The sequence below is a fragment of the Saccopteryx leptura genome, chromosome 2, assembly GCF_036850995.1.
Source record: "Saccopteryx leptura isolate mSacLep1 chromosome 2, mSacLep1_pri_phased_curated, whole genome shotgun sequence".
NCBI classification, from domain to species: Eukaryota; Metazoa; Chordata; class Mammalia; order Chiroptera; family Emballonuridae; genus Saccopteryx; species Saccopteryx leptura.
Window position 1 is genome coordinate 143,482,321 of NC_089504.1, and position 144,179 is coordinate 143,626,499.

The window sequence follows — 144,179 nt, forward strand, 5'->3', positions numbered from 1 at the left end:
GTACACATCTGATCATTTTTAGAATTTACATTTTTTTCATATTCCTAAAATTAATTTAAAATATTTTAATGTTTTAATAGTTATATTTTTTCATTTACTATGTACATATTCCTGTCTTATTTTTTTCATATCTGGACCATCCTCTTAGTTCTCTAATGACAGGCTGGCTATATACAAATCTTTAATCAATTATCTCTTCCTTTCATCCTGTCAAAAAAGGAAATTTAGGCAGATAAAATTTAAAAGTAGCAATGTGTTATATCTTATAGTCAAAAAATTAATCTTGATTTTTCTTACAGCTCCTAGTACGTGTTGTATCTATAGTAGACATTCAATTAATGAGTGTTTTTATTGTTTTTAATGTCTTCTCTAAGTCACTCTAGAGCAAATTTGGGGTCCTGCTCAGTAAGTGTTTCCTTCACCTCTGTCTACGTTGGAGTACTTGATTCTTTAAAAAAAAAAAAAAAGAAGAGATATCCTATTGGGGGAAAATGTAAATTTTATACCTTTTCAGAGTAAAACTCAAAAATTTTTTACACAACTTACACTTTATAAAGGTCTATGCATAATATAATTTATGCCTTACAACATTTACCTGAAGTCGATTTTACCCTTTTAAACAAGGAACCTGAAATTCAGAGAAGCTTGCTAACCACATCGCTAATAACGAAGACCCATAATTTGAATGAAAACCTTTGAGGATAGTCTGTCTTTGTTTTTCACATTGTACCATGCTATCTCACTATGAACAAATAAATGATAAACTGTGGGATGTAAATTTTAAAAAATCAACATTATATGAATACTGTGTATCTTAGACTCTTCTTGGGGATTAAAATAAAATTTACAACCAGAGAAATATAAATCAGATTAGTTACAGAGCACAAATTATTAGAAACTCACACTAAAACTAAAAATTATTCTCTTCCCCCAGTAGGCCTCCAGTGAAATTTCACCATTTCCACAGTCCAGTTGCTAGAGTCATTGTTGGACTGGAGGAAAAAGTTGGAAAATAATGTAGTCAACAACTTAAAAAGTATTTCATTTCAAGTGTTCATTCAGACCAGTAAATGTGGGAAAAGGGTAGATAGAGTCAGGAATAGGATGAAAGAGTAAAAATCTTAAAAAACCCAGCCACCAGATTAGAAAAAGTGGTATTAGAAAACCAATGAGCCCTGGGCAGTGGCTCAGTAGATAGAGTCTTGGCCTGGCCTATGTATGCTCCAGTTCAACAGTCAGGGCACATAGGAGAAGCGACCATCTGCTTGTTCCCCCTCCTCCTCTCCCTTCTCTCTCTCTTTCCTTCTTGTAGCCAGCTCAGTTGGTTCAAGCGAGGCCCCCGGCACTGAGAGCTACTTTGAAGTGCATCCACCTCAGGCACTAAAAATAACTCTGTACTCAAGCATTGGCCCCAGATGGGGTTGCCAGGTGGATCCCGGTCAGGGCGCATGTAGGAGTCTGCCTATCTCCCCTCCTCTTACCTGAAAAAAGAAAAAAAAGAAAACCAATGAATGAGGACACCTTAGCTCCTACATTGTTCCAGAATTCAGCTAGCATTTCCATCTACAATGGAAGGACAGTGGGGAGGGGAGTATGGGCTATCCAGTGGTCATCCGTGTATTTCTCCCTTTGTATTGCTCCCCAGTCTTCACTCCCATTGTTACAATAGATAATCTATTATTTTAAAATAAATGCTCTCAGTAAAATTAATAGCTGTATTTTTAGGAAATTTTATTCATGGGGAAAATTAGAATTAAAACACATGCACAAATTCTTCTAACCCAGGTTCCCAAAAATTTAAGGCCAAAAATAATCACAAATTCTGAAACCACCACATTGTAGAAGTCCAGTGCTTAGCTGAAAAAAATCAGAATTCTTGTTTTTACCCATATTCCTTTGTATATAGGAATAACATCACTGGACAGTCCTACATTATGTTTGGTTTCTTTTTTTGTATTTTATTTTTAATAAAGTAAAAAAAGTTGTTTTGCTCTAATTTTAGTATCCCTTAAATTATTTATCCTGTACTGCAAACACGTTTGGGTTTTTTTTTTATTATTTACTCTTATTTGTTATTTACTCTTTTTTTTTTTTTTTTTTTTTTTTTTTTTTTTTCATTTTTCTGAAGCTGGAAACAGGGAGAGACAGACTCCCGCATGCGCCCGACCGGGATCCACCTGGCACGCCCACAATGGGGCGGCGCTCTGCCCACCAGGGGGAGATGCTCTGCCCATCCTGGGCGTCGCCATATTGCGACCAGAGCCACTCTAGCGCCTGGGGCAGAGGCCAAGGAGCCATCCCCAGCGCCCAGGCCATCTTTGCTCCAATGGAGCCTTGGCTGCGGGAGGGGAAGAGAGAGACAGAGAGGAAAGCATGGCGGAGGGGTGGAGAAGCAAATGGGCGCTTCTCCTGTGTGCCCTGGCCGGGAATCGAACCCGGGTCCTCCGCACGCTAGGCCGACGCTCTACCGCTGAGCCAACCAGCCAGGGCGTTATTTACTCTTATTAAAGATCAAAAACTACCTCTTAGGCCTAAGGCCAGGTCACTCTGCTCTGTAATTCAGACTATTCTTTTTTAAAATAATGCTTTCACTGCCATTTTGTCCTTTAGGCTTCTCCTCCTAACTAGATAGGAAGGGAGAGAGAGAGAGAGACATTGATTTGTTGTTCCACTTATTTATGCATTCATTGGTTGATTCTCCTATGTGCCCGAACCACGCAAATCCACAACCTTGGCGTATTGGGATGATGCTCTAGTCTAACCAACTGGCCTACCCAGCCAGAGCTTTCCCAAACTGCTTTTAAACAGTATCCCAACTCTTCTCAATCTTGCTGACTCCAAAGTAAACACTGGCTCTTTCAGTGCTATCATTAGAAAGTAAAGGACAGAGAAGCTAATATGTATTAAGAAGTCTAAATAAACCTTAGTACCCAGTTTAGTTTCTGTATTCTCTTGCTAAAAGAGTCAGTGTTAATGGAAGTATTGAATATAAAGATGGTATGGTAGTTTTCATCCCAACACCTACTTCCAATTAGGTTAGCAGATGTTAACCAAGGTGCAATCTTAAGTGGCCAAGCCCGTATACTGTCCTCACTGACAGGAATTCCAGCGGATCAGGCACAACCCTACTGGCTCCTTGCCCCCAAAAGTTCCTGTCTAGGCTTATCCTCATAACTTGAAATAAAGCAGTTTTTGAGCTTTTTAAAAAAGTATTACTATTTAGCCTTATTTACAGAAGAGATTTGAGGAACTTTATAAGGACACAAGGAATAAAACATAAGATAAAAACCAGAACCTAGAGAAAAAAGAGGAACAAGTTAGAATACATAGGCAATTGAGTCTTGCATAATTATTAAAAGCAAGCTTAATTTTAATCTGAGATTTCTCACAACTAAAGCAAAACTGAGGACAATCAATTAATGATTTGTATTGGCCATAAGAAAAAGACAAATTGAGGAGTAAAACTTTTCCTGAAACAGGTCTCAATAAAATTTCTCATTTGGATTGAGTGATGTAACATTCCCTCGATAATCTTCACAAAAATAGCAGACCTCCTTCAGCTGTTTATTGATTTTTTTAAATTACAGTATAGCTTACAGTTTTAAACTTGAGAAAATTCAAGCTGGAATAATGAAATGATGCTATTGCTAAAACTTGTGACACCCAATGTTACCAGCTGAGATCTAACATTTTCATTGTGGACTTGAGGTAGACACTCAGGCCAGGGTAACAGTTCTAGAAACAAGTGTGACAAGCACACCCTCCTCACTACTTCTGTATCTTACACAGACTTATTGTTGCAGTGATGGCATTGTGATAAGTTACAGATCTCTGAGATTCACATTTTAGACTTTAACCAACCCCTAGCCCAGTGCCTAGTACACAAGATATACTCAGTAACTGTTCAGTGTTGAATAATACTGATGTGAAGAAAATCTAGATTAGGAAAATACTGAAAGTATTATAACCATAGAACAGCTACTACAGTCTACAACTCCTGCTGACAGCAGGGTGGGAGGTAGAGGGGTGGGGTCTATCACCAGAGAACGATTCAGAACATGAAACATGTCCCAAAGCGCTAAAAACTTTTCAGAGCTATTCTTGATTTTTCCAGACAAACCTGGTCGTATCACAGGATTTCATATGCACCAGAATCGGCCTACTCCACAAAGGCAGGAATATCTGTACTGGCTAAATAGAATGCTACATTGAAAACATAATGTTTTTTTAAAAAGTTTTAATAATCTGGACTAGTGAAGATGTGCATTCAGGAAAGTAAAGTGTTTCTATAATTCAAGGTAATACTTCTCTATGGTAGCTTTTTATAATGAACTCGTTTTGAAGAAAATCATTCTAAAGTTATTACACTTACTGCCCTAAATACATAGTCTACTAAACACAACTCAAACTTTAATGAGTTATTAAAAATTAATATTTGCAGAAGACAAACCTGCTCTAAGTTGTTTGCTCTCTCTCCGTTCCTATTAATTTTTCTCCATCATCCAGACTGTATCCCAATGCAGAAATTTTCTAATTTCTGCTACTGTTTGTGCTTTGTTTTTCCCTTCTTCTTTCCCTCATTTTTTCCCCATTCCTATTCTTCCTTGCCTTTGATATTAGTAGGGTTATCTTTCATCAATAGCTAGTGAGGGCATTCTTCTCTCGCTTTCATAAAATGATCGGTCATGCCCTGTATTCTGTCACAGCTGTTCTTGTCACTAACTTTTCAATTTTCTACATTTCTTGTCCAGACAATTGAAGGTGATTGTGGTTAAAGGGGAGAGGAGCCAATGCTAATAAGTCAAAATATTATTTTATGGTTATCCTTATCCTTACACAAACTTACTTTTCTTTTTTCCCTTAATTTTCAAAGTACAGCACAAAAATTGTTGTCAATTTCCCAGTTCCTACATCAAGTCTTAAAAGATCCCAGAAAAGAGGTAAGTTGCGACCAAGAATACAACTAAAAAAGGGCCTAAGTGGAAACTAAAACTTCTAGACCATTTAGCATTAATGCACAAACATGCAGAAACAACATTCTATTTTAGGCAATAAATATTTTTATCTTAAAGGTAATAAATATGCAATCAACTTAGAAAAGCTGAAGTTTCTCTTCCTTTTTTTAATGTTGTCTACTATTATCACTATATTTTTAGGAAAGCACTGAATAAAAATAAACCCTTTATTAAGTCAACTATTTCTACTGTGTAATACAAAAGGCTTTAAGAGTATGCTTGTATGCCTCAAATTATATCTTCACTCTTACTTATATCAAAATAAGGTAATAAACTCTAAAAAACATCCAAATTCTTTTTGCATGGAATTTGGTTAAAATAATCCACTGCTGAAATCACAGGGTAAAGTGATTAAACAGAGCTAAAAATGTACCCTAAGCCCAGGCTCTGAATCTTTTTGCATATTTTAACATTAGGTGTAAGTATTGATGAGATTTGGGTCTGCTTCCTCATTTGGAAGTGTTTGAGGTAGGTGAAATGAAGGCAGATGAAGATAATTATGATTAATGAAAGAAAAACACAATTTTAAACTAGCCAACTCAATGGCCCGGGCACTGGGGATGGCTCTGTGGCCTCTGCCCCAGGCGCTAGAATGGCTCTGGTCGCAACAGAGCAACGCCCCGGAGGGACATAGCATCGCCCCCTGGTGGGCGTGCCAGGTGGATCCCGGTCGGGCACATGCGGGAGTCTGACTGCCTCCCTGTTTCCAGCTTCAGAAAAATACAAAAACAAACAAACAAACAAACAAAAAAACTAGCCAACTCAGTTCATTTCTCCTGTCTCATAGTGCATCCCATCAAGCTGATTACAGAAAGATGGCTGGGCTGGGAGCAGAACAAACATCTGATGCAGACAATTCAGTGTAACCTATACAACACAATTACTTTCAGTCATCCAAGAGGGCACAAATCATTTTTGTTGCAAAAAATTTTTTTGTATTTTTGTAATGCGGTTTTACTGATTGAGATAGTAAAGGCTCACACTTACTAAGCATCCAGTCATGTGTCAGGTAATTAAGAACTTGATATGAAGTGACATTTAATCCTCCCAACAACCCTATATGTTAGATACCATTATCATCACCCTATTTAACAGATGGGCAGTGACCTTGAGTAATTTACTCAGACTCACGTTCTAAAACAGGGATTCAAATGGCAGACAGTCTGTACTCTTCATTTCCATGCTATATTATTTCCCCACCAATACAGAAAGATGACTATGTCCTCCCCCCCCATTCAGGTAAAATCCCACCTTCTGTCAGATTTATCTCTTGAAGTCCATTAAAAATACCTCCTGAAAATATCTGAGCATCATCAGAAATCCCAGTACTTCTAAAGCATAGTTTTAATTTAAAATTTAGAATATTTTCCCTGTCATTATTATTTGTAATTTTTGCTATATCTAAAAATAAGTATATAAAAAATTTGAAACGTAAAAAAAACAAACCAATAAGACAAAAAAATTCATGTCTTAAAAGAATATAACCAGTTAGTTGGGGTCCCATTGAAAGTATCTAATAATAAAAACAAATTTTAATTTTTCATTTAATAACACTAAAGAATGAGGTATATAAATGTTTTAATCACAGACTTTTACTGTATGCAATTAACTGTATTTCACAACTAGCATCTTACAAAAAAGACAGTACCATTGTGCCTATAAAAGTACTGCAATTAAACAGAAAATCACATTACCACGTGAAACCACCAAATATCACAACTGTCAGGGTCCACAGTTTTATTTTTTTCTTGAAATACTATCGTGATGTTTTTACGTGATATTTTGTATCCATGTTATGTTTTTGAGTTCACTGCAGAAGTCTACAGGTGGCTATATATTAAGCAAATGGCTAAGAAAAAGCAGGAGACCCTAGGAAAATTTAAGAAGTACTGTGTGGTTTCTAGGTTTGATTTTTAAATATAACATAAACACTTTATTAGTTGTAAACAAAAATGCAAAATCTGTAGTCATAAAAATATTTTATTCATAACTTTACATAACAGTAAGTGGGGCTGTAAATAATTTTTTTATTTGGGGATACTGATAAATGCATAAACTAGCAGTTGTATCTGAAAATAGGGCACTGTGATCTTCATAAGAATTATTACATTTAATAAAAGGCCAATTAAACTGGTTTAAGACTAGTTTTTTCCCAATTCTGTGCAACAGTTCCCATTTCTGTATTAATTAGATTCATACTTCTATAACCCTGGATAAAGTTTGGAGCAAGGAAACAGTGATAGAACTATTAAGTTAAAGCTATTCCAAAATTGCAGCTTTTTAAATATGGCAGGTTTCTTTTCTCTTCTGCTTTTGCCAAATGCTTATAATTATTTGAATTTTAATTTTTCATATAATACAGAAAATACCAGTGTTCCATGACAATAGCACTAAACCTGAATTAGAAAGCTAAATAATCAATGTTTTATTGTTTACTAGTCTGAGAGTAAACATTACAATAAATGAATGTTTTGAAAAATAAGCCAAAAAAAAAAAAGATAAAACCAGAAACATAATTCAGGAATAATAATTTAGTAAAATGTGTCAAAAATATTGGCAATGGTTCATACAAATTCTTTATTTAATAACAATTTTCCTATTTAACCACACCAAGTACCAGCAGGTGTATTAAGAAGATAACCATTAAGAAAATTCTGTTGCAGCAATAGTTGATTAAGTTGACCTTTGACTTGTATACATAGAACTATTTGTTTCACAATTCTCAAATAATACATATTTAGGCAGCTTGCACTATGTTATAAAAATTTAAATTCGTTAACATGCCAATAGTAGAGAATTCAAGAATTATGTGTTAGAATTCACTAAACTAAAAGTGAAAATAGACTTACCAATAACACTGCATAATGAATAATTCAACCACATTTTCATGGCACCTTTAACTGTGGAGATCAAAAAGTTAAAGTCTGGAAATGTTTGGTAGGCATAGATTGCAATAAAATCAAACAAATTCTAACAAACTTCTATTTTATGTAAAACGCAAATTGTGGATTGTACATGACTATGTTTGTCATGAAAATGTGGTACTTCTTGGCATAATCTGGGTATTTGCATGGTATGACAGAAGTGACTAAGAAATTGGAGAAAATAAACTTTAATGAGATTCTCCATTCAGTGATGAGGCTTCTCCTCTGGGTGAAGATGACCTGGACATTCCCCTCTCTGTATTGTCAGAGCTAGAGCCACTCTGACTGTGTTGATCTGCAGAAGCAGCACTAGATGCAGGCGGTGACTTTGTTTTCTCCTTAAAGTCTGTAATAATGACTGTCAGATCTCCAACGGTAACTTCCAAATGCTGAGCACTACTCCGATCCACATTTTTCAATCTTGGCCTACACACACAAAAGATAAAATTTTAAACTAGCTTGTCTGTCCACCAACTTTCTGTGCATATCATGAATCAATCAGGTAAAACAACAAAATGAATAGAACTATTTTTTTAATACATCTATGTTTAAAGCTCTAAATTCATGTGTAACTAGACACAAAAATACCATTAAATGTTTCAAATAATTAACATTAATCAAAACAATCACTCATAAATCTTCTTCAATGTGACAAAAAGCTATGACATTCTGGAAGAAATGATCTCTTAACTCATAATTTTGTAGACAGATTATCAATTTTATTTAAAAAAATGTTTTAGAATGGCAACGACACAGTTACATCACAGAAGAAGTTGATAACATCTAAGGTTATGATATAGCAGGGCTGCTACTCCACTGATGAACATGAATAAGGGCATCGAGACTGTTCGTTCTGCCTGGACCCGTGACCATTCTGATTAAAGCCCATGCAAATACAGAATCTGTGAATACTGTGAATATCACTCCTGGCTTTACAAGTGAAAAGAAATAGCTCAAAAACAAAAGTCTTTTAATCTAGTTAAAAAAAAAAAAAAGCATTCTCACATTTAAGCTTATATTTGTGACCTGTTTAATTTCTAGTACAACTTTCAAACTTAAAAAAAAACCATTTGCAGCCTGACTTGTGATGGCGCAGTGGATAAAGCGTCGACCTGGAAATGCTGAGGTCGCTGGTTCGAAACCCCGGGCTTGCCTGGTCAAGGCACATATGGGAGTTGATGCTTCCAGCTCCTCCCCCCTTCTCTCTCTCTGTCTCTCTCTACTCTCTCTCTCTGTCTCTCTCTCGCCCTCTCTCTCTCCTCTCTAAAAATGAATAAATAAAAAAAAAAGAAAAAAAACCAATTGCATGATACTTTAAGATGAAATATTTCACTTCTATTTTCTATACATCAATATTAAAAAAAATAAGCAGTCAATTTTATTATTTCAAAAGTGCCACACAACACTATTTAAATTTACCTGGTTTTCTTATGACTGTTCTTTTTGCTAGTTGTTTCTTTTTCACTTTTTTCTTTTTCTACTTTGTCTTTTTTCTCTTTCTTTGACTGTGAAGGGGGCACGAACTGCTGAGTAACCTGCTGTGCAACCAACTGAGAGACAGGTCGAGGTTTCCTGTGTACATGTTAAAAAGAAAGGGTTCTTAGTTATTATTGTAACTTACAAATATATATTTCTTATTAGAGAATAGCTCAAATTATGAGAATAAGTATATATTATGATTTTCAAGTATAAAACTCCTTATATGTAAGGTGATATACAATTTAACATATATACACACGCACACACAATTATTATTTTTCCAATCCAACAAAAATAGAAATATCATATAATAGTTAAAAAGTTATAGCCCAAGGTATATGGTCAAACCATTAAAATATAACTTAGATAAATCAACATGAAAATTATTAAAAGTGTCTCAAACTTCATCCTTATATAAGGAAACCCATGTATAAACATAAAATTTTTAAAAATAAATTTCAAAACTTATACTAAAATAACATGTAAAATTTTTCCTCCTCTCTGAGAAAATATCTAACCATCTGTGACAATGACTATTTGTTTTATTTCCTTTAAAATCTTTCATTTATTCGTTTAATAAATATTTGAGTGTTGAAGTTTCCAGTCCTTATCACTCAATTCCTTGAGGCTTCTTACATATCTAGCCACAATCTCACCATGCTTTTTTGACCTTGGAGATCTGCCAGTCCTTTGAGACATGCCTTCTCAGTCATTTAAAAAATATTTATTGAGAAATTACTGTAGGAACTGCAGAGAGATATCTGAGATGTGTCCTGGCTTCAACCTTTGGCCAGTACAAGCTCTTACTCTGCTGGCCCAGATCAAGCTCCCAGCTTTGGCAAAAGTCAAGATTCAAAGTAAGTAATCTCTATGTTCTTAAAATGAGAGAAAAAGACCGAGGAGGGGAAAAAGAAAAAAAAGGAGGATAAAATAAAAATTCATTTCAACAGATGATCTATAAACAATAGTAATTTTATTGTCTGAAAAGTCCTGGCCCTATTTTGGTCAGTAGAGTTACTTAAAAAACAGGGTTTTTTTATGCATCTAGGGTAAGACAAAATAGAAATCAATGAGAAAATACTGCATAATCTACAATTCAATGCTGCAAGGAGGAATCTTTTGAAGGAGAAAACAGGAAACAGTATCTAAAACAGATTTCAGCAGATGGATAATGAGTTTTGTTTAGAGCCTAAAGAATCTGAAATACAGGAAGGATATTCAGGAAAAATGTCCGAAGTAGAACTGACCGAGAAATCACGGTTAATGATGTAGATTAAGAGTTACACAAATGGATGTGATACTGAAAGCATGGTAATTAATGGCTGAGCGTATTCAAAAAATGAACTTAAAGGTTAAAGAAGAGATTCTCAAATTTAAGATACATCAGAATCACCTGGAAGGCTTAGCCCTACTTCCAAGGTTTCTGATTCCATAGGACTGAGGTAGAGCCCAATAATTTGTATTTCCAACTAGTCTCCAAGTTACACTGATGCCTCTGGTCTAGCCACCACACTTTGAGAAGAAGCTTGAAGAATTGTAACATATTAGTACTACTGTAGCATAAAGTTTGAGACAAAAAGGAGGGAGTGGCAGATAAATAAAAAAGGCAAGGCTGAATGGCTAGGAAGGAACCTGATAATGAAAAGCTAAGGAGTCTGATTTACCCTTCAAAGATGGGAGATCACTGAAGAAACTCCAATTTAAATTTTACAAAGATTATTGGCAGCAGTCTTAAGGGGAAAGGTACAACAGAAGCAAGGAAACTTAGAAAGCTCCTTTAAAAGATCAGGCAAATGGCGTGCAGGGATCCCGGGTTCGATTCCCAGCCAGGGCACACAGGAGAAGCACCCATCTGCTTCTCCACCCCTCCCCCTCTCCTTCCTCTCTGTCTCTCTCTTCCCCTCCTGCAGCCAAGGCTCCACTGGAGCACAGTTGGCCTGGGGACTGAGGATGGCTCCATGGCCTCTGCCTCAGGCGCTAGAATGGTTCTGGTTGCAACAGAGCAACGCCCCAGATGGGCAGAGCGTCGCCCCCTGGTGGGTATGCCGGGTGGATCCCGGTTGGGCGCATGTGGGAGTCTGTCTGACTGCCTCCCCGTTTCCAACTTCAGAAAAATACAAAAAAAACCCAAAAACCTTTAAAAGACCAGGCAAAATTAATGGAGCATGAATTAAGGAAACAGCAGTGGAGTTATGTAAGACAGACTGAAGAAGCAGAATCAAGGGGACATGATGACTTATCAGATGTGTCTTTCTCACTTCTCAACCAACATTCCTTTAGCAAAACATACAGCAATCCTTGCCCGGGAGTGGCCAACTTATGTGGGTAAGTTGGCCACATAAAAAAAAGAAAAAGTCTTAGATGTTGATAAATGCTATGAAGAAAATAAAGTAAGGAACACAGGGAGTATTGGGGAAGAAGTTCCAGTTTTAATTTTGTCTTGTTTCCTCTTCTAAAATAAACTCCACAAGGGAAGAGATGGTATTATGGACCACTATATAACAAGGACCAAGCACAGTACTAAATTTGCTGAAGAATGACTAAATAAAATCAGGTTTAATGAGGAATTAAGTTTTTTTTGTTTTGTTTTAAAGGAGTAATGTCTAAGCTTACTCATTGGCCAGGATTAACCATTCACTACACAGAAGGAAACAAGTAATGAAAAAGTAAGAATAGCAAGCATTAATTTCTTTTTTTTGGCAAGAGAATGAGTGTACATGAGAGACAGGAAAAGAGATAGATGAGAAGCATCAACTCGTAGCTGTCTCACCTTAGTTGTTCATCGATTGCTTTCTAATTATGTACCTTGGCTAGGGGCTCCAGCTGTGCCAGTGACCCCTTGCTCAAGCAAGTGACCTTGGGTTTCAAGCCAGAGACCATGGGATTCCATCTCTGATCCTATACTCAAACCAGCGACACAGCACTCAAGCTGGTGAGCTTGCACTCAAGTTGGATGAGCCCACACTAAAGTTGGCTAACTCGGGCTTTCAAACGTGGGACCTCAGTGTCCCAGGTCAATGCTCCATCCACTGTGCCGCCACCGGTCAAGGCTTAATTTCTCTTTTAATAATGATGGAGTATAAAAACAGAAAGAAAGCTCAAAGGTGTGGCAGGATTGAGAAAATATTTGTTTAGGCCTGACCTGTGGTGGTGCAGTGGATGGAACATTGACCTGGAATGCTGAGGTTGCCGGTTTGAAACCCTGGCCTTGCCTGGTCAAGGCACATATGGGAGGTGATGCTTCTTGCTCCTCCTCCCTCCTCTCTCTCTCTCTATGTCTCTCTCTCTCTCTTCTCTAAAATGAATAAATAAAATCTTTAAAAAAAAAAAAGGATTTGTTTAGACTAGTGCCTAGTGAATAGTGAGTCACATAAGATTTAGTCACTCCAAGATATAAAATGCAACTGAGATGTAGTAATCATTTGGTCTCCAAGGTAATAGGGATCTCTGAATCTATTCCTTTCATAATAAATGAAGGTTCAACAACTTCCTTTATTACATTTGGTACTGTTATTCCCTTCCCTTTTGCATCCCAAAATTTAATTCAAAATAAATTTATAAAAGCATTAATGAGTTAAATTGAATTGCAATAAAACTGTAAACATTAAAATAAATTTACATTCTTTTAAATCTAGAGAAAAATCCTTAAGTTTTAAGCAATCAATAAATTGATGATATTCAGAAGCCATTAATACTAACTTAAAATATAAGGTCTACCGGAAAGTTCTGTCCGTTTCTATCACAAGTTTTGACATGTAAGCACATGTTTATTTGGTGCATGTGTGCCTATTTTTATCACTTAATGTATACATACTGATGTAGCAAATTAACTAAAACAAAGTTGATTCACGTTAGTCTTATGTGTGAAGAGTTAGTGTACCCATGGCTACTGATAAAGTTCATTTACGCCACTGTAATTTTTACGAATTTCAACAAGGAAGAAATGCCACAGAAGCATGTCTGTCACATCCACCATATTCCCCTGACTTAGCACCCTCCGACTATCACTTGTTTTTGTCCTTAAAAAATTTTTTGAAGGGCAGAAAATTCAAAAATGAAGATATCAAACAAGCACTGGTTCAATTTTTCGCATCAAAAGATAAAACATTTTTCAAAAATGGGATATACAAATTGCCCTCACGCTGGCAAGAAATTATTAATAATAATGGCAATTATATTATTTAATAAAGTTTATTGACAGTAAGAAAAATTTGTATTTTGTTTTATTCCAAAAATGAACAAACTTTCCGATAGACCTTATATATACTTATATTCTGTTTAGTACTGACTTTAGGTAAAATTGATTATTTTTCTAGGTTTTTTTGGATTCATTAATGACCTCAATACCCAAACGCTGTTTTTTTTCCTAAGATCTAAATATCTCAATTATGGATACTATGATCATGAAGATTTTCAGGAATATAACTGTTGTGCTGTGCTTAGGTACAAAATATTTTTATAACATGATCAAACACTCCATCTCCCCTCCAGCATTTGTCTCCAAGTGGGTACCCATCTATTTGTGACACAGTCTTCAACATTGTCACTCCCACTTTCAAGTGAGAAGGGATAATCCTAATTCCCCAACTTCACAAATCTTACAAATTCTGCCAAGTCTTTTTCATATTTAACAAGTTTTATGGCTCCAGAATCTTCCTAGAATAATTTTCCCTTTTATACTGCTCATATAAAATATGAGTCCATTAATGTGAAAATGAAAGCATATTAGTAGAACAGAATTTACTTCATAAAACGATGATGCTAAATTAAATAAACTAATAATTTATTTCCAAATGAGTTATGAATATAGAATTCTTCTAAGTGTTAAATTTTCAGTGTTAAGAACAAAATAATTAATATATACTCTCCTACAGGCAAAACCAACGGAGAAAAAACAATTAGTTGTACTGCTCAGGTGACAGACTGGACTAAGGAGACAAGCTAGAAGACTAAACTAGAAATGAAGTAATAGTAATATGGATTCATTGTATGGTGTAGTCAGGGGAATGAAACCGAAGCAGTGAATCTGATGACATTTCAGAAGGATAATATAACCTGATGTGTGCTGAATAAGGGGAATAAAGAACTCTCCCCAAATGGGAGTTAAACTGAAAGAAATGAATTCAGTGTTATGAACTGAATGTCTGTGTCTCTCGTCCTCAAATTCGTATGTTGAAATCCTACCCCGCAAGGTGATGGTATTAGAGGTAGAGCCTTTGGGAGGTGATCAGTCAGGTCATGCAGGTAGAGCCCAGATTAATGGAATTAATGTTCTTATAAAAGAGGCCACAGAGAGACCCCTTGTCCCTTTTGTGATGTGAGGAGACAGTAAGAAAATGGTTGTCAATGAGGAAGAGTGTGATCAGACACAATTTGCCAGTGCCATGATCTTGGACTTCCCAGTCACAAGAATTGTGAGAAATGTTTGTTATTTATATCCCACACAGTCTATGGCAGCTCATATGGATTAAGACAGACAGTTACAGGAATCCACAAGCATAACTATTCTAAATAGGAGGGACTGATGAACTTGGTACTGGCCATGTTGGGTTTGTAGAATTTATAAAATATAAGCAAAAATGTCCTTCGGGGAAGTGAAAATGTAAGACTAGGGGTCTGATAAGCAACCATATGATCTCTGTACCTATTGTTGTGTAACTGATTTTATTTTTTTAATCATCAACAAATTTTCTAGTGGTTCCCTTATTGCTCAAGAAAAATGTTATTTCTGGCCTGACCAGGTGGTGGCACAGGGGATAAAGCATCCACCTGAGATGCTGAGCACCCAGGTTCAAAATCTTGAGGTCGATGGCTTGAGCAAAAGCTCGCCAGCTTGAGCATGGAATCATAGACATGATCCATGGTCGCTGGCTTGAGCAAGGGGCCACTGGCTCGGCTGGAGCCCCCCAGTCAAGGCACATTACATTATGAGAAGCAAATAATGAACAACTAACATGCTGCAACTATGAGTTGATGCTCTCATCTTTCTCCCTTCCTGTCTGTCCCTATCTCTCTCTTGGGTAGTTGTATTTCCTACCCTCTTTTTATCGTAAACCTTATTAAATGTATACTATCCGTTCTTTTATTGCTTTTTTAATTGTGGTTTTTCACTCGAAGATTGTAATTAACTCTTCTGTTCTAGGATTATTTGTTCTGGTTCAAATTTGGAAGAAAAACACAAAATAGAAATGCATATGTATACATATACCTTACTACTGAAATAGTTTTTTGTTGCTCTATACAGGCTAAATGAGCTTTAAAGATCCTTCACTGAAGATAGAGGGAACATAGTTTACAATGATATTTTTATATTATAAAGTGACTCGTCACCATGCCCTGTTAAAAAGAAAGGCCTCCTATCTCCAGAAAGTGTAAGGTGGTTTAATCATGGTCCCTTTTTCTATTTAATGAGAAAAATAAGGAGTAGAGTAGGAATTTTAGAGGTGGCAGATAGTTAACTAAGAAAATAAAGGGCAGGGCATATTTTAGAAGGTATGACCTTTTATGTTCAGGGATTTATCATTTGGGGTTTTGACAATACACCTGTAATGCCAACAGTTCGGTGATAACAAATTTGAAAGGTTCATCTAGTTAGTAAAATATCCCAGCTACACTCTATTATCTTCTTACATGTTATGATTAAGCTGTAACTTGTGAAATACAGTATTTAAGAATTTTGGTATCCCTAAGTGTCTCTATATATCCATCATAAATGCCCAAATGGACTGTGTAAAGTTTAGCAGGTCTGTTGATTTACTGTAATGTAAGAAAAAAAGGAACATTTCAACAACCATTTAATGAATATCTACTATTCATCAGAACAAAATATTTTAGAAGCTGTTAAACCTCCCATGTGAATAGGAGGCTTACTTTTTAAGATTTTATTTATTCATTTTAGACAGGAGAGAGAGAGAAAGGTGGCAGTGAAGGAATAGCAGGGAAGCATCAACTCGTAGTTGCTTCCTATATGTGCCTTGACACGGCAAACACAGGGTTTCGAACCAGACCAAAGCATTCCAGGTCAACACTTTATCCACTGTGCCACTACAGGTCAGGCAAGAGGCTTAATATGTTGCATTTCTAATTTTGTGTCTGCCCTTCACCACCACCACCCTCCAATACAAATTTTATGTGCTAAGTCTAAGAAAAATGCTTTAAGCTTGATCAATCTCATTACAATTTAGCTTTGTTAAACTGGACAAGCAAAATAAAAAACAAACAATATAATACAATAACTGGTTCTTTTCTAAAAGAGGCAGCATTACTCATAGCTCAAAAAGAAGCAATCTGGTTCATAACACTAAAATATATGGTAAATTGAAGCAATATAACAAATCTCACTAAGTAAAAAAGACTGAACAAAACTCAAACCTGTTGTGAGTCTGTTGATACATTGTCAACAAAGCCCAAAAATCTAACCAAGGAAGATTTATAAGCACCCACCCTGACTGACAAATTTATTTCACACTTAAACTTGTCGGGTACACGGTGAGAAGCTTCATCATATAACAATACAGACTTAGCCCGTGCCCTCATAAAGTTTACTTAGAGGAGAAAGACACCACACAAAAATGAAAATAAAAGTAAACTTTGTCAAAAGCACTTAAAAGAAATAAGTGTGCCATGATAGAGAAAACAGGACTTATTATAGACAGGGTGGAAAGAACTTTAGTTCACGTTTAAACCATCAGTACACCAGGAAAAAGAGCCATGGCACAAACCCCTTTTTTAAATATGTTGACATTTTATAAATAATTTACAGATGAAATTAAAAAAACAATGATTAAAAATTGTAGTAACACAGTAAACCTACCTTTTTATTCCCTAATTACATGGTTTTAAAGGCATACAGACCTAAAATACAGTTGTTTTTTTATTCTTTTTTTTTTTTTTTTTTTTTAGAGAGGAGAGAGACAGAGAGGGAGAGAGAGGAGAGAGAAACGGGGGGGGGGGGGGGGGGGGGGGGGGGAGGAGCTGGAAGCATCAACTCCTTGACCAGGCAAGCCCAGGGTTTCGAACCGGCAACCTCAGCATTTCCAGTGTTGGGTTTTTTGTGTGTTGTTTTTTTTTTGTATTTTTCTGAAGCCGGAAACGGGGAGGCAGTCAGACAGACTCCCACATGTGCCCACCCAGGATCCACCTGGCATGCCCACCAGGGGGCAATGCTCTGCCCATCTGGGGCCTCGCTCTGTCGCAACCAGAGCCATTCTAGCGCCTGAGGCAGAGGCCACAGAGCCATCCTCAGCACCCGGGTCAACTTTGCTCCAATGGAGCCTTGGCTGCGGGAGGGGAAGAGAGAGACAGAGAGGAAGGAGAGGGGGAGGGGTGGAGAAGCAGATGGGCGCTTCTCCTGTGTGCCCTGGCCGGGAATCGAACCCGGGACTCCTGCACACCAGGCCGATGCTCTACCACTGAGCCAACCGACCAGTGCCTCAGTGTTGTTTTTTAATGTAACTAACTCATCAGCTATTATGTCTAATCTTGGGAACATCTTATAAACACTGGTTTCCTGAATTTATATACACCTCTGATAAATTTTGGCTAATCTTTACATCCACTTCTTACACTGGCATTGTCAAAACATTTTACTTTGAAAACCTTGATGGCTCATCATATTTTGAAAAGAGAACAGCCATTTTCTTTGCTCCAAAATTACCAAACATTTTCATTTTTAGACTAGTATATATACATATCCTCCAGTATCTATCCATTTATGAATCATATCAAATACATGTTGGTGTCAAATATTATAGAAGAATACCATCACATGTCCTAATATCAAAATAAGATGGTTCAAGTTCACTGAGGCAAAATATCGCATGATGAAATCCTTTTGTTGAATGACTACCCACGTGAGAAACCGTATTTCCTTTTTGTCCTTCAACATATATTGTTCATGTAACAACTCGAGTTTGCAAAAAGGTCATCTAGGATGTTGTCACTTGAAAATCTGGTCAGAGAGCTCTAGCATTATGCAGCCTATAAGCATTAGCAAACACAAAGAAATGAAAAATTACTCCATGGCAAATCCCTGGATTTCTCCTCCCATCTAGTTTGGCCTGCTACAGACTCTTCCCCACCCAGGCTTCCTGAGGTAAATCTTACTTGACAGATCAGTTTTGAGATTTTGTGCTAGAGAATCAGAAGGAAAGGAAGTTAGGAAGAAAGAAATTGCTAAAAGAGTTTTTTTGGGGGGGAGAGGGGGAGTTTTGAGGACTGTAGCTTGGGAGAAAAACTATTACATAAGGGCAGAGGTGAAAAATGGAAAATGATGACTAAAAAATGCTCCAAGGCTATATGTCTTTTATTCATAGTGTGTGAGAAACGCAAAGAATTTCCTACTTTATTTTGAAATCGTAAAAAAAGAGTTTATCTGCAAAATAAATTAGCTTTAGTGGTCTTCCTTCTGTACATGTAAATATTTGGTTCAAAGAATACATTTTTACAATGTGTTATTTTATTTTTAAAATGGTTAATATATATTCAAAAGAATGTACATCAAATATTTGTGGAGCCCCTGCAGAATCACGGTCTTCCACAGTCCTCTGTGATGCTCTTGATCTTTGTATCGCTGTGTGCTACCTCCTCACCAACCAGACTATTTAATCTCTCCATGGGGAAAGATCACATCTTACTATTTTTGTATCCCTAGCATCTCATATAGATCTTATATGTAGTAGATGCTCAATAAATGTCTTGATATTAACAATGATTATAAATACAAGTTAAATAAGATGTGTAAGAACTATTAATCAATTGTGTAAACACTCATCTGATTATGTGCCAACTTCCAGCAACTTTCTTGAAAAAATTTATGATGCATTTTGTTTTTGAGCCATTTAGTTCTTTTCCATAAAGATGGAATGAAGAGTTTAATGCATGTCTGTTTTCTATAAAAATTTATTATTAATTCAAAAGACAGAGTCGCCTGACCAGGCGGTGGCGCAGTGGATAGAGCGTCGGACTGGGATGCAGAGGACCCAGGTTTGAGACCCCGAGGTCGCCAGCTTGAGCACGGGCTCATCTGGTCTGAGCAAAAGCCCACCAGCTTGAACCCAAGGTCACTGACTCCAGCAAGGGGTTACTCGGTCTGCTGAAGGCCCGCGGTCAAGGCACATATGAGAAAGCAATCAATGAACAACTAAGGTGTCGCAACGTGCAACGAAAAACTAATGATTGATGCTTCTCATCTCTCTCCGTTCCTGTCTATCCCTCTCTCTGACTCACTGTCTCTGTAAAAATAAATAAATAAATAAAAACAAAAAACAAAGACAAAGAGTCCTTTTAAAGTGGTTCTCCCCACCCTCAAATAATGGAATCATCTACTCTTCTAACAGCATTATCTGACCAGCAAAATTCAAATATTAGCTATAATAAGGATATTAAAATGTTTTTTGTTATTATACTAACAAAATCTTACAAGAAATCTCAATATATAAAACTGTAAGAACTTTTACATCTGTGAATTTGATGTGGAGGCTACTTAAACCCCATGTGCTCAGGGCTCATTCTCTAATCTCCCAGTTAATCCTGAAGTGTGGCCCTGCCGAATACAATGGGGAAACCACTGATCCAGTGTATTCACACAATACCAATTAAATTCACACCTCAGGTTCAAAGGATTCTTTTTCCTGTCACTAGCCTAAGTGTGCTGACAGAATGTATGAAATAATATCCTTCACCATTTCAAGAATCTATGCATAGTATGATATTTTGAAAAGTCTTTAAGGTCTATTATATTTAATTGTAAACATCAAACACTTCTACAGAACCCCATAACATAATTTTCCCTAAACTCTTAGGAGGTAGCAGCAGGAGAGACTTGATTCCTTGGAAGCTACTACGATAGTCCTTGGTAAGCACAGACAAAAGAGTTTTATTTTACAACTATAAAAACGAGGTTAGAGTGTTCGGCAACTAAGTCTCTGGAAAATCCTTCAAATCATTAAACATCATCACAGTTCACATAACTTGAAAGACCTAGGCCACTCTCCAGAGCTACAAAGCAGTCATCCTCAGCTTTTCCTTCCCCTTAGCCAAATAAACATCAAGTCCTTTCCATTTTTCTTTCATATTATTGGGACAACTCCCCTTTATCACCCCATGAACACCACTCTAATCTAACCCAATAGCAGCCTCCTATACCGCCTATTTGACTGCCTTCTCCCTTCCAATATAAGACAAGTCTTCCTTGCATTCCTTTATTTAACGTATTTATTAAACACTCACTATGTTCAAATCACTGTTCCAAGCACTGGGAACAGAGCACTGAACAAAACTTACCTTTACTGCATACCATATTATCCTGGGTGATCTTGATTCTATTTCACAGATAAAACAGAAGCTATGGGATTAAAATTTCCAAAAGCTCCCATCTGTGCCCATATACTCTCACTTCCCTATCCAAATTCCTATTTGAGAACATGCCTCTACCTGCTCACTGGTTCCCTCCTCCAGGACACTACTGCTATTGATTTCTTTTCTCTTCTGCTCCAACAGTATTCATTTCCTTCTCTAAAAGGTTATTCTTATTAGCATACACACACATTATAATAGTTCTTACCTTAAAAAAAACCTTTCCCTAAGTCCGCATCCCTTTATATCTACTGCCCCATTTCTCTCCTGTTTTCCACCTCAGTATTTTTGTCCCTACCATTTACCAAAATTGGTTCTTTCAAAGCACCAACAATCACTTTATCTTTTCCATTAGTCAACAGCAGCTCTCAACATACTTGGTCTTTTAAAGGACCATTTAACAGAGTTTATCACTCCTTCACTTCCAGCAAAACTTTCTCCACAAGTCTTTAGAACACCATGTTCTTCCAATTTTTCTCCTGCCTCACTGGCTACTCTTTCACAGTCTAATTTACCAATTCCTTCCCAATTTCTAAATTGTGCCATACCCCAGGACTCAGTCTTCAGATAGCTCTTCTATCTACTAACCCTACTTGAAGTGTGGTTCACCAACCCAACTAAGGGAGTCTGCACTGGGAGCCCCCAAGAAATGCAATTCTCAGACCTAGTCTCCAAACTATGGGGTTTTTTAAATCTATGCAAAGCTTGAGAAACACTAGTATAGGTGACCTAATACAGTCATCGGCTATAAATACCATCTGTACAATGATTTGCAGCCTTGACTCCAATTAGAATTAAACTACAATGCTTTTTTAAAATAACTATGCCTAGGAGGGAAAATGTTAAATTTTATAGGTTGAGTAAAATTTGTAAAAATGAACATTTAAACTAGATTTTAAAACTGAACATTAGTTTTAATAAAAAATTTTCTCAAGGACACACATGCACACACACAAAGAACCTCTCATGTTGAAACATATGAACAAATGTGATCCATATTTATCCGACTACTCCACACCAAGGTATTTATCTAGAGAGAAAGTAGTATATGTCTACACAAAGACTTGTATACAAATGTTTATAGCAGCTTCATTTGTAATGAACAAAATCTGAATGAAAACCCAAGTGTCCATCAACAGTTGAATGAAGAATTTGTGAGATTGCTGGGTTACATGTCTACATTTAGCTAAAACAGTTCTTATCCAGAGATTACGTTTCTCTTTTATGGTTCAATTTCCATTCTTGTAACTTGTATCTATGGACAACTTATAACAGGCTAGTCCCAGAGATAGTGCAAGTTCGGTTCCAGACCACAGCAATTAAATCAATCTTTTTACTAGTGAAGAATCTTGACTTCAATTTGTAAAAAATGCAGTATCTTTAAAGCACAATAAAAGAAAACAAGAAATGAAAATGCCTGTATAAGCTATTTCTCCTAAGTTTCTCTCTTTCCTTCATTCCTTTACTCATTTATTGTAGCAGGCAGTCTTCTTTATAAAGATGGCCCCCAATAATCCTTGCCTCCTGGTATTCATGTCCTTTCTAATCCCCTCCTTGTGAGTGGGCTGGACCTAGGAAAGTCCTTTAATAAACAGAATACAGCAAAATGATGCCACTTCCAAAGTAAAGTTACTAAAAGACTCTCGCTTTCATCTTGCTCACCCTTTCTTGCCTTGTTGTGAGCTCCCCTATAGAGTGGCCTATGTGACAAAGAACTGAGTAAAGCCTCTGGTCAACAAACAGATCAGTGAGGAACTAAAATCCTCTGCCCAACTGCGGGTAGGGAACTAAGGCCTGCCAACAGCCACCTGAGTAAGCCTGGAAGTAATTTCTCCCCCACTGATACCTTAAGATGACTGCAGCCCATAACAGACCCTGAATCACAAAACCTAGCTAAGACGTGCCCAGATTCCTGACCCACAGAAACTTCAGGTAATTGATATTTGTTTTAAGCAGCTAAATTTTGAGGTAATTTGCTATGCAGCAACAGATACTAATATACATACTGACACCTGTCACATTCTAAGAATTGAGATGCCATTCTTCATTACAGAAAATCTGGTACCCATACTGCTTGTTTGAGACATCTCACTATGGTCCTCTGAATCTTCATGTATCACATAGGCATTACAGTACAACAAATCATCCACCAGATTACAGCACCTTCAGTGAAAAACAAGCTGTCTGTCCTTTGTTTGATGTTACTGATGTAAATACTTGATTTGTCCTTCAGTTAGCATTCTCATAATAGAGCTGTCCTATTTGGTGTTTCTTTTCACTCCTTTGCAACGATCACCTTTATTCTGTGCTGTCAGTTATTCTTGCTTTGCAGTTTACTTTGTATTGTCCCTCCTCACTCCTTGCCCTATTGCTTTTCCTGTGCTTCTTGGCCCAAAGTGGGTAAGACACTGGTTTTCACTATCATCCATGCAATAGTATTGTTCCCTTCATTTTAGCTCTCCTGTACGCTTTACCAGCCAGGCCTTTACTGCTTGTGTGTAATAATCAGATCAGTGGCTGTTTTAATAACTGTTCCTAGAGAAGCTGAGTGCAATGTTCTCAAAGCATGGTCTGTGTACCACCAGTGGGCCCTGTCGGTCCATCTAGTGCCCCTAGGCAGCCTGGTATAATCATAAATTTAAAAGATCAAATATAATTTTCCACAGAAACTCCATTGTTAGTTTGTAATGTATAACACAAACTCATAAAAATTGTTTTAACTTATAAAAGTAGATAATTCCAGAAATGCCAGAATTCAGAGTAATGATATAAACACTGAACAGGCCTTCAACAGAATATAGAATGTCAATCAGTATTACTGAGGTACATAAGTCGGAAAGCACTGATATGTATGCATGAGTGCCTGGAAAACAAAAGTGAAATGGAAAGTGTATTGTAAATATCTGAAAACAATTTTTTAACAAATCAGCATCCTTTTGCCTCTAGACACCACAGTACAATTCTTTGTAAAACACTGACATGAAAGCTTTTGAATAATTTTCAAAATATAGTACTTCTCTGAAAAACAAAGTAAATTTTTACAAAATATAGGCAAAATATGCTCTTCAGCCTAAAACTGATGCATTTTGTCACCAAAAAAGAAGTCTGAAACTACAACAGCATCATTCATAGCTATACCCATAATAGCAAAAACATAAGAAACTTTTATAAAATTTATAAAGTTGATGACATGTTTGGAGAGAAAGCAGAAGACACCAAATTCTTTTAATATATGATGTAGCTGGCCACTGTTTAATATTAATAGCATACAATATGGAAGAGTTAATACTGTTACATGTACATGCTATGAGATGCTTTTGCTTTATAGCTCAAACAAACCACAAATGTGAAAAAATATCCATTCTTGTTATATCATTATAGATAACCTACTTGAGAGAGAAGTAATCAATGACTTTTTGTTTGATTTATCACTGACATGCCAAGCTACAGAAAAGTTATTTCCAAAAGAATGAAACAACATTGAAAATTGGAAACTGGGGATTCAGCTGCAAAAGGTAGGGTGGGATCAGTATTGATTGAACAGCAAGTATTGGTGTAGATACAAAGCTATAAAAGAGACTGCAATTAATTGCCTAATTTACATGTCACACTATTCCTCAATGTATAGCTAGCAATAAAAAAATACACCTCCCAACTTTGATTCAATATGATCAGAATGGTCATAATATCTATATCTTTTTGTTTTTTTCTTAAGTGAAAGAAGGAAAGATTGACAGACTCCCACATACGCCCCAACTGTGATCCACCTGGCAACCCCCACCTGGGGCCGATGCTCTACCCATCTTGAGCTGATGCTCTCAACTGAGCTACTTCTAGAGCCTGAGGCAGAGGCTCCATGGGCCATCCTCAGCCCCCAGGGCCAAAGCACTTGAACCAGTCGAGCCATGGCTGTGGGACGGAAAGAGAGAGAAAAAGAAAAGAGAGAATGGGAGAAGCAGATGGTTACTTCTCCTGTGTGCCCTGACCAGAAATCAAACCTGAGATTTATACACGCCAAGTTGACGCTCTACCACTGAGCCAACCAGCCAGGGCCAAGGCCAATGCTATGCTCATCTGGGGCCAATGCTCACAACCAAGCTATTTTTAGCACCTGGGACAGAGGCTACATGGGGCAATCCTCAGCTCCCAGGGCCAATGTGCTCAAACCAATCGAGCCTCATTGCAGGAAGGGACGGAGAAAGAGAGAAAAAGGTGGGAGAGGGAAGAAGCATATGGTCACTTCTCCTGTGTGCCCTGACCATAAAAAACTCGGAACTTCCACACGCCAAGTTGACACTCTACCACTGAACCAACCGACCAGGGCCAGTATCTTTCTATACAAAAAATTATTGATTATATTGCTTTTCCACCTTAATGTAAACTGTCTATTGCAGGAAAACATGTTAGCATTTCTTCAGGACACTAATACTTTGAAATGACTGTTTCTATAATTCTAGAGATCTGCTCAAGTGACATGTATATTGAAGCAAGATGTTTAAATCTTGAATAGTATGAATATGTTGATTTGAGGTACAATATGTTTAATTTTTAGTTTAAGAAAAAGCCAAATACGGTATAGAGAGTTGAACACTAAGAGATTGACTTTCCCACTAATAACTGAAAAGCTAATTAATATGACATCTGTCACTGCCTCAATTTGAAATACTTCAACTTTCAGCAGTGTAGTGAGATAAGGTTAATCAAGAGTCTGAGGGTAGAAAAAACAGCTTAAGAAATAAATCATAACTTGAGGGGTCATGTTCAATCAAATATCCAGAATTATCTGAGCAGCCACCAGTTGCTACCATTTCAGCAATGTGCAATTTTAAGTTAGCATAAAATAAGAGCAGGAAAAGAAACATAATTTGGGGGATATGATCTGTAGTTCAAACTCATGAACCCTATAGAAAAGCTGGTAAGCAACACCTCTTTCACAGATATAACTCATAACCACCACTATTTTTTTTTTTCTGAAGTGAGAAGCAGGGAGGCAGACTAACTCCCACATGTGCCTGACTGGGATCCACCCAGCATGCCCACCAGGGGGCAATGCTCTATCCACCTGGGCCATTGCTCCATTGCAACCGAAGCCATTCTAGTGCCTGAGGCAGAGGTCATGGAGCCATCCTCAGCGCCCAGGGCCAACTTTGCTCCAATGGAGCCTTTGGCTATAGGAGGGAAAGAGAGAGATAGAGAGAAAGGAGATGGAGAAGGGTAGAGAAGCAGATGGACACTTCTCCTGTGTGCCCTGGCTGGGAATCAAACCTGGGACTTCCACATACCAGGCCGACGTTCTACTGCTGAACCAACTGGCCAGGGCCATAACTATTATTTTTTAAAGTACTATTTTATCACTTTAGGTGTGACATTTTTTAATTTACCTAATATTAGTTGTATACTTATACAGTACATATCCTCTGTGTTTCAAAGATACTGAAAGATTGAGATTCAATGGCATGATGTTTAAAAGCGCTTGGAGCCCTGGCCGGTTGGCTCAGCGGTAGAGCGTCGGCCTAGCGTGCGGAGGACCCGGGTTCGATTCCCGGCCAGGGCACATAGGAGAAGCGCCCATTTGCTTCTCCACCCCTCCGCCGCGCTTTCCTCTCTGTCTCTCTCTTCCCCTCCCGCAGCCAAGGCTCCATTGGAGCAAAAGATGGCCCGGGCGCTGGGGATGGCTCCTTGGCCTCTGCCTCAGGCGCTAGAGTGGCTCTGGTCGCAATATGGCGACGCCCAGGATGGGCAGAGCATCGCCCCCTGGGGGGCAGAGCACCGCCCCTGGTGGGCGTGCCGGGTGGATCCCGGTCGGGCGCATGCGGGAGTCTGTCTGACTGTCACTCCCTGTTTCCAGCTTCAGAAAAATGAAAAATAAAAAATAAAAAATAAAAAAAATAAAAATAAAAAAAAATAAAAGCGCTTGGAGATAACGTAAGATCACTTGGAGTCCAATCCTACTATGATACTTGGTGAAAATCTCGTTTCTTGTTTATAAAATAGGAATTGTGAGGAGTAAATATTGTGAGCATAAAAATATCTTAATACATTATCTTATACATAAGTACTAATAAAGATTAATAATAAATTATTTATTCTTATTCCTTAGGTTATTCAGACAACTGAGTGTATAAAAACCTGAACGTTAACATGTGATGGTACTCAAAAATTTGATTTAGGAATATATCCTTAAGAGTTTAACTCAGGGGTCCCCAAACTACAGCCCGCAGGCCGCATGCAGGCCCTTGAGGCCATTTATCCAGCCCCTGCCGCACTTCCGAAAGGGGCACCTCTTTCATTGGTGGTTAGTGAGAGAAGCACTTTATGTGGCAACACTCACGTACAGTACTACTTCCGGTGACACAGGATGCACATGTCAGGGCTCCGGAAACACGTCATATCACTTGTTACGGCTAGCAGTGACAAATATGGAACTGGACACTGACCATCTCAGCCAAAAGCAGGCCCATAGTTCCCATTGAAATACTGGTCAGGCCTGACCTGTGGTGGCGCAGTGGATAAAACGTCGACCTGGAAATGCTGAGGTCGCTGGTTCGAAACCCTGGGCTTGCCTGGTCAAGGCACATATGGGAGTTGATGCTTCCAGCTCCTCCCCCCTTCTCTCTCTCTCTGTCTCTCTCTCTCTCCCTCTCTCTGTCCTCTCTAAAAATGAATAAATAAATAAAAAATTTAAAAAAAAAAGAAAAAAGAAATACTGGTCAGGCCCTGGCCGGTTGGCTCAGTGGTAGAGCATCAGCCTGGCGTGCAGAAGTCCCGGGTTCAATTCCCGGCCAGGGCATAGAGGAAAAGCGCCTATTTGCTTCTCCACCCCTCCCCCTCTCCTTCCTCTCTGTCTCTCTCTTCCCCTCCCGCAGCGAGACTCCATTGGAGCAAAGATGGCCCAGGCGCTGGGATGGCTCCTTGGCCTCTGCCCCAGGCGCTGGAGTGGCTCTGGTAGCAACAGAGTGACGCCCTGGAGGGGCAGAGCATCGCCCCCTGGTGGGCAGAGCATCGCCCCCTGGTGGGCGTGCCGGGTGGATCCCGGTCGGGCGCATGCGGGAGTCTGTCTGACTGTCTCTCCCCATTTCCAGCTTCAGAAAAATAAAAAATAAAATAAAAAATAAAATAAAAAAAAAGAAATACTGGTCAGTTTGTTGATTTAAATTTACTTGTTCTTTATTTTAAATATTGTATTTGTTCCCGTTTTGTTTTTTTACTTTAAAATAAGATATGTGCAGTGTGCATAGGGATTTGTTCACAGTTTTATAGTCTGGCCCTCCAACGGTCTGAGGGACAGTGAACTGGCCCCCTGTGTAAAAAGTTTGGGGACCCCTGGTTTAAGTCTTTCAGCCTGACCAGGCAGTGGCACAGTGGATAGAGCATCAACCTGGAATGCTGAAGACCCAGGTTTGAAACCCTGAGGTCAACAGCTTGAGTGAAGGGTCATCGGCTTGATCATGGGATCATAAGGCAAGACCCCATGGTCACTTGCTTAAGCCCAAAGGTCGCTGACTAGAGCAAGGGGTCACTGGCTTGGCTAGAGCCCCTCGGTCAAGGCACATATGAGAAGCAATCAATGAACAACTAAAGTACCGCAACTACGCATTGATGTTTTTCATCTCTCTCCCTTCCTGTCTGTCTGTCTCTCTCTCGCTTTAAAAAGAAAAAAAAAAATTCAGTCTTTCATACTTTGTATTTCCAAACAAACTGGCAATGCTACAGTATACCCAATTTGGAAAAACTAAGTTATTTGGCTTTTTCATTTTACCTCTCTTTCCCAGTTCCAGATAACTACTGCTAGTCTCCAATATGGTGGCCAATGAGTCTCTCATCTCCTGGCATCCATGCCCTTACCATCTCCTCCCACACAGAAAAGTGCTGACCTGTCTAACCAGAAAGATACTGCAGAAATGACAAAGAGGGACTTTCAAGACTAGGTCACTGTGACTTCCTTCTTGCTCACTCTTGGATTAGTTAATCTGAAGGAAGCCAGCTGCTATGTTATCAGGACACAAAAAGTAGGCTGGCCTATGGGAAAGTACACATGACAGGGAACTGAGACCACCAACAACAGCCAGTGTGGGTGCCCCATCTTGGAAGCAGATGCTGCCGCCTCACTTGACATCTTAACTGCAACCTCAGGGTAAACCCAGAGACAAAACTACCACACTAAGCTGCTCCCAAATTCTTGAGTCACAGAAACTATAAGAAAAATGCTTTGAGATCATCTGTTACACAGAAATACATGGTAACTCTGTTTATCAAAAATCCATGTGAAAAGACAGTGGTGTCTAGTGTGGGAAAGGGGAACATAGAAGAGAGAAAGAGGAAGCAAAATAGGACTAGAGCTAATCAAAGTGAATAGAATAAATCAATGCAAAGAATTCAAAAATATTTCAGGCTGTCATTATTTCTAGGTTCCTAAGATCATTTTCATTTCTCTGTTTGTCCTTATCTATATTTTCACACTTTTAACAATATACTTTTCAAAATAAAAAGTATATACACTTTAATTATAAAAACTTTCTCTAAGTATTCACATGTATAATTTTATTATGTAGTAATTACTTGACAACTGAAGGTCAACTGTTGAGATTACTATTCACTTCAAAACCTATATGCAATCACTGGTTAAATGCAAGAGAGTTCGTAACATCACGGAGCCTCAATTTAATAGAACAAACAGGTATGAGGAATCCAATATGGCCTAGAATAGTGGTCGGCAAACCGTGGCTTGCGAGCCACATGTGGCTCTTTGGCCCCTTGATGTGGCTCTTCCACAAAATACCACGTGTTGGCAGAAAGGACAGCTTAGGAGTACCTTAATTAAGTTAATAACAATGTACCTACCTATATAGTTTAAGTTCAAAAAATTTGGCTCTCAAAAGAAATTTCAATCGTTGTACTGTTGATATTTGGCCCTGTTGACTAATGAGTTTGCCGACCACTGGCCTAGAACACAGTATATTCCCAATAAATATTTGTTGAATAAATAAGAGAAGGAATACTTAAAACACACACACACACACACACGTACACACACACACACACACACACACACACACACACACACCTACAACTGGGAGAGTCAGAATGGAAAAGAAATATGTCAGGGAAGCCTTCCTGAAGAACTGGTATTTAAAGTGAGTCTTAAATAATATGTAGAATTTCAAAGGATAAAGTTGAAAAGAAGGGCAATTAAGACAGAGGGAGCAAAATGAGCAGTTACAATATCAGAACGATACAGGGAATTTCCAAAGTATTTTCAGAAAACACATAATTAGGAAGTAACCCAGTACAGCGGGAATACTGATATTATAGTAAGAGGCAAAAATGGAAAAGCAAACTGGAACCAGGCTACAGAGAGTTATTAAGTGGTCTATAAAGTTTAGATTTCATTCTAAAGGAATAGAGATCTATCACAAGTTCAGTCAATAGGCTATTCTCTCTACTTTTACAGTTTATGTTTGAAATGTTATATAATAAAATTTAAAAACAAAAAAACCCCCATGAAATTGGCCCTGGTTGTCTGGCTGGCTCACTGGCTGGCTGAGTAGATAAGAGCATCAGCCCAGTGTGCAGACCTCCTGGGTTCCATCCCCAGTTAGGGCACACGTGAGAAGTGACCATCTGCTTCTCTTCCCCTCCCCCTCCCCCTTCTCTCTCTTCCCCTCTCACAGCCAGTGGCTCAGTAGGTCCAAGCATCAGTCTTAGACACTGAAGATAGCTCAGCTGATTTGAGCATTGGTCCCAGATGGGGGTTGCTGGGCGCATACAGAAGTCTATCTCTCCTCCTTTCACTTAAAAATAAAAACCCCCAAAAAACCCTGAAATCCCTTTTGAATTCTCACTGCTCACAATGCAAAGGTATCAGGGTCAGACTTAATGGCAAAGAACACCATTAAGACATTATTACTTTGGGCCCCTTGCTTGGTGGCCCGGAAACCCTGGGCCAGGAGGTTGCAGTGGTTGTTGGTTATTGATGGAGCCCTTGACTCCCTGCCCTGGGGTTCCTGCTTTCCTGCCTCAGGCAGTCTTCCACCCACACTTTGGACAGGTGTGGGAGTGCCCACTGCTGGGCTTCTTCTCTGCTGGGCTCACCATGCTGCTCCCAGGCCTCGGTCCTTATCATGCCTTTGTTCCTTTCTTTTTTAACCAGGAAAGTTTTTCTTATGAAATAAATTTTGGGCAAAAAAAAGAGATTAGTACAATAGCTGAGAGAAAGGCAATAAGGATTCAAATAGGGCTTCAGAAGTTAGATGGGCTATGTGAGAAAGTATGAGAAAAACAAAAATACTTAGATGTCTAACTGGATTTAGGGTCGCTAAGCAGAGAAAAAGAGGAAATAATGACTTCAAGGGTGAAAGCTGGGTGCCTGAGAGCATATTGATGCCACAATAGCAGAAAATATAGTTGGCTGCTTGGCCTTGGGTATGTATTTATGTCAGTGTGTACATATATACACACATAATATCTATAAATATGTAATCTGATGTCTAAATATTATATATATACAGCCCAGACCAGAAGGCTCAGCTGGTTAGAGTATCGTCCAGAAGCACAGAGGTTGCCAGTTCAGTCCCTGGTCAGGGCACATACAGGAACAGATCGATGTTCCTGTCTCTCTCTCTCTCCCTCTTCCTCTCTCACTAAAACCAATATTTTAAAAAGTTACATACATTATATATTACAAAACTTACATATACTATATAACATATTGGCAGCAGATATAAAATCCTTAGAAGTTTTATATTCCTGATTATGGGTTTTTTTTTTGTTTTTTTTTTAGATTTTATTTATTCATTATAGAGAGGGGAGAGAGAGAGAGAGAGAAAGGGGGAGGAGCAGGAAGCATCAACTCCCATATGTGCCTTGACCAGGCAAGCCCAGGGTTTTGAACCGGCAACCTCAGCGTTTCCAGGTTGACGCTTTATCCACTGCGCCACCACAGGTCAGGCCTGATTATGTTTCTTAGGTTAATATTAATATTAGATGGAATTTGATAAGTACCAATTGATGCTAATGACAAAGAAGATAAACCCACACTAAGTTCAGAGGAAAATTGCCTTAGTATAAATACATCTTGCTGATAATTCATATACAAAAAATCAATTCAAGACAATCAACAAGGTTCAATGTAAACATCAGTATAGCATACACTTTCTAAATAATAAAAGTAGAAAATGTTAAACACAAATCCTGATAAAAATCACTTTTAACATATTATATAATACCATACCATTTTCTTTAGATTGCTTTTTCTATTTAATTCAAGATGCTCATAATCAAAGTAATTTCATTCTATTTTAAAGAATGTTCTTTTTAAAATACCTATGATTAGAAGTATTTTTTTAAATGAGCCTAATAATACCAATCACAGCTAGCCTACTTCTTTTTTATTACACTACATGTGCATTAATTCTTTACCTTTAGGGTCATAAGAAATCAACAGTGATTATCATCTGCTATCTGCTAACAGAAAATCTAATTAAGATTTCAGTAAGTCCTACAAACTTTGGATCCAAAATATGGCTATATATAAAGTTTATGGCAGAATACCACATTTCTTAGAATAAAAACACAGTATTCTGAATGAAAATAAACACTCATGTTTGCTAAGACAGATTTAGCTCGAATCAGTTAAATTATATCACAAAATATTAAGTGAACTAAGGTTGAAAAGAAGTATAAATTACATTCATTTAGAATGAATGGGCCATAATAATATATTCCAAAATAACTGAAAAAAGGAAGTTAAAGCTTAACAATAACATCAAATATAAAGAAACATGCAACAAAAAGACAGGGCTACCTGAAGTAAACAAGAAGAGAAAAAGACGAAGGAATTTCTGCTGATTGACAAAGTCCTAATTTACAAAGGACAAATGGCCCTCTTTTCTCAGCATTTCTCAGCCAAACACACTAGTGAACTCCCAGCTTCTCTTTTCCAAAGTCTATAAGGAACTACTTCAGGATCCTCTCTATCCCTAATGATCCTAAGAAATTTAAGTCAAGTTTACCTTCCAGATCAAGTTGGGAAATAGTTGTAATTTCCTCTCCCATTCCATAGTTCTCCATCTGCTCATGCTAGCCAAAACTTACTTTAGCAAACAGCTAAAACACAAATATATGGCTAACTTGACAAATATATAAACATATTAGTAATGCATCAACCAAACAGATCTTTGCTTTTCGATCAAAGGAAAAGTATAAGGAAGAACAGAAGTTTATTAGGCTCTACAAATGAAATAAATAAAAATGAAACTTGAGAGAACAAATTTTATAATTTTACACAGGATTACACCAGTTAACATATATTATGTACTAATAAATGGAACCTATGTGCAGAAATTTTTGTTCCAAGCCCACAAATACAATTTACTAAAAACATGATCACTGAGTTAGACCAACAATGACTACAAATTAACTCAGTTTTTTGAAATAAAATTAACTTCCTATAAAAGAGCTTTCTTAATATAAAATTTACTATCAGCCTGACCAGGCGGTGGCGCAGTGGATAGAGCGTCGGACTGGGATACAGAGGACCCAGGTTCAAGACCCCGAGGTCGCCAGCTTGAGCGCGGGCTCATCTGGTTTGAGTAAAAAGCCCACCAGCTTGAACCCAAGGTCGCTGGCTCCAGCAAGGGGTTGCTCGGTCTGCTGAAGGCCCGTTGTCAAGGCACATATGAGAGACCAATCAATGAACAACTAAAGTGTCGCAATGAGCAATGGAGAACTGATGACTGATGCTTCTCATCTCTCTCCGTTCCTGTCTGTCTGTCTGTCCCTCTCTCTGACTCTGTCTCTTTAAAAAATAAATAAAAATTAAAAAAAAAATTTACTATCAGTTGTCAACTAAATTTAGCAATTCACTAGTAAGTAGTTCATTGCAAATGAAAGATACTATCACATTAATAGTCAAAGTTAAATGTAGTCAAACTGCAAATAAAATACCTGTGCATTTTACTATATGTTAATTATACTTTAAAAATTAAATATAGCAACACTTTAGTTTTAAGTAACTGAAGATGAATTGTTTATTGATTTTACTGATTTGAGAAGAGGAAGGAAGAGAGCAGGAGAGAGACGGGAACATCAAGCTGTTCCTGTATGACCGGGGATGGAGCCAGCAACCTGCATGCTTCAGGACGATGTTCTAACCTGCTGAGCCATCAGGCCAGGGCAAGAATGAATTATTTAGATAAAACTAATTTCTAGACTCTGGCCAATTGGCTCAGCGGAGAGAGAGTATCGGCCTAACATGGACTTCCAGACTCGATCACTTGATCCCCCATCAGGGCGCACAAAAGAAGCAACCATCTGCTTCTCTTCCATTCCCTCTTCCCATCCCTCCCTCTTCTTCTCTCATAGCCAGTGGCTTGGTTGGTCCAAGCATTGGTCCCAGATGGAGGTTGCTGGGTGGATCCCAGTTGGGGTGCATGCAGGAGTCTACCTCCCCTCCTCTCACTTAAAATTTATTTTCCAGCTGACTAAAGTATACATTTTTAAAAAACATAATCTTTTTTCTTCCTAAAAATGTTACAAGCTCCACTGCCATAATAGTGTAACATATAAAAGCTATTAACTTATTAAAGGGTATCTTATGTGTGTCAAGGATCATGCTAAGCTCTTTAATATTCACTAATTTAATTTCAAATTATTTTTGACATAATGAGGAAACCAGGGCTCAAAATATTTAAGAAATTTTGCCATGATCACATTCCAAGTCATACTTAATGCCAGGTCTGCACGAATGTGAATTCTACACTTTTTTTCCTGGGGGGGGGTGCTTTTTTTTTTGTATTTTTCTGAAGCTGGAAATGGGGAGGTAGTCAGACAGACTCCGGTATGCGCCCGACCAGGATCCACCCGGCATGCCCACCAGGGGGCGATGCTCTGCCCATCCGGGGCGTCGCTCTGTCACGACCAGAGCCACTCTAGTGCCTGAGGCAGAGGCCAAGGAGCCATCCCCAGCGTCCGGGCCATCTTTTGCTCCAATGGAGCCTCGGCTGCAGGAGGGGAAGAGAGAGACAGAGAGGAAGGAGAGGGGGAGGGGTGGAGAAACAGATGGGCGCCTCTCCTGTGTGCCCTGGCCGGGAATCGAACCCGGGACTTCCGCACGCCAGGCAGATGCTCTACCACTGAGCCAACTGGCCACGGCTTTTATAGTATAATTGAAAAATTAAAATAGTATATAATTTAAGGTATACAAATAATGTTTTGATATATAATTAAGCTATTTAACAAATCCATCAACTCACATCACTTTTTTTTTTGTAGTCAGAACATAGATTTACTCTTTTAGCAAAGTTCAAGTACATGGAATAGTATCAACTACAGTCATCATGGTGTACATTCAATCCCCAGACCTTTATCTTGCATAATTGAAACTTTGTACCATTTTAGCAAAATCTTGCCATTTCTCCCACTCCCCAGCCATTTCACTGTTTCTGAGCTCAACATTTTTAGATTTCACATATAGGTGAACTTCCACAGTATTTGACTCTCAGCCTATATTCTGTATATGCAACAATGTTGTGCTGTCTTGATGACACAGAACACCCATTTAGAACCTCAAAGAACGTGTCTCTCTGGAGCCATCAATCAAGATGTTCTCTAGGCCACCTGCCCTTATCTAAAATGGCAGTTCCAGAATGTTGTATCGTTCTACTTGGTAATTCTTTCATCTCCTATCTTGTTGTCAGTTACCACTTCTCAGTATATCTGCTTCTGGCAACCTTAATCATCCCATTCACAACTCAAAACCCAAGCTAGATCCAATTTGTCTTTCATAACCAAAGAGGAACTGGAAGTTGCCAAGAGTAAGATCTTACCAAACTGCTGATCATATTTTATAAAGCTGTTTTGTATCACCATTAAAGACTATGACATAGGAAAATGCATAATAGAATACAGTTATGATTTTTAAAGCTGCAAACTATATACCAAAGACCTAGTGCAGGAGGGATGGAAGATGAGGAAGTAGTGGTGAGGAAGAGGTGACTCACCCCTCTGCAATCAAAGCAGCTCTGCTTCTGCTTTACAAACTGGAGTTTGAAACAAAATTCTTTAAGGTTGTAAGTGTGAAAACTATTAAAATAAGGTAACCGAGAACACTTTAAAACTGCATTGGACGAAAATTACTGGAAAATGGCTGAAAATTCAGTAAGGCAAATAGGTCTTGAAGACAGTGATGAAATGCCCAGAACAAGCACTGGATGTTATCTAAAGAATTTGGGGATTACTTTTACATCATGACTCTTTAATTTGTATAGCATTTAGCAGAGCTAGAATAAAGTTAAATAATAAGAGAATTTCCTTGCCTTGTTTCTAATTTTAATTTCACATATAAAAAAAGGACTTTCTTGCCTGACCTGTGGTGGCGCAGTGGATAAAGCGTCGACCTGGAAATGCTGAGGTCGTCGGTTCGAAACCCTGGGCTTGCCTGGTCAAGGCACATATGGGAGTTGATGCTTCCAGCTCCTCCCCCCTTCTCTCTCTCTGTCTCTCCTCTCTCTCTCTCTCTCTCTCTCCCTCTCCTCTCTAAAATGAATAAATAAAAAAAATTTTTTTAATAAATAAATAAATAAAAAAGGACTTTCCTAACTATGGTTTTGAGATGCAAAATACAATTATGTTAACGTTTCAGTGACTTTCAGGAATATATGTTAGATTTTATTAACTACAGTTGAAGATCTATTAAGATGACCATATGGCTTTTCCTCTTTTATCTACTAATATGTTGAATTATATTAAGAGTACTCCAATACATCTTTGCAGTCCTGAAATAAATTCTGCTTAGTTATGGCATGTATTTTACACATACACACACACACACATATAAAGTAATATATTATATTTTGAATGTACTATTGAGTTTCTGTATCAATATATTCTTAGGTGAAATTCAGCTGTAGTTTTATTTTAATATAATATCTCTATCAGGTGTTATCAGTATTATGCCTGCTTTGTTGCTCTATTTTTATGTCACAAATATTATATATTTGAATACTTTCTATACATCAGGCATTGTTCTAAGAAGTGTGTTTGACTGCTTTATTTCAGTGAGAGGAGGGGAGGCAGAGACAGACTCCCACATGTGCCTGACCAGGATCCACCCAGCAAGCCCACCAGGGGGCAATGCTCTGCCCATCTGGGGCCCTTGCTCTGTTGCAACCGGAGCCATTTTTTAGCACCTGGGGTAGAGGCCACAGAGCCATCCTCAGTGCCTGGGATCAACTCGCTCTAATCAAGTCTTGGCTGCAGGAGGGGAGGAAGAGAGAGAGAGAGAGAGAGAGAGAGAGAGAAGTGAGAGGGGGAGGGGTGGAGAAGCAGATGTATGCTTCTCCTGTGTGTCCTGACTGGCAATTGAACCCGGGACATCCACACGCCAGGCCAATGCTCTACCACTGAACCAACTGGTGAGGGCAGAAGTGTGTTTGTTTTAACCTGCATAAATTTCATAGCAACTTGTCTGACCTGATGTTTACCGCTTATATTAATTCAACTTTGTCTAGCAATAATATCCACTGATAATTTTTTGTTAATATTTGCCTACAATTTTGGTTTGACTACTGATTTACTTTCAATGCCCTTAGTAATTTTGTTCTAGATGTGTTTCTAACATCAAGTGTATGGGGGGGGGGTATAGTTAATCTAATGCAAGTCTTACTGAAGAGCTGAGCTTATGTCGTATGCATTTATTATTTTAGCAAGCATATTTCGTACTGTTTTTGTTTTCTGGGTGTTTTTCCCCTTCCATTCTTTTTGTTATCCATATTTTGTTGCATAGTAATTTCACATATTAAACAAATGTTTAGTAAGTGCCTACCATGTGTGAAGAACCATGCATAGTGTCAGAAACACAATAGTGAACCAAAAAGTTAGCTATATATAATTACAAACTGCAACTTTGTACTTCCCCATGCCACTCCAATACCATAACATAAGCAATTCTAATATGAATGAGGGTTGATAAAACTTCCAAGAAAAATTTCTCATAAATTCTGGCATGCTCAGATTTAAATAAGACAAAGGAGCTGCTGAATGAAAGACTGGGGGAGATTATCTCAAGCAGAAAGTAAGCCCTGAGTATTCAAAAGTGGAAAGAACTTAGTGCATTACAGACTGAGTGTCAAAGGGCTGGAGAATACTGAGTGAGGGGAAAGATCAAGAGACAGGCAGGCCAGATGAGATCTACAAATGGACCACATTAAAGAACCTAATTAACACCGTCTTTGGGCTGATCCACAGTCGACGTTCTCAGAGCAACTAAACCGCGCCTGTGCGCTCCTCTCCGACTCCTATGCAAGTCTGAACCGACTGTATAGCTTTCTTCCTTTGTCTCAAACCATGTCCACCAATGAGGATGCTAATTCACCAGCTGCCCACCTTAAGATTCAAGAACAAGGGGGAAAAGACAGTACAGAAATGAGGGGTCGTCGAATAGAAGTTAATGTGGAGCTGGGGAAAGCTAGTACAGATGACCAGATGCTGAAAAGGAGAATCGTGGGCTCATTTCCTGATGATGTTACTTCTTCACTGCAGGAGAACCGCAACAACCAGAGCACCGTAAATTGGTCTGTTGAGGACACTGTCAAAGGCATAAACAGCAACAATTTGGAAAGCCAGCTCCAAACTACTCAGGCTGCGAGGAAACTGCTTTCTAGGAAAAAACAGCCACCCACAGACAACATAATCTGGACTGGTTTCATTCTCAAATTCGTGTCCTTCTTGGGCAAAACTGAATGTAGTTCGATTCAGTTTGAATCTGCCTGGGCCCTCACACTGCTTCCAGGACATCAGAAAAAACCAAGGCTGTACTAGATGGAGGTGCTATCCCAGCATTTATTTCTCTTTTGGCATCTTCCCACGCTCACATCAGTAAACAGGCTGTATGGGCTCTAGGAAACATTGCAGGTGATGGCTCAGTTTTCTGAGACTTGGTTATAAAGTATGGTGCAGTCAATCCACTGTTGGCTCTTCTTGCAGTTCCTGATATGTCATCTTTAGCATGTGGTTACTTACGGAATCTTACCTGGACACTTTCAAACCTTTGTCACAACAAGAATCAAGTGCCCCCGTTAGAAGCTGTTGAGCAAATTCTTCCTACTTTAGTTCGTCTCCTGAACCATGATGATCCAGAAATATTAGCAGATAGCTGCTGGGCCATTTCTTACCTTACTGATGATTCAAATGAACAGACTGAAGTGGTTGTAAAAACAGGAGTTGTGCCACAACCTGTGAAGCTACTAGGAGCTACTGAAATGCCAGTTGTGACTCCTGCACTAAGAGCCGTAGGAAATAGTCACTGGGACAGAAGAACAGACTCAGGTTGTAATAAATGCAGAAGCACTTGCCATCTTTCCCAGCCTTCTGATGAACTCCAGAACTAATATTCAGAAGAAAGCTACATAGACAATGTCAAACATCACTGCTGGCCACCAGGACCAGAGACAGCAAGTTGTGAATCGTGGATTAGTCCCATTCCTGTTGCTGTTGCCTCTAGGCAGACTTGAAGACACAAAAGGAAGCTGTATGGGCTGTGACCAACTACACAAGTGGTGGAACAGTTGAGCAGATTGTACATTTGGTTCATTGTGGCTTAGCAGAACCACTGATGGACCTCTTAACTGTGAAAGACATCAAAACCGTTCTGCTTATTCTGGATGCCATTTCAAGTATCTTTCAGGCTGCTGAGCAACCAGGTGAAACTGAGAAACTTAGTATAATGACTGAAGAATGTGGAGGTTTAGACAAAAACTGAAGCTCTACAAAACCATGAAAATGAGTCTGTACAAAGCTTCACTAAACTTGACTGAAGTATTTCTTTCCCTGTAGAGGAAGAAGAAGATCATAATGTTGTACCAGAAACTACTGCTGACGGCTATGCATTCCAAGTCCAGGATGGCACTTCTGGGACCTTAACTTTTAGATTGTTCAGCTGAGGCATAAGAAATTGTTTGTTGTGTACTATGTTTGGTATAAGTTTGTTTCACTGTTTCTCTACTAAGAACTCTTTTTAAATGTGGTTTGTAACTGTAGCACTTTTTACAAAAAACTATACTTGAACAGTTCCAAACTGTACTTACTATATGAAGCTTCTCCTCTCAGTGGGTTTCTTATTTCTATGTGGAATTTCATATTTTGCGGTGTCCTATACATAAAGATTAAATTCCACCATTTTTGTTACTTTAAAAAAAAAAAGAAAAAGAATGAACCTCATTATTCTAGGTGAAACATACACCCTGAAATATGCTTCAGGAGAGAAGTGACTTCTATCATATCTCCATTTTTAAACTGTCTTGTAGAGAATGACTGGTGAGTGAGCTCCACAGCGTTGAAGAGAACAAGTGGCACACTATTCGAGTGGCCCACACAAGAAGTGACAGTAGCGTGGAGTAGCTGGCAAATGGTAAAGATGGATGCAAATGAACAGATCCAAAGATTTTAATCAAGATAGTATTATCATACTTCCTCCTTCTCTTCCAATATTATTTTTACATATAGTATAATTTTACTATTCCTATAATAAAGACATCACTGTTCCTTTACATAAACTCATTCAGTAAATAGTCAGTAAACATATACTACAGCCAAATAACATGCCACATATGGGAATATAGCAAAGAAGAAAAACAAACCTCTAGCCTCACAAAGCTTTTAATTTGTGAGATAAAATAAAACTAAGCTTTCCTTATATGTTTCTGATAATGTCCTATCATATTATTCTAAATCAGTAATATTAAAACATTTTATTTTTAGTGTAAGATAGTCATTCATTCACTCAAAAGATATTTCTAAACACAATCTATGTACCAGGTCCTATTCTACAGGCATACAGAAATACTGCCTCATGGAGCATACATGCATTCTAGAAAAGAGAGGCAATCACACATATATAAGTATGAAGTATTATTAAGAAGTCATAGAAGATAAAGCAGGGTCTGGGAAGACAGAGTTACACAGAAGTGCTATTTTTCTACGAGGAAATCAGGGAAGCACCTGGGCTGAGGTTACACTTAAACAGAGTCCTAAATGAAGAAGCAAGCACCGTGTAGGTATCTAGATGTAAAATAATTCAGGCAAGGCAAGAACTGCAAAGGCCCTGAGGAAGAAGGCTGATATATTCAAGGAACACTAAGGCTACCAAAGTATCTGAACTGCAACAGGTGGACAGAAAATAATAAAATTAGTTCAAAGAGGCAGCCAAGGGCCAAATCATGTAAGACCTTTCTTTCATACAATGGAAAGAACATGAAATTCTATTATCCTAAGTAAAATGAGAAACTAAGTAGAACGGGAAAGTTCCCAGGAAGAGAACAAGATTTAACTAAAATTTTTTAAAAAAGAAATTATCTGGTTGCTCTATCAGAATGGTCAGACTCCAGAATACGGCCAACACTAAATGCTGGTGCAAATGTGGAGCAACCCAATTTCTTATTCAGCTGATGGGAATGCAAAATGGTGAATGGATGAATAAACTATGGTACATCTAGATCTAGACAGTGTAATATTATCCATCACTTTTAAAAAAGCTATCAAGCCATCAAAAGGATGGAGGACCTTAAATTTATATTAGCAAGTAAAAGAAGCCAATCTGAAAAGGTTACATTTTGTATGATCCCATCTATATTACAATCTAGAAAAGGCAAAATTATAGAGACAATAAACATCAGTGGTACCAAGGGCTAGGAGGAGGGAGGGATAAATAGGCAAAGCACTGAAGAGTTTTAGGACAATAAAACTCTTTTTTATGGTACCATAATTGTGGGTACTTGTCAAAATGTATTTGTCCAAACCCACAGAATGTATATCACTAAGAGAGAATCTAATGTAAACTATGGATTTTGGGAGATAATGATGTATCAATACAGGTTCATCAATTATAACAAATGTACCATTCTAGTAGGGATGTTGACAATGGGGTAGGTTAGGCAAGTGTGAGGGCAGAAGTTATATGTGAGAATTTGTGGTCCACAAGACAAAGCTAAGAGACATGAAGCTCTATAATTAAATTCTGGTTCTACTAGTGAATAGCTTCTGTTCCTAGGTAAGTCATTTAACCTTTCTGAACTCTACTTTCCTAGTAAAATAATTATAATAATAAGTCATTCTACAAAGGGATTTGTGAAGATCAAATAAAAAGGAGCTTTGGAAACCTAAAAAGGCTACTATTAGAGTCCAGATGGTAGAGGAACAAAGTGTAATCAGAAAAATCAATTAGGAATTTACAATAATAAATAGATAGGAGATGATGGTGGCTTATATTAGGACAGCAATAGTAGGGAATGGAAAAAGTGATATAATTCTAAACATATATTGGAGGTATGGCATATAGGACTTGTAGATGAATAGGAAATAGAAAGTGAAAGAGGAAAGAGACAGTATTATCAAGAGAGGAGAAGTTTGGGGATAGAAATGTAAGCTCAGTACCATCCATTTTAAAACATGAGATACCTGAAAGACAAAAAAAGAGTTGCCTAAATAACTGCCTAAAAAATCACATGTAAACAAATGAGAGTCATGCCAAACTTACTGAAAACACTGTTTTTAGCCACATCTTACACATGCATATGGTAAATATCAAGATAATATAAACTCTAATATTAGTTAAATACTGTATTAACAGGTGGTTATAACAAGACAGACATGGTTCCAACTATTCCTTAGTTTACAGTTTAGTGTGACAAACATGAAAAATATTTAATCAATTAAAATATATGCACTGCCCTGGCCAGTTGGCTCAGTGATAGAACATCAAGCCGGAGTGTAGATGTCTTGGGTTCAACTGACGGTCAGGGCACACAGAAGAAATGCCCATGTGCTTCTCCACCCATCCTCCTCTCACTTCTTTCTCTCTCTCTCTTCTCCTTCCCTCCTGCAGCCATGGCTTGATTAGAGCAAGTTGGCCCCAGGTGCTGAGGACGGCTCCATGGCCGCGTCCGCCTCAGGCACTAAAAAAATGGCTCCAGTTGCAACAGAGCAAGGGCCCCTGATGGGCAGAGCATTGCCTCGAGTGGGCTTACCAGGTGGACCCTGGTTGGGGCGCATGCAAGAGTCTGTCTCTGCTTTCCCTCCTCTCACTAAATAAAATAATAATAAAATATACACACTAAGTATTATTTTGGTAGAAGTCCAAATTGAGGAAGAAATTTAGCTAGAGATAAAATCTTCTGACTCGATGTCAGAGTTCTCAATTAATGAGAGAGAATACACAGAAGGGTAGTAGAGGGATGATGCATGTATGAACATAATAAATTATTTTAGCTAGCAATATACTATGAATAAAGCACATGTTACGGTCAAATAACACCTTACGAATGAAACTGTGACATGAGATATAACTTCAATTTAAAACAACATACATAAAAACTATGTCAAATGCTGAAACGAGAGGGTTCTAAAAGTACATTACCAGAACTTTTTTTTTTTTTTACAGAGACAGAGAGAGAGTCAGAGAGAAGGACAGATAGGGACAGACAGACAGGAATGGAGAGAGATGAGAAGCATCAATCATTAGTTTTTCGTTGTGACACCTTAGTTGTTCATTGATTGCCTTCTCATGTGCCTTGACCGTGGGGCTATAACAGCTCGAGTAACCCTTGCTCGAGCCAGCGACCTTGGGTCCAAGCTGGTGAGCTTTGCTCAAAGCAGATGAGCCCGCACTCAAGCTGGCGACCTCGTGGTCTCGAACCTGGGTCCTCTGCATCCCAGTCTGACGCTCTATCCACTGCGCCACCGCCTAGTTAAGCACATTACCAGAACTTAAAGGAATGAAAGGTAAGCAGATACTGAAATAGGTATACCCCCACACCAAAAAATAAACTTCTTAGGATATTCTCCAGGTTGAAATTTAGAGGATGAACAGAAGAGTAAAGAGAACAGTCCATACAATAGAAACCACAAAAGCAAAGACTGATAACTAAGAATTATTATAAGAGCTGAGAGAAAGAAGTCAGCCATTCAAGAAATATTAACTATACACCAATTTTATTAGAGGCCCTGTGAAAGAGATACCCTTTAAAAGTCTACTGAACAGTATGGGGAGCAGACCAGACTATCAAAAGCAGTTGTAGTAAGTGTTAAGACTAGGTTAATTTCAGACAGTTACAGAAATAGATAGGCCCATCCTTGGAAGCTGGGAAGGATTTTTGAAGGATGTGACATCTAAACAAAGACATTAACAGGAATTAATCAAATCTGGAGTGGTGGTTGGGAAGCGGTGGGGACAGAAAATGGAGAGGAAAGGCAAACTAGCATCTAGATATTAGAGTGTATGTGAGTGCAAAGGCCAGAAACAATAGAACACAACACCCGTAGGTGGATGGTGAATATGACTGGGGCGTAACACGTCTGGGTGAATGGCAGAGGCTAAGGCCAGAGAAGTAAAGGGGAACCAGACCAGGAAAGGATTTCTAAGCCATGTTAAAAAGTACAGACTTTACTTAAGGATGTCACTTGGCAATACTAAAAGGTTCATATCAAAGAAAATTTATAGTAGTGAGGGACCAGATTATCAAAAACAGGAGCAGCAAGCTCAATTATCTACAAAGACAAGGTAAATAATAAAAATGAGTAAAAAGGACCCGATATAAGAAAAACGGACACAACAGGGAGTTAAAAGAACTATAGAGAGCAAAATTCCCCTCTAAATGGGGCAAATTGTTGTAATGAACAATGTGGCTTGGTGTTACTCGCTTTTCCAGTTAATAAAAAGAAGCTGAAAAGTTGAAATTTCAAGAGAAATATCCTCAATTTTTAAAAATGACAATTCGATTTGTTTGCAACATGGTGCAGACCAACACTGAGGGGACCAAACAAAACAAGACTAAGTCAAGCCAGCAGCCATCAGTTTCCAGTCTCTACTGCAGAATCCCAGAGACTAAGGCCTCTGACTTGAACTTGGCGGCCGCAGAAAGTTGCTGGACATTTAAAGAGGAATGACAAGTAACCACCACTTAAGAAGGCACTGTCAGCCTTATTTACTGCCAAGAAAGTACCTGACACTTTATTAGTTACAGTAAATATTTATAGAGAAAGTTAAAACTGGAATTTTTTTGAAAAGCAGGGCCATAACAGTTAATTGGACAAACTGGAGGACAAAAAATTTAACAAAAAAAACCCCAACTAATCCAGCACTCCTTTGCTCTTAAGCTAGCTCACTCTTCTACTAGTTTTCACTTTTGATCAAAGCTTCTACCACATGCTGCCTAGTATTCTTTCTTTGGCTATATAACTGCCTCTAACTCACAAATCTAGCTAACACACCAGTGACCACAATTAGCAACTATCAACTTTCACCTAGCTAGGGACAATGAAATAAACAGGATGAAATAAATAGGATGAATAATCCAGTGGATGGGAGAATAAGAATATTCTTGGCTTCACTTAAACATCAGGCCAGGACATCCAATGCTAATTCTCCACTGTTGCTAAAACTGCAACCTAAACATCAGGGATAAGTAATGACCAAATGATGCACTAACTGTGCTGGGAACACCCACCAGAAACAACAGGTATGCATGGACAGTACAGCTGGAAAAGAAATAGAGTACGACTGAGATGCTGCTGGGAGACAGATGGAGTAACCTAACAGAGAGGCAGGCTGAGAAAGACTAGGAATTCAGAACAGGTATGAAAGTTAAATAATAATTAAGACCAAAAAAACAAAAACAAAAGGAAACTCAAAACCCCCAGGATCTGAGCATTTATACATTCAGAATCCAAGTAATCTCATATTGTAAGAGCAAAGTCTGGCACTGTTTGATATAAATCATAGAAGATTCTTCTGCTGTTATTGGGACACATGAAAAGCAGTATTAGAGATTATAAATTCATTTACTGAGAATAATCTTCTTAAATGTCCCTCATCTAGGAAAGGTGAAACGAACAGACTATCAGAATGTGGCTCCATTGCTGAGCAATGGAGCAAGAGCCCCAGATGGGCACAGCATCGCCCCCTAGTGGGCTTGCCCGGTAGATCCCGGTCGGGGTACACGTGGGAGTCTCTCTGCTTCCCCTCCTCTCACTAAAATAATTTAAAATTTTTTTTATTTAAAAAAATTTTTTAAAAGAATATAAAGTCATATGTATTATTGTACCTTCGATATGGCTTCATTCTGTACTGAGATATCTACTAGGAAAAAATATAGAGAAAATGTGCATTACCTTGAAAATCTCTAAGCAACAGTATCTTAGGGAATGGACGTCCAAATGAAATTATCAAATAAGAAATTCTTCTGGTTCAGAGCAACTTTAAGTCAAGAAAAGAGGTTTTTTACCCTGCTAAGGTGAAGGAAATGACAATGACAATAATGTGCAATCCTACCTACAATTCCCCATGTTCAAGGTCTGAGTCTGACAGTCTGATAAAAGCAAGAATCAATATTCTGATTCAAAGCTTACAGGAAGAACATTTTACACTTTATCTAAAAAAAATTATCATAAGTAAACCTAGTATCAGGAACCACTACAGAAAGACCTAAATGCTATCAAATTTAGGAATGAACAGTAGAGTTTCAGGTGACCACTGATGGATAGTAAAGCCAAGCACCCACGAACAGGTGAAATAGTAAAAGAAAAAAAAATACTCAAAAGCACCTGTAATGAGAAGTAACAGAAGAATGATACAGAACCAAATATTCTCTCAGATACACCCAGCCTGTGCTACACAATGCAGAAGCCACATGTGAGTACTAGGAATGGAAAATGTGTTAGCCCAAATTGAAATGCTTTCTAAGTATAAAATATAACACAGATTTTGAAAACTTAGTACGAGAAAGATTGCAAAATATTTCACTAGTAATTAAAAGACAATACTTTAGATACATTACATTAAACACAATATAATATTAAAAGTAATTTCACCTGTTACATTTTATTTTTTAATTTGGTCAAAAGAAATTTTAAAATTACACATATGGCTCTCTTCTGTGATTTACGTTACATTTCTATTAGAGAGCACTGTTATAAATTAGTCATGTTTAATGTGAAACCTTAAATTAACAACTATTCTAACTTTTTCATTGAATTTAATATTGCCCGTTCTTTTAGTATTAAATTCCTCTTGGGTACACCCTGTAATGTGAAGAACAATGACAGCTTACAGACTATCCAGCAAAGAGATTGAATCAAATTTCTGGGCAGAGCTTGAGCAGGATTGTTCCACCAAATGGTAACCAGGCTCTCTTCATGTTATCTCTGGCAAAAGGGTTATATCATAAGAAAGATGTACACATGGAACAGGATTTGACCAATACTTTGATGACTATAATCCATTCAGCAAATATGCTTTGTATAAAAATTTTCTCAATTACATATAATCCAATTGTTATTACAAAGTAAGATCAACATCTTTCACTATGATTTATTCAAGTATACCAATTCTTAGGAATTTTTAGATATTAAATTTTTTAACCTTGGGAAAGATCTCACCTAACAGTGACACTGATTCGCTACCAAGGGAAACACAAATCTCTCACTGAAATGAGAGGAAATAACAGTACTGCAACTAGTTTTTATGAGACAACATGACAATTTAAAAAGCCACGGCAATTCTCTAATTATAAACGCTAATACAATCTAGAAACAGTTCATGTTCCATCTGGAAACTTCAAGAGAATGTGTGGTTTTAGGAAATTAAGAACTGCACAAATAAGATGCAGGATATAAACACAATACAAGACAGCAGTGACTAAAAGAGAATATAGTGATTCTGAGGAATACAGTTGTACTACCTCAATATTACACTATTATTGTGGTTTTTTTTAAATGTGTTGGACTCAGCACAATGAAAACTGGATTTAGAGATTCAAATTTTCTTCGAGATTAATTAAAGTATTTCTCAAATCAAAGTTCTTTGGCACAAAACAATTCAAGACTTTATATTGTGTTCTCAGTCGACTTACCTAAGACTTTGGTAATGAGTGGAAAAAATGGAGCCAATACAAGACATTGCACATGGCTTAAGGAGAATTTGGATTCGGGTGCAAGCTGATTTGACAGTGAAGAGTGAAAGTGATCAATTATTCATTTAAACATCTAGGAGTCTACTAATACAAAGCATACGTAAGTCATTTGAAGTTTAAGTTTTGGAGATACAGGGGTGAACAAGCTACTACCTCCAACCATTATAGGTTTGTTTATTCCCTAGTAGTTATGTAAAAAAGAGTAAGCAGGCCCTGGCCGGTTGGCTCAGCGGTAGAGCGTCGGCCTAGCGTGCGGAGGACCCGGGTTCGATTCCCGACCAGGGCACACAGGAGAAGCGCCCATTTGCTTCTCCACCCCTCCGCCGCGCCTTCCTCTCTGTCTCTCTCTTCCCCTCCCACAGCCGAGGCTCCATTGGAGCAAAGATGGCCCCGGCGCTGGGGATGGCTCTGTGGCCTCTGCCTCAGGCGCTAGAGTGGCTCTGGTCGCAACATGGCGACACCCAGGATGGGCAGAGCATCGCCCCCTGGTGGGCAGAGCGTCGCCCCCTGGTGGGCGTGCCGGGTGGATCCCGGTTGGGCACATGCGGGAGTCTGTCTGACTGTCTCTCCGTTTCCAGCTTCAGAAAAAATGAAAAAAAAAAAAAAAATTAATGGAAAAAAAAAAAAAAAAAAAAGAGTAAGCAGCAAGATTGCCATTGGTATTTCATCGTCTGTTTCCTATGCCCCAAATCAAGATATTTCCCCTTCTCCTATATGTATTTAGAGGGAAAAGGGTGGGGATAGAAAAACAGGGGGATAAAGAAATCTGCACTTAACATACTGAATTAAAATTATTTATTTTACCTCTTTCCCTGTAAAACTCTGAACTCTTTAAAGACAGGATGAAACCAATTAATCTCCTTATCCCTAACTTGGTGTCTGGCACTCATCTGTGGCTATCTCAGAACTAGATTAAATGATAGCCATTGTGCTAAGGCCACTGCTTTCTTTTTCTACTATAACCAGTATCAAAAATAAATGAAGGCCCTGGCCGGTTGGCTCAGCGGTAGAGCGTCGGCCTGGCGTGCGGGGGACCCGGGTTTGATTCCCGGCCAGGGCACATAGGAGAGGCGCCCATTTGCTTCTCCACCCCCCCTCCTTCCTCTCTGTCTCTCTCTTCCCCTCCCGCAGCCAAGGCTCCATTGGAGCAAAGATGGCCCGGGCGCTGGGGATGGCTCCTTGGCCTCTGCCTCAGGCGCTGGAGTGGCTCTGGTCGCGGCAGAGCGACGCTCTGGAGGGGCAGAGCATCGCCCCCTGGTGGGCAAAGCATCGCCCCTGGTGGGCGTGCCGGGTGGATCCCGGATCCCGGTCGGGCGCATGCGGGAGTCTGTCTGACTGTCTCTCCCAGTTTCTAGCTTCAGAAAAATACAAAAATAAAAAAATAAAATAAATAAATAAATAAATAAATAAATAAATGAAGATTAAAATAATAAAGGCCAATCCTTCCTGTGTATTTTCTTGCAAAAATAAGCATATATGTACATTAAATGTAGGTGTTTAAAAGCAATATACATATTCTTTCAGGAAGAACAGGTAGGTCTCCCCCCCCCCCCCCCCCCCCCCCGCTAAAAAAATTAGGAACCTCTCACACTAGAGAACATCTCCAGGGTGCCATGCAGGGAGAGAGAATCCAAAGAGACCTGTGCAGTCTTGCTGAGTTAAGGGTTGAAAATGCAAAGGCTAGACTTAAGAGAAAAAGGAGCTTCTTAGAGAGAGGCCTGTAAGATCTACATGGGGGTTCACATGCGTCTTCAGCGGAGTACCGATCTATCCATATGAGCAAACGATCCAAATCTGGGGAAAGAACCATAGAAACAGAGTAGGCAAAACAATTTCCATGAAAGGAAGGGAAAAGGAAGGGGAGGGAAGGACAGGGGGAAAGAAAACAGGCAGTTTCATAAAGTTGATTTCCTCCCACCACTATCACTAGATCTCCCTCACTTCCCAACCCCAACCAAAAGGAAACACTACAACAAATTTGCATAAATGAGATCACATCATTCTGTGACAAACTTTTCCTTACATTTATGAGGTCTCTCCTCATATTTATATACAAAAGGCAATATGGCATAGTAGACTCTGGAGCCAGGCCACTGAAGGTCAAATCCTAGCTCTGAATCCTGGCTCTATTTACTGCCTGTGAGAGTGGGTAGGTTATTTCAGCACTCCCATATATAAAATGGAGATAATGACAGTGAATGTTTCTGAATTCCTAGAACTAAAACAGTTCATGTTTTGAGGTGGTGAACACATGATGCAATATACAGATGATGTATTATAAAATTGTACATCTGAAATCTATGTAATTTTATTATTAATCAATGTCACCCCAATAACTAAATAAAATAGTTAATGTTTATAAAATACTTAGAATAATCCCTGCACATAGACAGTATAATTTGTTTCTTAATGGAAAAAAAAATCACCAATGATAATAAACTGAACATAGATCTAAGTACTAGGAAATTCTCTGTTATACAACTATTTTATACCTTATTTATTCCTGCCTCCTATTGCTACCTTTTTTTTTTTTTTTTTTTTTTACAGTACATTTATTAAAGCTGGGGACAGTGAAATAAGGAAGGGTCTAAGAAGCAGCAACAGAGAGACGAGCTGAGGCTGCTTTGGCTCCCTAAAAACGTGACAATAAGTAAGCCAAGGCAAAGTTGCTGTCAGCTCTCTGGCGAGTCGGGGGGAAGGGAGACTTGAGCGCAGGTCAGGAAGTTAGCCAGTGATAAGCTGCTGCTAGCCATTGCTCCCCTGGTTGCAAGTTTCATAGGAACTTAAGAGTTTAGGAGACACCCACTGTAGGGGTAAAAGAGGAGGAAGAAAATGTGTAGGGGTACTCCCAGGAAGAAGAGCGCATCTGACAGAGGTTTAGATTTTTTTCCAAACAAATATCCCTGCACAAATGCTGGGCAAATGTACAAGATTCTCTAGACTAACACCTTGAATGGTAACTGCAGAATACTAGAGTATGCACATTTTCAACCATGTAACATTTACCTGATCCTGAGCTTTGCAATCTAATGAGTGAAAACTGATGGCTCATAAGTTTTTAACTGCATTTCCCTGCAAATGAGACTAAGCATCTTCTCAGTTCATTAGCCATTCCAATTTCCAGTTTTCTCTGCTATGAATTCCCTTAATATCTATTGCTGATTTTATTTTTTATTTGTATTATCTTATTCTTTTGATCTTTATATACTCTGAACACAAATCCACTGGCTATTACAGACTCCGCGTATCTCCCAGTTGTGCCAGTTATGTTTTAGTTTGGCTTATGATATCTTTTATTAAACCTACGTTTTTGTTTTTGAGGTTCTCAAACCCTTTATCCTTAATGGTTCAGATTTCTTTTCTCGACTAGTTTAAAAAGACCTTGAATATCCTAAAAACATATTCTTCTATAGTTTCTTCTTCTTTAAAACTTTTTTTCATGTTCAGTGTTTAACCAACTGGAATGTATTTCTGCATATGGTTTGAGATCTAGTCCCTTACCCCATATAGAAAACTAATTTGCTGGTTCACGCTCTTTCCGTTAAAAGAAAATGCCATATCCAGCAATTACCAAATTCAAATACATGTGGATCCATTTCTAAGCTCTGTTACATTCATCTGCCTTTTCCTGTATTAAGGTTATATACTATTTAAATGTTTTTTTTACTTTCGTATTGAGGTATAATTTACATAAAGTAAACAAACACTGTACACAGCTTGATTTTTTTTTTTTTTCTGTAGTTAGAAGCGGGGAGGCAGTCAGAAAGACTTCCGCATGTGCCAGACCGGGATCCACCCGGCATGCTCACCAGGGGGCGATGCTCTGCCCATCTGGGGTGTAACATGTATATTGATACATGCTACAACGTGGTTGGACCTTAAAAATATTATGCTAAGTGAAAGAAGTAAATCACAAAAGCTCACATATTAAACTGTTGTATTTATATGAAATGTCTAGAAGAGATAAATCCATAGAGGCAGAGAGTGGATTAGTGGCTGCCTAATGCTGGTTGTAGAGAACTGGGATTGAGTGCTAGTAGGTGCAGTTTCCTTCTGAGATGATAAAAATATTCTATTTTTTTATTTTATTTTATTTTATTTTTCCATTTTAGAAAGGAGGGGGAGAGAGAGAGAGAAGGGGGAGGAGCAGGAAGCATCAACTCCCATATGTGCCTTGACCAGGCAAGCCAGGGTTTTGAACCGGCAACCTCAGTGTTTCCAGGTTGACGCTTTATCCACTGCGCCACCACAGGTCAGGCTGAAAATATTCTAAAACTGATTATAGTAATAGTTGCATAACTGAAAAAATACTAGAAACTGAATCATACATTTCAAATGGGTAATGGCATAGTTTGTGAATTATAACTTAATAAAGTTGCTATTATTAAAATATTCTTCCTGGGGAAATTTCTTAAACAATTTTTAATTTCTTTGGATTTTCTTTTTTCTTCTACAGTCAATTTTGAAATGATTATTTTTCCCTAGAAAACAGATCATTTCACTTGGTTTAAGAAATTTATATACATACAAATCAAAAGTATTTTTCTTGAGATCATTGAAGTTACCATTACACTTGTAATTATATTCCTTTTTTATACATGATTGCTTTGTAACTATATTCCATTTTTTAAGTTTTATTATTTGTCATCTATTTCTTGATGAGTATTTTCAGAACTTAATCAGCTGCAAAGCAGCTTTGATTTGGATAAATATCACTATTTTCTTATTGTTGATTATTTTCTATCTAACCAAATTCTATTTTTATTTCCTCTCTTTTCCTTCTTTCTTTGGTTTTACTTTCTACTTTTTTAAGTTGAATATCTGGTTCATTTATTTTAACCTAAAACATGCAGTTAAGGTTATAAGTTTGCCCCTAAGCACTTTTCTTGTATTTCTCAAGTTTTGATACAATGTTTCATTGTGACTAAGGTCTAATTAGTTCATAAGTTATACATATTTTAATTCTTGAAAAATTCTTAGGCATTTTTTCAATATTGCTTCTCTACCATCCTCTGTATCCTCCTGGAACTCCAACAAGACTTTTGTTAAGTTTTTCAATCTAACCTCCAAGGCATCTTAGCTTTTCTTCTGTATTTTTCATCTCTTTAATCTACCTGTGCTGTGTTCTGAGTTACCAGTTTTGTCTTGATATATATAGATACTGAGTGTGTGTGTGTGTGTGTATGTGTGTGTGTGTGTGTGTGAATACATATTTAGCAAGAGGCAGGAAGAGAGAGAGATGAGACACATCAACTCATAGTTGCATCACACCTTAGTTGTTCCTTGGTTGCTTTCTCATACGTGCCTTGACTTGGGAGCTCCAGCCGAGTCAGTGACCCTTTGCTCAAGTCAGCGACCAACAGGTCATGCCTATGATCCCACACTCAAGCCAGTGACTCCACGCTTAAGCTGGTGAACCTGCGCTCAAGCCAGCAACTTCAGGGTTTTGAACCTGGGTCCTCAGCATCCCAAGTCAATGCTCTATTCACTCTGCCACCGCCTGGTCAGACTAAAATCAACTTTTCTTCAGCTGTGTATAACTTCTATTATGTCCATTTATTGAGTTAAAACTTGCTAAATTTGGCAACTTCCCTGACCTCCATCTCTCCTCCATCTTTCTTTCCTCGGGGCCAGGGAACCTTGCCGGGCGGGATGTGCACTCTGTACCCAATAAAGCCGTCTGCTATTCCACATTTTGTGGCTCTAGCCTCTTCCTTCCTTCTCGGCGGAGAAAAATACCTTACATTTTGGTGCCGAAAACCGGGAAGGAGTTAGAAGTCTGCAAGGACCGCTCCTTTCCCCTCCCCTCCGAGAAAGAACCAGGATCTCCGACCTTCCACCCACTTCGGCGCATGGTGCTGAGGGTCCCCTGCCTCCGCCTTCTTCTCAGTTCTTTTTCCCGAGACTCCCTGTCCGGAACCATGGCTACGTCGGGGGGTCTTTTCTGTCTGTCCGAGTGCGTGTGCTTGTGGAGACCTCCCCAGGCACATCCACTTTCATCCGTGGCTGGACCTTGAGTTTTTGGGATGCTAATACTAGGGTCTGACCACTCCAAGAACTGAGGGCAGCTGTTGGGGCACGGGAATTTCCATCCCTAGGGAGGAGGAAACTGTTCTTCTCCGCTGTGGCCAGGCCACAGAACCCACTGAATTAGCCTCCTGAAGGGACTTTTGGTGTTAACACCCTCACCAATTTAACTATCACCAAAAAAGATGGGAACTGATTGGAGATTTCTTACATACACGGCCTCTAATTATTCGCGCACCCGTCCTTAATCTCTGTGCCGCCTGTTCCACCGTGCAGGCCTTTTTCTGGCCAGAGAAATCTCACCTAAAACCTCCACTCCTGCCCTGGCCGGTTGGCTCAGCGGTAGAGCGTCGGCCTAGCGTGCGGAGGACCCGGGTTCGATTCCCGGCCAGGGCACATAGGAGAAGCGCCCATTTGCTTCTCCACCCCTCCGCCGCGCTTTCCTCTCTGTCTCTCTCTTCCCCTCCCGCAGCCAAGGCTCCATTGGAGCAAAGATGGCCCGGGCGCTGGGCATGGCTCTGTGGCCTCTGTCTCAGGCGCTAGAGTGGCTCTGGTCGCAATATGGCGACGCCCAGGATGGGCAGAGCATCGCCCCCTGGGGGGCAGAGCACCGCCCCTGGTGGGTGTGCCGGGTGGATCCCGGTCGGGCGCATGCGGGAGTCTGTCTGACTGTCTCTCCCTGTTTCCAGCTTCAGAAAAATGAAAAAAAAAAAAAAAAAAAAAAAAACCTCCACTCCTAATCTTTCCTTCTCCGCGGACTTCCAACTCTCTCCTCTCTCTCTTCTCTCTGAGAGCCCGTCCCCTCCCTTCATAAAAACCTGTTTCTTATTCGCCATCTACTACCATCTCTCTTTCTCCTCCCCTGTTGGTCAGGGGCCCCTCCCTTCAAAAAAATTAATTCATTAAAAAATTAAAAAAACTTGCTAAATTTTTCATTTTCAATTGATATGTATCTATAAATTGTTTGTTGATTGTTCTTGTTCAATTGTAATGCAATATGCTCTTAATAGACTGGAAATAGATATATTTTAAGCTAACATACTTTTAGGTTAAATGTTCTTCAAAAACTTTTCCACTATAAAACTCTCCTTTAATGTAAAACACACACACACATACATACATACACACACACACACACACACACACACACACACATAAACACCTTCTTAGAAGTCCTCTTGACTGCTATTCTATCTACCAAATGCTATCCCACTGTGCCTACCTGCATCAAGGCGTGGAAAGAACAAGTTCTATCATTCTCATTTTAGAATTAGAAAAACGGAAGTACACTAAAGTTCTTTTTGATATAATTTCTCTCCAACTTTTTTTTTAAGACTTTATTCCATTTTTAGAGAGGGGGAGAGAGAGAGAGAGAGAGAGAATGAGAGAGAGAGAGAAGCATCAACTCCCACATGTGCCTTGACAAGGCAAGCCCAGGGTTTCGAACCGGCAACCTAAGCATTCCAGGTTGATGCTTTATCCCATTGTGCCACAACAGGTCAGGCTCCAACTTTTTTTCTGAGAAATATCAAATCAACATAAAAGTTAAAAGTACAATGTATATATACATCTATATGCCCTTCACCCAGGTTCAAAATTAACATGTGCAACATTTGCTTTATCTTTCTTTTTATCTCTCTTTATATATACATACACACACCATACCAAAATACCCACATTTTGTTTTCTGAGCCCTTTCCTAAACCCATTATGATACTCAATTCTAAATATTTCAGTATATACCTTTAAAGAAGAAGGGTATCCTCAATATAGCCATCATACCATTATCAAACCAAATAAAGCATAAGAAAGAATAGTCTCTTACATGGATGTGTATGAGTAGACTAAAAACCAGCATTAAAATAAGCCAGTCAGAGAAAGACAAGTACCATGATTTCATTTACATGTGAAATCTAATGAACAGAATTTACTAACCAACAAAATACAAACAGATTAATAAACAGAAAGCAGGCTGAGAGCTGTCAGAGGGGAAGGGGGATAGAGGCTGGGTGAAAAATGTAAAGGGATTAAACAAAGGAGGGAAAAAAGCTCATAAGACTTAGACCAATGTGGTGATTACAGGAGAGAAAGTAGGGGTGGGGGAGGTGGAAGAGGGGAAAGGGAGGACAAATGGTGATGGAAGGAGACTCAACCAGGGGTGGTGAATGTGCAGTGTAGTGTACAGATGATGTATTATGAAATGGTACATCCAAAATCTATGTACTTTTATTAACCAATGTCACCCCAATAAATTTAATTTAAAAAAACCACTCAAGTCATTTGACCAGATGGTCTTTATCTTGGCTTGTCTATTGGTTCTCTGGTTATTATTTAGTAGTGATACTCAATCTGTCAAAAAGCAGTTCCTTCTTCAATGACTTGAAAACAGATTTCATTTACTGCTCCATCAGACAGGTATACTTAAATCCAAGCATTCCTGAAAATTAAGCAATAACCTTCTAAGTTAATAAAACCTCAAAAATCAAGTACACTACTGAATTTCCAATTTTTTTTCTAACACTACCAGAGTCTTAAAGTAAAGCCAATCTAATTAACTCTCAAAACTACACACTCCTTTGTAATGTTCCATAGAAGAAGTTTATATTGTACTGAACAATCTTAATTTCACTATACCAGTTTGAAAGGAAAAAACATGTTCTTAAAACATACAGCATAGATAGCATTAATAAACCAAGTAAACCTATTTGTAAATGAAGAAACTGTTTAGTATATTTGTGAATTTAGATAAGAGAAAAAAACAAATTTTTTAGTGGATACAATTTAATCTCAGTCACTGGAATGAGAAACTAAATAAGATAAAAAAAGTAAAATTCTATTCTTGCCCTCAAAGACCACCTAGATCAGCTTAAGAGTTTTATTTCAAAAGAAAGAACAATATAATCTTAAACAAACATTTAAAGTCTAAACTGTATCATACAGATAAGAACCACATCTGTAATCTCACAAATGTTTAAAATCAACCTACAATTAACAGCTAACAAGAAGAGTATTCACTGTGTGTTGCTAGGTACTGTCCTAAATACATTCCATTAATTCAATCCTCAGAGCAATCTCATATCTCCACTGACTGAAACAGAGAGGTGTTAGCACAAAAAGATTTTTTTTTTTTTTGTATTTTTCTGAAGCTGGAAACGGGGAGAGACAGTCAGACAGACTCCCGCATGCGGCCAACCGGGATCCACCTGGCACGCCCACCAGGGGCGAAGCTCTGCCCACCAGGGGGCAATGCTCTGCCCCTCCGGGGGGGTCACTCTGCCGCGACCAGAGCCACTCTAGCGCCTGGGGCAGAGGCCAAGGAGCCATCCCCAGTGCCCGGGCCATCTTTGCTCCAATGGAGCCTTGGCTGCAGGAGGGGAAGAGAGAGACAGAGAGGAAGGAGGGGGTGGGGGTGGAGAAGCAAATGGGCGCTTCTCCTATGTGCCCTGGCCGGGAATTGAACCCAGGTCCCCCGCACGCCAGGCCAATGCTCTACCGCTGAGCCAACCGGCCAGGGCCAGCACAAAAAGATTTTATGTAAAGGGTACAACTTCACCTCAACCTTAAAATATAGAAAAGCAGAATGGAAAGAAGGTCATATCAAGAAAATGGAAAAGAACAAACCAAAGTATGATATAAATACAATAAGTGTCCTGGTAAGACCAAACAAAAGTTCTATATCGAAGAAATTAGAGTTAGAAAATTGAATGGCACTGGATTATGAGAGGCCTTAAGTACCTAGTGTTGGAGGAAAGCCAAAGCACCGAGAGACTTTCTGTTCCCATCCTGAGGAAGTGAAGGGTGAGGTCAAGCACCAGTGACTGAAAGCAGTCACGTTCAGGGAAGGCCCAAGGACATGAGTGTTCAGCCCAACTGGAGCTTTCTGCAGGCCAGGAATCAGACAGACAGATGGTGTTTTGTCTCAGAAAGGGCAAGAGAAATCCAATCAGTTTTATAAAACTAAGTAATAAAATTGTATACTGTATTCTGCTTATTAGTTTCTTACACAAGATGATATACTTCTGCTTAATAAATTGAATAACTAATCTCTTCAAGGCACTTCAATCCTTAAGAGATTGTGGTCCTCCACTTGCAATATTGTTATTGCTGTCTCATTCCTTTGTGACTCCTCTTCATAAAACCCTGAACATTAACAACAACCTAGCACATGGATGAAAATTTTATAAAATAGCTAGAGCAGGGCACTACTACAGGCTCTTGATGTGCTCCAAGTGTCCTTTTAGAAATGGTACCCTGGTAAGAATGCAGAATGGACGAGAGAGAAATGAAAAGCAAAGAAGCGCTGTCCATTTCTAACACTTACACGCCAGCTCAATAAGTTATCTGGTGCCTGAGGAACCAGAAAACACAACCAAGCCAATTGTGCCACCCTTCATATCAATAAGCCCATCCACTGTGAATAAAGAAATGGTAAATATGATTACAACATGCCCTGATTTATTTTCCAAATATATCTTCAGTAAAGTTAAAAAGTACACTGAAAACTATGTCCATAAGAAGTGCTAGTCAAGCAACATAAAACTATTTTTGCTGTTCAGTACTATGCCAAAAGATTCTAGTCAAATTTGGCATAAGCATAAATTTGACAATGTTAAGTATTTACTTCAATAAAGCAACATCACAAATAAAAGAACAAAATAATTCAACAAAGAGCTTCCTTAAATTACTTTAGAACTGTTACACTATTTACCATAAGGTAATAAACAGCCATCATGTAAATGATACACTTTGAAATTAATGTCACATTTATTCAGATACTATTTAATAACTAGGTATCTACCATCCATACAATAAATTCCATAATCCATATCAAACTTACAAAAAGAAGCTATCACAAACAACTTCCTTTCTTTGTAACTAAATGAACTCCTTCTAAAGAGAAGAAAAGTGAGAAAAAAATCTCAAGTTTGCAAAAACTAGATTACTTACCAGTAACTTGAGTTATCCTATTGGGTCTTTTCCCTCACAGATCCACCTCTCTTGCCCTTCTGTCCAGCATGAGTCTTCCTGATGGGCATCCACTGGCACTGAGGGGGCATGCAGTACAGACGTATATGTAAGAAAGCTGGGGGGAGAGGATTTGGGAGATGCTAGAGACATGCTTCAGCGTACTTGCTTACCTTCCTGAAATTGGGCATTTCAATGGTTCCTTGGTCCTCGAAGCATTCACAATTAACTTCAAAGAATGTGGATCTGTGGAGATTACCCAATAGGAGAACTCCAGTTACTGGTAAGTGATCCAGCTTTTTCTTCTCTATCAGAATAAGAAGATTATTAAATTTTATTTGAGATTATTAATACATATAGAACTACAAAGGAAAGGGTTGTAAATTCAGCAAATAACTACATATTCATGAACCAAAGTAAATACAGAAACTATCTGCTAACTACAGTGTCAACAAAATCTCCTGGTATTATCAGAAACACAAGTAAAGACAAACAAACAAACAAAAAGATGAATAGTTTCATTTTGTAAATTTCCACTATAATGGCAACTATACTTTAACATACAAATATAAATTATAGGACTATTCTATTTCACTGAAACAACACCATCGTCTCTAAATTAGTACAAAGATAAATAGATGAACAAAATCTGTCATTTCCTAACTAGCCATGGTCAGTAACATTCACTGAATTTTCTTGTAGAGGCCACTACAATGGATTAACAATATGTAAGACTTCAAATAAAAAGCATCAGTACAATCCCCACTCACCAATCACTAAATCTTTAAAATAACCATTTGCCGCCTATTAACAAACCAACCACAAACACATATACAAGTATGTTAAGGCCATGGATAAACAATAGTGCTGATTTTAATTTCATTATTACTTGTACAAATTAGTATAGTAATATTTTTTATTAACTGTTATACTTTTTAAATAATTGCCTAAAAATGGATCTGTCATTAAAATAAAACAAAAAACCGGGTGACTGGTGGTGGCGCAGTGGATAAAGCGTCGACCTGGAACGCTGAGGTCGCCGGTTCAAAACCCTGCACTTTCTGGTCAAGGCACATGTGGGAGTTGAAGCTTCCTGCTCCTTCTCTCTCTCTCTCCTCTCTAAAATGAATAAATAAATAAATTTAAAACAATAAATAAAAATAAAACAAAAAACCTGTTTCCAATAAAAGGGGAAAAAAGGTCTTCTCAACAAACCTCTATTTTCAGGATCACATCAAGACAATCTATCACCTTTAATTCAACACATATTAATCAGGCTCACATTCATTTTATTATGCTGCAGCAGTGATGACTTCAAACTAATTCCTTTTGAAGATAAAGAGATATTTTAGTAATACTCCTCTCTTTTACCATTATGTTACTAAATAACCATTTCCTACCTTCAAGAAACTATGGATTCATGGTTCTGCATTCTATAGAAACAAAGATAATGTATACCTTTTCCCTAATTTTAATCATAAATAGGATAAAATAATATATAATTATTCAACAAAAACTGAAAATGTAATTCTAATAAAAATCTTAAATTTCATTCTTTTTTTAAATTTTATTTATTTATTTTTTTACAGAGACAGAGAGTGAGTCAGAGAGAGGGATAGACAGGGACAGACAGACAGGAACGGAGAGAGATGAGCAGCATCAATCATTAGTTTTTCGTTGCACATTGCAACACCTTAGTTGTTTATTGATTGCTTTCTCATATGTGCCTTGACCGCGGGCCTTCAGCAGACCGAGTAACCCCTTGCTGGAGCCAGCGAACTTGGGTTCAAGCTGGTGGGCTTTTGCTCAAACCAGATGAGCCCGCGCACAGCTGGCAACCTTGGGGTCTCGAACCTGGGTCTTCTGTATCCCAGTCCGATGCTCTATCCACTGCACCACCGCCTGGTCAGACTTACACTTCATTCTTGTTATGAGGTAATATTTGTATTTGGTAAAGGCTAACAGCACGCGTCAAGATTTTTGCTAGATTTCTAGTTAATTTTAAGATACAAATTGTCTTTGGTAAATTAAATCTATTCTTCCATAAGCCTGAGTTTTAAAAATAACAGTAATTATTACATTCATTTTTAAATGACTCCTTTATTCAAACAGAGGCACTACCTAGACTTCCATTTCTAACTGTAATATAAAGATAAATACCAAAGAAGTCATCTAGTTCACTTTTCCAGTTAACCAAAATCCTAGTTAACTTCTATTCCCTGACAAGCGAGCAAGTGCACGGCACAATGGTCTTCTATGTTTGATCAACTAGACAAAGACACAATAATCCAAATATTTTATCTTTATGGTATAGCCAGTATAAAAGATGTCATTAAGAACTAAATAATATTTTCCAAATTTTATTTATAGCAAATGCAGTCTCCATTAAACTCAGGTATTATGAATTTAAAATAGAATCAAATGCATTTTTTTTAAACTGAAGTGAATTAAAATATCTTGAAAATGTTTTAATGTTTAAGGTAACCAAAAGGGTCACTTAGAGACCATCACTGAAAGATGTTTTCTGTTATCATGCCATAAGCTCAACTAAGTTTGGCTTATAAAAGAAATTCTGAAAATTAGGGCATTCTATTCAAAAGTATCCTGTGTAAGCTTTAATAATCATAACACCCATCCACAAAAAGGTACTTGTCCGTCCTTAATAATCAAGAACTAAATCAAGCATTCCACTAATGAAAATCTACTCTATCAACTCAATCTGAACTTAGTGAAAAACTGCTCAGAAAACAATGTGGTATCTAAATTTCACTTACATTACTACCCACTTGGGTTTGGACATTACATTTTGGCAAGAAGTAACTTAAAATAGAATTGGTTTTGATGATTCCAGGGTACATTATTTTCTAATTTTCATTAAGATTTAAATATCTAATGTAAGGTATTATGGTTATACATATGTAAGTTGTTCTGGACAAATCCTGGACTTAGAATCCTGAAATAGTGTAATATAATTTGATATTATACACATATTCACACATCTTTAAGTGACATTACTGACAATCCATATAAAAATGTATGTCTATATATATGTTCCCCCATATAAATATGTGTAAATATAATTGAGCTGAATCTCAGTTGACCAAAGTAAGGTTAAAAGTGACTTATAAATTTATTAAGTAATGTTATTTAGAAAAAACTGTCCTCTTTTTTTGGTCCTTGAACAGTTCACAGATAGGAATCTCATTTAATCTGGTTTTTCCTAGTTAGAACCTCCTTCTCATTATCATTCAAAAGAGAAAAGTTTTACAGGCACAGAAGTTATAAACAAAAATTATAAAAATAATACTTTCTCCTTTATACATTTAACAAACATTTATTGGATCTATGGTGCCTTATCTCCCTTTTCAGTGCCATGATACACTACCCTCAGAGTCCCCAAATTATAAATACCATCTCATTCCCAATCAAAATTTTCCTTTTCCTTAATTTTTATTCACCACTTCACCTACATCAACCTATAAAAACAAAACAGTACTATTTTCTTGTTAAGGCAAATTACACTGAAATTAAGATGGCAAAAAACTAATCATCTGTAAAATAAGAACCTACTTCACAGGGCTATTGTAAGGAATAAATAAGTTAATGTAAGTAAAGTTTACAGAAACAATGTCTAGAATCTAACAATTAACATGACCACCAAGAAATAAAATTATTTTCAAATGATTTTAGTTATAACCTCTTTACAGGAATGTAGCCTAAGGACTAAAAGAACTATAAAGAAATTCTAAACTTCACTCAAGAGATTTTTCATTTGTATTCCCTTTTTTTTTTTTTTTTTTTTTGTATTTTTCTGAAGTTGGAAACAGGAAGGCAGTCAGACAGACTCCCATATGCGCCCAACCGGTATCCACCCGGCATGCCCACCAGGGGGCGATGCTCTGCCCACCTGGGGCGTCGCTCTGTTACAACCAGAGCCACTCTAGCACCTGAGGCAGAGGCCATAGAGCCATCCCCAGCGTCCCGACCATCTTTGTTCCAATGGAGCCTTGGCTGCAGGAGGGGAAGAGAGAGACAGAAAGGAAGGAGAGGGGGAGGGGTGGAGAAGCAGATGGGTGCTTCTCCTGTGTACCCTGGCCGGGAATCAAACCCGGGACTTCTGTACGCCAGGCTGACGCTCTACCACTGAGCAAACCGGCCAGGGCCCATTTGTATTCATTTTGATACTATTATTTGAAACTATAGTCTTCATATTGCAAGATAAAGAAAATAATTGATGTTATTGATTAGGAGTCACAATTTGCAGAATAAAAGAGCTACATGAACATATTACCAGACCTGTGGTGACACAGTGCATAAGCATCAACCTGGAATGCTGAGGTTGCAGGTTTGAAATCCTAGACTTGCCCAGTCAAGGCACATACAGGAAGCAACTATGAGCTGATGCTTCCTGCTCCTCCTGCCCCTAACCCCCACCGCCTTTCTTTTTCTCTTTCTCTCTCTCTCCTCTCACTAAAATAAATAAATAAATAAATAAATAAATAAATAAATAAATAAAGCATTTTTAAAAATAGATGTTAAGACTCAAACTGTATGGAAAAGCTGAAGAAGAGGGATGCTGGCAGGTAAGTCAGGACCCCTGCTCTGGACAGAACAGCTCCCCTTTTATCTATTGTATATATTTTGGGTTCCCCCATATGTTTTCATTTCGAAAGAATTCTGCAATAATTCCAGTTTTAAACTTTAAAGGATGGTGTGTCGTTGGCAGCCTCTAAGATTGTCATAATGATCCCACCTTCTGGAATGCATACCTTTCAGTAATCTCCCTCTGAATATGGGCTGAATTTCGTGACTCATTTCTAAGGAACAGAAGCAATAGGACGTCACTTTGCAAATTAGATGATAAAGACTATACCTTTTGTTTTGGGGGCCTCTACCTTGGGATAAGCAAGTTGCCATGTTGTAAGCAGCCCCCTGGAAAGACCCTACGGCCAAGAAATTCATGTCTCTGAACAAAAGCCAGAGTCCTGAGGCCTGCCAATAGCCACTTAAGGAACTTGGAAACTGGTGTTCAAAGGCCTGCTGACAACCACATGAGCTAGCCTAGATCCTCCCTCAGTTTAACGGGAGAAGACCTGGGCCAGAACCACTTACTAAATTCTAATTACTACTTCTGAATTCTATTTTGTTTGAGAGAGAAAGAGAGAGAGAGAGAGAGAGAGAGAGAGCGCACGCGAGATGAGAAGCATCAACTCACAACTGCAGCACTTTAATTGTTCACCGATTGCTTCTCATACAGGCCTCGATAGAAGGGGGGTGCTCCAGCCAACCCAGTTACCCCAGGATGTTGGTAATCCCACGCTCAAGCCAGCAACCCCATGCTCAAGCTGGTTAGCCTGCCCTCAAGCCCCAGATGAGCCCACACTCAAACCAGGTGAACTTGGGGTTTTGAACTTGCAACCTCAGCATCCTAGACTGACGCTCCATCCACTGCGCCACCAACCAGTCAGGCTACTTCTGAATTCTTGACAAAAAAAAAAAGATAATGTCATTTGTTTTCAGCCACCAAGTTTTGGGGTAATTTGTTACACAGCAATATGTAACTAATAGAGAAAGCTACAAAGCTATTAGTATTAACCTAAAAATGGCAAAGCAAATGTCAATTAGCTGCCAAAAAAAAAAAATTCATAGGAAAATAATGCTGATGAGTTGATGGGTGGGGGCCCAATTCAGAATTTTGCTTTTGGTTTTTAGGCCCAAATATTCAACCAAATACTAAAGCAGAGAAGACTCAATGAATGAATTTTCCAACCATCCTCACCAAACTGATTAATAAATCAGATGCCACCTCCGCGGCATTTCCTTCCCAGTATCACCATACCTGGACAGGGGCCACAGCATTACGAAGAGCTGCATAATGTATGTGGCAGCCCTGGAAACTGGTTGCTTGCTATATCTAACTACTTTTAAAAACCTGAATGTGGCCCTGGCCGGTAGAGTGTCGGCCTCGCGTGCAGGAGTCCCGGGTTCGATTCCCAGCCAGGGCACACAGGAGAAGCGTCCATCTGCTTCTCCACCCCTCCCCCTCTCCTCCTTCCTCTCTATCTCTCTCTTCCCCTCCCAAGGGGCAGCCAAGGTTCCACTGGAGCAAAGTTGGCCCGGGCGCTGATGATGGCTCCATGGCCTCTGCCTCAGGCACTAGAATAGCTCTGGTTGCAACAGAGCAACGCCCCAGATGGACAGAGCATCGCCCCCTGGTGGGCATGCCGGATGGATCCTGGTCGGGTGCATGCAGGAGTCTGTCTGACTGCCTCCCCGTTTCCAACTTCAGAAAAATACAAAAAAAAAAACAACCTGAATGATGTTAAGATATAGCTTATATATAGAGCAGCTAAAAATGAAGCACCATTTAGTGAATGCCAAATAGTATCTCTTACTTCTTACTACCAACTTGTACTATGCTAAACATTGACCAGTTATCCAATGTTGTAATGCTGTGTGGTTTTTGCTTTATATCATTTTATGTTCTATCACTCTTCCTAAGTATTCCTTAATCACATTAATTGATCTTCAACATTCCAATCTTCCTAATTTGATAGATACCCCAGTCCCATAATTAAGCACATTTTATAAACCATATCTTAAAATGGGATATTTATGTAAACAGCTAATATCACCTGTTCTTAACATTTTCCTGGCCTGACCTGTGGTGGTGCAGTGGGTAAAGTGTCGCCCTGGAACGCTGAGGTCACAAGTTTGAAACCCTCAGCTTGCCTGGTCAAGGCACATATGGGAGTTGATGCTTCCTGTTCCTCCCCCCTTCTCTCTCTCTCACTCTCCTAAAATGAATTAAGTCTTAAAAATTTTTTTTTCCGGATTCAGGTCCAAAATGTCAGTAGCATTGTATGCAGCCCTTTATACACTAATTATAGTTAGTATCTAAGTTAATATGCAAAAATACCAACAATTATGTTAACATAATAAAGAAATCTAACCTGTGCCCTGGCCGGTTGGCTCAGCGGTAGAGTGTCAGCCCAGTGTGTGGAAGTCTGGGTTCAATTCTCAGCCAGGGCACACAGGAGAAGCGCCCATATGCTTCTCCACCCTTCCCCCTCTCCTTCCTCTCTCTCTCTCTTCCCCTCCCACAGCCAAGGCTCTTTTGGAGCAAAGTTGGCCTGGGCGCTGAGGATGGCTCTATGGCCTCCAACTCAGGCACTAGAATGGGTCTGGTTATGACAGAGCAACACCCCAGATGGGTCGAGCATCGTCCCCTGGTGGGCTTGCTGGGTGGATCCTGGTCGGGCGCATGCGGGAATCTGTCTGTCTCCCCACTTCTAACTTCGTAAAAATAAAAAAAATTAAAAAATAAAAAAATCTAACCTTTATCCTGTAATTACATTTTTGCTCATCTCTTCTGATTATAATACCAAAATTAATTTGACCAGATTCTAAGCCCTGCATTACTTTTCAAATCAATTCTTAATAACCATCTCAAAGATGTTAAGTGTATATCTTCTGTGTAAAACTGATTTTCTAAAACTATGACTAATTTTTCTAACAAATTTCAGTATTGTATGAAATCAACAGTGATAGTTTTCAAACTACTGCCTATTCTCTAAGTAATAACTTTGTTATTCAGCACTCATAAAATCTAAATCATGAGTCACATCAAGTTCAATGTACCCCACAGATGACTGTCACTTTACAAACCAAATACAGGCTTATGGAAAATGCTATGACTTCTCTGGTTAGCTCATCCAGAAAGAGTGCTATGATTCACTCCTCCTAAAAACAAAAGATAAGGGCTTCTTCAAACCATGCATGGTCGTCCTTCACAATTTACCATGCAATTTTCCAAGAGTCTTCAAAGTTACTGTACATTCACTTACCACTTAAAAAATTCTAGATACTAAAATAGATCCAATTTTTAAAATTAGTTCTATTAATTTCTATAGCTATAATCAGGAACCACCTGTAGAAGTGCAGGCTTAATGACAGATTTACTACATAATTAAATTTTTCTTCCTTGAGAAACAAAATAAGATACGAACATAATTTTACTCATCTCCCAAACTACCAATATTAACCTCCTTTATTTTTTATTTATTTATTTTTTTTCTCTGTATTTTTCTGAAGCCGGAAACGGAGAGAGACAGACAGACAGACTCCCGCATGCGCCCGACCGGGATCCACCTGGCACGCCCACCAGGGGCAACGCTTTGCCCATCAGGGGACGTCGCTCTGCCGCAACCAGAGCCACTCTAGCGCCTGGGGCAGAGGCCAAGGAGCCATCCCCAGCGCCGGGGCCATCCTTGCTCCAATGGAGCCTCGGCTGCGGGAGGGGAAGAGAGAGACAGAGAGGAAGGAGAGGGGGGTGGAGAAGCAAATGGGCGCTTCCCCTATGTGCCCTGGCCGGGAATCGAACCTGGGTCCCCGGCACCCCAGGCCAACGCTCTACCACTGAGCCAACCGGCCAGGGCCTTAACCTCCTTTATTTAATCTATAGATATGATTCAGAACTGTTGTAACTATCATAAAAAGCTTAGTATAAGCACTATGCAGGATTATCTTGTTACAACTTAAAATATGTAAAATTTTAATGCTACATTTGTTAAAATAAACATTACATAGAATACAAAGAGAAATTTAAGATTCTGTCTGATAAAAGTAAAGAACATCTGACAAGGCTGACTATATCCCTCTTTTCGAAAACATCCTTTTCCCTCTGTTTCTGTAACATTACACTTTCCTGAGTTTCTTATTCCATATTTAATTTTTTTTCTCCTCCATTTTTCTTCTTTCTGGATCTCTTCTTCTACCACCACAAAACAGTGCCATTTCACAAGTTTCTGTCATAGGTTCTCTTTTCTCAGACTACGTAATCTATTCTCTCCCTATCTGTCTTACCACTCTCATGTCTTCAACTTGGTCATGTATACTGATGACTATCCAATTAATATTTATAGCCCTGTATTCTTTCCTAAGCTTAAGCCCCACATATCCAACTGCCTCACAGATCTCCCCTCTCAAATCTAATAGTGAACTATTACCTTCCCCAAACCTGCCCTTTCTCCCGTTCTCTCTGTCAGTGAGATGTACCAACATTTATTTATGCAGCTACTTAATCAAGCCAGAATCTGGGATTCATTTTTACTTCTCCCTTCTCTACAACCCAACTTCCTATCTCCTACAGCCACTTCTGGATGGCTGGATACCAACCATCCATAAGTCCTACAAAAATTTTCTCCTACACATAAATAGAATCATTTCTCTTTCACACTGGTATTATCCTCGTTGGGCCACGACTAGCTCTTGCTTAGACTATTGCAATGGCTTCCACTAAATGTTTTTTTTCTGCCTCCAGCTAAGATTAAACTTAACTAAGCAGGACATCAGACAATAAACTGCTGTATGGACTGTATGTATTAAATTGATGGCAAAAGAAAACATTCTAAACTGTTGAAAATAGTGAGTACAAAGGTAACTTGGGTTACATAAATTCTTTTATCAAATAAAGTGGGCATAATTAAACATACTCCACCCAACTCACAGGTTCATGAAATGAAATACTAATATTCCTTAAAAAACAAAAGAAGTGGAAAACAGTTTAAAGCAGCAACAGAAACAGATAAATGATAAAAAAACAAACCACAACAAAAAAAAAAACTTGCAGTTCAGTTAAGCATTATCAAGACAATATGACAGGCATTGGGAATTTTTATTAATATTATTTACAATTATTATCTTTACTATTAAAAACCATGCTAATTTCCTTATATCATTCATCGCATTTAATCATCACCAAAAAGCCCTATGGTTACATGGCTACAAATGGCAAGGTGGGGATTTAAACTGAAATGTGATTCCAGGACCAATGGTACTTTTCTCAAGGAAATTTGCCCAAGGAAGGAAAGAGAAACAAAAGCAAAATATTTTCAATACACTATAAACACAATCATCACATTTTGCACAGAATGTTTTAAGAGTAACTGTAAGGGCATTATTCTGGCCTAGGGATAAAGGAGGAGTGCTTCTTGAGAGAAATGATGCTTAATCATAAAAAGTTAAGATGCTGCAGTAGACGAGAGAGTGTGAAGCAGAAGAAACAGCATAATATAGCACATAATAAGATGACATAGTGGCCTAAAAAAGACCATGACCATGCTCTCTGACAATCCATCCTTAAAAATAGACTCTTTACAGCAAATAATAAAAAATTGCTGCTTTAATTATTTCAATTCCTAAGTGTATACAGACTGCTTACCACTATTACACTACCAAAGTCCTATCTTGATGGTAAGGCCCAAATTCTGTGACAGTCCATCAGGTTACTATGGAAATGTTATTTTTTTAGGAGAAAACACTTATTCTTATGTTCTGGTTTTGTCAGTTACCCAACTAGAATCCACATGTTTGACAATAGGGACTGTTATACCCCTATCTAAATTATATCACCACTTGTGTATTTAATGCCTTTTTTTTTTTTTTTTTACAGAGACAGTGGGATAGATAGGGACAGACAGACAGGAGTCTAGAGAAATGAGAAGCATCAATATTTCATTGTGGCACTTAGTTGTTCATTGATTGCTTTCTCATATGTGCCTTGACCGTGCGGCTACAGCAGACCGAGTAACCCCTTGCTCAAGCCAGTGACCTTGGGTCCAAGCTGGTGAGCTTTGATCAAACCAGATGAGCCTGTGCTCAAGCTGGCGACCTCGGGGTCTCAAACCTGGGTCCTCCGCATCCCAGTCTGATGCTCTATCCACTGCGCCACCACCTGGTCAGGCTAATGTCTTTATTCAACATTTTTAAGGACTTACTATCCAATAGGCACTGTGCCAAGTACTTTCCAAGAATTATCTCATTTAATCTTCGCAAGGACCCTATCAGGTAGATGTTGTTATCATCTCTATTTTATGAATGGAAAAATCTGCAGCTCAGAAAATTGAGTATCTTTCACAAAGTCACACAGCCAGTAAGCGGTGAAACCAATATTTAAACCCAAAGAGTGGAACTCCAGGGTCTAAACTCTTCACCACTATACTATATAATTGTAGGGAATTATTAAATATTGAAGTTCTTTTTTTTTTCTTTACATTATTATACTGAATACACAAAATATTTAAGATAAATATGTATTTGAAAAAATAAAATTAGACATACTTTCCTGCACTAAAAATATAAATATATAATGAAATTCTATACAAATGGATGATGGCAAGATTACAGTTAAAATGTAAATTACCTGGTCGGGCTGGGTAACTCAATTGGTAAGAGTGTTGTCCTGATATGCCAAGGCTATGGATTCGATCCCCAATCAGGGCAGACACAAGAATCAACCAATGAAAAATAACAAGTAGAACAAATAGATGTTTCTCTCTTCCTCTCTCTTCCTCACTCTCCTTCTTCCTCTCTCTCTAAAATCAATACAAAAACTATAAATGTAAATTACCAAGAAATATAGAAAATGCTGTGTGATCAGGGACATTAAGTTTATGGAAAATTGGCAACAAGAGAATTTGATAACCAGATTCTTATAGATAATCAAAGTCTTTCTGAATTTTATCAAAAAGCACAATTTAAGCCCTGGCCAGTTAGCTCAGTGGCGGAGCGTCGGCCTGGCGTGCGGGAGTCCCGGGTTCGGTTCCTGGCCAGGGCACACAGGAGAGGCATCCATCTGCTTCTCCACCCCTCCCCCTCTCCTTCCTCTCTGTCTCTCTCTTCCCCTCCCGCAGCCAAGGCTCCATTGGAGCAAGGTTTGCCCGGGCGCTGAGGATGGCTCTGTGGCCTCTGCCTCGGGTGCTAGAATGGCTCTGGGTGTGGCAGAGTGATGCCCCAGATGGGCAGAGCATTGCCCCCTGGTGGGTGTGCCAGGTGGATCACGGTCGGGCGCATGCAGGAGTCTGTCTGACTGCCTCCCCGTTTCCAGCTTCAGAAAGATACAAAAAAAAAAAGCACAATTTGATGGCATTACAAATTTAATCTATGTTTCACCTACTGCTCATTATTCATCTAAGTCTGATTATGTAGCTCTGGGCCTACCAGCCTTGGTCTTAAAAAGGAAGAGCAAAGTGTCTAAGAAGATGGGTGAAAAGAAAGAAAAGACACAGGGAAGGTTTCATGAGAGAAAGCCTCACATTTCCCCTCCACTATTATAAAGCACTTTATCAGCTATTCCCTTTGAAATGTGAGGCTAAGAAGTCCAGTCACAATTAATTCAGTCTGTGCTGAACAGAAGAATCTGAGTTGTATAAGAACCGGGTGGTGATTTTCAAAATAATGGTTTGACAGCAAAACACCTTTAGGAAATAAAAATCAAGACAAATCCTAATAAATGAAATGTGTAAGAGCGCAGGTGATCTGGCTGAAAAAGAGTGGGGAGCATGGAGCCCCACTTGCTCGCTCCTATTGCCAGCCAAAGAGATAATCCCCAGAGACCTCACGGTCCCAATCAACACAATTCAAAACTTCTGGGCCCTTCTGTGGGCGGGCCAGCTCCTTTCTACCCCAAGCAACGTGTTACTTGATTCTAACTGGCAAACCCATCTCCTCCTACTCCCTTATATCCTGCGACCTGCCTTCTCACAGGAGGCTTCCAAAGCAGCCCTGAATGAGCTGTACAATTGAAGGAATGGACGGCTGTGTATGGATAAGTAGAAGCAGGGATAAGAGGAAGAAGGTGTTAATAGAGGAAGCATTTTTGGACCTAAGAGCTCATGAGTGAAGTGCTGGGCATACAGAGAAGCCCCACAAAGACACACCCACACATTCACTTACCTGTATACCCATGCATGCCAACAGACACACTCATACTCGCAACCCTGCCTGCACGCGCATGCGCGCGCACACACACACACGCATACACAATAAAGGGGGGAAAGCTCTTTGGAAAATGCAGATCAACTGGAATTAACACCTGAGAACCTTGCCCAGCTCCAGTCAGCACTTCTCAAATTTTAGTCTGCATATGAATAATCTAGGAATCCTGTTAAAATATAGGATCTGACTTAGCATGTCTTGGTAGAAAACCAGAGATTCTTCATTTCTAACCAACACCCTCCCAGGTGATCCAAATACCACTGGTGTTTGGAACAACTTCAACAGCAATGGTCTACAGAACACTATGTCCCAACACATTCTGGTCAAGTAAAATTGAGGACTGCTCAATTAAATAAAACAAGTTGTTCTACCAAAGGACTTCTCAAACTTAAACTCCATGAAGACATATTATGCAGTATTTTCCAAACTTTCTTGACTTCTTGTTTTCAAAGAGCATTCCCCCAGGACTAGTGTTTGTGAAACACACTGGAGCACAGAGGATTGGACAGGTGAAAGCAGTCATGGGAAGTCAAGGAAAGTGACAGATTTAAAAGTCTCCTCCTTTCTCCCCTTCTTTCAAAGAGATACCTCAACTTGCACTTTCAAATGCTAATATCTACATGTAAAAAGACAAAAAAGAAACACAGCATTTTAAAAGTAGCTTTCTCTGGATGGAGATATGTTATGATGATGGGCATCCCTGTTTTCCTCCTTATCCTTCTTTACTCTTTAGTATCTTCAGTGATCGCTTCTCGGCCTTTTGGCTAAGATCAAGTGTAGTATCTTCAGTGAGCATGTAATACTTTTGTCATCAGACAGTTATTATCTTAAGGGGAAAAAAACTCTACCCACACTGCTCAGGTTATTTTCATTCACATTTGAAAAAATTATTTTAATCAGACTTACATAAAGTAGAAAAGGTTTCCTAGTAAAGGGAGAGCTGTTGGTGGAGTAAAAAAAATAAAGAAATCAGAACATTTTAGAATGTAGGCTAGAAATGAACAATAGTGAGACTTTGGGCCCTGGGGAAACAAAAAATCAAAATCAAAAAGGGATGGGAAAAGACAAAAGAAGAGCAAAACAACTTTGCCTACTCTGCAAATGCACACAGAGCTCTACTTGAACAACTATTTCTGTTGCATCAAATATCTACTTGCTGCTCTTGTTCCTAGTATGTCCAATAAAACTACAATATTGTGCAAAGCACCTTGGATCGAACTAGAAAACATGTCAAGATCAAGTGTTTTAACTCATCTAAAAATAGTCAAAGAGCTGTACGATCTTTTTATCATATATACATATAATCAAATTGGTTATTAATTATACTATTAGTGATTCTTAGTGTTTATATCACAAATAAAAGGGGAAATAATATTTTCTGGGATTGTTCTAAGAAATATTATATCAAAGAAAACAGGACACACAGCACAATGTGACTAAAGAAGATATCAAAATGAAGTTAATATTTGTACTTCAAAAATATTAGTTAACATAGGGAAAATAACTGTATTTTGTTCTTCATTCATTATAGTGCTAGCCCAACTTTAACAAAAGTTATTACATTAGTTATAAGTAGTAATTTTAATGTTAGAAATTATCAAGATGTACAGCACTAGAGCTAGGTATAATGAAATTTACAAGAAATCATTATGAAGTTACTTGCTAGCAAATTTAAATGCTACCACAGCCAGGTTATAAAAGGGACTAGAAAGCCAATCTAGGGTCTAACACCAGTGATGAGATGACCATCTTTCAAGGCCTGCTTCTTACCTGTCAAAAGGATGCTAGACTAGAGCCATGAGTTCCAACAAATAGAAATGATCTCACCCAGAAGATTGCTATGTGTTACCTAGCACTTCTCTAAGACAGTACCACAACAAGAAGCCTCCAAACTGAGCTGAAAATCCTACCAAGAGTTTGCAAACAGTAGTGGCCTCAACCCATCTCAAAGGTTTTAATGCAACTTCCCTGGTGGTCTAGTGGTTAGGATTCGGGGCTCTCAAAGGTTTTAATGCAAACCTGAAATTCTCAAGATCTTCCCTCTAAAGGCTATCTTATCCCTCTAACATTAAGGTTTTAAGTAATAAAAACTACTATAGCCTATCTCAAGAAATGACTAAACATTATGGAAGCTCTTGAAAGGTACCCTTCCAGCTCAAATTTTCAGTAATTCTATAATTTTTCATAGTAAATAATATTACAGAAGGGAGGTATAATGAGTATTTTAAAACAGATTATCAATCATAGATCATATATCAAAAGGTAAAGATTTTAGCAAACATGAAAGCCAATGAATAAAAACACTGTAGGTAGGTGTTCAAAATTTACTAAATGAATAACTTACAAAGTCACTATGACATATTTTATATACTTATAATACCAATAAAATTACGACCTATAAAAGTTTTAAGAAAATGTATCCTTTATTTTCTTCTTTTTCCAAGTGAGAGGAGATAGACTCCCACATGCACCCCAACAACTATTCACCCAGCAACCTCCATTTGGGGCCAATGCTCTCCCCACCTTGGGCCATGCTCCCAACCGAGCTACTTTTAGCGTCTGAAGCGGAGGCTCCACAGAGCCATCCTCAGAATGTGCGACTAATGTGCTCTAACCAATCTAAGTCACGGCTGATTGGGGGGGGGGGAGGAAGGAGAGGAGAGGGGAGGGGCAGAAGGAAGGGGAGAGGGAGAGGAAGAGGGGTGGAGAAGTAGATGGCTGTTTCTCCTGTTTGCCCTGACCGGGAATCGAACCCGGCACATCCACAAGCCAGGTCGATGCTCTACCATTGAGCCAACTGGTCAGAGCCAGAAAAACGTATCTTTCAAAAAAAAACCACTAAGGTTTCATTAAATCCTTGAATAAAATTTGATACCCCAGAGAATGTAATCTTTCTACCAAAGCATGCTGGCCCTATGCCTAACCTTGAAAGAAAGAATAAGCAAAGAAACATTTTACCCAAATAGGATTATTTTATAAACCTAGTTATCAGAAATGGAAGGATGAAAAGGTCGACCAGTCAAACAACCTGAATTTCAATCTAGTCTCTAACACCAATGAAGAGATGACCATCTTCCTTTCCTCCATGTAAGGTGGTTTGATGAGCAAATGGAAGACATTACAGAAAAGAATTTTGAATACAGTACATGATAATTTAAAGATAGCTTTTACTACTGAATTTCTACTCCCCCCACAAACCACCAATAGTAACTAAAAATTAATCTGACAGTAATAAACTTTTTTTCAAATACATACTTACTGGTAATGGCTACCATTTAGTGAGCACTTACTATGTGTAAACCACTGTGAAAACAGCTTTATATAAACTCATTAAATCTTCTCAGCAATACTTTTTAAAGAAAAGGAAAAAAAAAAACCCAGAGTAGCACTGCCAATATAAGCAATAAGATAGCTGAAGAAACATACATTAAATTTAATAATGTAGTCCTATTACAAAACTACTATATTCTCAAAAAGGGTGGTTTCTATCCTGGCAGGATAGTTCATCTGGTTAGAGCACCATCTCAAAGCACAGAGGTTGCTAGAGGTTGTTTCTCCCCCTTCCCCATCAATATGTAAAAAAAAAAAAAAAATGTTAAGGTGGTTTCTTGGACAAGTACTAAATATGTGTGTGTGTATGTATATGTATATACATATACATACACACACACACATTTAATTGCCTATAAACATCCTGTGTAAATTTGTCATAGGCAGGTAATCAATTTAGTCCTCTGAATTTAGTCCTCTGAAATCTTACTTCAATTATGTAACAACTATTAACTTTTTTTTTTTTTTTTTTGGTGAGAGTAGGGGAGATAGTGAGACAAACTCCCGCATGTGCTCAGCCCAGGATCCACCTGGTAACCGTCTTGGGCCGATGCTTAATCAACTGAGCTGTTTTTGTGCCTTAGGCTGATGCTCAGACCAACCAAGCTATCCTTAGCACCCAGGGCCAACACTGGAACCAATCAAGTCACAGGCTGCAAGAGGGGAAGAGGGAAAGAGAGGGGGGATAGGACGGGGAGAGAAGCAGGTGTTCGCTTATTTGACCAGGAATTGAACCTGGGATATCCATAAGCCTGGCGGATGCTCTATCCACTGAGTAAACCAGCCAGGGCCACAACTATTATCTTAAAAACAGTAGTTTCAGCCCTGGCCAGTTAGCTCGGTAGGTTAGAGCATCATCCCAAAGTTGTGGGTTTGATCTCTGGTCAGAGTACATACAAAAAGCAACCAATGAATGCATAAATAAGTGGAACAACAAACTGATGTTTTTCTCTTCCTCTCTCTCTCCCCCTTCCTCTCTAAAAATCAGTAATTTTTTGTTTTGAAAAATAGTAGTTTCTTTTAAAAACATACACATTTATACAGATATATATAGATACATGCACAAAGAGAGAAAGAGATGGTTTTACCCAGCAATGAGTGGCAGCTTTATGTGGCTGAAATTTTGTAAGTGAAAGGTAATCCATCAAATTGGAAAATTGGCAATGATGTTACAGCACAAATTATCAAGAGTGCTTTACTAATAATTGCCACAGCAATAACTGATTTTGTACTTAATTGAGCACAGGACTTCTTCAAAAACTAGAACTATGTTGGAAAATCAGCTTTAAATTCCTTCCTTAGTGATATTATCTATCACTATTTACTCCTTAGTGATATTATCTATCTTCCTTGCTAGAATTCTTTTTTTTTTTTATTTTTTTTAAATTTTTTTTATTTATTTATTCATTTTCTTAGAGGGGGGAGAGAGAAAGAGAGAAGGGGGGGGAGGAGCAGGAAGCTTCAACTCCCATATGTGCCTTGACCAGGCAAGCCCAGGGATTTGAACCAGCAACCTCAGGATTCCAGGTCGATGCCTCATCCACTGCGCCACCACAGGTCAGGCCCTTGCTAGAATTCTAAGAGAGCTGGAACTGGGTCTCATCCACAATTCTGTAGTCCTCGCATAATTCGTGGCATACGGTACGTATCCAATAAGAATTTAAGGAATTCTCAAATTTTGTTTACTTCCATTTATTCCCAATAATTCACACATGTATACAGGAGGGTTCTTTTCCAAATAATGACTTATACAACCTATATTAGAATTCCAACTTTTTCAAAGTTTATTTTTAAAAATAAATAAATCTTCCTTCCTAACACCTATGGTTCTCTTATAACAGGGGTCCCCAAACTTTTTACACAGGGGACCAGTTCACTGTCCCTCAGACTGTTGGAGGGCCAGACTATAAAAAAAACTATGAACAAATCCCTATGCACACTGCACATATCTTATTTTAAAGTAAAAAAACAAAACGAGAACAAATACAATATTTAAAATAAAGAACAAGTAAATTTAAATCAACAAACTGACCAGTATTTCAATGGGAACTATGCTCCTCTCACTGACCACCAATGAAAGAGGTGCCTCTTCTGGAAGTGCGGTGGGGGCCGGATAAATGGCCTCAGGGGGCCGTATGCGGCCCGCGGGCCATAGTTTGGGGACCCCTGTCTTATAACAAACCTTTACTGAACACCTATTATTTCCCAGGTACTTTGTCAAGCATCTTTGAAAAAGATAATGAAAAACTCTTTATTTCCCTTAAAAACTGGTAGCTGGCCCTAGCCGGCTGGTTCAGCAGAAAGCATTGGTCTGGCATGTGGACATCCCAGGTTCGATTCCGGGTCAGGGCCCACATGAGAAGCGACCATCTGCTTATCTTCCCCTCCCTCGAACGCTCTCTTGTCCTCTCACAGCCAGTGGCTCGACTGGTTTGAGCATCAGCCCTGGGCACTAAGGATAGCTCAGTTGATTTGAGCAATGGCCCAGATGAGTTACCAGGTGGATCCCGGATGGGGCACATGCAGGAGCTTGTCTATCTCCCCTCCACTCTCTTAAAAATAAATAAATAAATGTAAAAATTGGTAGCAAAACAAGTAAATGCATACATGTAACAGAATTACAGCATAAATAATATAGTAAAGGTAAACAAGTTGATTGCAATTTGCTAATTTATATTATTTATCCTTAAAGTAGTAAATTCTTATATAAAAAATACTACCCCATTTAGAAGATAAAAATTAGTTCAATTCTGCCTGACCAGGGAGTGGCGCAGTGGATAAGAGCATCGGACTGGGATGTGGAAGGATCCAGGTTCGAGACCCCAAGGTTGCCAGCTTGAGCACAGGCTCATCTGGTTTGAGCAAAAGTTCACCAGCTTGGACCCAAGGTCGCTGGCTCGAGCAAGGGGTTACTCGGTCTGCGGTAGCCCCACGGTCAAGGCACATATGAGAAAGCAATCAATGAACAACTAAGGTGTCGCAATGCACAACGAAAAACTAATGATTGATGCTTCTCATCTCTCCATTTCTGTCTGTCTGTCCCTGTCTATCCCTCTCTCTGATTCTCTGTCTCTGTAAAAAAAAAAAAAAAAAAAAAAATTAGTTCAATTCTAATTATGTTGAATTTAATTTATTCCATTAATTTAAATTCAGTATAGTTCAAATGCAAAATCTGAATTTTAAACTATTTTTCAATTAATCTCAAATATCATAAATCTGAGTTTTAGTATACTTTTTTGATAGCCCTTCAGTGTCAACTTTAAAATAAAAAACTTTTAAAATAACTTTAAAAGTCATTCGAAATAGAATTTATATAGTTGAGAAATAAAATACAATTCATAATACGATATATTCATTCATTACTTCAGTCATTTACTTTTCATTTTTAGCTAAGCTATAGAAATTTACATAGTCTGGATAACACCTAAATACATGGTGGTAGATGAGATTGAAAAAAGGCCCTGGCCTGTTGGCTCAGTGGTAGAGCATCAGCCTGGCGTGCAGAAGTCCCGGGTTCGATTCCCGGCCAGGGCACACAGGAGAGGCGCCCATCTGCTTCTCCACCCCTCCCCCTCTCCTTCCTCTCTGTCTCTCTCTTCCCCTCCCGCAGTGAGGCTCCATTGGAGCAAAGATGGCCTGGGCGCTGGGGATGGCTCCTTGGCCTCTGCCCCAGGTGCTGGAGAGGCTCTGGTCACAACAGAGTGACGCCCCGAGGGGCAGAGCGTTGCCCCCTGGTGGGCGTGCCGGGTGGATCCGGTCGGGCGCATGGGGAGTCTGTCTGACTGTCTCTCCCCGTTTCCAGCTTCAGAAAAATACAAAAAAATATTTAAAAAAAGAAAAAAATTAAACATAAAACTGGCCCTGGCCCGTGGTTCAGTGGATAGAGCATCAGCCTGGCATATGGACATCGTGGGTTTGATTCCTGGTCAGGGCACACAGGAGAGGCGATCATCTGCTTCTCTCCCCTCCTTTTCCCTCTTTTCTCCTCCCCCACCCCCAGCAGCCAGCGGCTCAAATGGTTTGAGTGTGGCCCTAGCACTGAGGATAGCTCAGCTGATCCCAGCATCAGCCTCACGCAGTAAAAACAGCTTAGTACGAGCCAGATAGATCCCAGTCAGGGTGCATGCAGGAGCCTACCTCACATCTCTCCTCCTCTTGCCTTAAAAAAAACAACACAAAAATAAACCTTTCCAAAGGTATACCTTAAAAATATTAAGGTAATCATGTAAAATTTCACCTTTGAAATAATACTGAAAACTAAATAAGAATGCTAAAAACTGAGAGGAAAATTTTATTTTCCACTTGCATACATGTTTTTAAGAATATATGACAAGAACAACTAAAAATAAATATGGTATATAGAAAAAAAGAAGATATTAAGTTCTTTAATTATATTCTAATTTATTCTTCAAAATAACCACATACTGTGTTATAACTTTGTTCTATAAAAATACTATTGCCATGCTTAAAGATGAAGAAACTAAAACTTGAATACATTCATCTTGGTTAATAGTCTAACTATAAAAATTGTGCTTTTAATCAAATTACACAGCATCAATATATAAAGCAAAATTGTGAAAATAATAATACTAAACTAATAATTATATATACCTGTAAATTATGAACAAAACTCTTATAATTTTTAAAACAGACTTAAAAGTTATTTGAAAAGCAATGCCAGGTGTCAAATTACAATAGGCAAATAAAAAAAACCCATTAATTGAAAAAGTTTAAATATCTGCAGTGTTCCCCAGTACTTTACCAGCTTCTGGGGATACCACAGTAAGAGTCCTTGCCTGGTAGGGCAGACAACTATCTTCACAATAATATTAAAATATGGTGATTCTGTAGGAATAATTAGGTAGGTAGGTAGGTAAGTAGATAAAATCAATGTGACATTTGGTGGGGGGTAGGTAATCTCAGAGGGTTTCTCTTAAGTACCATCGGATCAGAATACCTACTTTGCATCCATTTGATGTAGCATAGGATTCATTGGGATACACAGCAGAAAATGAAGCTAGGAAAGTAGTTTAGGTTATTGCCTAGAATACCATTCTCAGGAGTGTGACCTTTTTTCAGGAGTTACTGGAGAGTCTCTCTCTCTTTTTTTAATACAGGGACCAACATAATTATAGTTTTAAAAAACTGTGCTGAAGATAACATTAGCATTATTACAGAGAAAAGACCAATTTGTCCAATAACTCATGAGAGAAATGATATGGGCTTCTAAACTATAGCTACATAAATTGGGAAAAGGACAGATTTGAGAGAAAATCCAAAGAAAGACTGTACATAAGGGATAATGATGAATTAGAATCAAAGGTGAGTCAATGATAGTTTCTGGCTAAGGTTCCAGAAAATTTGTGCCACATACAAAGAGAGGCCAAGTTTGGGTTGGCAGAAATTGCTTTCAGAGATGTGTAAGAAAACTAGAGAAAAGGAGGGTAATTTCAATTTTTAACAAAAGGTTACCAATATCAAATACTGCAAAGGTGACTTAGAAGACTGAGATTAAGCCACTGAGTTTACCAGGTCACTAGGTTATCATAGAGATCTTCCTCAACAAAGGATAAAGGAAAGGAGAAAGAAAAAAAGAATGCTGCTGAAGTAAACTTGTATGTAGAAACCCAAGGCAGTAAAACTCTAGACCAAGTAGTTCATAAACTTTTTGGTTTCCCCTCTCTTTACACTCAAAAGTTGAAAGAGCTTTTGTTTATGTAGGTTTTATCTGTCAAGAAATAAAATGCTTTATTAGAAATAAAAACAAGAAAATTAACATTTAAAAACTCACTAAAGTACATCACATGTTGATATAAATAACATTTTTATGCAAAAACCCGTATTTTCCAAAACAAAGATAATTTTGCATGAAGATTGACACTTGTATATTTTTGCAAACCTCTAACATCTGGCTTAACAGAAGACATCTGGATTGTCATATTTTCTTAATACTTTCAATTTGTTGCACTATGCTGTTTTGGTTCAATACAAAAAAATCTGGACTCCCACGAATATGTAGTTGAAATAAGGGAGAAGTATTTTAATAGCCTTTTCAGATAATTGTGGATATTCTTCTCTGATATTACATAAAACACAAGTAGCTGTTTCTCGAAGGTTAGCTACATGTAAAATCTGAAACCACATCAAAAAAGTTTTCATTGTATTCCCTTAAAACCCAGTAGTTTATTTAGTATTTTGAATGGATTATATCCAAACATGGTTTTGTAACATCACATGTTGGTTATCAAGAAATATTGGGTCACTGGGTTACAGAGATCTTCCAAATACTAACAAACTCCATGATAAAATATCAGAAATTACATTCATTGACATGACCACACAATCACATCGTTAAAGTATTGGGAAGTTCTTAAGCTCACTGTAGTGGTTACAAGTTTTCAAAAATTCTAATTTTCACTTAAAAGCTCAATTTTTATCATTGGCAACAAATACTATCAATTGTTTTTCTAGACGTGACAGATTCAGTGTTCATTTTTGAAAAAATATCAGCTAAATATCCAAGTCTGAGTTCTTTCAAGTAAAAATTACATTCTATAAAAAAAAGGCAGTTAGTCAAAGTCAAATGCTTTCCCTTGAATCAACCACCTTACTCTGGTATGAAGCAACAGTGCTTTACACCAGTGGTCCCCAAACCCCAGGCCACGGACCGGTATCGGTCCGTGGGCCATTTGGTACCAGTCCACAGAGAAAGAATAAATAACTTACAATATTTCCGTTTTATTTATACTTAAGTCTGAATGATGTTTTATTTTTTTAAATGACCAGATTCCATCTGTTACATCGTCTAAGACTCACTCTTGACACTTGTCTCAATCATATGATACATTTATCCGTCCAACCCTAAAGGTCAGTCCGTGAAAATATTTTCTGACATTAAACCGGTCCGTGGCCCAAAAAAGGTTGACGACCACTGCTTTACACATACTTCCTAGTTCAGGCGTGGCCAACAGCTTTTTCCCCGGGCCAGATTAAAAAGAAAATTTTTTTCACAGGCCGGATGATATATTAAAATTAAAAAATGTTAAATACAAAAACGATTTGTTTAGCCTGACCAGGCAGTGGCGCAGTGGACAGAGCGTCGGACTGGGATGCAGAGGACCCAGGTTCGAGACCCCGAGGTCACCAGCTTGAGTGCGGGCTCATTTGGTTTGAGCAAAGCTCACCAGCTTGGACCCAAGGTGCTGGCTCAAGCAAGGGGTTACTCGGTCTGCTGAAGGCCCAGGGTCAATGCACATATGAGAAAGCAATCAATGAACAACTAAGGTGTTGCAATGCACAACGAAAAACTAATGATTGATGCTTCTCATCTCTCCGTTCCTGTCTGTCCTTGTCTATCCCTCTCTCTCTCTATTAAAAAAAAAAAGATTTGTTTAAGTAAACAAAACTCTATTATGTAATTTAAGAATAAATGTGAGTGAAAAAAATTTTAATATACAATATTATTTTAATAAATATAATTACATACTGTATAAATATCCAAACTGTATCACAATCGGAACAATATTTAATTAATAGAATGAGCTTGAAGGGGTTATATCGCAAATAAAACAATTATTTCATTTTACAAACAGCCTGGACACATTTCCAGTTATCAACTGCAGCTATTGTCTATGCTACAATGCCACTTGATTCAGCACACTTGACCACAAAAATAACAAACTGTTTGACCTTGGGTGCGCACTGGCAAACTCCACCTAAAAGAATGTGGGTTTCACATCGCTGCTAAAAGTCAAACAGTTCATATCGAGTACAGACAAGTACAAAAGTTGTAAATTTTTATAATGGAGGTTTTTTAAAAAAAATAAAGTATTGCGAATCCATTCGACCAATTATTGAAAGTTAACCCTATATTAGTCACAGAAAAGAATTCCGTGTTATCACTATCTTCTTAAATATCTCAATTTTCAATAATCAAAGACACTTCCGCTTCTGAGTAGCTGAGATTTTAAAGTAGCGGAGAATATTAAAAATTTAATCACAGGCCACATAAACTCACTACGCAGGCCGAATCAGACCCACGGGCCATATGTTGGCCATGCCTGTCCTAGTTCATGAGACAGATTAAAAAAGACATGAGACTTCATAAAATCAGTAACTTCTCGCCCTGGCCTGTTGGCTCAGCGGTAGAGCGTCCGCCTAGCGTGCGGAGGACCCGGGTTCGATTCGATTCCCGGCCAGGGCACACAGGAGAAGCGCCCATTTGCTTCTCCACCCCTCCGCCGCGCTTTCCTCTCTGTCTCTCTCTTCCCCTCCAGCAGCCAAGGCTCCATTGGAGCAAAGATGGCCCGGGCGCTGGGGATGGCTCTGTGGCCTCTGCCTCAGGTGCTAGAGTGGCTCTGGTCGCAACATGGCGACGCCCAGGATGGGCAGAGCATCGCCCCCTGGTGGGCAGAGCGTCGCCCCTGGTGGGCGTGCCGGGTGGATCCCGGTCGGGCGCATGCGGGAGTCTGTCTGACTGTCTCTCCCTGTTTCCAGCTTCAGAAAAATGAAAAAAAAAAAAAAAAAAATCAGTAACTTCTCCTACTTCATCAAAGACATTCTTAAGTGAAACAGAAGTTATTCGTACTGCATATGCATGGTGGTGAATATTACAATGACTGTAACAATTTAGTGCCACTGCTTTGATTCATACAAAGGGGCCAGCCGTTTTACACACCACTGCCTCTGCACCTCCACTGCAGGTGTCACACAGTGAAAAAGACAAATACCATCTTAGGATGATTATGAAAGCAGTTTGGGCCTCACAGGCTTCCTAAAAGGATCCTAAAAGGGAACTTCAAGGTTCCTCAGACCACACTTCATAAACCACTATTCTAGACTATCTAAACACAATCATTTTCAAAATTTCTCTATAACACTGAACCCATGTAACTACTCTAACCCAAAATATAGGGAGGAAAACAAACAAGCCAACCAACCTCCTAGAATAAGGAGTCTCTGAACAACTGTGTGGTAGCTGGAAAGGCTCCTCAGACAGGTAAGAATGGCTCAGGAACTCTGCGTATCTGAAAAATGGACTGACTTAGATGGTCCTTAATTTTTTCTTCCCATCCCCACGCCAAAAGTCTAGGAGAATCTGCCAAACTTCAAATTACAAGATAGGAAGCAAGTATGAACCGACAACAATGACACTGAAATGTTTATCAGATGATAAATGGTTTCTTCAAAATGTGAATTTTATATAATTTATTCCCATGTTATAGAAGCTGAAATTATTTCTTCTTTTTACCAAGAGTCAGATCCTAACCATAACACGGCTTTTAGTTACAAACATTATTTTTCTTTAAATTAGAAAAATTTACCTCTTCAGCTCACATATAAAGGAAAGATTTACTAATACTACCTCATGTACAGAATTTGGTACAAGTTAAAGTGTTTCTGATTTGACAAAATTGTAAAACTTTATGGAAAAAACAAAGAAACATCTATTTCGCTCACCTCTGTATGCCCAGTTCGTAGCTCAGCACTTGTATAAAATAAGATGTTCAATAAATATTGCTGAATGCAGGGACTGAAGTGGCTGAAATAAGAATCCTGGTCGCTAGACTCCTACTACAAAACTTAGTACGCTTTCTACTCCGTGAAATCTTTTTCATAGTTCTGTAAAACACCTTAAGGATCCTAAAGGAACTATTACAGTTTACCCTGAAAAGATAACATTTTTTACACGTGAAATTACACCAGAAAGCTTGCTATGAGCTAGGGGTTTTCTAAGTTCTCATTCAGATCAAAGTTCATCATTATAATTTTTTTAATATCTGCCCTCTGAATTACTGGTAAGCAGTAATTCCCATTCCTATATGAAAAAATGGCAATCATAATCTAATTCAATCATCATATATTGATTGTACTATTCTCACACATACACTCTATACTAAGTATTTCATTTTCTGTGATGATTCAGAATGGTTCTTAAATTTCTCGGGTTTATCTGAGACACTGCCTTGAAAGAACCTGAGATATAAATATGAAGGAAACTATGTTGTACTTTTTTTTTTTTTTTTTTTTCAATTTCTTTTTAGAGAACAGAGAGAGAGAGAGAGAGAGAGAAGGGGGGAGGAGCAGGAAGCATCAACTCCCGTATGTGCCTTGACCAGGCAAGCCCAGGGTTTGGAACCAGCAACCTCAGTGTTCCAGGTCGATGCTTTATCCTCTGCGCCACCACAGGCCAGGTCATGTTGTACTTTTGATGACAATTTGTCACTGTAGCTTTTTCTTTTTTAAAATTTTCCCTGTCACTTTGACATTTATCATTTTTTCCTCACAAAAGCACAATGTAGAAAACCTCAGGTACTTGAACTATGCAGTTATTTAGAGTCTGGATAAAAAAAGAAATTAATAAAATCTGAACTAATTAAGGCCAGCAAGTACCAAACTGAAATTCAATTGTGGAAATGGTTTAATTGAAACTACTTCAAATCATATTTCATTTTAAAATACTACTACTAATATAACCTCACTTCATTCCATACAAACAGTTATTCTTCAAAAACCATGACCTACCAAGAGATAGCCAAATAAATTGGTCTTCTGTTGAAATATAAAGGATGTGAACGAGATAGTCTTCAAAGAAAAATATTGTCAGTGAAGGCTTAAAAGGGAGACTATGAACTGCATCATCTCTGAAGGTTTAGAAAGAAAAGATTTTTCAAATGTCTTGGATGGTTTAGACTTAGTCTCCCATTTGGCGACTGAGACACAATCAGTTCAGAGGTCTGACCCAAGGGACTCGAGTCTTGTCTGTCTCAGGCAAACAAGGCATTAGCAATCTGTATCCTTCTGCTTTGCAGCTATCAGTCCCTGCTTTGGTAATCGCCAATCTTATCCTTGAAATTACCTTAACTGCTAATTAACATGTCAGTTGTAGGAAATTATTTCTCCTAACTACTAAAAATTTTGCTTCTCCATCGTGCTCTGCAGTCCTTTAATCCTGTTTTCTAACGTTATCAGAGAGGGCAATACACTATTTCTTGGTACAATCAGTATCTGCCCTATTAACATTGCCCTGCTCCATTATTTTATCCAAACATGGATTCCACTGATTTTCAGAAACAGTGGTAGGAAAATAACAGAGAAATGAGAGCTCTTATGTTTAACTTATGGCCAAAATCAAGAGAAGAGACAATTCAGAGAGAGGAAGGAAGAAGCTGAGAGGGTTGTAGTGTAGAACACTTACTTTTAGGAACAGAGTGTCCCTTAGACTTCTGGTGAGTTGCCCAGAGCCTCTTCAGTTTCAATCCAAATGACAATGCTTCTCTGAGTCCTCCTCAAGTAATCCACTAAAAATTGGATCTACAAGAGCTCAGATGTACTGGTAAAAAAATGTCAGGGGCCCCAAGTGGGCCTCAAGCCTCTTTTAATCTAGGCCCACTTCTCTGTCCTGGGCCAACGCCCCTGTGCACTATATTCCTTCTTCTTCCAGGTGCCAGGGATTCAGCCTGTTTCTTCTCTTCTGAGCTGCCACCACCTACTCTATTTCTCAGGGTTCCTCTAACCCCAAGACTGGCTGTGGAGTAGGACACCAGCTTCCCCCCTTCCTTGCTGTCCCTGCAAATAAACATATAGGCTCTTCTAGTTTCAGCATTTTTCTAATGGCTACAAGAAAATGGAACAAAAAGCAACAATATCGTACCAGAGATTAAGATTATAATAGCTGTCTCCACTTTAAAGTCCCTGCCTCCAAAAACCAAATTTTCTGAAAACCACTTATTGAGCATTTTTAAAAGCACAAAGTACTAACATATACAAATCTAAACCAAAACCAACTTTATGTAGACATAAAAACATTCTGCTTTTCAAAAATACTGTAATCACGGGTCCAAAAATAACTACCACATTCATTTATAAAAACAAGGACGTTTTTATTAGAATGTTCTGTTACATTTCCTTGAACTTCGTAAATGTTTGAAAGTTTGCTTTTTAAAGGATATTATGAAAAATGCTCATATTTCATCCAATGTAAGTGGGAATTTGCAGAAAACATATATCTTTTTATTTACAAAAGATCTCAAAAACAACTAGTTTCACTTAGCAAATCTTAAAATCTGAAATTATTAACAACCATTTCTGAATCTACATTTTAAAATTTCATGTTCTAAATAGTGTTTAAAAATCTAAATATCTCATTTTAAAAAATCTAATTTCTACTGAATATATAAATCTAATGTCAATATTGTGTTGGCATTTTTTAAGACAACAGTATTATCACATTAGTATGCTTACATTTTTGTGAAAATTTAGTTTGTAACAAACTTTGTAAATATCAAAAACATGTTATCTAATATCAGGCCACTAATCACAGGATTATAATGAATTAATTTAAAGGCTACCTTCCTACAAAGGTGAAGGAACTCTGTAACTAAGTGCTGGCGTAACAAGAATGTCACCGAGTTTGAATTTACTGGATGATTTTCTTTATCCACTTGTTTTTTTAAAGACTGAATTATTGTAAACTTACAATAAAATAAAGAACGAAAACAAGCAGAGATCATTTAATCTCATTTGTATAGTCTAATAGATTGCCATTTGATCAAGGTAAAGATATTCATATACTTCCAGTAAAAATGTGTCCGTGAACTGGGCTCACCTCTAACTATCTATTTATAAAACATTAGAGAATTGCAATACAAACACTAAACAAAACCTTGATCTGACCCTTCCAGGCGTCTCTATTAAAAAAGGAAGTTAAGCCTATTGTGTATTCTATAAACAGGTTATTTTTCTTTTTGAGGAACGAAATTAAATTACATCTTTTGCTCCTAAAGAGGTCTTCATGGTTTTTCTTTGATTCCTGCACACTCATAAAATGCAACCAACATTATATACGAAAAGTGTTGGGAGGGGCATTACACCCAGCGATAGGAACTAAATCGCAGTAGCTAATGCCTTCCTTAAATAATTTATTCTTTCTTGGCAGCAAAAAATGTTACAGCCTCTTCAATTACACCTCACCGCAAACCAGCGCTTGGGTCCCGATCAATCTGACCCAATTCCTCCCGCGGCCACCGCCTCAGTCTGGCCTCCTCCCGCCAGGTCTGCGAGTGTCAGGGAAGGGGCGGCAGTCGCGGGGGTGGGGGCACGTCCTCTGCGCGGCGACCGGCCGGCCCGCGGCGCGCCGGGCAGGCCCGGGACTCACCGGGTGGAGGTGCCCTTCCGCACATCGCACATCATGCACTTGAAGGCCTCGGCGCTGTTCCGGAAGGTGCAGACGCTACAGTCCCAGTAACCCTCATCCGAGGACGGCTTCGGCTGCCGCTTCGGCCTGCAGGACACAAGCCGGACACGACGCCACGCGGGGTCACCAGCAGGCCGCGCCCGGGGCCCGAGCCCCGCGGCTGCCCCCGCCCCGCCCCCTGCCCCAATTCCGCGCCCCCCGCCCCGCGGGACCCCAGCGCGCCGCGCTCCGGCTCGGAGGGGGAGGGGAGTCAGGAAGGGGGAGGGCGCGACCGCGGCTGAGGTCGCCGCTAACGCTCCCGCCGCCGCCGCCGCCGCCACTCTGACACCACGGGCTGCCGTTCCGGCCGCCGCCATCGCGGCTCCATTGTGGGGCGGCCGGCGCCGGCCTCTCACGCGGAGCAGCGGCGCCGCCCCCGTTCTCGTCCCGCTGCCCGGGCGGCGAGTGAGGCGGCCTCCCGAAGCCCAGCGCGAGGGCCCTGCCGCCCGCACGGTCCAGGCCCGGGGGCCCGGGCGCTGGTACCTGGTGGGGCTCTTCTTGTCTCCCATGGCTTGGCTACAGATGCACGCCAGGAGTCGCCGGGGCGGCCGCTCTGTTTGTCAATACGGAGGATAATAAGCCGGGCGGAAACGGGCGGGGAAGGAGGGAGGGAGGGGGCGGGGAAGGCCGCACAGCAGAGCTCCCGAGCCGCGGCCGGATCCCACGCAGCCTCCAGCTGTCGGGGAAACTCCTGCCTGGGCGCACGTGACCCCGCGCCAGCCAACCAGCGGCCGCGCCGGAGACTTCAAACGCGGCCAGCGCGGCCCAGCACCCGCGGCGAGTTCGCTGGCGGGTGGCGTGGGGGTGACGCTGCAGCCTCGGGCGCCGCCGCCGGCCCTCCGGCCGCTTCCCCGCCTGTCTTCGGCATCCCTAGGGAGCCCTCTGTGTGTCCCGCTGGCTGGCGGGGATGCTTCGTCCTTCCGCGGGGTGTCTAGTCCGAGGTGGGGCCGCCGTTCGGAGGTCAGCCCAGCTCGAGACAAGAGTGCCCGAGTCAGGTCTCCGGGTAGAATCACTCTCCCGGCCTCAGCCGCCGTGGGCTGCCCCGACCCAGACCGAGGGTACCTGGGGCAAGACGGGAACCAACACTGAGCGCCATTGCTAGGGCTCTGCGCACGCAAATGCTTTACCAAGTAGGGACTGTCGCCCTTAATTTAGAGGAAATGAAACCGAGGCTCAAAAGAAGTTAGGTGACTTCCTCTGTATTACATAATTAGAAAATAACAGCCAGGAATCTAACCCTGGTTTTACTTGCAAATGCGCTGCTTTGGTTTCCCAGGCCTCTACAGTAGCTGCTTAAAAAAAAATTTTTTTTTGTTTACTTTAAAGTACTCATAAGTCCTTTTTGAAAAATAAAATAGTAACAGCTTTACATTTTGCCTGAACACGATCTGTTGACTAAAAAACAGAAAACCCAGGTCTCACTAATTACTTCAACATACTGGATGCCCTTCTCCTGCACGTACTAGGCTGTAGCAAAGCCATCTAACTTGTCTCTAAAACTCTAGCCTCAACTCCCCAATCTATTCAATAATCCACAACCTTATTAGTAATGAAATGCTGGTAAACTGGTGCCATCACCCTGTTCAAGGATTATGCTAAGGCCCTCACGCTCTGGAGCCTGGCAGTAAGGACTTCTGCACCTTGCCCCTGCCTCCCCACCCCATTCCCCGTCAGAAAAGCTGCCTCCCGGCAAAGACTGCGGATGAAATTCATTGCCTTCCGGAACTCTTCCTTCCCTCACATGGCTGGCTTCTGCATAAAATATTTCCCTCTAATCTTTGACCATACTGTTTCTACCCATCTTTTTAGATTCAGAGCATGTCTGAATTCTTGTAAAATAGTAATCTTTTCTTTTTAATTGATTTTTTAAAGAGGGGAGGGAGCAAGAAGAGACAAGAACATCAATCCGCTCTTACCCTGACCAGGGGATGGAACCGGCAACCTCTGTGCTTCCAGACGATGCTCTAACTAGCCGAGCTATGTGGCCAGGGTGTAAAATAATCATCTTAACCTAAACAGGATTTAATGTACTATAAAGAAAAAAGAAGAAGGCCCAGATTCTCGGCCTTTTTCCTGTTCCTGCACTGATAGACCTTGGAAACTGTTTGCTTAATATCTGTAATTCTCAGCCTCTTTATCTGCAAAATGGCATCTGTGTTTATGAGGTTTTTAGCATTATATGCCAGGCACTTTCTAAACCTCTTTATACAAGTGCCTGTTTTAAAGAATTCCAAGTACTATGCAAATGTTCTCGATAACTAGCCTATGGCTTCATTTGAAAGACAAGAAACTTAGAGCCCTGGTTAAGTGGTTTTTCTTCTCCTCAGCTAGGCTATGGCTTCATTTGAAAGACAAGGAACTAAGAGCCCTGGTTAAGTGGGTTTTCTCTATTGAACAGGCCACAGTTAGAGCTCAGATATCCCATCACACTTTCACAAACCCTGCTTTCTGATTAACTGTATCACCTCAGTTTACAGCGATCTCTGAACTCACTGCATCATCTGTACTTCCAAGTGTCACCTCTTGAGACTCAGACCTTGATTCAGAAGCACAGAAACCATGAGGAACATGATTAAGAAAGCATGCAAGAAAAGATCTAAGGCCTAGTCTTCAGTCTTTCCCTAATGCAGTGGGTAAACTTGTCACTTCTTTTTTGCCCATCTGTAAAATAAAGGAGTTACAATTATTATCTCAACAAAGGTCCTTTCAAGCTTATGACATTGTAATATTTTTAAATTCCTCAACTGGCTGAATCTTCAAGGAAACTGATAAGAACTGTGGTCTACATGCAAAAGTGATGGTAACAAATGTAAAACCAATCATATATATCTTAAAAGCTTGGTTGGGATATTAGTTCAGTTGGTTAGTGTTTTGTTTTTGCAAAACGAAGATACTTTACTAATTTTATTATAAAATGTATATGTTACCATTGTATTAGTTTCCAAATTGCCAAGACAAAATATCACAGAATGAGTGGCCTAACAATAGAAATTTATTTTACAATTATGGGGGCCGGTTGTCCTGAGATCAAAGTTATCTTTTTTTTTTTTTTTTTTTTGTATTTTTCTGAAGTTGGAAACGGGGAGAGACAGTCAGACAGACTCCCGCATGCGCCCGACCGGGATCCACCCGGCACGCCCAACAGGGACGACGCTCTGCCCACCAGGGGGCGATGCTCTGCCCCTCCGGGGCGTCGCTCTGCTGCGACCAGAGCCACTCTAGCGCCTGAGGCAGAGGCCAAGGAGCCATCCCCAGCGCCCAGGCCATCTTTGCTCCAATGGAGCCTTGGCTGCGGGAGGGAAAGAGAGAGACAGAGAGGAAGGGGGGGTGGAGAAGCAAATGGGCACTTCTCCTATGTGCCCTGGCCGGGAATCGAACCCGGGTCCCCCTCACACCAGGCCGACGCTCTACACCAGGCTGACGCTCTACTGCTGAGCCAACCGGCCCGGGCCCTGAGATCAAAGTTATCTACAAGCTTGATTTCTTCTGAGGCTTCTCTCCTTGGCTTGTAGATGGTTGTCTTCTCTCTGTGCCCACACATGGTCTTTCGTGTGTTTGTATGTGTCCTGATATCTTCTTCTAAGGACACCAGTCATAGTGGATTAAGTCCTATCCATATGATCTCATTTTGCTTTAATTACCTCTTTAAAGATTCTCCAAATACAGTCACATTCTGAGGTACTAGGGATTAGGACTTCAACATGAATTTGTTAGGAGGCCACAATTCAGCCTATAATACCAGTGTAAAAAATTTCAGCAAAGATTTTTTTTTAAGCCTAACCAGGTGTTGGCTCAGTGGATAGAGCGTAGACCTGGGATGTTGAAGACCCAGGTTCAAAATCCTGAGATCACCAGTTTGAGCATGGGATTGTAGACATGACCCCATGGTTGCTGGCTTGAAGCCCAAGGTTACTGGCTTTAGCAAAGGGGTCACTGGCTCAGCTGGAGAGCCCGGTCAAGGCACATATGAGAAAGCAATCAATGAACAACTAAAGTTCCACAACTATAAGTTGATGCTTCTCATCTCTCTGCCTTCCTGTCTGCCTCTCTCTAACTAAAAAAAAAGTGAAAAATGAAAAATAAAGTTTTTTTTTTTAATTAAGATATCCAGTACCTTCTTGTAACATTACTAGGACAGATTCACAATTCTCATGTGAAACCCTTAAGTGTGGATATTTTTGTAAGTAAGGGGATTTTCAAAAGAGGATGGTACAAATACCAAAGTAGTGCACCATAATCAAATGCATTAATATTTATGCAAAACATATAAATATTCACACCATGTTGAAAAGTAAAGTCTATACATCAGTTCTACTCAGGTTTTACTGGTAATGATTACAAGTCAGGTAAAATGTGAAGATGCTTTCAATTTTCAGTGCTTTTTCAGTTACAGGATTGGAAAAAGGATGTTTATCTGTAAGAATTTGAGGGCATATTAAAAATGAAAATATTACGGTTAAAACCATCTATATGCCCTGTCATAGCAGTTCCACTTTGGGGACTATAAGGATACAACATGAAGGGCATAAAAAGGTTTTCACAGAGACAGTCATTGCAGTTATTTTACTTCCTTTTTTTTTTGTATTTTTCTGAAGCTGGAAACGGGGAGAGACAGTCAGACAGACTCCCGCATGTGCCCAACCGGGATCCACCCGGCACGCCCACCAGGGGCGATGCTCTGCCCACCAGGGGGCGACGCTCTGCCCCTCCGGGGCGTCGCCCTGCCGCGACCAGAGCCACTCCAGCGCCCGAGGCAGAGGCCAAGGAGCCATCCCCAGCGCCTGGGCCATCCTTGCTCCAATGGAGCCCCAGCTGTGGGAGGGGAAGACAGACACAGAGAGGAAGGGGAGGGGTGGAGAAGCAAATGGGCGCCTCTCCTATGTGCCCTGGCCGGGAATCGAACCCGGGTCCCCCGCACGCCAGGCCGACACTCCACCGCTGAGCCAACCGGCCAGGGCCTTTTTTTTGTATTTTTCCAAAGTGAGAAGGGGGGCAGGGGCAGCAGACAAACAGACTCCTGCATGTACCCAACCGAGATCCACCCAGCATGCCCACCAGGAGGTGATGCTCGGCCTATCTGGGGCATTGCTCTGCTTCAACCGGAGCCATTCTAGCACCTAAGGTGGAGGCCATGGAGCCATCCTCAGCGCCCAGGCCAACTTTGCTCCCATGGAGCCTTGGCTGTGGGGAAGAGAGAGATAGAGAGAAAGGAGAAGGGGAAGGGTGGAGAAGCACTTGGGAGCTTCTCCTGTGCGCCCTGACCAGGAATTGAACCCCGGACTTCTACACGCCAGGCTGATGCTCTATCGCTAAGCCAACCGGCCAGGGCCTGCAGTTATTTTAATAAACATTTAAAACAGCCTGACCAGGCAGTGGCACAGTGGATAGAACATCAGACTGGGATGCGGAAGACCCAGGTTCAAGACCCCGAGGTCGCCAGCTTGAGCGCAGGCTCATCTGGCTTGAGCAAAAAGCTCACCAGCTTAGACCCAGGGTCACTGGCTCCAGCAAGGGGTTACTCGGTCTGCTGAAGGCCCACAGTCAAGGCACATATGAGAAAGCAATCAATGAACAACTAAGGTGTCGCAACGAAAAACTGATGATTGATGCTTCTCATCTCTCTTCATTTCTGTCTGTCTGTCCCTATCTCTGACTCTCTCTCTGTCCCTGTAAAAAACAAACAAACAAACATTGAAAATAACCCGAATTTCCATCAGAAGAGAAGTAGTTAAATAATGATCTAACCAAAAACCTGGATTTTAATCAATCACTAAAAACAATGTTGAGGATCTGAATAGACATTTTTCCAAGACAGACATACATATGGCCAACAAGTACATGAAAAGATGCTCAACATCACTATTCATAAGGGAAATACAAATTAAAACTACCATTAAAACTATCATATCACACCTATTAGAATGGCTATTCTTATCAAAAAGACAAGCCTGACCAAGCAGTGGCACAGTGGATAGAGCATCAGACTGGGATGCAGAGGACCCAAGTTCAAAGCTCCATGGTAGCCTGCTTGAGCGCAGGCTCACCAGCTTGAGCCCAAGGTTGCTGGCTTGAGCATGGGATCATAGACATGACCCGATGGTTGCTGGCTTGAGCCCAAAGATTACTGGCTTGAGCCCAAGGTCGCTAACTTGAGCAAGGGGTCACTTGCTCTGCTGTAGTCCCTCCCCCCAGTCAAGGCACATATGAGAAAGCAATCAATGATCAACTAAGGAGACTAAGGAGCTGCAACAAAGAATTTATGTTCTCATCTCTCTCCCTTCCTGTCTGTCCCTATCTGTCCCTCTCTCTGTCTCTCTGTCTCTGTCACACACACACAAAAAAAGACAAGAAATGACGAGTGTTAGCCAGAATGTATAGAAAAAGGAACCCTTGTGCACTGTTGATGAGAATGTAAACTGGTGCAGCCACTATGGAAAACAGTGTGGAGATTCCTCAAAAAATTAAAACTAGAACTACCATAGGATCCAGCAATTCCACTTTGGGTGTTTATCCAAAGAAACAAAAACATTAACTCAAAGAACACACACCCTCCCCATTTTCATTGTAGTATTATTTACAGTAGCCAAGATATGGAAACAAATCAAGTGTCCATCAATGAATGAATGGATAAATAAATTATAATATATATAGAATATATATAATGGAATATTATTCACCCATAAAAAAGAATAAAATCTCACCGTTTTTGACATCATGGACCTTGAGGCATTATGCTAAGTGAAATAATTCAGACAGAGAAAGGTAAGTACCACATGATCTCTCGCTTATATGTGGAACCTAGAACAAAAGACAAGCTTATAAATACAGAGAATAGATCGGTGACTATCAGAGGCCAGGGCAGGGGTAGTTAATGGGTAAAAAAAAGTAAAAAAATGCAAGCTTCCAGTTATAAAATAAATGTCATGGATGTAATGTACAGCGTGGTGATTATAGTTAATAATACTGTATTTGCATATTTGAAAATTGCTAAAGGTAGATCTTAAAAGTTCTCATCATGGGTGGCAGAGATGGAGGCTCCTGGCTCTCACCATATCTGGGCTCCACCGGTGTGCACCCGAGGTGGGGGGTTGGGTGGGGAAGCAGCGCCTGTGGGGTCCCCCCCACACACACACCAGCACCACCAGCACCAGGGGAGCACACTGTGGAAGTGACTGTGAAGAGGCAGCAGAAGCAAACAGAAAGCAGTACTTTCCAGGATAGTGTCTTCTGCCTTTTCTTCAAGGTTTTTATCATGAATTACCACATGCCAAGCTGCATTAGGATCGTAGTTGAAGTTTCACTGAACAAATTGGAGCTCCAACACCCCCTGCATGCTTACCAGTCGGATCCTACTATAAGCAAAAGCCCTCCCTTCCCCACCTATAAAATGACTGTGGTTTTGGAAGGTCATATATTGGAAAGCCGGTTAGCATCCATTTCCTAAAAGAAACTTGACCACCACTTGCTCTGGCATCGCACACAGCAGTCCACAGCTTGACATGCAGATTCTCCTTGTCCTCCAATGTTTCTCTGAGATTTCAAAGGGTGTGGTGTCTCTACACATGTTACACAATAACAACAATCTTGAAGCCTGTTGCTGAGACCTTCCCAAGGAGGGTACCAAATATATATGGAATACCATAGTGTGGATGACTAGAAATCGCCTTTTGCATATCAACCTGGATATCCTTTCTCCTAGTAGCTACCACCCAGAGGATGGAGTGCAACTTCATGGTGGTGGAACACTGGTACAGAGCTCAGGCGATGGACATTGATCCAGAGCATCTAGCAGGTAAACAGCTGATATGTGTAGTACAAGAGCTATGCTGGGCTCCAGCTGTTGTGGCTGCTACTCCCAACTACAATCAATTTTTTATGAATGAACAGAAGTACAGCTGCTCCTCCTTCACAGCCACCTCCATAAACATCTTCCATGCAAACAGAAATGAGTCCATCTGCTATGCAAAAACCCTCACTGCTGCCACCACCTCCTTCATACATGCACATACCTCGATACAGTACAAACCCAATTACTGTTACAGTATCCCAAAATCTCCCCTCTGGACAGACTGTACCAAGAGCTCTACAAATTCTTCCACAAATTCCAAGCAATCTTTATGGGTCTCCTGGTTCTATTTCTATTAGACAGACATCTCAGATAAGACAGACATCTCAGGAAGACAGACTCCTCAGAGTATGCCATGGCAGTCCTCACCACAGGGCCCAGAGTCTCATTATAGCCAACGTCTTTGACCAGTTTATCCACATCACTATAACTATCACCCTTCTCAGTATTCTCCCAAACAACAGCAGATCCCTCAAACTGCTCATCAACCGCCACCTCCTTCTCAATGTCCTTCAGCTCTCCACAGCATCAAGTGCAACCTTCCCAGCTGGACCATCTGAGTCCCCACATCTTTATGCCACCAGATCCTTCAACTACTCCACTCCATCCATATCAACAAGGACCTCCTAACTATCCCAAACAGGAAAACCATTCAGTTGCTTATCTTCCATATACAACGTTTAGCTTACCTAAAGATTACAGTTGAGTCCCCCCCCCCTTTTTTTAATCAGAGGCAGGAAAAGAGAGAGAGACAGGAACATCAAGCTCTTCCTGTATGTGCCCTGACCAGCAATCAAACCAACAAACTCTGTGCTTTGGAACCATGCTCCTACCAACCAAGCTATCTGACCGGGGCTTAATTTTTTTTAATTAATTGATTGATTTTTAGGGAGGGAGGGGGAAGGGAAGTATTCATTTGTTGTTCCACTTAGTTGTGCACTCATTGGTAACTTCCCATGTGTGCTCTGACGGAGGATCAAACCCACACCTTGTTGTTTCAGGACGACCCTCTAACCAATTGAATTAACTGGCCAGGGCCCAGCTGAGCACTCTTCAAAGAGTCTTTCACCTATAAATAAATCAGCTTTGTACACAGACTTAGCACTCACTGTACACAGGCCACCACCCCACCTTCAAGTTCTTCAGGAGGAATATCCAGTCCAGTAAAAACCTCTATGTTCTGTCAAGCCAGTGTATGTTCTATACACATAGTCAACTGGACCTTCATGCACTCCATCATCATCTCCCCAGGTGGAACCAAACCCAACCACAGGTTTTAAATTACTGTAGACTGAGTAACAACTGAAAATCTTTTAAATTTAGTGGACAAGAAGAATGTTCTGCAGCCACAGAACCTATTCAACCCATATCAGTGATACCAGGCTCTGGGGGAGCAAAGGGAAGCCATCAATATCACAGGAGTTCTAGTTCTAGATCAGAAGACTGTGCCTATACACAAGCCTTGCATGACCTGATGCAGAGACGGCCCAGAAGGGTCAACTGCACCATTCTAATTCCCACACCTGAGGAAATGACAAGCTTGAGAAACATGAACAGACAACTCCAGATAAATGTTGACTGTACACTGAAAGAAGTCAACCTCCTTCAATCTAGAGGAAACTGATCTAAAAGCTGTGAGTAATTTTTATGACAACATAGAACCTGGTGCAATGGTACCACCCAAGCCATCTAAAAAAATAAATTAATAAACTGCCCTGGCCATATAGCTCAGTTGGTCAGAATGTCATCCCAAAGCACAGAGGTTGCCTATTCGATCCCCAGTCAAGGCACATGCAGGAACAGATCCATGTTCCTGTCTCTCTCTTTCCCACTTCCTCTGTCTCTCTCTCTCTAACATCAAGAAATAAAAGTTAAAAAATAAAAGGTAACCCTGACTGGTGGTGGCACGGTAGACAGAGTGTGGACCCAGTATGCTAAAGGCCCCAGTTTGAAACCCAAGGTTACTGGTTAGAACACAGGCTCCTTGGTATGAGCGTGGGCATACCACCTTGAGCAGGATCATCAACATGATACCAAGGTTGCTGGCTTGAGCCCAGAGGTCACTAGCTTAAAGCCCAAAGTTGCTCACTTGAGTCCAAATGTCGCTGACTTGAAGCCCAAGGTCGCTGGCTTGAACCCAGTCGCTGGCTTGAACCCAAAGTCGCTGGCTTGAGAAAGGGGTCACTGGCTTAGCTGGAGCTCCCCCACTACCCTTACCCCACACACATTCACCCCGTCAAGGCATGTATGAGAAGCAATCAATAAACAACTAAAGTGAAGCATATACAAGTTGATGTCATCTCTCTCTTTCTCCCCTCCCTTTCTGTCTCTCTCTCTCTAAAAAAATAAAAGGTAAGAAAAGAAAAAAGTCACCACAGGAAATAAATTCTGTAGTTATGTATGGTGATGGATGTTGACTAGACATATTGTGGGGATCATTTTGCAAATATACAAGTATCGAATCATTATGTCAAACACCTAAAGCAAATATAATGTTATGTCAATTGTATATCAATAAAATTAAAGTGGCATTGATTCATAAATAAATAAGTAAATAAGTGTAGGGTACTTTTGTTGCACTATGCATCATCTTCGTATTCTCTTTTGCTTTCATGCCCAGATAAAAAAACAAAAACAAAACAAAAAACCTATGTTGATTAAGAATTTGTAAGAAGAGGCAATGCTTATGTTGTAATGGTTTTTTAATATATATATGTCACTATGGAGTGACATAGATCAATCAGGATACATAGGTTCAAAGAAAACATCTCCAGGTTATTTTGACATTTGATTATGTTGCATACCCATTACCCAAAGTCAAATTGTCTTCCATCACCTTCTATCTGGGTTTTTTTGTGTGCCTCTCCCCTCCCCCCACCCCCTTCCTCTCCTCACCCCCCCCCCCAACCGCCACACTCTTGTCCATGTCCCTGAGTCGTATTTTTATGTCCCATCTATGTATGGAATTATATAGTTCTTAGTTTTTTCTGATTTACTTATTTCATACATACTTATTTACTTATTTCATACTTATTTCAGTATAATGTTATCAAGGTCCATCCATGTTGTTTTGAATGATCCAATGTCATCATTTCTTATGGCTGAGTAGTATTCCATAGTATATATGTACCACATCTTTATCCAATCGTCGATTGAAGGGCTTTTTGGTTGTTTCCATGTCTTGGCCACTGTAAACAATGCTGCAGTGAACATGTTGTAATGTTAAGTGGCTAATGCAAAATAAAAAATTGATTTTACATTAATGACTAAACTGTATAAAAAGCATAGAAAAAAGATCAGAAAGGAACACACCAAAATATTAATGGTGGCTTCATTTCAGCACAGAATAACGCTTTTACTACACTATCAGCTCCTGGCCTTTTATCCCCCTACTCTCCAACTCTCTCCCTCCCTATATCCTACCCCTTTCTAACAGTTCTGTATTGCATCCACTGATTTTGCCTTGACCCACCTGTCAGTGCACTATTTCTCCTGCATTTGCTCTTTACTCCAAACCAGTCCAACACTAGCTTTAGCATAGCCTCCCATTTCTACATGTTGGCTCTCACCCACCTTCCCCAAATCCAAAAGGGAATGTGATAGGGACCCAAAACATATTAATAAGGGATGAATTTGAATAGGGAGTTGGAAGATATTTCAAGGCTTGAACCCATACCTCAGGAGAGGGCCCACTGGCCCCCTCATGCTGGTGTCTCTGATAGGGTCACGTGAAGCTGGGACTACAAATGTTAGGGAGACTGCAAACTGGATTCTGCTTCTACCTTAGAAAGAAACTGCTGCTGCTGGAACAGTGCTCAGAGGAGCAGGAAGTGGGCTGGAGGACAGCAAAAAGGTAACAAGAAGCTGATGGAAAGGAAGCAAGTCACTTCTTCTTTCTGCCTTTGTCTCCTCCTGGCATCCCCTACTGGGAGAGCCAGCTGGAGCCAGCTAACAAAGCTGAAGTGTGTCCCAGAGAACAGAGGTGCACCAGCATCACAAAGCAAGTATAGAATAGAGGGTGGGTTTGTGGCTGACAGACAATGACCGAATACTGCCACAGTGACCCCTTTGACACTCACAGTGTATCAGCAACCCATTTTCCCCCTTGTAATCAGGATCAGTCTCCCCATCCAATAGAGCATCTTCCTTATTTGTCTGTTGGTTCAGTAGTATGAGGAACACTAAATGTCCATCTGGCAGTTTCATCTTCCAATTCAAAAGAAGATCCACTGCTGTGGCCCCTCATGGAAGCATTTCTACCCTGGAAATCAAGATCTCCAAATCAGTAAATTTCAATGTCATGGGGATAGAAAGAAAAAATTCTATAAGCTCTTAATTTCTATATTTACTCTGGCTATGGAAAAGATAACATACTTATTGGTCTCTTATTTAAAGCATATACTGCACTGTGTAAGATAGCACCACATTTTTTCAGAATATTTTCTCCAAACTGACCGAGTCTTGAGTGCCATTCCATTGTTCTAATAGGCCAGATGTTCCTGGATGATGGAGCATGTGATATGACCAGAGGATTTCACAGGCATGAGCCCATTGATGTATTTCTTCTGCTGTGAAATGAGTTTCTTAATCAGAAGCAATGTTGTACAGAATACAATGAAAATGGATCAGGTATTTTTTTTAATTAATTAATTTATTTTTTACAGAGACAGAGAGTGAGTCAGAGAGAGGGATAGACAAGGATAAATAGACAGAAACGGAGAGAGATGAGAAGCATCAACCATTAGTTTTTCATTGCGTGTTGCAACACCTTAGTTGTTCATTGATTGCTTTCTCATATGTGCCTTGACCATGGGCCTTCAACAGACCGAGTAACCCCTTGCTGGAGCCAGTGACCTTGGGTCCAAGCTGGTGGGATTTTGCTCAAACCAGATGAGCCCGTGCTCATGCTGGCGACCTCAGGGTCTCGAACCTGGGTCCTCCGCATCCCAGTCCGACGCTCTATCCACTGTGCCACCGCCTGGTCAGGCGGTCAGGTATTTTATAAGTCCACCAAATGGTGATGCTAGAAGAAGCATTGTAGACAAGGAACACAAATCTATATCCAATAAAAATATTTCTGCCCTTTTCCATGAGGAAAATGGTCCAATATAATCAACAAACCAGCAGGCTGGCTTGTTTCTTTGAGGAAGGATTCCAAATAGAAGACTCATTGTTGGTCTGTTCTCTTGACTAGTTAGGCACTTAGCAGTCACAGTGTGTAGCAGGTTAAGCCCATGGAGAGCCTCCGTTTCAGACAGCATGCCCATTCTGCACATGGTCCCATTAAGAAAGCATTAGGGCCTGACCTGGTGGTGGCGCAGTGGATAGAGTGTCGGACTGGGAAGGACCCAGGTTCAAGACCCAGAGGTTGCCAGCTTGAGTGCGGGCTCATCTGGTTTGAGCGAGGCTCACCAGTTTGGATCCAAGGTCGCTGGCTCCAGCAAGGGGTTGCTCGGTCTGCTGAAGGCCCGCGGTCAAGGCACATGTGAGAAAGCAATCAATGAACAACTAATGATTGATGCTTCTCATCTCTCTCCGTTCCTGAATGTCTGTCCCTGTCTATCCCTCTCTCTGACTCACTCTCTGTCTCTGTAAAAAATAAATAAATAAAATTTTTTAAAAAAAGAAAGCATTAGGGTGGCTGGAAACAATAACTGATGGACAATAAGAGACTGTCATTTTTATTCACCTGATTATTGAAAGCCTCCTCTTCAGATCATGTCTTTTAGTGAGCAGTTGCATGGAACACAAGTATCTTCATACTGTGTGCCCATTTTGAGAGATCCATGCACTTCTCTTATCCCAGACCTTTCTATATCAATCTCCCAATCTTGTCCCTTCTGAGTCACTGACCATCTAGTCCAAATGTTAGCAAGTGCCCATGAATCACTGAAGATCCATACTTCTGATCATGTTTCAGTCCAGTTAAGATGGACAATCAAATGTGTTGCATCACACCATGCTCGCTGGGAGAATTTCCCTCCACTAGTGACCTTCAGGGTCACCCATTGGGACTGTACCCATGCAATTGTCCACCTCTCTTTGTTGCCAGTGTATCGTGCAGAACCATTTGTATACCAGCCCTAGTTTTTTTTCTCCTCAATCAAGCAGTTGTAAGTAACTCTTTATAAAGCCATCAACATGGACTGAGGGAGAGGAAGCGTCACTGATGAAGGACTCTTCATGCAATAAGCTCCATAGTTGTAATGATTTTATCCCAACTCATGTACTGAGTAATTTTATAACATTTCAATACAAGATATAAATGCTATAGCTACAGTTAGAACCCCTGGCAAAGCTAAATGTATTTTAATATTTTTTTATTTTAATCATTTTGATATTAATGTTTGACCCAGAAAAATCTACTGTAACATATCTGAAATGTTCTAAGCACCCAGAGTCTTCTGCCAAGAGCACAAACACAGCTGCAATGTCATATTTCTCAGAAGTGAAAGTAATATTTCCCTGAGACATGATCTTGAAAACAGATGTTTAAGGAGCAATTTCAATCTGTTGTCAGATGTATAGTCATAGGAAGATGATTGAACTAGCATCAGCTTTTGGTGTAATATAGACTCTAGCAATTTCTTCAAGGATTTCTTCAGCAAACACATTGCCATCTAAATAATACATTTCATTAGTATACTACATTCTAGAAGCAAACCCACCTTATTTTAGTAACATACGTAACAGATTTTACATGTTATACCTTATTTGACATTTCTCGGATTAAATGTATCTTTAAATTTTAATATGAACAAAGTATGACAATAAGCAAAACAAAACTGTTTGCCTAACCAATGGTTAATGGAATTATCCATAGCCAGACTGCCTGGATTAAAATTCTGGTTCCAAAATTTACTAGCTGTACTCTCATGGGCAAATTACTTAACCTGTGCCTCGGCTTTCCCATCTATGAAATTGGGCAAATAATAGTATGTATTTATGAGGTTGTAATGAAGGTTAAGAAGTGAATATATGGAAAGCCTTTGGAAACAATGCTTAACACTTAGAAGTAATAGTCAAGGTCTAGCTCTTTTTCTGAGGTAGCTCAATAGAATGGCTAGAGCCAGACTAACAGGGTTTTTTGTGTGTGGTTTTTTTTTTTTTTTAGATTTTATTTACTGATTTTTTTAGAGAGAGGAGAGAAAAGGGCAGAGAGGAGCAGGAACCATTAACTTGTTGTTGCTTCTCCTATGTGCCTTGACCAGGCACGCCGGGGATTTTGAACCAGCAACCTCAGCATTCCAGGTTGACGCTTTACTGCGCCACCACAGGTCAGGCCAGACAGACAGTTTCTAATCTTTTTTTTTTTTTTTGTATTTTTCTGAAGCTGGAAACGGGGAGAGACAGTCAGACAGACTCCCGCATGCGCCCAACCGGGATCCACCCGGCACGCCCACCAGGGGCGACGCTCTGCCCACCAGGGGGCGATGCTCTGCTCCTCCGGGGCGTTGCTCTGCCGCGACCAGAGCCACTCTAGCGCCTGGGGCAGAGGCCAAGGAGCCATCCCCAGCGCCCGGGCCATCTTTGCTCCAATGGAGCCTTGGCTGCGGGAGGGGAAGAGAGAGACAGAGAGGAGGGAGGGGGTGGGGGTGGAGAAGCAAATGGGCGCTTCTCCTATGTGCCCTGGCCTGGAATAGAACCTGGGTCCCCCGCACACCAGGCCGACGCTCTACCACTGAGCCAACGGGCCAGGGCCCAGTTTCTAATCTTAACTCTACAGTTTATTCCCTGCATAACATTAGACAAGTTATTTAACCATTTTTGTACCTCAGTTTCCTCATTTGTAAAATGGAAATAATAATAATACTTGCCTCATGGAATTACTGTGGGTTGATACACCTGAAGTACTGTGGCTGGTATACAGTAAGCCCTATATAAATATTTGCTTTTACCAGCTGCTCTTGCTTACTCTGAATGCCAGTGAGACTTGAAAGCCTTGAGAGCTAAGTGGATTTTCAGGTCGCTCATCCTCCCAGAACCCACTAAATACTCCTATGGGGCAACCAGGCCAACCTCCAGGATTCCTTCTGGCCAGGTTTCCCTGTGACCTTCCAGACAAATAGAAGTTTACATATAATTATAATTATTTCTATTTTAGATTTAAAAATAAACAACAACGGCCTGACCTGTGGTGGCGCAGTGGATAAAGCATCAACCTGGAAATGCTGAGGTCGCTGGTTCGAAACCCTGGGCTTGCTTGGTCAAGGCACATATGGGAGTTGATGCTTCCGGCTCCTCCCTCCCTTCTCTCTCTCTGTCTTTCCTCTCTCTCAGTCTCTCTCTCTCCTCTCTAAAAATGAATAAATAAATAAATAAATTAAAAATAAACAACAACAAGGAGAGAGGCATAGAACCAGCTGAAAGTTGTAATATATTACAAAGTTGAGTTGGCTCTAGTTCTAGCCTAAAACAATTTTTTATCTATGTATTTTTGTATCCAAATATTTATCAAAAAGTATTTATCACTTAGCTTCTCTGGTCCTCAATTTCTCACTTGTAAAATGAAAGGATTATACTCAACATCTCTCATATCCCTTCCAAGTGTCACATTCTAAAACTCTAGAATTCTGTTCACGGGACAAGATGATACTTGGTGTGGTGTAGTCAACTAGCAGGTAAGATTCCATTTCTCTTAGACTACAGTGTATCAAATCCATAACTCAAATACCACTCACTGTTGGTGGCAGCTGCCTAGACTGTAGGATTCCATAAATCCTATAATTTCTTCTTCTTATGAAGAAAAAAGGACCAAAATAAATTGGAATGTTTATAATATGTATTTTTATGGCTCAATTGCTATACAGCTCCTGGACTACTTTGAAATAATAGAATTTTACAGGTTTAAAAGTTTCTAAAATCTTTACAAATCCAAGCCTAAATTTTAACTTTAAACGAGAAAATACATATATGGAAAAGTTCTTTACATAGTCACTACATTTTGAAAATAAAAGATGTGATCATTTAAAAAATCAGTCTGATCTTAACTTATTTTTAACTAAAGAGCTTTATGATAATGTAGATGGAAACTTCTGGTTATTCAGCAAGTGTACAGAAGTCATTGATTCTAAACTGACTTCAAAGCATTTCTATGTGATAAGGCGTCCAGCTCAGATTTCATGTATATGAAGTCACGCCAGTTGCTAGGAGGATAAGCAGCTTTACTTTGATGGTTTTGAGTTTCCACATTTGTTTTCAGCTACTCTGCCAGAAGCACATACCCCACATTGCCCACACCCGGATAAATTTCTCTGATGTTTTTAATAGCAAGACATTTTTTCCACTAACTTTTTACTTTTATTAGATAGTGGAATGACTTATCTGTTGGCAAAATTTGTTCATCTATTATTATGGCTCTTACTGTATCATGTACTCATTGATTTTATAGTGTTCTTTAATATATAATTTGGTTTCATCTTTGAAGTAATATAGTGATCCATTTACCAATGTATACTTGAAAGACAATTTCTGGTGCAAAATAGTGCAAAACCACGTTACCACACCTGGCATCATGTTTACAACATTAGCTCATCTCTTCACATACTCTGCAGCATCCCTCTTGATATGTTTCTTTCATAAAAAATATGTTTCTTGGTCATATAGTTTTGTTTTTTTAAGCACCTCAATAGAGCTCCAGGATTATTATTAACTAGACTATCATATCATATATCTGATTTTTTTTTAAATTATGTTTCAACTTAATACAGTAAAATTCACTCTTCTATGAGTTTTGACTAATGTATAGAGTCACATAACCACCCCAGTAGTCAAGATACAGAACAGTTTCATCCCCCAGAAAGGTTTCTTCAGGAAGCCCCTTTGTATTTAACCTCTCTCCCAACCTCTAACTTCTGGCCAACTACTGGTCTGTTCTTCATCCAACAGCTGCCTTTTCCAGAACGACACATAAGTGGAATCATGCAGATGGGTGTGTGTAGCTGTTTAAGTCTAACCTCTTTCAATGCATTGAGACTCATCAGTGCTGTTGCTTGTATTAATAGTTTGTTCTTTTTGTTGCTGAATAGAATTTCATTACATACATATAGTTCATTATATTAAGACATAAGAATTGTTTCCATGTTTTGATGATTATAAATAATGCTGCTATAAACATTTGTTTGCAGGGTTTTGTGTGACTATGTTTGCATTTCTCTTGGTTAAACACCTAGGGCTAGAATTATTGGGTCACATAGTATTTTATGTTTAAATTTTTAAGAAACTGCCAATCTTCTGATGTTGCTGTACCGTTTTTGCATTCCTATTAGCTATGTATGAACATTGTAGGTGCTCCAAATACTCCTCAGCACTTCTTTCATAAAAAATATGTTTCTTGCCTGACCAGGCAGTGGCGCAGTGGAAAGAGCGTTGAACTGGGATGCAGAGGACTCAGGTTCGAGACCCCGAGGTCGCCAGCTTGAGCGCGGGCTCATCTGGTTTGAGCAAAAGCCCACCAGCTTGGACCCAAGGTCACTGGCTCCAACAAGGGGCTACTCGGTCTGCTGAAGGCCCGCAGTCAAGACACATATGAGAAAGCAATCAATGAAAAACTAAGGTGTTGCAACGCTCAATGAAAAACTAATGATTGATGCTTCTCATCTCTCTCTGTTCCTGTCTGTCTGTCCCTGTCTATCCCTCTCTCTGACTCAGTCTCTGTCCATATATAAATATATATATATATATATATATATATATATATATATATATGTTTCTTGATCATATTGTCAGCTGGTTTTTTTTTTAATTACCATTCCTGTGAGTATGTATCAGCATCTCACTGTGGTTTCAATTTGCATTTTCTTATGACAAAAAAATGTGAGCATTTTTTCATGGGTTTATTAGCCATCTGTATATCTTCTTTTGTAAAGTGTGTTCAAAACTTTACTATTTAAAAATATTGGTTGTTTTCTTATTATTAAAAATGTTAAATTATAGTAAAATATACATATTTAACTTTTCAGCCATTTGTAAATGCAGTGGTATTAAATATGTTCACGATGTTTTGTAACCATTATCACTATGGATATTCAGAACTTTTCATCATTCCCATTAAAACCTCTGTATTAATTAAACACTAATATTATCCTCACCCTTTCTCCCCCCATTCCCTGGTAATCTATATTCTGTTTTATGTCTGTCTCTCTCTCTCTCTCTTTTTTTTCTTTTTCCATTAATTTGAAAGGAGGAGGGGAAGGGAAATAAAGAGAAGTATTGACACATTGTTCCACTAAGTTGTGCACTCTTTGCTTGCTTTTCAGATGTACACTAACCAGGGATCGAATCCATGATTTGGGCATGCGAGGAGGATGCTCTATCCACTGAGCAACCTGGCCAGAGCCAATTTTCTGTCTCTTTTAATTTTCCTATTCTATGTACCTCATATAAGTGGAATCAAGCAACACTTGTCCTTCTGTGTCTGACTTATTTCCCTTACCATAATGTTTCAAACTCCACCTATATTGCATCATATTTCAAAATAGCATAATTACTGAATTTATTTATTTATTTATTTTTATTATTTTTTTTTCTGAAGTTGGAAACGGGGAGGCAGTCAGACATACTCTCACATGTGCCTGACCGGGATCCATCCGGCATGCCCACCAGGGGGCGATGCTCTGCCCATCTGGGGCGTTGCTCTGTTGCAACCAGAGCCATTCTAGCACCTGAGGCAGAGGCCATGGAGCCTTCCTCAGAGCCCGGGCCAACTCTGCTCCAGTGCAGCCTCCACTGCAGGAGGGGAAGAGAGAGACAGAGAAGAAGGCGAGGGGGAGGGGTGGAGAAGCAGATGGGTCCTTCTCCTGTGTGCCCTGGCCAGGAATCAAACCCGGGACTCCTGCACCCCAGGCCGACGCTCTACCACTGAGCCAACCACCAGGGCCTAATTACTGAATTTAAAGAGACCTTTTTGTATTCTGTTTGCAAGTTTTTTATCAGATATATAATTTGCAAATATTTCTCCCAGTCTATTGCTTGTCTTTTCATTTTCTTTGAGGCTTTTGAAAGAGGGAAAGATTTTAATTTTGATGAAGCCAGTGTATCAATTTTTTCTTTGAAGGACTGTGATTTTTATTTCATATCTAAGAACTTTTTATTTATTTATTTATTTATTTATTTCAGAGACAAAGCAAGAGTCAGAGAGAGGGATAGATAGGGACAGACAGAAACGGAAAGAGATGAGAAGCATCAATCATCAGTTTTTCCTTGCAACACCTTAGTTGTTCATTGATTGCTTTCTCATATGTGCCTTGACCATGGGGCTACAGCAGACCGAGTAACCCCTTGCTCGAGTCAGCGACCTTGGGTCCAAGCTAGTGAGCTTTTTGCTCACACCAGATGAGCCCACGCTCAAGCTGGCGACCTCAGGGTCTCGAACCTGGGTCTTTCCGCATCCCAGTCCAACGCTCTATCCACTGCGCAACCGCCTGGTCAGGCTCTAAGAACTCTTTACCTAACTCAGTATCACAAAGATTTCTCCTATGAGTTCCTCTAATGTTTTCATGTTTTACATTAGGTTTATGATCCATTTTGAGCAAATTTTTATATAATGTATCAGGTATGATTTGAGTTTATATTTTGCATGTGGATCAAATTTTTCTAGCAGATTTTTGAACATTTTAATCTTTTTCCATTGAATTATCTTTGCGCCATTTTCATAAATTAATTGACCATATTTCTGAGGGATCAATTCTGGACTCTATTATGTTCCATTGATCTAAGTGCCTCTCCTTTGGCCAAAACCACTCTTACTTAATTACTAAAGTTTTATAATAAGTCTTGAAATCAGATAGTGTGAATCTTTCAACTTCTCCTTTAAAGTTGTTTTAGCTATCCTAGTTTATTAACTTTACATATAAATTCTAGAATCAGCTTGTTGATATTATAAGAAATTCTACTGAAATTTTGATTGGGGTTGGGATGAATCTACAGATCAATTTGATAAGAATTGACAGTTTAACATTTGTTATTTTGGGATGCAAATATCTGATTCTAACTTTCTGTAACAAATCCTTCACTTCTACTAAATAAAACATAATTTTCTTTTATCTTGACTAACCTAATACAGATCTTTAAAATGAAGTTTTTTCTGTAGCAATTGAGTTGTTTCCAGGTGATTTTATGTTGCAATAGATTACCCTTTGCTATTAAGTTTTAGAGACACAAAGCTATGATCATTTTTCATTTACTGTTTTAGTTGCATTATTATAATTAAAATGGTGATGATTTTTCTTTGATTTTGTAACTATTTATATCTTTACATGAGCTAAAGCAGTGGTCCCCAACCCCGGGCCGCGGACCGGTACCGGTCCGTGGGCCATTTGGTACCGGTCTGCAGAGAAAGAATAAATAACTTACATTATTTCCATTTTATTTATATTTAAGTCTGAATGATGTTTTATTTTTTAAAAATGACCAGAAACCAGGTGGTGGCGCAGTAGATAGAGCGTCGGACTGGGATGCGGAAGGACCCAGGTTCGAGACCCCGAGGTCGCCAGCTTGAGTGCGGGCTCATCTGGCTTGAGCAAAAAAGCTCACCAGCTTGGACCCAAGGTCTCTGGCTCCAGCAAGGGGTTACTCGGTCTGCTGAAGGCCCGCGGTCAGGGCACATATGGGAAAGCAATCAATGAACAACTAAGAAGTCACAACGCACAACGAGAAACTAATGATTGATGCTTCTCATCTCTCTCTCCGTTCCTGTCTGTCTGTCCCTGTCTATCTCTATGTTAAAAAAAAAAAAAAAAAAAAAGACCAGATTCCCTCTGTTACATCTGTCTAAGACTCACTCTTGATGCTTGTCTCGGTCACGTGATACATTTATCCATCCCATCCTAATGGCCGGTCCGTGAAAATATTTTCTGACATTAAACCAGTCCATGGCCCAAAAAAGGCTGGGGACCACTGAGCTAAATTATTTTAGGGATTGATTGATTGATTGTAATAAAATATACATAACACAAAATGTACCATTTTAACCATTTTTATACGTATAGGTCAGTGGCATTAAGCACATTCACATGGTTGTGAAACCATTACTACCATCCATCTTCAAAACTTTTTTCATCTTCCTATCTATTGAATAATAACTTCCCCTTTCCTCCACCTCTCAGCTTCTGGCAAGCACAATTCCACTTTCTGTCTCTATGAATTTGACTACTCAAGGAGCTGCATATCATTGGAATCACAAAGTATTTGCCCTTTTGTGACTGGCTTGTTTCACTTAACATAGTATGTTAAAGTTTTATCATTGTTGTAGCATGTGTCAGGATTTCATTTTCAAGGTTGAATATTATTTCATTGCATGTGTGTGTATCAGTTTTTTAATCTATCCATTCATCCATCAGTGAACACTTGGGTTGTTTCCTTCTTTTGGCTATTGTGAATAATGCTTCTATGGACATGAGTGTGCAAATATCTGCTCGAGTGCCTGCTGTCCGTGATTTTGGAGTATATCCAGAAGTGGAATTGCTGCATCATGGCAATTCTGTTTAATTTCTTGAGGGACCACAATATTATTGAGCTAAAGTCTTAAATGAGTGATTTTCCCATTTAACATTGTTTTTTATGTTATTGCCATATTTATGAGGAATATTTAGAAACAAAGATGGACTTTAGATATTAACGGACAATCATGTGGCTAGTGGGAGAGTCAGGAAGAACCTGAGAAGAAATACAGTTCAACGAAGACTTTCTAACATCTCCTTGTACTTACACTACAACTAGCGCCCCAGGACGTTCACCGCATCATTATTTGCTTTCTAAAATTCTAATGTCAGAAGTATATTCAGAATGTGGATTTAAAATTTTTTTATTTTATTTGTTAGCAAAAGGAACAGCTTTTCTACCAGGTTTTTAAAAAATTAATAATTTATATAATAAGCCATTTTATGGCTTCATCCTGAATTTACCTTAATGCTGTCTTTTTTTTATTTTTAGATTTTATTTATTCATTTTTAGAGAGAGAAGGGAGAGAGAAGGGGGGAGGAGCAGGAAGCATCAATTCCCATATGTGCCTTGACCAAGCAAGCCCAGAGTTTCAAACCGGCAACCTCAGCAGTCCAGGTTGATGCTTTATCCACTGCCCACCACAGGTCAGGCCTCAATGCTGTTTTTTAAATTCTATAAAAAGCAAATAAAAGACACAGAAACTACAAAGAACTAAGTTTATTTATTAAGCCATGTTTATTATTATTCATCCAGCATTATGATAGATCTTAACAATTTTATTTATTAATTTGTATTTTTCCAAAGTTAGAAGCAGGGAGGCAGTCAGACAGACTCCCGCATGTGCCCAAACAGGATCCAGCTGGCATGCCCACCAGGGGACAATGTTCTGCCCATCTGGGCTGTTGCTTTGTTGCTGTCAGAGCCATTCTAGCACCTGAGGTGGAGGCCATGGAGCCGTCCTCAGTGCCCTGGCCAACTTTGCTCCAGTGGAGCCTTGGCTGTGGGAGGGGAAGAGAGAGAGAGAGAGAGAGAGAGAGAGGGTAGAGGGGGAAGGGTGGAGAAGCAGATGGGCACTTCTCTTGTGTGCCCTGGCCGGGAATCAAACCCAGGACTTCCACATGCCAGGGCTGACCCTCTACCCCTGAGCCAACCAGCCAAGGCTAGATTCTTAGGAATTTTAAAAACAAGACACTCATTTAGAATCTACTGTTGACATTAAAAAGAAAAAACCCACAGGTAAATAAATTAAAAAGATAATCCTGTTTTAGGTGCAATAGTACTTCTCACCACATATGGAAATGTTGTGGAGGACCCTCTAACTTTTGTTTGGGGAAGAGACAGCTTTAGAGATGTGGGTACTACTAGCATACTGGACAGAGTTTGAAGTTTCCTTAAATGGAAACTGTAGCCTCAAGTCACATTAGTTCCCAAACTACATAGACAAGTGATATTCCTAGAACTGACATATCTTCCTGCCTCCTTTGCTCTCTGTCACTCAGCGAGAGAACACTTCAGGAACCATGTCACTGTCCTCTGGCCAGATCTCTCTTCAGGAGCTCATAACACATACTATGCGTGGTTCCATTTAGAATGCCAGCAAAGGCTAAAGACTCTTGACAGAGGCCTAGACATTAGCCTCATCAGATCTGACAACAGCTGAGGTTTTAGCCTGGGGCCATTTTAAACCTCAAAGCCAATTAATTCTAAAAGGCTTCTACTCCCTGTCATGCCCAATCACTCTCACAACTGCAAATCACAGTCTCCCTCCTCCACCAACACTTACGTTCTATCCTGTCATTCTACCGTTTGTGTTTACCCTCAGTAAATCACTCTCTTTCTGGTGGTTGCCCTCCCACCCTACTTGCTTTTACTATGCCTTTTGGAATGCTCTCCCCAACAACCAACCAAGCAAAACAACAAACCCTTTCACAAGGACAGTGAGTTTTCTTTCAAGTGTTTTTCTCTTTGAATTGGCTGCTAGATAGCTTAGACTTAGAGCCAATTTTGTGAATGAACACTTCCATCTTCATTTATAATCCTATTCTTATTATTCTTTTGCTTTATTTCTAATACTTTTTTTAAAAAACTGTGCTTTGGTGTTATTATCTTTCTAGAACCTCCTTATGCACCTTTTAGGACCACATAAGAGTATAACAAACAAATACTCTGGCACTCACTTGTTTCCTATCCAAAATCTATTAGCTCTCCTTCTGTACTAACACCAATTTACTTGGAATATCAATGTGTTCCACATCAAACAAGTTTGCTGTTTCAGGCACCTTTCATGCCTGGAATGCTCATTTGACAAGAGTTTTAGCTAGTGAGATATAAACAGAAGTCTACTTCAGAGTTTTCAGGAAAACTATTGTTCCACTGTTAAAAGGGTCCAACTCATCTATGCTCTTCTTCGTCTATTCATATTTTTAATGTTGATGTTTTGTAAGTTCCTGTACTTTGTCTTCTTCTTGCTCTAACTACAGCGTTCTCATCTTCACCTGCAGCTTTTATCATCGCATATAAATAGTTTTATTAGTCAGAATTCTCCAGAGAAGCAAAACCAGTAGGGAGACATATGAAGAGATTTATTGTGGGAAGCGGCTTACAGGCTCACATGACTGTGGAGGCTGAGAAATGCTAGGATACACCAGCCACAATCTTGAGAACAGGAAAAGCCAGTCTGAGACCAATTGCCTGAGAACCATGGGGGCTGCTGGTGTGAGTCCTGGAGTCCAAAGGCCTGCAACCAGGAGCTCCAATGTCTGAGGGCAGGAGGGGATGGGTGTTACAGGCTTAAGAAGAGAGCAAGAACGATCCCTTCCTGTGCCTTCTGTTCTATTTAGGCCCTTGATGGATTGGAGGATGCCCACCCACATTGGTGAGGGTAGATTTTCTTTCTCAGTCTAGTGATTCAAATGCTAATCCCTTCCAGAAACATCTTCACAGACACACTCAGAAGTAATGTTTTACCAGCAGTCTGGGCATCCCAGTCAGGTTAACACATAAAATTAATCATCACAGTGATAAATGCCAAAGAATTTTCTTTGGAATTTTAAAACAGTATTTCTAGCTTTTGGCTATCCCTTCAGTATCTGAAATGTGAATTCTTCTTTTTCTCAAAATACGTTTTTCCTTCAGCTTTTCATATTCTGGTTAACAATATCATGATCTACCTGACCACCCACATGGGAAATAAGGATTCATCTTGGAATCTTGGTTCTCGACAGATTCCATATCCACATTTCACATCTGTCTTGTTGCTTTCATTCTTTTAACTTTTTTTTTTTTTGTATTTTCAGTCATTCTTCTGCCTGACCTAGAATCTTTCCTTCTTTTTAAATCTTTTCTCCACATTTGTGACCCCACCAGGACAGGGAGTGTAACTTGCTGATTTTTTGTGACCCTAGTTAGCCCAGTGGTAGAGTTCTTGATAAATATTTCTTGTCTGGCAGATTTAAATTAATATTTAAATCTGACTGTGTTATTCTAGAACTAAAAGGTCCTTAATGACTTCTAATTACTTAAACACCTTAGTATCATTAAAAGTTATTCCGTCATTCCTATGCATAGATTTGTTTGTCATATATAATAGTTGTACTCAGACGCATTTTTTAGGCTTTCTGTCTGCTTCTACATTTTCTTTTCACTTCCCTCATTAAACAGCTGTCCACAACCACTTACACTTACAATGAGCATGCTATCGCCTGCCTTGCCTTCCTTTCTAATCTGATGCTTCTATGCTGCCATAGGCAGAAAAAATAGGAACTGACTGGAAATTCAAAGGGCTACCTTTTGTGTAAAGTTCATGAGCATTAGTGTACAAAAATTATCATTTCTCGTTTGGTTTATCACAGATTTCCCCCTTATTTCCTACTTCTTGGTTATATTACAGAAATGAAAGGTTGTTGGATGTCTTTTAGATAAGTGAGATATAGTTATATACAGCAATTTAAAAATAAAAATTATATGCCAGCTCTGCATATATTTTCCACATGAGGGAACTAGCTTATTTGCAAATCAATAATCCAGTACTTAAATCTGAACCAACTCTAAATGCTTCTCTCATTCACTTTGTTTTCTTGCACTTAACCCCTAGTCTTTGCTTATCCTACTTTAATATCATTGTCATTTCAAACATAGATGGTAGATGTAGGGGAATGCAAAGAACCGGAAGAGAGAAGTCTAGAAACATCTTAATGTATTTACTCCCCTATGCCATAATTTTTAGTAAAGAGATCATGTGAAATTAGCCTGGCATATGGATACCTTATCCCTTTTGTCCCTTTGTAAGGTAATTTAAGTAGAATTATTATTTCAATCAATACATCACCAATGTTTTTAAAAGTTCATAAGCTATTTGACTGTTTCCCTAAACAAAAGCAAAAACTAAATCCACTGGAAAACCTTATCTACAAGTGAGCTGATTATTACTGCCGAACTAGGACAAATATTTAGTCATTAGGAAATACTTTAAATGACAACACTTAAGAGGTATCCATTAGACCACTATATGTGAAGCTGAAGACACAGGAGAAAAGCAAATAAGCAAATACACAAAATCCATTAAAAATTCTCAGTTAGAATAAGCTGTGAGAGTTAGTCATGGAGGAATGCGACAGAAGCTTCCATTTGAGCTGAGCTTTGTTTATCTTGCTTATCTGAAGTCAGAGCCAATAATCCCAATGATCCCAAGAATGGTGATAAATGTTTTTCCTCATTTAGAAAGAGCCAGTTGGCAGAACCTTTGCCAATGGGTCAATTCCTGTTCTTAGTAACATGATACAAATAGGGCTCTTCTGATTTAATGCTGGTGGGTCGTGTGCCTTGAGTTGTTTCTCATTAGCAGAGATAGATTTACACCCATTCTCCTATTTTCTGGCTCAGTGCCTTTTACAACCACCTGAATGCACTTAAGAGACCGAAGAATGACATTAACATTTAGGAAACAAAACTAAGCTACCTGACCCAATGGAGTCTGACCTTAGCATCTGTCAAACGCCAGGTTAAGAGCCCTATGCCCTCAAAGCCAAGGAGGAACATCTATAAGGCTTTTTGTTTCAAAACAGAGGCTGCCACAGCATATCTTTACTATATTCCACAAAGACTTTCTGTGTGTGTGTGTGTGTGTGTGTCTCCCTGGATTTGATTCTTTCAGCCCAAGCAGATCTAAATCTTAAGTATATTTTAGGTCTCTGCCTTTTTCTGTTTCTATCTACTAGTTTCTAGTGTTTATTGTGTCATTTGGGCAACTTAATTTCTGTCTTTGGTGAATCTCTGCTTCTATTTTTGCTTTATTTTACTAGGTCTCTTCGACCTGCTTGTAGCCTCCTCTGTGTCTGGTTGCCCCTTCTGGCTGCTTTCGTTTTAGCTCTTCCATAACAATTGCTACTGATTTTGATTTATTGTGCAACACAAGATATGGAGAGCTCTCGTAGAACAGAGAAAACTGGCTTGTCAAACCCTGTGACTTTCCATCTTCTAAAATGATTTTATTTGTAAGCTTTTTAGTTGAAGCTGGCTGACATCTTTCAATTATGACTTATAGGTAAGAATCTCGTGATAGGAAAGGCTAGAAAGTAACATTTCTTCTCTCAGTTCCCACTCTTTATGTTTATAACCTGACTGCTGAGTATCCATGGGAGAAAGTGCTTCATTTATGAGGTAAATAATTTTAGAAACAATTTGAAGTTATTATTCCACAAATGTGAACACAGAATGATAACCGGATTAATTGATAGAAATGTAAGTAAGGAAAAAAATCTCAATATTTTTTTCAAGTAATTAATGATGTCATATGTAAATTTAGAGATATCTATATTTTAAGATTGACTCTCAGCTAAGCACTAACTGTTCATATTCGCACTAAGGAGGCTTGCACCCCTACTAGTTGCCATCCATATATTTTAACTCCTTCTTTATTTCTTTTCTTAAAATTTTTAAGTGAGAGGAGGGGAGATAAGAAGAAAGACTCCCGCATGTACCCCAGCTGGGATCTACCCGGCAACCTTCATATGGGGCCAATGCTCAAATCAACTGAGCCATCCTCAGCACCCAAGGCCAACGCTCAAACCAATTGAGCCACTGGCTGCGAGAGGGAAAGAGAGAGAGAAGGGGGAGAGGGAAAGGGAGAGAAGCAAATGGTTGCTTCTCGTATGTGCCCTGACTGGGGATCAAACCCTGGGATGTCCACACACTGGGCAGAGGCTCTGTCCACTGAGCCAATCAGCCAGGGCCTCTTTATTTCCATCACTCAGAATATAGTGCTTTTCAACGTTTATTAAATTAATTCATTGCGGATGCAACGTGTTTGTTGTAAGGATTAAATCATTTGGAACACTGCCTAGTACATAGTACAGTTGTTTGCTATTATAACATTAAAATTATAATAAGGGCCCTGGCCGGTTGGCTCAGTGGTAGAACATGAGCCTGGAGTGCGGGAGTCCTGGGTTCAATTCCCGGCCAGGGCACACAGGAGAAGCGCCCATCTGCTTCTCCACCCCTCCCCCTCTCCTTCCTCTCTGTCTCTCTCTTTCCCTCCCGCAGCCAAGGCTCCATTGGAGCAAAGTTGGCCCGGGCACTGAGGATGGCTCTGTGGTCTCTGCCTCAGGTGCTAGAATGGCTCTGGTTGCAACACAGCGATGTCCCAGATGGGCAGAGCATCACCCCCTGGTGGGCATGCCGGGTGGATCCCAGTCGGGCACATGCGGGAGTCTGTCTGACTGCGTCCCCGTTTCCAACTTCAGAAATAAAAATATATAAAATAATAAAATTATAATAATAGATTAGTATCAAGATCGTGCTGGATGGAACTTAGCCAGGAATATCTGAAATTTGGTTTTGGCCTTGTTGCTCCTTCTTTTTGTGTTGGTATTGAGGGAGCTATATGTACAACGGGAGCAAAACAACACAAAATAACACTTTATTGTTAGCTAGATCTTTGGCTCCAAACCCTGACATAAACTCCAGAGCTCTGGAGCAGAAAAAGGCTAAAATTCTACTTCTTTAGGCTAGAGGCCCTAAAACCAATGGCCAAAGCAAATCAATTGGCAAATATTTTTCTCCTTCCTACCTCATCTCCTATTCACACCCAAGTCTTGAAATTTGCCATTCCAGGGGTGTGAAAATGACACATGCCAGAGCTAGAGAGCAAGGGACAAACAATAAGAGAAAAATCATTCCCTGAGCATTGATTATTCACCCCAGACTTTCTCATGCTGGAGCAAGATACTGAACTTGACTGTATCACCTAGGAAAAAAGATACATAAGGAAAGCAGAGTAAGGGGAGGTGGTTTAGGCTTCTACCAAGCCTAAGCCTGATTTCCAAAACTTCATGGGTCAGAACTGAGAAAAGAAAGAGCTGTTCAGTTTTGAAGGTGTAGCACTAGCTCTTGGCTTATTGTTATCCCAGACTTGGTAGGGCATTTGATAAATGGTCACACACCAAGTTGCTAGCCATGACCACTGCAGTGTGTCTTTAACTAAAACCAAACCATAGAAATTTCTCCTTGGAGTTTGAGTCAGAACTCAAAAGATTAGAACAATGAGGACTACCTTTGCCTATGGCCAACACTTGTCTTCTAGAATTGTGAAGAAAATTGGCAATGATGTATGTAATGTACGTGGCACATAATAATCTCTCAAATTGTAGCTATTTTTCTTCATTTTGCTATTATTACTATTAAAGAAAATCTGTGCTAGATGCTGAAACACAGAACCAAATGAAAAAGCAAAAATGTAGTGTTTTATATAATAATTACATCTCCCAGAACTGGAGCAAAAAGTGATTGATTACTTAGGACTTAAAACCATGAATGGTTTTACTTTCAGTCTTCTCTGTAATTGATGGCTACAGGTGGTCAAATGCAGTACTTGGGTATAGATTTAAAAACCCTGAAATGAGTACAGAATCTGACAGCTATGTTTCATCTAGATTTACATCATATTTACAGTTTGACTGGGATTTTAACCAAAAGAGATTTGCTATAGTTTCATGACATAAAATTATGGCATGAATCATCATCTCTCTAGTCTATTCAAGTAAAGATTTCTTTTCAAAGGATTTAAAAAAAAAATAAATGCAGTTCATAATTTGATGTATATGTGCTTCTGCAGTTTAATTCTTTAATTTCAAAAAGTATAGAGAAGAGGGCATGCATTAGCTACAACTACATGTTTGGGTTTATTGGATGAGAACTAAGCGAAGGAATGCAAAAACATGTTTTTGTTCTACTTAGAAGGAGGCAGGGGTTTTATTTAAAAAGAGGCTTGACATTTTCCAGGCAAAACTATTATTTATAGAACACAAAAATATAGATATCTTTGTGAGCAAGGAATTTAGAAACCAATTATCGTGGGTTTTGGCAGGACAGTATAAGACAAATGCAGAATGTTGGAAGAGTTCATACTGAGATCCTCATTCATTACTGCAGCCATAAAACAATCAAGTTCAACCATGGAATATCTGGCATTTGCTATGAAGATGAAAATGTGGGTGTTAAAAGACCAGGCCAATAAGATTATATCAGAGTAACTAGGTATTATTTTATTTAACTGAAATTTTTGGTTAATAGGCTTTCATAATAAGCCAAAATAATCTTTAATGTTATTATAACTTCTATGTATTAGCATTTGGCATTCTACTAATGTTAATTTAGTGCCCTTATTAAGAGTCATTAAAAAGGTATTAGAAAAATAATAAGATAAAGCCCAATTAAACTCATATAATTTAATTTTAAAAATTTTATTGATTTTAGAGAAAGAGGAAGGAGGGAGAGAGAAAGAGAGAGAGAAACATCAATTTGTTGTTCTACTTATTTATGCATTCATTCCTTGATTATTGTAAGTGCCCTGACTAGGGGTTGAATCCACAGCCTTGGCACATCGGACTATACTCTAAACAACTGAGCTATCTTGCCGGGGCTAACTCATATAATTTAAGTGAAATGTGGTATTTAGACTGACCCTGCATAAACATAAACATCATCTAATATTACAGCCATAAAATGTAGGTTTTTAACTTCTCTGTAACTTTTTTTGTTTATCTGTAATATGGGAATATATTCTTTGAGTCTTGGGAGGATTAAATTAGAAAATACATTATTTATTTATTTAAAGTGAGAGGAGGGGAGATAGACAGACTCTCGCATGCACCCCAACCAAGGTCCACCAGATAATCCCCATCTAAGGATGATACTCTAATCAACTGAGCCACTGGTTGCAGGAGGAGAAAAGGGAGAGAAGGGGGAGAAGGAGGGAAAGAGAAGCAGATAGTCAGTTTTCATGGGTGCCCTGATCAGGAATCGAACCCAGGACATCTGCACGCCAGTCTGGTGCTCTATCCACTGAGCAAACCGGCCAAGGTTGAAAATACATTTAAAGTGCTTAGCACACAGTAAACATTCAACATAGGATATATGTTATCAATAGCAGCACTTCTGTATGGGAAATGATGGCTTATATGTAGTTATATATAAATAACCTGACCAGTGGTTGTGCAGTGGATAGAGTAAAGTGTTGTTCGAAACCCGGAGGTTGCTAGATTAAGTGCGGACTCATCTGGCTTGAGTACAGGCTCACCAGCTTGAGTGCTGAGTTGCCAGCTTGAGCATGGGATCATTGACATAATCCCATGTCACTGGCTTGAGCCCAAAATTTCTGGCTTGAAGCCCAAAATTGCCGACTTGAGCCTAAGCCTAAGGTCGCTGGCTTGAGCAAGGACTGCCTGGTGCAGCTGAAGCCTTCTGGTCAAGGAACATATGAGAAGCATCAATGAACAACTAAAGTGCCACAACTGTTAGTTAATACTTCTCATCTCTCTCCCATTTATATCTCTCACAAAAAAAGTACTGAAAAGGTACTCGATATCATGTTATTATGAAAGTGTAAATTAAAATCATAATGAGATAGGCTCTGGCCAGTTGGCTCAGTGGTAGAGCATCGGCCCAGGGTGTGGATGTCCTAGGTTCGATTCCCAGTCAGGGCACACAGGAGAAGTGCCCATCTGTTTCTCCACCCTTCCCCCTCTCCTTCCTCTCTATCTCTCTTCCTCTACCGCAGCCATGGTTCGATTGAAGTGAGTTGGCCCCAGGCACTGAGGATGGCTCCATGGTCTCTGCCTCGAACACTAAAAAATGGCTCCAGTTGCAATGGAGCAAGGGCCCCAGATGGACAGAGCATTGCCCCTAGTGGGCCTGACTGGTGGATCCCGGTTGGGTCATGTGCAGGAATCTGCCTCTGCTTCCCCATCCACTCACTAAATAAAATAAATAAAATTTTAAAAATCCTAATGAGATAACACTTCACACCCACAAAAATGACTATGATAGAAAAGATAGTAGCAACTGTTGGTGAGGACGTAGAGAAACTGGAACCCTTATACCAATGCTAGCAGGAATGCAAAATGATTCAGCCACTTTGGAAAATAGTTTTTCAGTGTATTAAAGTGTTAAACATAGATTTGCCATATATCCCAGTAATTCTTTTTTTTAGAAAGTTTTTCTTTAAGTCTTAAGTTTTTTTTAAGATTATTTATTTATTTATTTTAGAGAAGGGGAGAGAAAGAGTGATAGAGGGGTGAAGCAGGAAACATCAACTGCCATTTGTGCCTGGACCAGGTAAGCCCAGAGTTCGAACCAGCGACCTCAGCATTCCAGGTCAATGCTTAACCCATTGCGCCACCACAGGTCAGGCAAAAGAAAAATAATGTCCACACAAAGACTTGTACACAGAAGGTCATAGAAGCCTTACTGATAATAGCTGAAAAAGTAGAAATAATTCCAATGTTCATCCACTGGTGAATGGATAAACAAAATATAGTGCAGACATAAAATGGATTTCTATTTGGCAATACAAAAAAATGAGGTATGGATATATGTTACAATATAGATGAATCTCATAAATATTATGCTAAGTGAAAGAAGCCAGACACAAAGGACCCCCATTTTGTAAGATTCCATTTATATGAAATGTCTAAAAAAGGCAAAACTATAAAGATAGAAGTCAGATTAGTGGCTCCCTGGGACTGGGAATGGGAAAAGAAGTAACTGCAAATGGCTAGATTTTTTTTTTTTCAGTGTCGGGGGAGATAGAAATATTCTAAAATTAAACAATGGTGATAATTTCACAATTCTGTAAAAATTTTAAAACTTTAATTGTACACTTAAAATTATTGGATTTGGGGGGATGTAAATTATACCCTAATAAAAGTCTTTAAGTAAAATAAGATATTTTGTAATCAGAGAGTAAACTCTAAAATAATAGCAACACAATACATATTTTTCAAACTGACAGAGGTAAAATAGAAAAATAAACAAACAACCCCCCCCCCCCAAAAAAAAAGACAAGAAAGGGGACAAAGAAGAACATAAAACAAGTGGGACAAATATCAAGCACATAGTGAGAAGGCATATTTAAACTCAGATATGGAAGTAATAACGTTAAAATATAAATAGAGCCTGACCAGGTGGTGGTGCAGGGGATAGAGCGTCAGACTGTGATGTGAAAGATCCAGGTTCGAGACCCTGAGGTTGCCAGATTGAGCACAGGCTCATCTGGTTAGAGCAAGGCTCACCAGCTTGAGCCCAAGGTCGCTGGTTCAAGAAAGGGGTCACACGATCTACTGTAGCCCACTGGTCAAGGCACATAAGTGAAAGCAATCAATGAACAACTAAGGAGCTACAACAAAGAATTGATGTTTCTCATCTGTCTCCCTACCTGTCTGTCTGGCCCTATCTGTCCCTCTCTCTGACTCTTTCTCTCTTTCACACACTCAAAAATAAATAAATAAAGATTAAAAAAAATATATATATATATATAGAGAGAGAGAGAGAGAGAGAGAGAGTGAGAGAGAGAGAGAGAGAGAGAGTGTGCCCTGGCCGGTTGGCTCAGTGGTAGAGCATCAGCCCGGTGTGTGGATGTCTTGGGTTTGATTCCCCACCAGGGCACACAGAAGTGCCCATCTGCTTCTCCACCCTTCCCCCACTTCTTTCTCTCTCTTCCTATCTCTCTATTCCCCTCCCACAGCCAAGGCTCCATTGGAGCAAAGTTGGCCCTGGCGCTGAGGATGGCTCCGGTTGCAAGGAGCAACCTCCCAGATGGGCAGAGCATCGCCCCCTAGTGGCATGCCAGATGGATTCTGGTGGAGTGTATGCGGGAGTGTGTCTCTGCCTCCCGGCTTCTCACTTTGGATAAAACAAAATAATAATAATAATAATAATAATAATAATAAATATATATAGGCCCTGGCCGGTTGGCTCAGTGGTAGAGCGTCGGCCTGGAGTGCAGGAGTCCCAGGTTCAATTCCCGGCCAGGACACACAGGAGAAGCGCCCATCTGCTTCTCCACCCCTCACCCTCTCCTTCCTCTCTGTCTCTCTCTTCCCCTCCAGCAGCCAAGGCTCCACTGGAGCAAACTTTGCCCGGGCACTGAGGATGGTTCTGTGGCCTCTGCCTCAGGCGCTAGAATGGCTCTGATTGTGGCAGAGCGATGCCCCAAGATGGGCAGAGCTTCGCCCCCTGGTGGGCATGCCGGGCGGATCCCGGTCGGGCGCATGCGGGAGTCTGTCTGACTGCCTCCCCGTTTCCAGCTTCAGAAAAATACAAAATAATAATAATAATAATAAATATATATAAATAAGCTGTGCCTTTTTATTCATCTATTGCCTCAGCTCTGCATTCACCCTTTTTTTCTGCCCTGTTAAAGTGGTTTTGGGCCTTTTAAAAAAAGTGTGTGTGTGTGTGTGTGTGTGTGTGTGTGCGTGTGTGTGTGTGTGTGTGTGTGTGTATGGTATAATTTTTTATTTATTTATTTTTTTGCCAGATGGCACTGAAGTTTTGTCAGTAGAGCGCATGAAAGAAATGGTGCAAAAAGAAAGGATTTTTACTTTTTGCCTCCCTTGAGTTTATTTAGTCTTCCGGCTCCTGCAGCAGCCCCTTTCCAGCACCCAGCATCTACAGTGCACACAGCTTTCCAAGCCTCAGGCACTCACCCTTTTTCAAGGTTCCTGTAGTGCTTGGCCAGCAGCATCCAGTGGCCAGAATCTTTCCATTTTTTGGGTGGCTTTGTTGCAAAGTTCCTCATCCAAGATGCCTCTAATGAACAGCTTTCCCCAGAACCCTTCTGTAAGGATATCTAGTAAATTCCAGAGGGTGATTTCTAGAAAGCTTCACGCATGTAACACACGTGGAGACTTCTCTGCCATCCAGTGAACCATGCCTGTTATCTCTCAGCCCTGAGGTGGGTTTTTTTGTTTTGTTTTGTGTTTTGGATACTATCTCACTCCTAGCATAGTAGCCATTCTTTAAATCTACTATCTTCATTAGAATTCTCTTGGCTTTTTACTAGGTACCTCAAACCCATTATAGTTAATAATTCTATTATATTTCCCTTCAAATTACCACGAGATTTCTTTTTCCTGAGTGTACCTAGATTGAAACTAAATGCTCCAATAAGACTTTGCTCAAATATATCTTGAACATGAGTTTATAACTAAAACATAAAGATACAGAAAGATTGAAAGGAAAGATATGGAAAAACGTATCCCACAGAAAGACTGACCAAAGGAAAGCTGATACAGCTATTAGGGAAAAAGTAATTGTCAGAGATAAAGAGAAGCATTTCATAACGATAAAAGGTTTTATTCGCAGGAAGGTACAAATATTCTAAATGTCTATGGTGACTAGCAACAGCATCAAAGGGAAAAAAGCAAAATACAGACTGAACTAGAAAGATAAATAGATAAATCTATAATTAGAGTGGGGAGATTTTAACACTCCTCTCTCAGTAATTTACAGAACAAATAGAAAAGAAAAAATGGAGATCTAGATTTAAATAAGATAATTAACAGATAATTTAATTACATGAAACAACTGCAAAATTCATGCTTTTTAAAGTTAAAAACATTTATGAAACTGGACCATTTGTTGTGCAAGGATTGAAATCATATATACTATCTTTTCTGATCAAAATGAAATTAAGCTAGAATTTTATTATACAAATAGAAAATATTCATACATTTGGAAATTTATAAATACATCATCAGCCTGACCAGGTGGTGGTGAGTTGGATGGAGTGTCCGATTGGAACATGGAGGACCCAGGTTCAAAACCCTAAGGTCGCGGCTTGAGTGCGGGCTCATTTGGTTTGAACAAGGCTCACCAGCTTGAACCCAAGGTCGCTAGCTTGAGCAAGGGGTCACTTGGTCTGCTGTAGCCCCCCAGTCAAGGCACATATAAGAAAGCAATCAATGAATAACTAAGGAGATTAAGGAGCTGCAATGAAGAATTGATGCTTCTCATCTCTCTCCCTTCCTGTCTGTCTGTCCCTATCTGTCCCTCTCTCCGTCTCTCTCTGTCTCTGTTACACACACACACACACACACACACACAAAATAAATAAATACATTACCAAATAATTTCTAGGCTATATATGTGTATATTAGGAAATGAGAAAAGTTGAATATCAATGATCTAAGTATTCATTTCAGGAAGTTAGAAAAAGTACAACAAAATAAACTCCAACCAGAAAGTAATAAAGATTAGAGTAGAAAATAATAAAATAAATAACAAATAAAAAATTGAAAAGATTGCCCTGGCCGGTTGGCTCAGCGGTAGAGCGTCGGCCTAGCGTGCGGAGGACCCGGGTTCGATTCCCGGCCAGGGCACACAGGAGAAGCGCCCATTTGCTTCTCCACCCCTCCGCCGCGCTTTCCTCACTGTCTCTCTCTTCCCCTCCCGCAGCCAAGGCTCCATTGGAGCAAAGATGGCCCGGGCGCTGGGGATGGCTCTGTGGCCTCTGCCCCAGGCGCTAGAGTGGCTCTGGTCGCAACATGGCGACGCCCAGGATGGGCAGAGCATCGCCCCCTGGTGGGCAGAGCATCACCCCTGGTGGGCGTGCCAGGTGTATCCCGGTCGGGCGCATGCGGGAGTCTGTCTGACTGTCTCTCCCCGTTTCCAGCTTCAGAAAAATGAAAAAGAAAAAAAAAAAAAAATTGAAAAGATTAACAAAGCTAAAATGACATTGATAAATCTCTGGGGAAACTAATGAAAAAAGGAGAGAAGGTACAAATAACTATTCTAAATCATTGAAAAGTTAATAAGGCTATGTACAATTTTATAGCAATAGTTTTGAAATTATTTGTAATGTGATTAACTTAAGGACTTTGAAATGGAGAAAATAGTCTAGATTATCACATTGGGCCCAATGTAATGACAAGAGTTCTTTTTTTTTTTTTTTTTTTTTTGTATTTTTCCGAAGCTGGAAACGGGGAGAGACAGTCAGACAGACTCCAGCATGTGCCCGACCGGGATCCACCCGGCACGCCCACCAGGGGGCGACACTCTGCCCACCAGGGGGCGATACTCTGCCCCTCTGGGGCATAGCTCTGTTGCGACCAGAGCCACTCTAGCGCCTGGGGCAGAGGCCAAGGAGCCATCCCCAGCGCCCGGGACATCTTTGCTCCAATGGAGCCTTGGCTGCGGGAGGGGAAGAGAGAGACAGAGAGGAAGGAGAGGGGGAGGGGTGGAGAAGCAGATGGGCGCTTCTCCTGTGTGCCTTGGCCGGGAATCGAACCCAGGACCCCTTGCACGCCAGGCCAACGCTCTACCACTGAGCCAACCGGCCAGGGCCAATGACAAGAGTTCTTAAAAGTGAACAAGAGCCTGACCGCCAGGCGGTGGCACAGTGGATAGAGCTTCGGACTGGGATGTGGAGGACCCAGATTGTAAGGTTGGTGGATAATGGGGGTTGGTCACGTGGGGAACCCAGACCCACGAACTTTGGCTAGGACTGCCCACAACCAAGCAGCCAAAAGAAACTTCCCAGGAGCCCTTTGGAAAAAAGCGACCGTCTGCCAGCCAGTGAGATTTCACCACGTCATATTAGCTTGACTTCCCTAGAGGGACCCTTTAAATATCTCCCACGCAGTTTAATCCTTGTGACTTCCCTGTCCTCCATCTTTCTTTCTTCGGGGCCAGGGAACCTCACCGAGCGGGATGCGCTGTACTCAATAAAGCCTTTTGTTATTCCACACTTGGTGGCTCTGGCCCCTTCATTCCTTCTCGGAGGGGAAAAATACCTTACACATATTCGGGACCCCGAGGTCGCCAGCTTGAGCGCGGGCTCATCTGGTTTGAGCAATAGCTCACCAGCTTGGACCCAAGGTTGCTGGCTCAAGCAAGGGGTTAGTCAGTCTGCTGAAGGCCCGCGGTCAAGACACATACGAGAAAGCAATCAATGAACAACTAAGGTCTCGCAACGAAAAACGGATGATTGAAAAAAAAAACAAAAACGGATGATTGATGCTTTTCATCTCTCTGTTCCTGTCTGTCTGTCCCTGTCTATCCCTCTCTATGGCTCTGTCTCTGTAAAAAAAAAAAAAAAAAAAAAAAAAGTGAACAAGAAAGGGAGAAGAAGAGGTTAGAGCGATTACCTAACAATCATTTTAGCTTGTATAACATCAGTGGTGATGTCTAATCTTTCATTCCTAGTTTTAGTAATTAGTGTATTCTCTCCCATCCTCTCTTTCTCTCAGTCAGTATATCTTACTTAAGGGTTCTCAATTTTGTTGATCTTTTCAAAGAACCAACTTTTGATTTCATTGATTTTTTTTGTACTTTTTTTGTTTTTGTTTTCTAATTCATTTATTTCCACTCTTTTCCTCTGCTTGAATTGGATTTAGTTTGTTCTTACTTTTCTGGTTTCCTAAGGTGATTTGAGGGAGAGAGAGAGAGAGAGAGAGAGAGAGAGAAGCATCAACTCATTGTTCCACTTAGTTCTTTCATTTAGCTGTGTATTCATTGGTTGCTTTTCATATGTGTCCTGATTGGGGACTGAATCTGTGACCCCAGCACATTGGATGATGCTCTATCTACTGAGCACCCAGTTATGGCTCTTTCGTCTTTTTTTTTTTTTGCACGTGTGAGAAAGAAAGATTGAGAGGGGGGGAGAGAGAGAGAGAGATATGAACAGAGAGGGAGAGTTAGACAGGAAGGGAGAAGAGAGATGAGAAGCATCAACTTGTAGTTGTGGCACTTTAGTTTTTCATTGATTGCTTTCTCATATATGCCTTGACCAGTGTTGTGTGTGTGTGTGTGTGTGTGTGTGTGTGTGTGTGTGTGTGGTCCAGCCCAGCCAGTGACCTTTGGGCTCAAGCCAGGGATGATGGGGTCATGTTTATGATCTTACGCTCAAGTCAGGACCCTACGTTCAAGCTGGCGACCTCAGGGTTTTGAACCTGGGTCCTCAGAATCCCAGGTAGACACTCTATCCACTGTGCTACTACCTGGTCAAGCTCTTTTATCTTTTTAAATAAAATGTTTATATTGGCTGTAGGTCACATTCCATAAATTTTGATACGTCAAGTTTTTATTATCAATCAGGTACAGAGGCGAATTTAATGTGGGTGCACGGGGTGTGTGCCCTCGGCCTCAACTTCTGAAGGGCCACGCAAAACCCCAACTTTACACTCTTTTCTAATGAAGGGGCCCAATATTTTCTTCTGTGCCTGGGGCCTCAACCAACCTTAATCTACCTCTGGTCAGGTAAAAATATTTTCTAATTTTCTTAATTTCTTTTGTTAATTTCCAAATGTTTATGGATCTTTGTTTTTCTTCTGTTGATTTCTAACTGAAAGCTGAGTTAGCCGTTGACCAGAGCATCCACATGTGGCCTATTCAGCATGGTGGTCTTCTGACAGAGTGTCCAGTTTCCCTAGAGTCCATTAATTTTTACAAATATTTTAATGACTATATATTTTTATTTCTGTAAGTTGTACTTATTTCTTTTTTAATCCATTTTTTTACTAATAATATTCTGTTTTCATTTTTGTCTGTCTTTTATAATTTTAATCATCTTCATTGGACATATCTGATAATATCTTTATATGTGGTTTGGAAGTCTAATTCTGGTATTAATTTTTTCTATTGACTCTATTTACTTTTGTTTAATTTATTGGGGTAATGTTAATAAAATTATACAGATTTCAGGTATACAATTCTATAATACATCATCTGTATATTGTATTGTGTGTTCACCACCCCAAGTCAAGTCTACTGACTCTTACATTTGTGGGTTGTTTGCTTGCGTGTTTTGTAATTTTAGACTGTGACTCATCTTCAGTGCACTTTTATCCGTGAGCATTCTGTGCAGTCTAAGGGTAAGGCATGTTCACGTAGAGCCAGCTTTCACTTGCTTCTGTCAGGTGCCTCAAGGATATTGCTAGTTGTGACTGCAGTTGAGTCCAGAAACATTCACTGGACAATCTTACTTGTTTTTCCATAGCAACATTTTAGTTTAGTTTTTCTGTAATGGAATTCTGGAATCAAGACTCCACAGCTAATTCTTAAAGGCCCTCAAATAAATATCAGTTAGATAAATATTTAAACAATAGGTTTGGATAAATTTGAATTGATTTCCTCATATAAATAGAAAATTTCATTTTAATATTTATAAAACTTAAAGCTATGAAGTTATTCTTTTTTTTTTTTTCCTGTATTTTTTTGAAGCCGGAAACGGGGAGAGACAGACTCCCGCATGCGCCTGACCGGGATCCACCCGGCACGCCCACCAGGGGGAGATGCTCTGCCCCTCCGGGGCATCGCTCTGTTGCGACCAGAGCCACTCTAGCGCCTGGAGCAGAGGCCAAGGAGCCCTCCCCAGCGCCCGGGCCATCTTTGCTCCAATGGAGCCTTGGCTGCGGGAGGGGAAGAGAGAGACAGAGAGGAAGGAGAGGGGGAGGGGTGGAGAAGCAGATGGGCGCTTCTCCTGTGTGCCCTGGCCAGGAATCGAACCCAGGACTTCTGCAAGCCAGGCCAACGCTTTACCACTGAGCCAACCGGCCAGGGCCTGAAGTTATTCTTATTGCAATAAAAATGCATCCTGAGCCCTGGCCGGTTGGCTCAGCGGTAGAGCATTGGCCTAGCGTGTGGAGTACCCGGGTTCGATTCCCGGCCAGGGCACACAGGAGAAGCGCCCATTTGCTTCTCCACCCCTCCGCCGCGCTTTCCCTCTCTGTCTCTCTCTTCCCCTCCTGCAGCCAAGACTCCATTGGAGCAAAGATGGCCCGGGCGCTCGGGATGGCTCTGTGGCCTTTGCCCCAGGCGCTAGAGTGGCTCTGGTCGCAACACGGCGACGCCCAGGATGAGCAGAGCATCGCCCCCTGGTGGGCAGAGCATCGCCCCTGGTGGGCGTGCCGGGTGGATCCCGGTTGGGCGCATGCGGGAGTCTGTCTGACTGTCTCTCCCTGTTTCCAGTTTCAGAAAAATGAAAAGAAAAAAAAATGCATCCTGGTACAAAATTAAATAAAAGGTTTTAATATTTTAATAATTGCTATAATTATAGTGTCAACTATGTGTTAGACCCTATATGATTTGTCCTACGAACCCAGAATAATGTTTTTAAATTAAAAAATGTTTTTCAATTACAATTGACATACAATATTATGTTAGTTTCAAGTGTACAATATAGTGACTAGACATTTATATAACTTAGAAAGTGATCACCCCAGTAAGTCTAGTAACTGAGAGGTATATATTATTCTTTCCTTTTCTAAATGGGGACATTGAGGCTCAGAGAATGGTGGATCTGGGACTCAGAGACCTTTCTGTTTGACTTCAAAGCCTAGACTTTAGCAGCAAAATATTATTTTATTTGATATTTTTTAAATGTTATGTTGAAAATAGATATATATCCAGGTGAGCTGTGCAATTAATTCTCTTCTCTATAGTTACTTAAGGATCCAGGGCAACATCTTGAAAATCTTGAAAACTGCTGCTACTATGCCAGCAGAAAAAGAGAACTCTAGGGTACCTTGTACCAACAATTAAACACTCTGGTTCAGAAATTACACATATTGTTTCTGCTTACAACCCACTGGCCATTAGTGATCACTTTTCCCCAACACAAGTGGGCCAGGAATTGTCATCCTTCTCTATACCTAGAAGGCAGCGATATGTAATGAGCTAAATATTGAATGACTCAAACTGAGTATCAGCTTCAACTAATGGCTTCTTCCCTTCAGGGTCATAATAACAGTTCCAGATATTACATCTAGTGAAACAGTTCAGAGAAAAGACCACCAAAATTCTTAATAGCAAGGTCATTTTCCCTAGAAGCCCCCAGATTATTATGTTTGGCTCAGCCCAATCAGGATCCACCTTCTAGAGCAGGGTCCCCAAACTTTTTTTTTTTTTTTTAATTTATTTTTAATGGGGTGACATCAGTAAATCAAGATACATATATTCAAAGACAACATGTCCAGGTTATCTTAAAGTTCAATTATGTTGCATACCCATCACCCAAAGTCAGATTGACCTGTCACCCTCTATCTAGTTCTCTCTGTGCCCCTCCCCCTCCCCCTTCCCTCTCCCTCTCCTCCCTCCCCCCCCCCCCCCCCCCCCGTAACCACCACACTCTTATCAATGTCTCTTGGTTTCACTTTTATGTCCCATCTATGTATGGAAAAATGCAGTTCCTGGTTTTTTCTGATTTACTTATTTCACTCCTTATAATGTTGTCAAGGTCCCACCATTTTGCTATAAATGATCCGATGTCATCATTTCTTATGGCTGAGTAGTATTCCATGGTGTATATGTGCCACATCTTCTTTATCCAGTCATCTATTGATGGGCTTTTTGGTTGTTTCCATGTCCTGGCCACTGTGAACAATGCTGCAATGAACATGGGGCTGCATGTGTCTTTACAAGTCAATGTTTCTGAGTTTTTGGGGTATATACCCAGTAGAGGGATTGCTGGGTCATAAGGTAATTCTATTTTCAGTTTTTTGAGGAACCACCATACTTTCTTCCATAATGGTTGTACTACTTTACATTCCCACCAACAGTGGATGAGGGATCCTTTTTCTCCACAACCTCTCCAACATTTGCTATTACCTGTCTTGTTAATAATAGCTAATCTAACAGGTGTGAGGTGGTATCTCATTGCAGTTTTGATTTGCATTTCTCTAATAACTAAAGAAGATGAGCATCTTTTCATATATCTGTTGGCCATCTGTATTTCTTCCTGGGAGAAGTGTCTGTTCATATCCTCTTCCCATTTTTTTATTGGATTGTTTGTTTGTTTGTCGTTGAGTTTTATGAGTTCTTTGTATATTTTGGATATTAGGCCCTTATCTGAGCAGGTGCTTAAAAATATCATTTCCCAATTAGTTGGCTGTCTGTTTATCTTGTTATCAATTTCTCTTGCTGAACAAAAACTTCTTAGTCTGATGTAGTCCCATTCATTAATTTTTGCTTTCACTTCTCTTGCCTGTGGAGTCAAATTCATAAAATGCTCTTTAAAGCCCAGGTCCATGAGTTTGGTACCTATGTCTTCTTCTATGTACTTTATTGTTTCAGGTCTTATGTTTAGATCTTTGATCCATTTTGAGTTAATTTTAGTACAGGGGGACAAACTGTAGTCCAGCTTCATTCTTTTGCATGTGGCTTTCCAGTTTTCCCAGCACCATTTGTTGAAGAGGCTTTCTTTTCTCCATTGTGTGTTGTTGGCCCCTTTGTCAAAAATTATTTGACTATATATATGTGATTTTATTTCTGGGCTTTCTATTCTGTTCCATTGGTCCGAGTGTCTATTTTTATGCCAATACCATGCTGTTTTGATTGTCGTTGCCCTATAATAGAGTTTGAAGTCAGGTATTGTAATGCCCCCAGCTTCGTTCTTTTTTTTTTAGGATTGCTTTGGCTATTCGGGGCTTTTTATAGTTCCATATAAATCTGATGATTTTTTGCTCCATTTCTTTAAAAAATGTCATTGGAATTTTGATGGGAATTGCATTAAATTTGTATATAGCTTTGGGTAATATGGCCATCTTAATTATATTTATTCTACCTAACCAAGAACAAGGAATATTCTTCCATCTCATAATGTCTTTTTTGATTTCCCTTAACAATGGTTTATAGTTTTCATTGTATAAGTCTTTTACATTCTTTGTTATGTTTATTCCTAGGTATTTTATTTTTTTTGTTGCAATCGTGAAGGGGATTATTCTTTTGAGTTCATTCTCAAATGTTTCATTGTTGGCATATAGAAAGGCTGTTGACTTCTGTATGTTGATTTTGTATCCTGCGACCTTACTGTATTGGCTTATTTTTTCTAGAAGTCTTTTTGTGGATTCTTTGGGGTTTTCGATGTATAGGATCATATCATCTGCAAAAAGTGATACCTTTACTTCTTCTTTTCCGATATGGATGCCTTTTATTTCTTTGTCTTGTCTGATTGCTGTGGCAAGAACCTCTAGTACCACATTAAATAAGAGTGGAGAGAGTGGACAACCCTGTCTTGTTCCTGATTTAAGGGGGAAAGCCTTCAGTTTTGTGCCATTTAGTATGATGTTAGCTGATGGTTTATCATATATGGCCTTTATCATGTTGAGATATTTTCCTTCTATACCCATTTTGTTGAGAGTCTTAAACATAAAATTGTGTTGTATTTTATCAAAAGCCTTTTCTGCATCTATTGATAATATCATGTGATTCTTGTTCTTTGTTTTGTTGATATGGTGTATTATGTTGACCGTTTTACGTATGTTGAACCATCCTTGAGATTCTGGGATGAATCCCACTTGATCATGATGTATTATTTTTTTAATATGTTGTTGTATTCGATTTGCTAGTATTTTGTTTAGTATTTTAGCATCTGTATTCATTAGAGATATTGGTCTGTAGTTTTCTTTTTTTGTGCCATCCTTGCCTGGTTTTGGTATAAGGGTTATGTTTGCCTCATAAAATGTGTTTGGAAGTATTGCTTCTTCTTTAATTTTTTGGAAGACTTTCTGTAGAATAGGAACCAAGTCCTCTTTGAAGGTTTGATAAAATTCGCTGGTATAGCCGTCTGGGCCTGGACTTTTATTTTTGGGGAGGTTTTTAATGGTTTTTTCTATTTCTTCTCTACTAATAGGTCTGTTTAGGCTTTCTGCTTCTTCATGACTCAGTCTAGGAAGGTTGTATTGTTCTAGGAATTTATCCATTTCTTCTAGGTTGTTGAATTTAGTGGCATAAAGTTTTTCATAGTATTCTACAATAATTCTTTGTATATCTACAATGTCTGTGGTGATTTCTCCTCTTTCATTTTGGATTTTGTTTATATGAGTTCTTTCTCTTTTTTCCTTGGTAAGTCTTGCCAAGGGTTTGTCAATTTTGTTGATTTTTTCAAAGAACCAGCTCCTTGTTCTATTAATTTTTTCTATAGTTTTTCTGTTCTCTATTTCATTTATTTCTGCTCTGATTTTTATTATCTCCTTTCTTCGGCTGGTTTTGGGTTGTCTTTGTTCTTCATTTTCTAGTTCCTTAAGGTGTGAAGTTAAGTGGTTTACTTGGTCTCTCTCTTGTTTGTTCATATATGCCTGAAGTGATATGAACTTCCCTCTTATCACAGCTTTTGCTGCGTCCCATAGATTCTGATATGTCGTATTATCATTTTCATTTGTCTGTATATATCTTTTGATCTCTGCACTTATTTCTTCTTTGACCCATTCATTCTTTAAAAGTATGTTGTTTAGTTTCCACATTTTTGTGGGATTTTTTCCCTCTTTTTTGCTGTTGAATTCTAGTTTCAAGGTTTTATGATCAGAAAATATGCTTGGTACAACTTCAATTTTTCTGAATTTGCTGATGTTGTTTTTGTGGCCCAACATATGGTCAATTCTTGAGAATGATCCATGTACACTGGAGAAAAATGTATACTCAGTCACTTTGGGATGAAATGTCCTGTAGATGTCTATCATATCCAGGTGCTCTAGTGTTTTGTTTAAGGCCACTATGTCTTTGTTGATTCTCTGTTTGGATGACCGATCTAGAGCCGTCAGCGGTGTATTGAGGTCTCCAAGTATGATTGTATTTTTGTCAGTTTTTGTTTTAAGGTCAATAAGTAGCTGTCTTATATATTTTGGTGCTCCTTGGTTTGGTGCATATATATTAAGAATTGTTATGTCTTCTTGATTCAGTGTCCCCTTAGCCATTATGAAATGGCCATTTTTGTCTCTGAGTACTTTTGCTGTCTTGTAGTCAGCATCATCAGATATGAGTATTGCTACTCCTGCTTTTTTGTGGATGTTATTTGCTTGGAGTATTGTTTTCCAGCCTTTCACTTTGAATTTGTTTTTATCCTTGTTACTTAGATGAGTTTCTTGTAGGCAGCATACAGTTGGATTTTCTTTTTTGATCCATTCGGCTACTCTGTGCCTTTTTATTGGTGAGTTTAATCCGTTTACATTTAGTGTAATTATTGACACTTGTGAGTTCCTCATTGCCATTTTATAGATTGCTTTCTGTTAGTTTTGTGCCTTGTTTGATTCTTCTCTTTCATTTTTTTATCTTTTGTTTTTATTTGGTTGTGTTCCATACATCTTTCCTCTGTTGCTATCTTTTTTAAATCATGTGCTTCTGTGGTGGTTTTTTCAATGATGGTTACCATTAAGTACTGAAAAGGGTTCCTACCCTGTTCATTGTAGTGCACTATTTTGTGAGTACTTTTGCGCTCCATCTCCCTTTGCTACTATTAATCTTTATCCTCTCCCCCCTTTCTTATTGTTGTCACAGTTTAAAGTTGGTTTTGTTATGTTCTTCTTGGAGCTTTTACTTGTGGCTTTGTTGTTGTTGATTTTTTATTCTTTGTATCTGATTGGAGAACCCCCTTTAGTATTTCCTGGAGTGGGGGTTTTCTGGTGATAAATTCTCTCATCTTTTCTGTATCTGTGAATGTTTTTATTTCTCCTTCATATTTGAAGGATAACTTTGATGGGTATAGTATTCGTGGCTGAAAGTTCCTCTCTTTCAAGACTTTAAATATTGGGGTCCACTCTCTTCTAGCTTGTAGAGTTTCTGTTGAGAAATCTGATGATAATCTAATGGGCCTTCCTTTATATGTTGTATTCTTCTTTTCCCTGGCTGCCTTGAGAATTTTTTCTTTGCAGTTGGTTTGTGCCAATTTTATTATGATGTGCCTTGAAGTAGGTTTGTTGGGGTTAAGAAAACTTGGAGTTCTGTTTGCTTCTAGAATTTGAGGTTTTAGTTCTTTCCACAGGCTTGGGAAGTTCTCATCTATTATTTGTTTGAGTATGTTCTCCATTCCATTTTCTCTCTCTTCTCCCTCTGATATACCTATTATTCTTATGTTATTCTTTTTGATGGAGTCAGATAATTCCTGTAGGGCTATCTCATTTTTTTTAATTTTTAAATCTCTTTCTTCTTCTCTTTGTTGAGCCTCAAGTTGCTTGTCTTCTATTTCGCTAATCCTCTCTTCTATCTGGCCTGTTCTATTAGCTAAGCTTGTTACCTCATTTTTCAGCTCATGAATTGAGTTTTTCATCTCTGATTGATTTGTTTTTATAGTTTCAATTTCCTTGGAGATATACTCTTTGTGTTCATCGAGTTGTTTTCTGATCTCCCTAAATTGCCTTTCTGTTTTTTCTTGTATATCTCTGAGTATTTTTAGGATTTCTATTTTAAATTCTCTGTCGTTTAACTCCAAGGTTTCCAATATCTTAAATTTTTTCTCCATAGATTTTTCCTCATCTCTCTGTGTTACCTCTCTTTCTTTTGTATCCATGATAATCGATTTTCTCTTCTTTAATGGCATCTGAGGGTGGTTTTCTTGATAGTATTAATGAGATTTTAAAAGGAATAAAAGGATAAAAAAATAAAAATAAAAATAAAAAATTGCGTGTTTTTTTTTTTAATTAATCATTAAATAAAGAAAAATAAAATAAGATAAAAATTTGAGGAAAAAAAAAGGAATAATTCCTTCCCCTCCCTTTTTCCTCTCCTCTCCTCTCCCCTCTTTTTTGAGAAAATCTTGTGATGATCGGCCTAGCGTGCGGAGGACCCGGGTTCGATTCCCGGCCAGGGCACACAGGAGAAGCGCCCATTTGCTTCTCCACCCCTCCGCCGTGCTTTCCTCTCTGTCTCTCTCTTCCCCTCCCGCAGCCAGGGCTCCATTGGAGCAAAGATGGCCCGGGCGCTGGGGATGGCTCTGTGGCCTCTGCCTCAGGCGCTAGAGTGGCTCTGGTCGCAACATGGCGACGCCCAGGATGGGCAGAGCATCGCCCCCTGGTGGGCAGAGCGTCGCCCCATGGTGGGCGTGCCGGGTGGATCCCGGTCGGGCGCATGCGGGAGTCTGTCTGACTGTCTCTCCCCATTTCCAGCTTCAGAAAAATGAGAAGAAAAAAAAAAAAAAAAAATCTTGTGATGAACTGTGAATTATATTGTACTAGATAGAACAAACAATAGCTGTGGCGGAGGGCCTGAATTGGGGAGAAGTAATATAGGGGTAAAGGAAAAAGAAAAAAAAGAAAATAAAAGAAAAAAATATTTATATATAAAAAAGGGGGGGAGCAGTATAGACCCACAAAAAGCAAATTAGGAAAAAATTTGGGTCAAGAATAAAATGCTTTGCTTTTAGGTGTTGGCTGACTCAGAGTTATGATGAGAGGAATAAGAGGGAAACAGGAAAAAGGGGTGGAAAATTAAAAAATTACTATTGTATTTAGTGGAACAAAAACTAGATAAAATGGAGAGCCAGGGATGGGAGCACTGCTAATGTGTTAAAAAGGTGAAGTAAAAACCATCCAAAATGTCACAAACTTAAGTTTGAGTCCCAGATAAGATAATTTGTTCGTTATTGAGGTTTGAATGAGAGAAGATGTAAAGGAGAGAGGAAGAGGCTAATAAAGAGGGAGAAAAGAGAGAGAGAGAGAGAGAGAGAAAAGATGGAACCACTTAAAGAAGAAAAAAGAAAAAGGAGGAGAGAGAAAGAGAGAGAGTTAGGGGTTTTGGATTGCAACCCTCATAGAGAGGAGAGAGAAGGAAAGAAAAGATAATGGGAAATGTAACACTTATGGGTAGTGTAGTTCAAAGAGAGGCGAGAGTAAGACTGAAAGAGAATTAAATGACCAAATTGGAATAAAAAAGAAATCAAGTATAAAGAAAAGAGACACAGACGAACAAATATAATAAAATGGGATAGGTTATAAAGTCTGCAGATTATTCTTGATTTTGAGAGGTTGTCGTCTTGCTTTTTCTTTTCTGTCTTTCTGGTCGGTGACTTTGTACCCCGGGTTCTGCCCCTGTGGCACGCTCTGGAAGAGGTTTGCAGTTGGTAATTCTCTATGGTGATGTCATGTATTGGGCTTCAGTCTCGTTGGCAGTTGAGGCTTATTAGTGTTTATAGGCTCCAACAGTGAGAGGATCTCTCACTGTGAGAGTGTTCCTGGAGCCTCTCTTCTAGTCTTTTCCTTCCACAATTAGAAGCCTGGTAATCCAGCTATGGGGTTGCTGATGCCTCTGCCTGGATAGTAAGAGACTCAAAGAGCGGGCAACTCCCCACTCTATTCCCACTCAGCACAGGGCTCTGAGTAAGGCTCAGTCAGTCAGAGCTGCTAGCATAATCATGTGTGGCTTCCTCCCACTCAAAGACCTCTGGTTCTGCCCCTCTGTGGTATAACTCGAGTGCCCACTCCTGAGGCGTTCGGTGGAATCTCTTGCCCACTCTCCGTGCGCACCCACCAGGATGTCAGACCAGACAGGTCATACTTCGAGTGAAATCCCTACCCACACGGAGAAGATCGAGCTTTGGAATTGGCTTTCGCTCTATCCCCGTGCGGCTTTCCCAGGGGGCTAGGGCTGCCTGAGATTCCGTTCCTGGCCCGCTCACAGACCTCTGACTCTGCTCCTCTGAGGGAAAACACGGGCGCCCACCCCTGAGGAGTTCGGAGGACTCTCCTGCACACTCTCCGTGCGTGGGCGCTGACCCGATTCTGAGTCTCAGACGGGACGTCTTTCACTCCGAGAAAGCCCTCCTCCCACACAGAAAAGTTACTGGGTTGGAATTGGCTTTGGCTCTGTCCCCGTGCGGCTTTCCCAAGGCGCTGGGGCTTCCGCTCCTGGCCCGCTCGCAGACCTCTGATTCTGCTCCTCTGAGGGAAATCACGGGCGCCCACCCCTGAGGAGTTTGGAGGAATCTCCTGCACACTCTCCATGCGTGGGCGCTGACCCGATTCTGAGTCTCAGACGGGACGTCTCTCACTCCGAGAAAGCCCTCCTCCCACACAGAAAAGTTACTGGGTTGGAATTGGCTTTGGCTCTGTCCCCGTGCGGCTTTCCCAAGGCGCTGGGGCTTCCGCTCCTGGCCCGCTTACTGGCCTCTGACTCTGCTCCTCTGAGGGAAAACACGGGCGCCCACCCCTGAGGAGTTCGGAGGAATCTCCTGCACACTCTCCGTGCGTGGGCACTGACCCGATTCTGAGTCTCAGGCGGGACGTCTTTCACTCTGAGAAAGCCCTCCTCCCACACAGAAAAGTTTCGCCTTTGGAGTTGGCTCCAGCTCCCTCCCCGTGCCCGGTCCCCTCAGGGCACTGGGGCTCCTAGGAGATGCTGCTTTTTGCCCTCACAGAGGTCTCTGACTCTGCTTCTCTGTGGGTTAGCATGGGCTGCGCCCACCCCTGAAGTGTTCGTGGGAATCTCTTGCCCACTAACCCCGCGCGCGCCAGCCAGGAGATGTGGAAAATGGCTGTCCCACTTGTCTTTCTTTGTCTGGGTTTGGCGCGCGTGTTAGCCTGAATTGCCCAGGTTTTTCCACGGCTTGGATCTCCGTGCCACAGCCTGGTTTGGCTGTTTGTACCACGGTCTGGACCTATTTACTCCCTATGCCCGCCTTAGTTTCTATATTCTCAGTTCTCAGTGAAAGCCATCCTGTTTGGATTAGAGAGGAAGGCGGAGCATTTCTTACTCCTTATTTCCCCCGGGGTTTGACCATATATTTAGCCAATCTTTCGCTCGGTCCTACCTTCGGGTGTGTTGTGAAGCATCTGAAGACTCCAAGGATAGGTTTTTCTGTTTCTGGTTGAAGAACTTGTTGAGTTTATGGGGAGATTTTCGGTATCGCTTCCTACCGCGCCATCACTGTGACGTCATCTCCGGGTCCCCAAACTTTTACACAGGGGGCCAGTTCACTGTCCCTCAGACCATTGGAGGGCCAGACTATAAAAAAAACTATGAACAAATCCCTATGCACACTGCACATATCTTATTTTAAAGTAAGAAAACAAAACAGGAACAAATACAATATTTAAAATAAAGAACAAGTAACAAACTGACCAGTATTTCAATGGGAACTATGGGCCTGCTTTTGGCTAATGAGATGGTCAATGTGCTCCTCTCACTGACCACCAATGAAAGAGGTGCCCCTTCCAGAAGTGCGGCGGAGGCTGGATAAATGGCTTCAGGGGGCTGCATGCGGCCCGCGGGTTGTAGTTTGGGGACCCCTGTTCTAGAGCTAGGGATTAGGTTCCTTCCCCCAGAAGCTCGTGGCTGTCTGAAGTTTGTGTAAGTGTTGAAAGATATTTCTCTGGTATTTTTTTGGAGGTCAAATTCATAAAGGAAGGACACTTCTGTACTGTTAAGAATTCAGGCATTGAAACTGAAAAAAGTAGAGAAATGGATGTAGGCAGGAACCCAACCAGATCTTCTAAGAGCAATTATTGCAAAGGTTCTGAGGTGGGTGCCTGCCTGGTGAGTTTCCAAAATAGTAAGGAGGCCAGCATGGCTACAGCCAGCTGACTTATGGAGTGAATTGCAGGCAATGAGATAAGAAATAATGTCTGTTTTAATATATTTTTAATTTTTTCCATTGATTTGAGAGAGGAGAGAGAGAGAGAGAGAGAGAGAAGCATCAATTCATTTTCCACTCAGTTGTTCTATTTAGTTGTGCACTCATTGATTGCTTCTTCTACCTGATCTGGGATTGAACCCATAAACTCAGCCCTTCTTTGGGGATCTCATGTATTGGTCATTGCAGAACTTTAGCTTTTATTTTGGAGAAGGTAAAAAGCAAGAGGAGACTTTTGAGTGGAGGATTACATCTGTCTTAGTTTTAAAAGGATCACTCTGTTCTGTGGAGCATAGTTAGGAGGCAGTTACAGTAATTGTAGATGATGGTGTCCTGGGCCAAGGTGATAGCAATAGGTTAGCTCTGCATGTCTAAATGTCTTTTAAAGATAGAGCTCCAGTGGTAGAGTATTGGCCCAGCGTGTGGAAGTCCTGGGTTTGATTCCCTGTCAGGGCACACAGAAGAAGTAACCATCTGCTTCTCTACCCCTCCTCCTCTCACTTCTCTCTCTTTCCCTTCTGCAGCCATGGCTGGATTGGAGCAAGTTGGCTCCAGGTGCTAAGGATGGTTTCATGGCCTCCACTTCAGGCGCTAGGAAGAGTTCAGTTGCTTAGCAATGGAGCAATGCCTCAGATGGGCAGAGCATTGCCCCCTAGAGGGCTTGCTGGGTGGGTCCTGGTTGGGCACATGCTGGAGTCTGTCTCTGACTCTCCTCTTTTCACTAAAAAAAAAAAAAAAAAAAAAAAAAAAAAAAGAGCCAATAACTTGGATGTGGGATATAAGAAAAAGAATCAAGAATAATGCCAAGATTTTTTGGCCTAAGCTAAAGAATGGAGTTAACAGTAAAGGATGGAAAAGGTAGTTGGTATAGTCAATTTGGAAGACTAGGAATCAGTTTTGGATAGTTAAATTTGAGATCTCATGAGACTTCCAAGTGGAGATAAATTTTTTTTAACTTATTGATTTTAGAGAGAGGAAGGTGGGGGGGGGAGAGAGAGAGTTAGAGAGAGAGAGAGAGAGAGAGAGAGAAGTATCGATTTTCTGTTCCACTTATTTATATATTCATTGGTTAATTCCTGAACATGCCCTGACCAGGGAACAAACCCGCAACCTTGGTGTATTGGATGTCACCCTAACTAACAGAGATACCTGGCCAGGGCCAATTGGAGATTATTTTAAAATTTTAAAGAAGGCACTAGGGCATAATGCATTTAATCTTTTAAGCTTACCTTTAAAATCTGTTGGCTTTTTTTTTTTTTTTTGTATTTTTCTGAAGCTAGAAACGGGGAGAGACAGTCAGACAGACTCCCACATGCGCCCGACCGGGATCCACCCGGCATGCCCACCAGGGGGCGACGCTCTGCCCACCAGGGGGCGATGCTCTGCCCCTCTCGGGCGTCGCTCTGTTGCGACCAGAGCCACTCTAGCGCCTGGGGCAGAGGCCAAGGAGCCATCCCCAGTGCCCGGGCCATCTTTGCTCCAATGGAGCCTCAGCTATGGGAGGGGAAGAGAGAGACAGAGAGGAAGGAGAGGGGGAGGGGTGGAGAAGCAGATGGGCGCTTCTCCTGTGTGCCCTGGCCAGGAATCGAACCCGGGACTTCTGCACGCCAGGCCAACGTTCTACCACTGAGCCAACCGGCCAGGGCTTCTGTTGGCTTTTTCAAAGAATATTTCCATTTCAGAAAAATCATTGAGAGAGAACAGTTCTAAGACAAATTGTTATGGGTATGTAAATAATGAGATTTAATTTACCTTTTCCTACTTGGTAAGGCAGTAATATAGTTTGACTATTTACTGAGAAAAGCATCTTGGCATAGTAGTTTAGTGTAGAAATCCTAGGGCTATTTTGCCTGAATTTAAATCCTTTTTGTGCTTATTGTCTATGTGACTTCGGGTATATCAATTCACCTCTCTGTGCCTCAATTCTGTCATCTATTCAATGATGAAAATAATGCTTACCTAACAAGGATTGTTAGTTTATATTTATAGTGTTTTTGAAAGTGTCTGATGCATAATCTAAATATGATATAAATTCTTTCAGATAATTTGCTAGAAGGTTGTTTGTATTTAATTTCTTTTGATTATATTCATAAAGCATTAACCAAACTGTACCATCGCTTTTATAAAAGATTACGTGTTTCATATAAAGCTAGTCATATGAAAAGATGTGTAGATGGAAAATGCACACCCGGGAAAAGAATCTGCTTAAGACTACATTCTACAATATAAAAGCTTTTATATATTGGCCAGCTTACTCTAGGTACCAGATCGTAACTGAAATTATTTGATTCTATCTATTAACAGTACCTAATTATTCTTAAAATTTGGATCTTATAAAGAAATTTTAAAAATAACTGATAGTCAACAAAAACTAAAATAAAGGAATTGATAGTGGTTAAACCCATTTTGTGGACTTAGGGTTGTCTCTGACTATAATTGCTTACATTGTTACTTTAAGTAACAGCACTTATCAAACTGCTTTCCATAGAGGCTTTACTGTCTTTCCTTCTGTTTTGCAAAGTCTGTGAAAATTGCTTATCTTGGGAAATGGCTTCATTTTGTTTGGTGCTGCATCTCTACTTTCTCTGTGCCTCCTGCTCAGCTGCCTTGGTATTCTGTCTTTGACAATGATGAAAGGAAAGCTTAAGACAAGATTCTTTGGACAGGATAAGTAATTTTCCCATTGCTTCCAACCTAAGAATAAGTAACACATTGTACAGGAACACTTTAGTGTATGTGGGTTGGACAGGACTGACCATACTACCCATCTTCAGGCATGGCGGCTGCAACCCAGGCGTGGCCAGTCCGGGTGGGGCTTGGGATTTTTGCTGGAACCACTGGGGAAGAGGGCATCACGTTGTTAGGACTCCTGGCTTTAGAGATGGATATTGCTGGTCATCTCTGCTATCACATAAAGAGCTCATGTTGGAAAATAATTTCTAATTACATTTTAACCCATTCGTCCATTTCTTTTTTTTTTTTTTTTTGTATTTTTCTGAAGTTGGAAACAGGGAGGCATTCAGACAGACTCCCGCATGCACCCCAATGGGATCCACCCGGCATACCCACCAGGGGGCGATGCTCCGCCCATCTGGGGCACCGCTCTGTCACAACCAAGGCCATTCTAGCGCCTGAGGCAGAGGCCACAGAGCCATCCTCAGCACCCGGGCCAACTTTGCTCCAATGGAGCCTCAGCTGCGGGAGGGGAAGAGAGAGACAGAGAGGAAGGAGAGGGGGAGGGGTGGAGAAGCAGATGGGCGCCTCTCCTGTGTTCCCTGGCCGGGAATCGAACCCGGGACTCTTGCACGCCAGGCCGACGCTCCACCACTGAGCCAACCAGCCAGGGCCCCCATTCGTCCATTTCTGAAGCTGAATGTCTCAGTTATGTGATCCAATGACTGACATTCCACCACTGAGCCAACCGGCCAGGGCCCCCATTCATCCATTTCTGAAGCTGAATGTCTCAGTTATGTGATCCAATGACCCTGTCACCTTTTAAAATTATTATTATTATTATTTTTTGTATTTTTCTGAAGCTGGAAATGGGGATAGACAGTCAGACAGACTCCCGCATGCGCCCGACCGGGATCCACCCGGCACGCCCACCAGGGGGCGACGCTCTGCCCACCAGGGGGTGATGCTCTGCCCCTCCAGGGCGTCGCTCTGCCGTGACCAGAGCCACTCTAGCGCCTGGGGCAGAGGCCAAGGAGCCATCCCCAGCGCCCGGGCCAACTTTGCTCCAATGGAGCCTTGCTGTGGGAGGGGAAGAGACAGAGAGGAAGGAGAGGGGGAGGGGTGGAGAAGCAATGGGCGCTTCTCCTGTGTGACCTGGCCGGGAATCGAACCCGGGACTTCTGCACGCCAGGCCGACGCTCTACCACTGAGCCAACCAGCCAGGGCCACCTTTTAAAATTATGTCTTTACTCCTCTATATGAGTCTGAATTACTAATTTATCTATGGTATATTCTTTTAAAAAATTATTGATTTTAGCCCTGGCTGGTTGGCTCAGTGGTAGAGCATCAGCCTGGTGTGCGGGAGTCCCGGATTTGATTCATGGCCCGGGCACACAGGAGAGGCGCCCATCTGCTTTTCCATCCCTCCCCCTCTCCTTCCTCTCTGTCTCTCTCTTCCCCTCCCGCAGCCAAGGCTCCATTGAGGCAAAGTTGGCCCGGGCGCTGAGGATGGCTCTGTGGCCTCTGCCTCAGGCGCTAGA

The 144,179-nt window shown here is 40.0% G+C and overlaps 1 protein-coding gene, 1 non-coding gene and 4 pseudogenes across 2 annotated transcripts; 4 read left to right on the forward strand and 2 right to left on the reverse strand.

Annotated features, from left to right (window-relative positions):
* Positions 1-6,977: 6,977 nt before the first annotated feature.
* YAF2 (YY1 associated factor 2) lies at positions 6,978-88,700 on the reverse strand. The gene is given in 6 exon segments (XM_066368975.1): positions 6,978-8,365; positions 9,359-9,511; positions 58,899-58,951; positions 58,953-58,971; positions 87,989-88,114; positions 88,550-88,700. Coding segments are annotated over 6 exon segments (615 nt in total). The 5' UTR covers positions 88,576-88,700; the 3' UTR covers positions 6,978-8,127.
* Positions 38,117-39,711, forward strand: LOC136393914 (importin subunit alpha-1 pseudogene; annotated as a pseudogene).
* On the reverse strand, positions 67,088-67,163 carry TRNAP-GGG (transfer RNA proline (anticodon GGG)). The gene has a single exon. It is a non-coding gene; the product is annotated as a tRNA-Pro (tRNA).
* On the forward strand, positions 72,247-72,403 carry LOC136396299 (U2 spliceosomal RNA; annotated as a pseudogene).
* A 6,381-nt stretch (positions 88,701-95,081) lies between the features above and the next one.
* Positions 95,082-96,618, forward strand: LOC136391586 (TGF-beta-activated kinase 1 and MAP3K7-binding protein 3-like; annotated as a pseudogene).
* A 396-nt stretch (positions 96,619-97,014) lies between these two features.
* LOC136391587 (TGF-beta-activated kinase 1 and MAP3K7-binding protein 3-like) lies at positions 97,015-97,618 on the forward strand (annotated as a pseudogene).
* The last annotated feature ends 46,561 nt before the right edge of the window (positions 97,619-144,179 follow it).